Source organism: Carassius auratus, chromosome 40, assembly GCF_003368295.1.
Source record: "Carassius auratus strain Wakin chromosome 40, ASM336829v1, whole genome shotgun sequence".
Taxonomy (NCBI): domain Eukaryota; kingdom Metazoa; phylum Chordata; class Actinopteri; order Cypriniformes; family Cyprinidae; genus Carassius; species Carassius auratus.
The window spans coordinates 18429385-18572150 of NC_039282.1; the positions used below are offsets into that span (position 1 = coordinate 18429385).

At 35.9% G+C, this 142766-nt stretch overlaps 6 protein-coding genes and 1 pseudogene across 6 annotated transcripts; 3 read left to right on the forward strand and 4 right to left on the reverse strand.

Moving 5' to 3' along the window:
- Nucleotides 1-529: 529 nt before the first annotated feature.
- LOC113058763 (alpha-actinin-4-like) lies at nucleotides 530-3154 on the forward strand. Its single transcript, XM_026226960.1, has 2 exons — nucleotides 530-898; nucleotides 988-3154. Exons 1-2 carry the CDS (start codon nucleotides 764-766, stop codon nucleotides 1144-1146), a joined length of 294 nt encoding a protein of 97 aa, XP_026082745.1. The 5' UTR covers nucleotides 530-763; the 3' UTR covers nucleotides 1147-3154.
- An 18324-nt stretch (nucleotides 3155-21478) lies between these two features.
- LOC113059040 (ras-related protein Rab-38-like) lies at nucleotides 21479-24933 on the reverse strand. The gene is made up of 3 exons (XM_026227277.1): nucleotides 24732-24933; nucleotides 23013-23293; nucleotides 21479-21685 (listed from the first exon to the last, which is right to left on the reverse strand). The coding sequence occupies exons 1-3, from the start codon at nucleotides 24931-24933 to the stop codon at nucleotides 21533-21535; spliced, it is 636 nt and encodes a 211-aa protein (XP_026083062.1). The 3' UTR covers nucleotides 21479-21532.
- A 1897-nt stretch (nucleotides 24934-26830) lies between these two features.
- LOC113058764 (dipeptidyl peptidase 1-like) lies at nucleotides 26831-32887 on the reverse strand. The gene is made up of 7 exons (XM_026226963.1): nucleotides 32734-32887; nucleotides 31657-31802; nucleotides 31189-31352; nucleotides 30882-31037; nucleotides 30528-30643; nucleotides 29206-29337; nucleotides 26831-28446 (listed from the first exon to the last, which is right to left on the reverse strand). The coding sequence occupies exons 1-7, from the start codon at nucleotides 32885-32887 to the stop codon at nucleotides 27947-27949; spliced, it is 1368 nt and encodes a 455-aa protein (XP_026082748.1). The 3' UTR covers nucleotides 26831-27946.
- A 12235-nt stretch (nucleotides 32888-45122) lies between these two features.
- Nucleotides 45123-91169, reverse strand: LOC113058765 (metabotropic glutamate receptor 5-like; annotated as a pseudogene).
- Nucleotides 91170-102328: 11159 nt separating this feature from the next.
- On the forward strand, nucleotides 102329-109038 carry LOC113058766 (tyrosinase). Its single transcript, XM_026226964.1, has 5 exons — nucleotides 102329-103170; nucleotides 106277-106493; nucleotides 106569-106716; nucleotides 108246-108427; nucleotides 108513-109038. The coding sequence occupies exons 1-5, from the start codon at nucleotides 102331-102333 to the stop codon at nucleotides 108749-108751; spliced, it is 1626 nt and encodes a 541-aa protein (XP_026082749.1). The 5' UTR covers nucleotides 102329-102330; the 3' UTR covers nucleotides 108752-109038.
- A 1714-nt stretch (nucleotides 109039-110752) lies between these two features.
- On the reverse strand, nucleotides 110753-121639 carry nox4 (NADPH oxidase 4). The gene is made up of 18 exons (XM_026226965.1): nucleotides 121449-121639; nucleotides 121232-121327; nucleotides 120174-120284; nucleotides 119905-119989; nucleotides 118387-118484; nucleotides 118112-118139; nucleotides 117416-117488; nucleotides 117009-117089; nucleotides 115957-116128; nucleotides 115689-115856; nucleotides 115046-115108; nucleotides 114333-114393; nucleotides 113658-113736; nucleotides 112300-112419; nucleotides 111874-111982; nucleotides 111540-111608; nucleotides 111273-111373; nucleotides 110753-111169 (listed from the first exon to the last, which is right to left on the reverse strand). Exons 1-18 carry the CDS (start codon nucleotides 121503-121505, stop codon nucleotides 111049-111051), a joined length of 1692 nt encoding a protein of 563 aa, XP_026082750.1. The 5' UTR covers nucleotides 121506-121639; the 3' UTR covers nucleotides 110753-111048.
- Nucleotides 121640-123797: 2158 nt separating this feature from the next.
- LOC113059041 (glutamate carboxypeptidase 2-like) lies at nucleotides 123798-136436 on the forward strand. The gene is made up of 19 exons (XM_026227278.1): nucleotides 123798-123893; nucleotides 126005-126110; nucleotides 126711-126897; nucleotides 127518-127619; nucleotides 128148-128273; nucleotides 128372-128558; nucleotides 128634-128727; nucleotides 129294-129389; nucleotides 130784-130869; nucleotides 130944-131063; nucleotides 131157-131239; nucleotides 132285-132348; nucleotides 132489-132556; nucleotides 132621-132709; nucleotides 132817-132907; nucleotides 133001-133265; nucleotides 134843-134924; nucleotides 135080-135172; nucleotides 136244-136436. The coding sequence occupies exons 1-19, from the start codon at nucleotides 123812-123814 to the stop codon at nucleotides 136434-136436; spliced, it is 2214 nt and encodes a 737-aa protein (XP_026083063.1). The 5' UTR covers nucleotides 123798-123811.
- The last annotated feature ends 6330 nt before the right edge of the window (nucleotides 136437-142766 follow it).

The window sequence follows — 142766 nt, forward strand, 5'->3', positions numbered from 1 at the left end:
AACCACTGGGTATTTTTTTTAAAATCACACCGTAAAAATCACAGGTATTAGGGAGCAGCTATTAATATGTGGGGCATTTAAATCGCTTTTGAAATTCACTTTCGAGATTCGCGATCACACTTACTGTGTTTATATTACAGAAGCAACATTACTTAGCACACATTTTACAAGATTAGATGTTTGTCAGTGGTGCTCAGGAACAATACAATATTTCGCCATCATCCTATCAGTCATTTTTCTTTACTCCGTTTATGTGGTAAGTGAAATGTTATGCACTTTAATGTAACAGGCTACTGCTAGCAAGCGACTAACTATGTCCCTTCAGTGACTCCGTAGAACACATTATTTGTTTTTCACGCCTCTCCCTGTTTGTGGTCCACACAGAACTCTTATTTGATATCGTCCCAGGTTACTGTAAGCGTTATTTGCTACACATGTCTGCAGTGTGCATGTGAGACAATGTGTTCAAAAACATGGGGAATTTATTAATAATAAGCACTAATTATTAAATAAATCGTTGACCCCATCCCTAGTTAGCATTCAGTGGGTTGTACTACTGTGCACTTTGGTGTTTACCATTCAGGTGACCATTCAAGTCTTAAAATCAATGCATTGACCCATCTGTATGCCAGTTTCTTACAGCCTCATTTTCATTTGCATCAAATATGGTGTCTTAACTTTGATTCTGATGACTCTCCTCATGGTTTATCTGGGTTAACCTCTAACCTCTGTTCTTCAGGGTGATGCCGAATTTGCTCGTATTATGGGCATTGTTGACCCCAACAACAGTGGAGCAGTGACCTTCCAGGCCTTCATTGACTATATGTCAAGGGAAACAACCGACACAGACACTGCAGACCAAGTCATCGCCTCGTTTAAGATCCTAGCCGGAGACAAGGTAAGAATATGTATGCCAGGATGTCCGTCGAAATTGTTCAGAGTTCTTGTATGGCACTTCAACCTATCCCCATCTATTCTCCTTTTCAGAACTTTATCACAGCTGAGGAGTTGAGGCGTGAGCTTCCTCCTGACCAGGCAGAGTACTGCATTGCCCGAATGGCACCATACACGGGCCCCGATGCAAAACCTGGTGCTCTTGACTACATGTCCTTCTCCACCGCCCTGTATGGGGAGAGCGACCTCTAAGGGCTAACTCCAGAACTCCAGAGCAATTCTCTCTCCTGCATCAGTGCTGATCTTCTCACAGACTAGATAGATGAGAGCCGCATCTGTCTTTCTCTCAACCATCCAGTCCTTAAAGAGATCAGTGCTCCTGAGGAAGAGGAAGATATTTAAGAGTGTTGGAAATAGGACTTCATAGCACACTTGCAGGGGAGGGGGATAGATGTTTGGGGGAAGGGGGTTATCATGGCATTTTGGGAAGAGCAAATAACTGTTGATGAAGCTTGCCACGCATTGAGGGATAACCCTTTAATTCTGTGTTAAACATGTCAGTCTTGGAGAGCTTAAGGAAAGTTGTAGGATGGAAGAGAAGAGAGAAGTTTAATATTGCAGATTCAGTGTCAAGGGAAGAGGGTGTGTGGCTTTGGACTGTAGCCACAGCTCATGTTCTTTAATCTTCTTTTGATTCCTCTTAAAATGACACACATACTATGAAAGAGCTCAATATTTTTCCAGCTTTTTAGTGAATCCTCACCAGCAGTTACCTGTAAAGACAGTTAGTATTAAGCCATTAGGCTCATTAAATTAGTACAATATTAATGATCAATTAAATCTACTAGGTTGTTATGGGATGGAACTAAAGAGCACTTAAAGAATCCACTTTGGCTGCAGTCTATGCCTAGACACTTAACCTGCACCCTCTACCCCGGCGGGCAGGGCACAAGCTTTTCCAGTTAACATGCTATTTTCTTTACTTTTTTTCATTGTTTTCTTGCTAGAGTTGGTGGGGTGGGAGGTTTGGTTTGGCATTGGAATATGTTATTTGGCATATAGCAAGGCTGTATATCATAGGAAAAGGGAAAGAACGACTCAAGTGATTTGATAGGGAAGTTGTGACATGCCCTCTTAACCCATTTTGCTGGATCGGTGGAACTCTTTGAAAATCTAACCTCAGCTTTTTCCTCCCTTTTTATTTCGGTCCTCTCCAGCAATTTTGAGTTAGCAGGATTCTACGCTGTACATACTTATTTTCCAGTACACAGAACTGTCTGACTACCTATAGTGGTCACACTGGGCTTCAGGTCATAAGCAAAGATTATAAAATGAGCAGTTTCACCCCTGCGGAGTACTGTAGGCAGGTTTAGGTAGCTACAGGTCTGTTTTCTGAGGGGTTGAAAAAATGAAGCTACAAAAATACCTAGTCCATTTATTGTTTTCCTTCCCCAATCATCCATACAGCGTTCTCTTATTGACTCCCTGACTCAAGTAGACATGTCCCTTAAGGATTTATTAACTGTAATTAATGTCCATCTGCCATCCATCTCTAATTGTTTCTCAGATATTACTGAATGTCAGTGTGAGAGCTTCAGTGCTGATGTGAGCAGCATAGCCTTGTAGTGACCCTCCACTAGAGCCTATGACAACACAGCTGCTGAATCAACAGTTGAGAAGAGAATTTTATATAGTAAGAAATAAGTACAAATGTGCCTGGTAGTTGCAGGTTGCTCTCTCTCCCATTCATTTTGTCCTTTCCTTTTGTTATACACTCGTTTTTTTCTTTCTGTAGGGTGGGGCAGGGACCCAATGTACAGCTCTGGAGGTTGAGGGGAAGGAGTGGAAGAGCTGTAGTCTTAATGAACATTCCATTATGTCTTAATTAACATTAAATTACTGTTTAACAAATCTATGCAATGGTGTGTCCAATACCAATATGCTCCGTAGTGAACGGCGGGGGTGATTTGCAATTGGAAGTGTTGAATTCAAGTGAGAAGAAATTAAGGGTAGAGGGAGGGAAAAGAGTTGGGCTTCAGAAGATTCGAAGACTTGGACCAAAAGCCTGCTCTTACATCTGCAAAGTAGAATAAAAGCATTTGGAATTCTGATTTATTTTTTTTATTTTTATTTTGTACTCTTTAATATCAAACATTATCTGCTGTACTGGAAATTTGCAAGAACTGCTTTCTGTCTCGAGATGAAAAGTGAATTTCACATGCACACATAAAGTTTCCTTATAAAATATTACCACTTTGAATTATTTGTCTGTGTTCCCTGCTTGCTGAGGATTTCAACCAGTCATTTGATTTGGTCTCTCTGGAGCTTAAATCTTTGACTTTATTCAAAGTTTATAAATAAATGCATTAATGACATTATGTCTTTAATAAAAGTTCTGTCAACAACATTGGTGATAAAATAGTGATTAGCAATTTGTCTTTTAGACCATGATCCATCCTGTGACAGACAAATTTAGTGTATTAGTGTTAATGTTTTCCTCAACAACTTTTTCCATCCCCTTTTGGTAACCTGTATTAGTAAATGCCTCACATGCTGTTTATGGTGCTCAATTTGTGGTCTGCTGTAACAACATTGTTTTAAGAAGGCTCAAATTAGCCAGATACTATATGTGCTATTAAATGGCTATGTGCTGTTATACTTGCGCTATATATCAACTTTTAAAAAAAGAACAAAAACGGCAGCTCTATTAAACAGTTTAGTCCAGTGAAGAATGACAACAACCAGTAGAGTTAACTAACCATCCTCAAGACAATCAAGTTCCTGTTGAAAAATGTTAAGTCCGTACAGTGGGCTGTGTTCAGCTCTTCAGACAACGTGAGAGAAAGATTACAGAAGACAGGTCGTAATGTGTTTAAGGTTATATTAAGGTAATATATATAATTTTGTTGTTGTCGTTTTTATCGCCCTCTGTTGATTGTCGCCGTCGAAAAACTCGTAGGATAGAGGACGAACGGTTAGGCTGCTATGACAACCCTGAGTAAGCGCGGGCTTTTTCCTCTCGTCTTCAACCTCTGAATCCTGGCAGCCATTGAGGTGAAGTCGCACGCCTGGTTTTTAAATTGACACGCAGGCGGGAAGAACGTCAGAGCGTGGGCTGTTGTGGCGGGAATTATGCTGGCATTGACGTTCACCTCGTGTACTCCTCATCTTCCCGTTGTCAGATACATTAAAAGATGACGGACGAAAATCAGGTGAACTCAATTGTCAGGACTGGAGACGAAAATAAATTTAGTCTTGCATATGTAAAATATAGTTTTCTGCCAGGTGTTTCAGAGATGTTGAAAAAACACAATCAGCTTCTCCCTTTTTTATATACAGATTAAAGAGGATTAGGACCAATCTGAAAAAGTCAGGTTCACAGATAAATGCTTATTGCTACAGAAAATTAACTAAAGGTGTATTGAAGGACTTGTATATTAGTAACTCTAAAAGGTCGCAAAGATTGAATATTTAACATAACCCCAGTGAAGGAATAATGGTTTTGTGAATTTCTTTTTATAATAGTATTGCTCTGTGTCATACATTTCTGTCAAAACATGCACCGGTCAACCTGTAAAAAAAGAAAAGAAAAGCCACCTGGACTTATGAAATGCCTGAGCACAAGGCATATAAATCTGAACAGATTAAAGTGTTTTTAATCGATACAGAAATAAATGTATATATATATATATATATATATATATATATACACATACACACATACAATCACCAATTTTTTTTTAAAGGTCCATATGTTAAAGACAAAAAATATTGCCATTAAATTCAAAACATGCACACCTGTGAGCAAAGTGGCACTACATCTCTCAACCACCTGTGGCCACTCAGACTGGGTATTTATTTTCATTCACAGTTATAAAATTGTAAGACATGCCTCGTGTCTACAGTGCTGCTTTGTTCTCCAACAGAGACATCGTTGACTTCCTGTGTTTGTTTCTGCACGCTTAACAGGAGCGGGTTTGAGCACAACCGTGTGCATGTCCCTTTCAATGTTTCATTTGCTGTTGCACATTGAAATTGGATTGTGAAGGTGTGAAAAGTTTCCATCCTGATGATTTTGGCAAATCAGTAACTGTTAAAGGAAACGTGTAACCTAGAGTACAAACAATTAAAAGTTACCTTAGTACCTTGGCTCTGTCATTGAAATATTAGAATTTATATTATCTTCTTACAGCTGAAATTCGTTGTTAATATGTATAAATATTATATTTCCACCAGCTGTAGTAGGCTACTTATAAACATGAAGTGCAGTCTGGCATACACAGACAATAATAAATAGGGCAAATTATAGACATTAATGTACTTGATTTATGGAGAAAAAAAAAAGAGACGAAACATTGATAATCTAAATCATGACTTGCCCTTTACAGCGTTTATATATATATATATATATATATATATATATATATATATATATATATATATAATTTTCTGAGAACTGAAGGTTTTCATGGTTTCTCAGTAATGTTTGTGTGTGTTTTATTCAGAACATGGCATGTACACACTCATCAGAGATGGAGATGTTTCCACAAACGTCTGAACATGTGCAAGTCATTTTGCAAGCTCTCTCTTGGTCTTCATGAAAGGACACACTGCTCTATTATTTTCATGGATTCAGTAAACACTGCCACATATCTTTGGGATATTGATGGGTAATGGAGCCTCTGCTATTATAAGTCTAAACTACATCTCTGATGTAGCTTTGAATTTGGACATCAGAACGCCATTATACAAAAGTTATATAGCTGTTTAATACCAGACTCTTTAAAGATCTGTGAACACAAGAGGATGTCTGTGCTCATTGAAGCGGCCATTCAAGGGTCAGAAGAGTGTTTTGTCCCAGAATGCAGGGCCAAACTCCACAAATACTGTGCAGGATGAAGTATCTTTAGAAATCATTTCAGACTTCAGTTTGACCTTCATCTGTCCACAGCTCTTTTGAGTCTCAGACTGCAGCGTTCAATCACTTCTCTCTGGGTTTCTGAATCTGTTTCAGCTCTCGCCGGCGCTCTGACCTTTTCACTTATGCAAGTCCAAACACTTTGCCTTTCAAATAAAGGACTTGTTATTGGTTCTGTAAAAATAACCACGGTTAAGCCTTTCTGACCGCTGGAGCGGAAAGGGTGTGTGACAGTATTTGAGTGGCTGAGAGAGTGTTTGGACACTATAATACCATAGTTTATCAATATCATAATCATTCTTTAAATTAAAATCTGGCACTAGAAAGTTATAGGATTAAGAATACTAAGAAACACAAAAAAAAAAATACTAAGAAATAATTCTGAAATTCATCTACATGTTTTTCATTTGCAATGCTGACAATATAATGCTGAGTCTCCGATTTTTTGAATTTGATATGTGTGTGTGTGTGTGAGAGAGAGAGAGAGACCCTGGAGCACAAAACCATCAATTTTTCGAAATTGAGATTTATAAATCATCTGAAAGCTGAAGAATTAGTCTTTCCATTGATGTATGGTTTATTAGGATCGGACAATATTTGCAAAAAAATCTAAAAACTGAGAAAATCACCTTTAAAGTTGTCCAAATTAATTCTTAGCAATGCATATTACTAATCAAAATTTGATGTATGTATGGTAGGAAATTTACAAAATATCTTCATGGAACATAATCTTTAATTATCTTTTTGGCATAAAAGAAAAATCTACATACAATGTTTGGCTATTGCTAAAATATACCCCAGTGACTTAAGACTGGTTTTGTGCTCCAGGGTCTCACACACACACACACACACACACACATGTCAGAGTACCATGGTGTTTATATATATATATATATATATATATATATATATATATATATATATATATATACATTGTCTTGAGTTAAGTGTTTCTACAGACCTGACAATCCTTCAAGATGGTCCTCAAATCAACAATAAGTCCTTAATTTTGAGTGAGCATGAATGGAAGAATCATAATAATGTGGTCCAAGCACCGTTGAATGGTGTAAAGACGGTTTATTATCCTGCTGTGACAGATTACACTCTGTTTACTCCAGTGTGTTTGTCCAACTCATTTTATACATTTTGGGTTATGTTTGCTATCCATGTTCAAACTTTTGTTTAGTTTTGTATCGTACTCTTCACAAATACTATCAGTTTATATAAATAACACACACTTGACTGAATGTGTTTCTCCTGATTTTAAACAAGGTTTGACCAGCAACACTGAAGAACAGCTCTAGGTGGCAGTGCAACTCTAGTCCAGACCTGACTGATTCTGCATTGACTGACTGTCTTTGACTAGTTTTGACTAGCAGTTTGCTTCATGCATGATACGGTTTTGTTTGAGACACTTGGTAGCAAGCAAGCAAAATATTGGTTTTGTGTCAAAGTACAACTAAGGGCACGGAAGTTATGTCAATGCATTTCCTTTTTTAACACTGGCTAAAACAGACTAGCATGTAACCATCCGTCTTTAATCTAGCATCTCAAAAAAGACTCTAGAATGTTCTTTAAAACATTGTTTCAGTAAAGCTTCAAATAAATGTAAGAAAGGTTTGCAAATAAATCGCCATTTATTTATTTAGACTGACATTGGTTGGACAAAGTGTTGTTTTACCACCATTCGATTTAAATACATCTTCCAACCTTCTTAGAATAGATTTGTACAACTTTTGAATAGTCTACAGTGGACAGATGTTTATCAGAACATCTGCCAGGTGTTTCAGAGATGTTGAAAAAGGGAATAAGCTTCTCATTTTTCTCTCCAAACTGTTGGCTTTGTGATGTTCTCAGCGGTGGGTTTTTGTGGAAACAGGGTCTTCGAGGTGAATGTTGAGGTTTGCTGACACAATCCTTCTTGGGTCTTGCCATGTTTTCTGTATGCAGTCATAATCGTAAAAACTGCTGTTTGACTGCTGGATTATAAACAGATTCCCAATCACCTTCGTTTCCTGTTTGCATTTAAACCAGTTTGGTTTTCGAGAATCTTCAGTTTCTTCAACACTGGATGAGCGCAGATCCGTTTGTTTCTGAAATAAAATCTGAAGAGCCGTAAACACAGGAGCAGATGATTCGTGATGATTCTGTATGTTAAACACTCGCACCAATGCATCAATGTCGCAGGCACCAGATTTGCTCTGTATCTCATATCTGGAAAGCGATCACAGAATGCTCCGTGGGATTTTCTCTCGGTGGGATTCTGGAAAGGCAAATGCTGGAACATTGGCCAGATTCGCTATATAGATGCTCTTAGAAGAAAACTTGTGCTCATGTCACTGCTGTCCGGAATGACTCTCAGTGTGTTCCTATGTGTACATTACATGCAAAGCTAACATTTAATGCAAGTCAACATTACAGTTTGTAAACTGCAACAACACAAAGTCATAAAGGGAGCAGAAAGAGTAAAAATGAATGCAGCACGATCTAATCTCATCATCATTATCATTATTGTTATTGCTAGCCTGAAGAGCATCATGAAAGAATATGTCAGATTTACACAGCATTATTGCTCTCAGTAGATGATTCTGACTTCCAGGGCTGTTATTTTGCCTTGAGAACCATAGTTTCTGCTTTAAAACTGTTGCGGCTCCGTCTGGCGTCCACACTCTCCAGAGTTTTCGATCCTCGATTTACAGAGACTTTTGGAAACGCCACAAACCCTGTTTTAGTTTCAAAACTCAGATGTTGTGTAATATTCAGTTCCTGTAAAAAAGTCTTCCAGTTCCTCTGTTGTGTTCGTGTTCTCGAGTCACTTAAATACATCAAGTGTGCTTGGTAACGTCACGTTTTCTGACAATATAGTGCTTTGCTAGAATAAGTTTCAGGAGAACAGTACAAATATTCTGTCAGCTCACTGTTTTCATGATTATGAATCTTCATGAGATGGTGTGTGTCTACTTCTTCATATATCAGTGTTTTAGGGCTCAGACTGAAACAGTAGATTCGGTTCAATTTAATTGTGATGTGTTCTTGTTTAAAGTAGTGAACAGAGTTGAATAATCTGTATTTGTACGGATATAAAGAATCATCTATACTCTCTTTTCCATCTACTTTATTTAGCAAAATCCATCTCTTTATCACCTCTACATTATCAGATTCATCCTGTAGGTGTGCAGCGGGGAGAAATTGGACATTAATAAATCATATAACGACATCTTATTCAGCCTCCCAGTTAAAATCAAGATAATAAGCATGTTGAAGGACTAAATTTAATCAAGTGTGTGATAGAGTGATTTGCAGCACTGTTCCTGTTGGAAAAACCAGGTCAGGATGGTTTCTAAAATCAGTAGCAACCAATAACTTTTGTGTTTCTGCTCATATGTGCTCTGATAACTAACCAGCTTGACCTTGACCCCAACAGTTTGCAGTTTAGAGAAAGAACTGCTGAAAAAAAAAACACATTTATAATTGGAAATGTATTGGTTTTAATGGAAATTATAATGGTCCCTGTGGGTCTCTACTGGTAAATGGTTTGCTTGAATTGGTGCCATGTTAAATCCATTAAATCCCAATGGAATTTGGCCCAAAAGACACTACTGGACAGGGTTGCCAGGTCTATAGCAAAACCAGCCTAAACATCAATCGAAAATACCCCATACCTAAAATACTTATTTTCCAGTCAATGCTTAAAAACCAAAAAAAGAGAGACAAACCACAGGGGGAAAAACTCAACCCCCGCCAACAATTAACAAGTAGCCCAATTCCACACGAAATTGAACCCATTGCTAAACCATTAGGTATTGGTTTTAATAACTAACAGTTGATGACTTGTAATAGTATTTTTTTAGTGGAAACCATTTCTTTTCAACAGGATGATTTGCCAAATCAGGTAAAACATTTGTAAGGTGTGCAAAAAACGAACAAAAAAAAAACTATGTAAAGTTATTCCACCATGTGTTATGTACAGTCAGAACTAGATTTTTAACTCAAGAGCGAGCGCCGCCATTTGTAAATTGGATGTTGTGCGAAACTTCTGGTGTCATTAGCTTCCAGTTATTTTACCTGTAGAAAAACAGTCCGATATGTTGCTTGGTATTTCAAACTTTTATTTCTTATCATAATGTTTTAATGTATTATTATAATTATAAACACGCCGGTTTGTAGCTCGAATAATTTTGCACTGCACTTCTTCTAGCTCACTAGCAGCTAATGAATACGAACTTACTTCCAAATGTATTTTTTTAATTCCTCAGCCTTTTATTCTGACTTCTTTTTATTCAGCTCCATTTTAAACCACTTTCTTGTAAAGGCAGTTTGAACAGCGTTTGACTTTTTCTTTAGTACAGACAAGTGTTTTTTTTTTTTTTTTTTGTTCAAACGAAGGGAAATGAAGTGGACACACAAAGGCCGGTGATGGACAATAGAAGGGATTAGACGAGAGTCGTAACACTTTCTCCGCGCAGTAATGGATGTGTTGACACGTGTCGGAGCTCGTCTTCAATTACGGCCTCTTTATGAGATCTCACGCCGTGTTGTGAGAGGACTGTAGTAGTCCTTTAAAATCCAAAGTCAATTATGAATGAAAAGAACGAGGTACAATGGACGAGAGAGACATAAAATCATAGCAGCATTGAGAGATCTTACTCCATAAACCCGCTCAAATACAGAAACGCGCCCACATACCTATTGTCTGGCTAAATCTATCATCTTTTGTCGCAGCCTTCATGCTCGACGCTATAGAGGAGCTGAAATTGGCTGCCAGTATTCCGGTCCTGGACTCGGAGCTCCTAATGGATTAAATTGGTTCCAAGATGTTCAATTTAACTGTGACCCAACACCTCGGAAAGATGATTCATCTGATATGCAAACCAGAGCATGACCAGCAGGCAATAAAAGGCAAATGAACTGCACTCTCTCTCTCTCACACACACACACACACACACACACATACAGACAAGAAGGTTCAGTGTGAAAACGAGCTACATGATTTAATTAATTTGCTGATTGGTCTCAAATGTGAGTGTCTTCAACACATAGAAACAATGATAGGCCACTACTGTAGTTCAGACCTGCTATAACCTTGGTTACTGACCTAAACCGATCCCATACTTACTATATTACCTCTGAAATTAAAGCCGCGGAAGGGAACTTTTGACGCTCTAGCGGTTAATAAACAGAACTGCTTGCGTCTTGCGGAAGAACATCGTAGCCGGAACTACTTCTCTCTGTTTATGTCTATGAAGAATCACAAAGGTACTGGGTTACTCCGCCGCGGTACCCCGAAGCAATCTAAAATAGTCCGAATATAAACACTTATTATAGGTGCACCCTAGTGATTCAGGACAAGCTAAAAACACGGTTTGGAAAATGGATTCATGGTGTACTCGCTTATTATATAAATTTTTCTACATTTTGAACACAAACAAAGTTACGGACCGCAGCTCTGATTGGTTGTTTCTTAACGGGAGCGGATGTATTTTCTGCAAATGGCAATAGGACCACTGGGAGGAGCCAGAGGAGCTTGATTTTTTCACAGATTATCTGTCTCATATTCTACTGTCAGGACATAATGACAGGTTTAACAAATATGTAAAAAATATATATTTACAAAAGTTACCTGCAGCTTTAATGATGCAATAAATTCTGCATTTTCTCTTTTTCAGTTGGATTTGGCCGACAGGTTAGGACAAGAGAAGAAAACAAAATGACCTCAATATTGTGAAATATTATTCCAATTTAAAAGCACTATTTTCTGTATTGAATTATGGTCAATTATAATTTATTCCTGTGATTCAAAGCTTAATTTTCAGTGTCACATGATCCTACTGAAATCATTCTAATATGCTGATTTGCTGCTCAATAAACATTTCTGATTATTACCAATGTTGAAAACAGACGAGCTGTATAAAATTGTTGTAATATATATTTGTAATATATATATATATATATATATATGCCAGCTATTGGTCGTTCGGACTCAAATGTATTCATTCAAGTACTATACTTGTGCTTGTTTCACTGAAGAGATTGATCAATTCAAAAAATGAAAGTTATGCTTTCTCTTTTCTGTTCTCTAAATCTAATCACACACGCGTGATCTGAACAGATGACTTATGAGAGAGGTTTTCTCCTGACATTACTAAAGACAGAAACACAGCTGGGTCCAGAACATCACCTCAGCTGGACCGCAGGATTAAATAAGACACAAAAGGTCAAAGAAATGTGCGTCTCTCTGTCATCCTTTAGATCCAGTGAGGTTTAAACTGGATTCCTCTGATTATTCGAGTGTGGATTTGCCATTTTATTTCTCCGTCTGTCTGCAGTGCTTTGCCTCCCAGTTCATTAACTGTTCATTTCCACACTCCTCTTTCCTTCCGTCCACTTCTCCTCAGTCTGCGAATGGTTGTTTATCATCTCTGATTCAGATTTTAATTAAAATACTCCTCTTCTGAAGCTGTGGAGAGATAGGGGCCTGCAGGACCCTCAGGAAAGATGAGCTGGGACTTGCTCTGCGTATCAGTCAATCTGCATATATTACTTTTTGTTATAGTTCATTTAAATAAAATGCACATTTGTGTGGTTTATAATGGTGTTGGTGGACAAGTCTCACATAGCCAAACTTATGACAATAACCATATAAGACTTCAGCTGGTTCTGACCCAGAACAAACATAAAAAGTGACCAAATTTTCATTTGTCAAATTTTCATTGTCATTTTTATGATTATGAGACATCTATCGGTGTGAAACTATTTTATATAACAGGTTTTCCTGAACTTAGTGGTTGTGAGTTGATAAAAAACTACAAAAAAGTAAAATTACAATTAATAAACAATTTCAAAGTAAAGCTTTTTACTTTTTTGTAGTAATCATAATACATTTCTAGTATATATATATATATATATATATATATATATATATATATATATATAAGAAATTCTCCTAGTTTGGGAATCCCGCATTATCATAATCATAGACCAGCTTGCAAAAACCAAAAATAAAAACCACTTTAAATCATTTCTATTTATATTTCCACTCATTTAAGTGAAGGATATAAACCTGTAAAAAGCTCAAAATCCTTAATATGTTTGGGCAGATCTGATCCTGTGACTAACAGGTAAAATAATGGCTTGGTTGCTTTAATGAGCGTACTGGAAGTGTAGTACAGTATTTATGATTGTGAGCATGACACTATTATGTGAATTCATCCATTTGTCTGAACAGTTAAATCACGCAGGAATCGCTGATGTCACCGAGACATAAATGAATGCAATGTAGTCAACTAAAGCTTTTTTAAAATCCATAAAGTCTGTCTGTGCCAGAGCTGCGCAGACGCCAGTATGGAGCCAGCGGCATGTAATAGTGTTTTCCAGGTCATGAAGGAAAGATTAAATATCAAGCGAGCATCTCAGAAGACCTCTGCCACTAATAAAATAAAGCCTGAAAATGACCAGACACTAGTTATCAGATGGAGTCCACAGAGCGGGAGGATTTACAATCAGAGAGAGAGAGAGAGAGAGAGAGAGGATGAGATGTCCACAACATATGGCCTTTACGAGATGCACAGCTGCGTGATGGAAGGACTCTAGAGGAAGTGCTCTGGCATCCTTCCTGTTTCCTCCTGGTGTCACCTCGTTTGATGCCCTCGTGAGGACGCTGGTCCAGATGTGCCCACAGCTGCTGAAGACTCCGCACACCTGTCCTTCATCACCAGCTGACCGTCATGATATCAAGAGAGACTGTGAATGACAGACAGACAGGTATTTTACATCAATAATGTATGCATGTTTTCTGTTTTCATCTAGAGCGTTCTACACTGACAGTCAGTTGAAGAATTAAAGATTTGTTTTTAGATCATTTGGCCTAATTGGGACATTTACTGGAGACCCTTCCACACATTTACCATGATGTGCACAGTTTCAAAATACTGTAGAGTTTACTGTATGCACTTAGAAAATGAATGAATGAATGAATGCTTTATGATGGAAGTTCTTTATTTTGTTAAACGGTAAAAACAATGGTTAACGGAGTATTTGTGAATTTATGACAGAATTAGAATCTTTAAGATTCCAATGGTGTTTAAAGTAAAAAAAAAATGTTTGTTTTGAATATAAATAATACATTATACTGTACATGCATAATAGATAAGTGATTCTCCTGTAAAAAAAAAAAAAAAAAAAGATTTCTTATTTATTATTTTATTTGTTTATTTATAGCTATGGGTAACATGGTACGTGTTTGTAATTTTATGACTGATTTCAAATGTTTTGCATCATATTTTTTGTGTAATATAACATTTTATTTTGTTTAGAAAATAAATCATGCATAATAGATGTTTTTACTTTTCTGAAGGATTTAGGATGTTTCACAGTGAATTAGTGTTTTTTTAGTTATTTGTCTGTGCTTTATAGTTTCTCCAGGGAATGTCTTCATTAAATAGAGCAATCTGAGATCTAAACCATGAGTTCAAGCATATCCTCTGATTACAGGACGACAGCAGTGCTGAGCTTATAATGGACTGGACTCCGCATTTACTACGGTATTCAGAACCTGAGAGATTTTAACTGAAAACCTAAGAATACATAACGTTATGCTTGATAAGGTATTAATTTTTCAACATTGAGAAGGAAGTCTCTATTTTTGAAAAATTGCCTTTACATAATAGTTAACTTTCTCTCTCCCTTCCCTTGTTACTCTAAGCCAGTATAGTAGGAATCAACACGAAACAGCATTCACAACCCATCTTACCTCTATAATGTGACGTATTCCTGAGTGACAGAATATGCAATAAAATGTATAAGCTGGGATTGGACTTTATCCGTCAGGATTTGTTTGGATGCTGAAAAGTGTTTCAGTATGTCAAGTGAGTAGAAGTTTGAAAAATGAAAGGGGTTTGGATTTAAACTTTAGACTATAAGCAAAGTCTTCTGTGGTATAACGTTAAGGGAACATATAAGGAAGTTCATAGTGAAGATCTTGAATTCATCCTGAATTTATCATTCAGTTTCTGTAAAGTGATTCTTTTTTCATTGTATGGATATGAATGTGTGCTAAGAGAATCAAAGAGCAAGGATCTAGTACTGAATGTGCAAAAAACAGGAATCACTATTGAAAGAACATGGAGTTTCCATGGTAACAGATCAACCCCCCACATCTTACACACCCCAGAACCCAGAGGGGTGCAGGACTCAACTCCAGCGGCACGGATTTGCCTCTTCTTCTTCTTTTTTTTATCAGGATATACTCTTGGTCACATGACAGTCCCAAAGGGTGAATGTTTTATTTTTTCATAGATCTCTCTCTATCTCTTTCCACCCCTCTCTCTCACACACACACACACACACACACACACACTTAACACATTGCATGTTGTAATTGTAGATTTGGTAGGTCTATGTATATGTAGCTATGTAATGTACTCAACCATTCTCAGTTGATAAATACACACACACACACAATATACATAGACTGAATTTTATCAATCTATCTATCTATCTATCTATCTATCTGTCTGTCTGTCTGTCTATCTATCTATCTATCTATCTATCTATCTATCTATCTATCTAATTATTATTTTAGTACAGCGAAGTTGCTTGTTTTGACAGTGTGTAAGTATTGGTGCAAATTTAAGAAAAACCTGCTTATTTTCAGATCAATACATATTCAATGTCTGCACATCTTATTAATAACTATCATGACTATGGCTGAAATAAATCATAAACATGGTTTACTTTTAATGCTTTAAAGTAACTTTTGTAGTTTTATACCAGTGAAACTGAAAAGGGTTACTTATACTTTTATTGGCTTAATACTGTATTGTAGTACTTTTACTTAAGTATACTTGATTTGTGTGCTTCATCCGTCAGTGACAATGATGTTGTCAATTAGACGCTGCATTCCATGCAAAAATAGCATTTCTTTAGTCAAAACTCATGAATCGTGCACTATAAGATGAGGAACGTATTCAAAGTAATAGTCTGTTTTGATTTCATGTTGACCTCAAACTTTTAAGGTAGTGATATCATGTGCTCCAGCTTGTAAGATGTTTATTGTTGTATTGTGTTGTGCTTTATGCAGTACACTAGTGTTTTATTCTCCACGCAGCCTGTGTCAGGTTTCAGCAGGGGAGTTAATGACTTTGTCCACTATTGATCTCAATCACATACCTGCACATGAGTGTCTTTTACTGACATGTGTTTGCTCGTGGATGATCTATGATATGATATGCCTGTCAGTACTAGTTTGGCTGAAATCTGAGCTTCATTCGACTCTGTGTCGCTCATATTTCCTGACGTCTGGACATGTGTGGCATTATTCACAGATGTCACACTCGCACACAGATGTAGCTTTTCTCATTACTGCACGTGTCAGAGATGCATAAACTCCAGATGAGTGATTACTGCAATCTACAGGTGTGTGTGTGTGTGTGTGTGTGTGCTCTTGTTTTTGTATTATATCAGGACACAACTCTGTATAATGACATGGGTATGACACAGGTATTACAAGGAGAGGGTGACTTATGAGGACATAACCCATGTCCCCATTTTTCAAAACACTTATAAATCATACAGAATGAGTTTTTTTTGAGAAAGTAAAAATGCACAAAGTTTCCTTTGAGGGTTAGGTTTAGGTGTAAGGTTGGTGTAGGGCCATAGAATATACAGTTTGTACAGAATAAAAACCATTACACCTATGGGATGAACACACTTTTCACTCAAACAATCACACACACACATCTGCAGCAAAGCATGAGTAACATGCTGACACACATTCATGCATTTACACAAATGTTCTTTCAATCCCGCTGTACATGCATCACAATTATATTTGACTTTTGTTGTGAATGATTTATGAATTAAAGCATTTATAGCAGCAGCTGTATGAATGCATTTTCGCTTGCAGACAGCTGATGGCCACTCTCTCTCATTTTAATGCACAAACGCACATTTAGTTTTAATTAATTGTCAAGCGATGTCAATTTTGATTTGATCTGCTATAATTCACTGGCCTGTTTCTAAAGCTGCTCTTTTCTTTCTCCAAATGGAGTATTTACAGATCATCTCCATTTCTAACATCCTTATTAATGTTGTAATCCTCAGTCTTCGGGCTCATACTCTTTCACTGATTTCTATCCTTTAATCAAAGCTGAAGTGTGTGTCTAGTTGTGTGGTATAAATACATTTCCAGACAGCATTTGACACATTTATCAGGCGTTTATTTCGGACTGAAAAGTTAAAACATTTTTCTCAAACTTTAAAATTGCTAATTATTTTTATTAGACAATAATCACTGAAGTGTTTAAACATTAGGAGTGTTGTCACATTTACTTTCACACCTTTATAATCAATTTGCAGTTTAAAAATATCTTAACTTTAAATGTAATAACAAAAATACACTACAGTTAAAATTCTAATCAAGTATATGTGCTTTAATATATTAGTCAACACATTAAAATGGGTTTAGTTTTTGAAGCATGGCAAAAGATTACATAAAACATATTGTACTTATTTTTTTTGTGTCATTTTTAAAAGAGTGCTTAAGTCTGTTAAGTCATGAGTGCAGACTTGGGTACTGTGGTTTATTATATTATCAGTAATCATTCAATATTAATTTACTTTTAAGAATTATTAGTATTAAGACAATATTAATATTATACTTTTAAAATTTAAAGTACACTACAAGTGAACATTCAACACAATTATGCACCTTTTTTACATAAAAAATGGTCGTTTAATTTTTTTTTTTTATTACTTAAAAAAAATTATGGGAGTGAAGAAATAAATATAAAAAAAGCTAGTTTATACTAAAAATGCATATTGCATTGTTGGGAAAGTTTATTTGTTACAATGTGTTCGGATGTAATTGTAACAATTTTGCTGCAGTTTATATATAAAATAATATAATTTATATATATATATATATATATATATATATGGACTACTCAAAACTTTCAACTAATTATAGAAGAGTAAAAGAAAAAGACAATAAAAAGAGGGCAAAACCTTTAGGAGAAGAGAAGAGAAGTGTTTCTGTGTGACAGGAAGACCTTGTTCTCTCCTGTGGACTGTGACGGCCTGTCAGAGCCAAACAGCTCTGGGGCGATGTCAGCCTTTCCCAGAATTCAATTCATCTCCTCATTTAAAACATCCCAGAGAGAGGGAAGGGTTGTAATATGATCGATGGACTAAAACATCTCTCAGTAATTGAGACCGAAAATGAATCTACTCTTTCCAATTCTGAGAAATCCAACCTGATACTGAACAAGATACAAGAAAAAAAAGAAAAGAAAAAGGATACAAACATGGAGACCTGAGCTGGATGCCAATCAATGTATCCAATGCAAGATTAGGATTAATGCATCCTAAATTATGGTGCGCTGAAAATTGCATGCAAAAAGCTGTATGGATTGTTTACTATTAAATAGCAATGAATTTTTGATATACTTCTGCTTACATGCAAAAGTAAACAGTATGTGAGGTGAACAGTATCTGAAGTATCATAATGCACGTTTGTTATTCTTCTATTTAAACGCTTTGTTATTCTGCCTTAAAAGTTTGTTTAGGCAACAATCTTTTTGTACATAATTTGCCACACCAGCAAAGTGCACAAGTCAAAAATATTTAGCCTAAATGTTACATTTATGTACTTAAATTGAATTATAAATTTAAATACATTTAGATAACACCGTTTTAACAAACTTAATGTGATGCATATTTGTCAGTCATACTTAAATGAAACAGGTCAGATAATAAACTTATTATATATTATATTGTTATATTTTATATGTTATAAAAATGTTATATTTTTTTAAATACACAATAACGGGGTTAATATATTTATCCTCATTAAATCCAGTTTGTTTCAATCCCATACACTTTAATTATTCCACAGTGATCGATATTTTCACCATGTTCATACATTTTCACAAAGAACAGATTCATGCAGATTCTAAGCAATTTGAATATATGCATTTTTTCTGAGAAGGTAGAGAGAACTAAATAAATAAAAGAGGAATTTTACAATCATGGGCAATAAAAGCCTTTCAAGATGCATGAGCAGAAGCATGTGTATCATGTCAGCCCCCCACATCAGAGCGAGAGAGAGAGAGAGTAAATGACTCATTGACCTGCCGCTCGTGCTCTAGTTTGCATATCAAATGAATTCTCCTCCATGTGTGTCGGGTCAGAGCTGAATTGACCTGGAATATCTGCAACTAATTTATTTCATTAGGAGCCGTGAGACTGGAAGCACACGGCCTGAGTGAACACACACTTACACACACACTCACATACACACACTCACACAGAGACAGATATGTACATCAGTGTATGACACAGTCCAATTCAACAGCAAATTATGCCAAGAAAATTATTAAATAGTGATTTAAACATACAAAACACCTTTCATTGTGCCGGTGCTTTTTAGGATAATCAACAAAAATAAAAATCAGAAAATAGGCCGAAATTGAAGATGTATTTGAATTGCATATAAAATCTCCAGCCTTTTAATCGCACAGTTTTAACATAAACGAATCAACTTAATGTAATGCATATTTGACAGTCATACATTAATAAAACAGGAAAGATTTACACATTCAAGAAATTATGGCATTTTATTTCATCATATTTTAGAATCAGCATATGAAGTATGAACTTGGTTTTAAAAAATGGCTAAAAATGAGTTACATGGGATTTATTGATCATAAATATATAAAGCCAGTTATTGTGTGTTTTAAACACATTCAGTTTATTAGTGTTGTTACAGAGATCTGACAATTTAATTGCAAATTTGCAGTACATCATGTTTATAAATATATGTTGAAATCCAAATGAATGGAAATTGTATGCAATTCACATACATACATCTTCAATTTAGGCCTAAATATTTTTCTCTCTGCATTTTTTACTGGGTCACATAGTTTAACATTTAAAAAAAAAAAATACACTTAAGAATTAACATGCCTTAAAAGTACATTCTTTACATTTCTGCTCTTTACCTGTACAGACTTGGTATGATATGATTAACATTTTATGAACTTTTGTATTTAATGCGTCTCTTATTGTTTTAAATCAAACTGAGAAGTTTATTGTGTCAGATTCACAAAACATTCTTAAGAATGAAATTCTTTATTATATGTTTAGAATATTTAGAATTTAGTTTTTTTAATTTAGAATTTTTTGATGTTTCTTTAAAATGTTATATTTTTTCCTGAAGACTGTTCTAAAGACAGAACTTCGGAAGAATTTGAATTCCTGAAACATTTTAACATATTGATATTAGGGTTACCTCTGTAACTAGGAACTTCTTTTGTGTGTGTGTGTGTGAATCTGGCCAATTGTCTGTAATAGTTGATATTCAGATATTATCTATACACATTATATAATCAAAAACTGCAGTGTTCAATAACTGTTTCTGGAGGGGTGTGTATGAGTTGATGTTTGTGTAAAAGCATCTCTAGAGGCTCCTGTTGCTCCTGCTAATTGCACAAACGTTGCTTTTAAATAATACAACAAAGTCTAATAAATAACCTCACACACAATCATGCAGCATTTCGCTAAACATGAACACATTCAAATCCCAGCAGCAGTGAGAAAAACAACCGCAGAGGGAACACACACACTTTATTAAAGATTATGTTTATTAATACTTTAACTCGGAACCTTTCTGCTGTATACTGGGTAAATAGAGGGTTATTTACAGGTCATCATAATATATTTATATGTAAATAAGGCCTTAATTCAAGCAAAAAATAAAGTTAATGCTATAAAAAAATTGCATGCATTGCAAAAACAAAAAATCAGACATATGAAGTTTTGTTTCTAAGAAATTGAGTCAAATGAAGTGAGTTGATTTTTAAAGCAAGCTGTATCTTGATTTAATACTCTTCAGACATTAGCACTGGAAAACAAGCACTTTTTTCAGGGTGATCAGAAGAATCACTAAGTGATTTCCATATTTTAGTGTTTAGGAGCAGAAATCAAGAAAGCAATGCAGATCTGTGTAAAGTTGTATTTTCAGAGTTTGAAGAGTTGTGAATACAAGACATTTACAGTTAGACACCATTGACATATTGTTTTCCTTGCATTTTATTCTTTAAATGTCCTTTACGTGGTTCTTCTGTTTACTTTCAGAAACACTGTTTTAGAAAAATCTGCAACTGCACGTACCAGAAATGTTCAAATTCATCAATACTTTTAATACCTGAATAATTCATAAGCTGAATGACTTCGGCTGACTTGAAAGAAATTATGGAAAATTCACTTTCAGTTTCACTTTACTCATTACGTTTTTAATTTGTTGGCTTTGCTTTTTCAGCTGATTTCTGTTTGTAAGTAAAACTATGAATTAACAGCCAAGTAGGTCAGCGAAATGATAATAAAAATGAAAGAATGGATGGTAAAACGCAGCATTGGCCTCTCAGGGTTTTGATTCTGCAGGAACCTGAAGTTCTCGTGAAGTTTTTGCAGATGAATTTCTCAACATTGTCTCTTTCTCTTAAAAATGTTCTGCTCTGCAAAGTGTTCGATAAGGCTTGTAATCATAGAAACCGAGACAAGGCGACAGGGTTGCCTCTCCGGCGCTGACACAGATAAACAGACACAGAGTCTAGAGGAGATGTGAATGAGATGAGAAGAGACCAAACCCAATGGAAAGACCTGAAAGAACCAGGATGAGGTTGAATGGAGAGGCGCTCCTCAGAGAGTATCTGGAGATCTTCTTCAGGATCTGAAACACGACGAGCAGGTTCCTCCTCGGCTGGACTCCTGCTGCGGCGAGATGGTGTCTACAACCTCGGACTGCAGCAGATCATTCTCATTAGCTATAATGTGCTTCACAAGACAATGTGCGGCCTCATCTATATTAATGTTCTCCTGGAGAGAGAGAGAGAGAGAGAGAGATCGTCTCTGGCTGTGACTGCATTAATTAGCTCGTGAATATTCATGACATACTGTAGCCGAAGGACTGTGAGTCAGCAGAAAGTGTGTGAGCGGTTTTGTAAGCTCTAATCATCTTCACACACAAACACACCTGATTCACTACAAATGTAGTCATGATGCTGAAAATTCAGCTATGATCACAGCAATAAATTACATATTAAAATATATTTACAATAGAAACATGTTATTTTAAATCATAATAATATTTCACAAAATTACTGTATTTACTGTATTTTGCATAAAAACTGCAGCCTTGGTGAGCAGAAAAGACTTCTTTCAAAAACAACAAAAACGTTAAATATGGTTCAGTGATAGAGCGTTGCATTAGCAGTGTAAAAGGTCATGGGTTTGATTCCCAGGGAAAACACATACTGGTAAAAATAAAAAATTGTATAGCCTGAATGCAATGTAAGTCACCTTGGAAAAAATTGTCTGATAAATGTAACAGAAACTAAACCTTTGAACACTAGTATAGATTCTAATAACAATTAATAAATATAAATTAAATCTGAGAATTTTAACCTTGTCATCTGAGGAGTCTGACCACAAGTTTCTGGGTGAGTAAATGACGACAGAATTGTAATCTTTTGGTTAAAAATTAAATAAAACAATATAAAGGTAATTGCGACTTTTTATCTCGTAATTCGTAAATCATTTTTTCCACAATTCTGTGTTTTTTTTCACCACAGAATAAATAAGGCAACTTTTTCTCACAGTTGTGATTATTTTCTTGCAATTAAGACAATCCAGACATTTATTATCAGAACGGAGAGTTAACATCTTGAGTTTATATTGTGCAATTCTGAGTTTTATTCTCAAAATTGTAAGTTTACACCTCACAATCATTTTATTTATTAATTTATTTATTTTGCCATGGAATAAAAAAAAAAAAAGGTAATTGATACTTTCTATATCTGACATCAGACCCCCCCCCAATAATTCTGAGTTTATACAGCATCTCACAATCGCAAGTTTTATAGACTTGTAATCGCTAAAGTTTAACATCTTTACCATAACATCAAAAACTGAGAACTATGAGATAAATAGTGGCATTTACGGTTTATTTTTTTAATCCCATGGCAGAAACAAGCTTCCATGAAAGTGAGTTTGTGTTGTGAGACTTAACTAATTAAACCACAAACAAATCATATTTACTCTTTATCCTCACCGTAACCTCTCACATGACCTTTTAACCTCTGTGCACACTGATCTTGAATATCTGAAGACTGATGGTGATTTGAGATGATTCATGTACAAGTACCTTGGCTGAAGTTTCAAACCATCCCACGAAGCCGTTCTCCTGGCAGAACTGCTCCATCTTGATGCCATTGTTGGTGAGAACGTCTCTGCCCTGATCGCACTTGTTGGCGAGCAATACGGCCACCACGTGTTTGCCGTTGGATAAACTCAACTTGGCATCCAGATCCTCCTTCCACTTGGCCACGGCCTCGAATGTTGACGGCCGTGTGACGTCGAAAACAATGAAGGCTCCCATGGCCTCTCGGTAATACACCCGCGTCATGTTCCCGAAACGCTCCTGGCCTGCGGAAGAGAATGATTTAGAACAAACCACATGACAGATAAAGCTATAGATAGGTCATGAACATACATAAATTTCACCGTGACTTCATGATGATCACGGCAGGACTCAAAGACAACAATGAGAGGTTTATCCTCGGCTGAAGCCTTGGGCGAATGCGCTATAAACCACAGTCTCTTTGCTTTTTCTTTTCTTTTTGATCCACGTGATCATGCTTTGAGATTCTTTTACACATTTCCAAGGGTCACAACTAAAGCCTGGATATCGTTAATGAGGAAAAGCACATTCCAACGGCTCAAAGTGATCAACTCCACTGAGCTCCAGCTTCACGCCGTTAAACTTAAAGCTCAGTGCTCAGGATTAGTGTCAGAAGTTCCTGGAGAAGCGAAGTGAGAAACTATGAGGAGAAACTACCCAGCTAGCAAAGTTAAGAATAAAGTTCTTCCAAGAACTTTTGTTCAAATTATGTGGTCTGATCATTCTAAAAATGTTAGCACACAACCATCTGTACATCGTTCATTGATTTTTAATTTTATTTTCAAGTTTTTTAAATGTTGCTATTTGTTTCAGAATATTCAGAGTATATTCAAAAGTAACGTTCCATAATGTTAGCAAAATTCTAAAACGGAATGTTCCCTTAATGTTTCCATGTTGTTGTTTTTTAACTTTTAGAAAATATTCTAAAATAATTTCAGAACTTAAACACATTTTTGATTAATAGTTTCCAATTAAAACTAAATAAATTATGCTTTCTTTACAGTAAATGGCTTTTTGATAACAAATGGAATGACATTCAGTCATGTAAACGTTTTAAGTGCCCAAATACCTCTGTAATAGAGTTGATTCGTTTTTTTTTCTCTTGAGAACGGCTTCACAATGGCAAATCACGCTCCTGTCTGATATATCTGCTCATTTCATCTATTTACTTCAACGTTTCTGTTTTCCTTCTGTGTTTCTTAGGTGGAAATCTCCCTCACATGAGCCGAACACATGACTGCGCATAGCGAGCGCGCGCCTGAGGAACGTTATTCAAGAGAGAGTAAAACAATGCGGCTTCGTAATTAGATTACGACATATTTGAATACGTTTGATCCACATAACAACATAAGAAAGTTATATAAAGCCTTGGTGTGTGTGTGTGTGTGTGTGTGTATCTATCTATCAAATATTATACAAGTTATGAACTTTGACAAGTTCAAAATACGCACATAGTCGGTCTCTAAGGCTGTACATATACAAATGAATATATTTCTAAAATTCATTGTGTAATTATTTTGCTTATATTATTGTTTATATATATATATATATATATATATATATATATATATCAACAACAATAATATATATATAATTTAAAAAAAAAAATCTTAGGCACAGAAGAATAGTTTGTATTAAAAAAAAAATAAAAAAAAAATCAAGATTTTTTTAAGTGTAAATTACCGGCGATGTCCCAGAGTTGCAGTCTAACGGTCTCCTGTTCAAGGTTGAGAACTTTGAGCGCGAAATCCACGCCGATGGTCGCGCGGTAGTTCGCTGAGAAGTTCTGGTGCACGTAGCGCTTGATGATGCTGGTTTTCCCCACACCCAGATCCCCGATCACCAGGATTTTATACAAGTGCTCCTTCAGGTGATGGTTCTGCATGTCTGTATGAGACGGAGCCGATCATGGACGCGTGTGATCCGCGGTCAGGCTCTGAGGGGAGAAACAGAAACGCCCCGCTGAGAGAAAAGCACAACTTGTGACTCGTCAGTCGAGCATGAGACCAGATACGTAAGGAAACGGAGGGGCTGAGCATCTGTTGATACTTTCATCAACGGTATGGTAATCACAATTGGCAAAAAAGATGACTTATTCAGTTAGATTAAATGCTAACAAAGAGTCGGCTAGCAGATAGAACCGCTGTGAAATGTACTTAGCATGATCAACGCCTTCAGCAACTGACATGTTTTCATCAGCAGTTTCAGTGGTAAAGGTCTCAAAACTGTGCGAAGACTTAAATGTAAGGCCTATTTTAAATTTACACTGATTATCCTAAAAATACAGGGGTTATCAAAGTGGGGTCTGCGAAATAATCTCAGGTCTACATGAGGGTAGAGCTCACTATAGGAGGACATTAACATTAACTTCATCTTCAGAACTGCTCTTAGAGTCACTAAACAAACAATTCACCATTTCATTTGAGAAATCATATTACACACACACACTTAGAGAAAATCAAAGGTCTTTACGACAACCCATCAAAATACAAGTCAGGTTTAACCTGAAGATATTTTAATAATATCACCATTGTGCAATAGAATGTACGTCTCAAAGTTAATAATAATAACTTATTTTTGTAGGAATAATCACAAATGTTCTTCCATGTTTAAGTTTTAACAGTAAACATGTTGTGCAGCACAGTACTAGTTAAGTAACGACTTTAGTTGAAAGTTAATGTTGTGATGCCTTCATCTTGTTACTACTGTTTTTGATTATAAATTTGTATTAAATCAAACATCCAGAAAACATTAAACCGGCAACACAGAATTTCTTAGATATAATTTTATAGGGCCCTATATTTGTACAAATAAATTAATACATTGTTACATTTAGTTTTATTATTTAAATTCATTAATGTGGTTTTTGAATACTACAATTTAATTGAACTATTAAACCCAAAGTCCAGAAAAATCTAAACGGAATTTTTTTTTTTTAATATATATATATATATATATATATATATATATAATTATGAGGGGGTCCCACAAAGTTTGAGAACCCCTGTAAAAATATACCATTTTAAACCTGGGACTGAAATTGTCAGAAAACACACACACACAAACACACACACACATTTAGCTATTTAAATGGGCACTCTACATAGACTTAATACACTGCTTCTGTATTTCTACAAGGGAAAAAAAACTATTTTCTTTCTTTTTTTTTTTTTTTTTTTTTTTTACACCATTTCTACAAATGTCAACAACCCTAAAAGATTTTGGTGAGTACTGACAGGTTTAGCTCACTTTTGGGTGCAAATTTGTAAGTACACACACACACACACTTTTGGACATTGTATCATGGAGCCATGATACCATGGTATGATTTAAAGTCATTTTCAATTCCCAGTTTATACAGTTATATAGGAATCATTGAGTCCCATGGCACCACCACAGCACAGTTTTGTAAGGGGTTTCAGTCATTGTAAATTTAAATGGCTTCCTTCAAACAGTGCAACATGCCTTGGATTGGTTATATGAGACAAGAAAATAAATGACTTAACCAATTCTGATGCAAGCAGTTCCTTTAAGCTTTAAACAATGTGTACCCAGAGATCATTGATGCTGTAGTTATGACAAATGTCAGGTGCATTACATCTCAAATGACCGAAACTCACTTGAATGGTTAAAAATAAATGAAATTGATTTACAGAACAAGTTTATACTACTCATGCACTTTTCACTCAGGCTACAAAAAAATAAATAAAAATAAAGTCAAGCACACCGGAGGTCAAAAGTACCTTAAAAAGCAACTTTATTAAAATCATGATATACAGGAGCACAAAAAAAAATAATAATAATAATAATTCATAGATTTTATGATAAAAACCACTGGATTTATATGGTCTTGAGCAGCTTAACTGTTGGCAAAGGACTCAAAATATACATACACACCTTTAGTATACTGCTATTAATAAAGTGTGGTTCTTTAAACCAAAAGTACTGATCTTCCTGAGTATAACTGCCAACTTGATATTCTCGGCATACAAAATAACTTTGTCCAAATAAAAGAGTGGTGTAAAAATTGAGGAGAGTGCAAATGTATCAATGAAAATCTAAAAATCCCTTTATATAAAAAAAAAAAAAAAAAAGAAACTTTAAGAAGCTGACGCATGTCACAGGACCTGAAGACACTCTACTTTCATTAGCACAGATATAACAAAAAAAAAAAAATGCTGTTTTCGATTACACAGTCCTTGTGGAAATCCACACGAATGGTACAAAAAGGACAGCACAACTTTGTGTGTAAAACAACAAACAAATTAAGATTTAGATAAATTTAAAACCATAACTTCATTCTAGATAGGGGTGGTTTTGGGTAAGGGCAACAATTGGAAGAGTTGGCGACCCAAGACCAAGAATCAGGTGGACAGGTGGCTCAGAGGAAGATGTTAACTGGAGAATTTGAAGCAGAAACTAAATGACCCCAGTCACCCCACCAAAAACAAAAGCAGTAAAAGGCACTGAAGAAATATACATTCCCTAGAGGCCAGCAAGAGAGAGAAAGACAAAGCTTTGTCGACTCACATGAAACCAGACCAAGGTGAAGACCAAAAGAGAAGAACCTTGAAGCCAAAATAAAGTTAGTTTTAAGTTTCATAATGTATGATGAATTGCGAAATGAGAGCGAATAAAATCTATAGAGACATGTAACTTCACGTTCAAACTGTTTGCTACAAAAAGAAACTTGAAAGGGAGAAATATTCTGAGGTTCAATCTTCATGGCCTCTTTGATCACTTAACCTGTCTGCTGAAGGTCATGGGAGAAGCCTGTTTTCACACACAAAAAAAAAGAACAGCACTGTTTTACAGTTTTCAGAATTGCCATTATCAAAATACTTTGAAATATTTCACCCAACCATGCTCGTTTCAACGGACCAATTCGCCTATGCTCTCTAAAGTTTGGCGATTGGTGTAGCAGCTACAGCAATGCTCTCAATGGCGCATTCATCCGTCCCACGACGGATTCTGAAAAACCCATTCTCGCCCCATCCGGTTCCCCAGCTGTTCTTCACGATCCAGTACTTTTCGCCAGTCTTATGGCACTTCCCATACCCCACCAACAACACCGCGTGATTGGTCAACTCAAATGGATTGTTGGAGTCACGGAGGCCAGTGTGATGGTAGATGCCCTCCTTGTATTTCATGAAATCTGGGTAGACCTCCAGGGCCACGCCAATGGGGCCATTCCTGACCAGCTCCAGCATCATGGCCGCCTCGCTGCAGCCGCCGTAAAACCCACCCACATAGTCATAATCAGAGGCGTAGTACCTTGTGCATTTCTCAGGTACTTTGCAGGGAGAATCATCCCCGGTGTACGGGAAACAATCCTCCTCCACAATACCAAAGTCCTGGATGTATTTACCAATCAGGTACGGAAAACCTCCATCACAACCTGTACAAAAGACATCAAAATCATTTGAAATACAGACGCTAAAATCCAAAATGTTAATGTCAGAACATCCATTTAATTGCTAAATTTATGGTGGAAGAAAGAATGGAAGAACTAGGGTTATAATTATTACCTAAAATGTAAAGACATTTTTAATTACTTGAAATGTTAACTAATAATATATTAAAATAATAATAATAAAGTTCCCAAGGCAACACTACTCATTTTATTTTAAGTTAAAGTACTCAAAATAACAAAAACTGAAAAAATAAAGGATAAAATTACTACTATTAAAAATCAAAAGATCTACAAAAAATATGTAGTAATAGTATCTTGATAGTAAAATATCAATGGAATGACAGCAATGCTTCTAATTAAATGATCTACATAATTTATAATATTTCTATAATTTATTATAGAAATTATAAATTATATACCCATTAGGTTTTATAAAGTTACTTAAATGCATTTAAAATTAGAAAGAAAAAAAAATCCTGAAACTTTACACATTTAAAATTATTTTTGATGTTATAAAACCTACAGGAAGTAAAAAAAAAAAAAGGAAAGGAATCTAAAGTCAAACATTTACACAAGGAATCCATTCTGATCTCAATCGGATTGTGTAACCATAATCCTAAGGGTGCTGGAAAAGCAAATATTCATGGTTTTATAACTGCAAATATGCAGACAGGTCCTCTGAAGTTCAGCACAGACGTGGGTCATATTTAACGTTTGCCCCCGTGCATCAACATGTGCTTTTACCTTGAGAATACTGGGAGCAGGACACCACTTGCTGTGGACTGAACACTGTCTGCTGCGTGTTGTTCGTTTGGATTCGGATTCGTGCTTCAAGCATTCCCATAGTGGAGAAAGAGTAACAGCTGCCGCATCGAGCTTGAGAAAGAGAGGAAAACATTTAGAGATGAAAAATGACAAATTACAACCTCAATACTTTGTCCTACAGATCCATCCTCTAATCCTCTCTCCTTCCTCCTCAAATGCCTCCTGAGCATCTGAAGGAGCTTTAACAAAAGTGAGATGCTATCAGGCTCTGAAAGGAACGGGCCACTTCAGACATGTCGACCATCACTTGAAGAAATGATCATCTCACACTTATTTCAGAGAGAAGCCACCAGCCAGACAAAATCAGTCCGTTCCTCTCGTCAACAGTATAAGACTGACCAGAAAAGATGAGACTGTAAACCGAAGAGTAGTATGATTTAGGTATAAGTGGGAATTTTTTTTTATTTTATTTTTTCACAAATCATAATGTGATCAGAACCTTTAGTTAAAAGACAGTTAGACATCTTAAGACAGAAATAAGAGCGCTTTAAATATACAAACTAGTGATGAGGCCTTGCTCAGAGACCACGGATCTTAAGCCAAATCACTTCGGTCCAAAATATCAATTTCCCCAAAATATCCTTGGAACACACAACTAAATACATTTGAAAACAAGATGTAGTTTCTGCATGTTGCACAGATATGTCAAACAAAAAATATATTCACACGTGTTAATTGAAAAAGCCATTAATTTAAAAAAATATATATATTACATTAAAAACTTACTAAATTAAAAGTAAAAATCACTAAATTCTGTAATAGCAATGGCAAAATGGCCTAAAGAATTGACAGAAAGAAGCCCTGGGTTATATGAAAATTAAACTAAATGTTACATTTAATTTTAAGTATCCAGAGGTTCTTCTATGGAAACCATACTTCTAAATTATTATACACTTCTATAAAAAAATAAATACAGAATTAAGTTTATGGAAATTTCTATAAAAATAAACAATAGCCAAACAGACTAGACAAAACCTTCATAATTTTCTGGTAGTGTTTGTAGAATCACTCATCAGGCTGTTCTATAGCACGAAAAGCTACATTACTAAAATAACACACACTTCCTGGATTGGAGAGTGAACACTATCAATCAATAGTAGCATATTGAAGTTATTCCCAGAACTCAACTCTAGGTGGTACAGGATTGAAATCACATGCAACTATGAGCAATACAGGACATGGATTGAAGCAACCGTTTTGTTGAAGTATTTCCTCTTATTCTCTCTCTTTCACACACACACCTTGGTTGCGGACAGGGCTAACATAACTGACTCCGTTCACGTCTCTCCAGTCCCAGTGTTCTGGAAGACCGGCTGCCATCTTACTGTCAGCAGAAACCATCACAGGTCTGACACGTCTGAGAGAAAGAGAGAGAGAGAGAGAGAGAGAGAGGAAAAACCCAACATGACATCACAATTGACCATTTATCTTCTAAACTAAATATTCCTGCTCTTCATTTTCAGTACAAATTATACTTCAACAAATTTCTTTTTATGCATCTCCAATACAGTTCATTATTTTTTACAGCAAGATGCTTCTGAAATTGCACTAGACATTTGTGAGCACAAACTCTGCACCAATTAAAGTAAATGTACCGTGGAACACGAGAAGCATGTCCTCCTGATCTTCTCAGCATCTCCTGTATGGTGAAGGTCTCATGGAGACTGGATGCTGTCGCTTTCCATGACTTCTGAACAGAGTTTATCTGATTCACAAACTCCATGTTGTTTGTGTATGGCAGCTTCATGAGCCTAGAGATCATAAGATGTTTTTTACCAATACAAGCCAATAAATACATCAACTATGGTTGATGAAATCACACAAGACCTTATCAAGATATACAGCAAGATAAAGCACAATTGCATCACAATAGAGAAGAACAAAGAGTGCTGACACACTTACAGATTGTGTTCAGATCCAAACATGTGATTGTGTTCGATTCGAGGTGGGATGGGCTTCACCTTCTTCCCAGTAAAACAGGCCCAGTTATTCCCCAAAACATCATGAACCCAACCGGGCAGCGTCTGATCGCAGTAACTGGTGACCTGTGAACCCTGCTTCGAATACTAGACACAGAGAGAGAAAAAAAAAAAAAAAAAAAAGTAAAGTTACTGTCAAAGCACAATATTTAACCCCATTTTAGACATTTATTATTATGAATTAACTGCTTTTAAATAACCATTTTATGTGGCTCCCCAGCAACATCTTGTGATCCGTATTAATAGGATATAATAAAGGATGTATAATATTATATATACACAATATAAAACAGTGAAACTGATGTCAGAATTTCCCTTCGGTTTTGAAACCTCAGTCATCTGACCAGTCATGTGTTGTCAACCGAGACTAAAAGTGTCTCATCATGCTAACCTTGAAAAACCCAAACCACTTGTAGTCATTGATCACCACTTCAAAACCCTGGTTATAGATGAGAGTGAAGAAGCCAGTGTGACCGAGATCATCCACAGCTACAGACAACTTCTGCAGGTCCACAGTCACCGTTTTCACTGACCTTCCTGTTGAAAAGTCAACAAAGTTTAATTTAGAAACTTAAGGAAGTAGCTTTGGTGTTATGCAAGCACAACGGCTACAATTCAAAATCAGTGTCTGCATCATATGTGCTATGAAGATCACAAATGCTGCCTTTGGAGGCAGTTCTAGGTTTTAAAACACAGACAACATACACAATAGGAAAACGAAACCATGTTAACCAGAAATGTATACTTTTGTATTCTCAGGCAACATTAAAATGGTAATGCAACATTGTTAATTACGATTAATATGCTTTAACTGACACTGACAAAATACTATGCTACATTAATATGGTACTACCATGTTTTTGGCATTGTATTATTTGAGTAACTTGGTAAATATTGAACTATAATGTCATTGCTAAGAACATAAAAAGCCAAATGTATAAAGTAGTTACTTTGGAAATTCCATGGCATACGAGCATGATATATGGTAAATGTCAAAGTATTACAGCAATACTAACAGAGCTTTCTTTATAGACTGCATCATGCACTTCATATGCTCTTTATAGTATTTAGATGCACCCACGACGCCTTCATAGGGAGCATTCGTGAGCAGTTATGTAGGTTTTAAAAACACACCTATCATATACATCAGGAAGTAAACAATATACACAAAATCATAAAGAGACAATAGTATCTACACTTCTGCACTCTCAGACAGCATCAATGTTTTGTGAGTAACATTCAGTAGCATGGTAAAGAATTAATCGATATCATTGTACTACCACAGTACCAGCGTTATTAAGAGTATGCCATTCAAAAAGCCAAAAGTATATCTTCATGCCATCCTTAATGCATCATTTTAGAATAACGCCTAGAATTAGGCTGTGTTAAAAAGGCACCTATCTTCAGATGAAGACCTCAAGTAACACTGAACTTCCGCGTGGAAGACAAAAGCGTATGATGGTCTGACCTGTGCTGGAGCAGTTGATGGTTCTGTCTTGACCCACATTATATACGTTAAAGATCCAGGTGCCCAGCAGGTCCTCGTAGGTGCAGTTGGCCGGAGTGTCGGCCGCAGACCCGACGATGAACGCCAACAAAACAACGAGGGCGAGCGCGCGCATCGCGATGGCAGACGAACGGTAATTTGTAACGGGACAGCGCGGGGTTCAATACTGACCGGACGCAAGGAAACTAATTCGTGTCCTTCTCGTCCTCCAGCGCACCTGCAACACTAAAACTCACCAGCCCCGTGCTACTGAACTTATACAGCAATGATCATATGACACGAGTCACATGACATGCCAGTGAGCGCGCGCAGATGAAATAATGCTATCATCACACCAACAAATACACATTTATCATGCAAACAAGGCGCGTTTGATTCTATCACACACAATAATGAACTCTTAAGACAAGCTCAATCACATACACTGACCAAAGAAATATAAACCCATTCATCACACGGACAAATAGACTACATATAATCTAGTCATGCACACACATTTACAGTGACACAATTACTCAACAAAAACAACAGTCATATTGAAGTCAGAAATTATGTTACAGAGCTTAAGTGTTGTCTTGAATTTAAATTCTAATGATGTTTTCAACAAATATGTCTCCTGCATTAGAAACATGCAAACCCTTGGAGACAGATCTTTAGCTAAGTGAAATGTTGCAGTCATGACATTTAAAACCTGAGTCACACACTTCTGACAGATTCTAAAGTCTTCTGTGGGTTTTTTTTTATAACAGCTTTATCAGCAAAACAACACAAGGACGTGCCACGGAGAACTTACTCATTTCACTTCTGACTTATTTTAAGCATTTGAGGTTAAATTTTTAGGCCTGCAAATACAAGATTCAGCTATTTGCTTAAACGTTTGCTCTTTAAGGTCTTCAGTGTGTTTCAATAGCACAAACATTGTGTGCTTGTCAGAAAGTTAATGGAAATGTTGACATTAATATGAAATGTAGCATTGCATCACTTGCTCACCAGTGGATCCTCTGCAGTGAATGGGTGCCGTCAGAATGAGAGTCCAAACAATTGATAAAAACATCACAATAATCCACAAGTAATCCACACCAATCCAGTCCATCATTTAATCCCATGTAAACGAAAAGTTGCGTGTTTGTAAGAAACAAATCCATCAAGATTTATTTCAAACCATTGCCAAAATATGATTTTATAATCCATAATGACACTTTCTCCAGTGTGTGGAGTGGATTACTTGTGGATTATTGTGATGTTTTTATCAGATGTTTGGACTCACATTCTGACGGCACCCATTCACTGCAGGGCATCCATTGCTGAGACACTGATGCAATGCTACATTTATCCAAATCTGATGAAGAAACAAACTCATCCTGATCATGGATGACCTGAAGATGAGCACATTGTCCAGAAATGTACAATTTTATGTGAACTATTAACCAGTATATATAACCAGTCACAAACTTGTCAAGCTTGCCTCATTAAATATTCATGTGCCCTGAACAGTTCATGCAAGTTTCAGCACCTAGTTGAAAAACAGTGTAGGAAAACCCAACTTATTTTCAGTATGAACATATAATTGCTAGGCAGCAGTATGTAGCTTCTGCAAACACACACACTAAATCATTAAGACTTTAAGCAACATAACACACATTTTGACCTTTGGGAACAGTAATGTGACCCGCTGCTGTTCGAATGAAAACTTCCTCGCCCCATTAATGGTTTAAACCGCTAATGATGCAGTAAGCAACAAAATATATGGAGCCAACAAACACTGCCTACATTATTTTCCCTAAATGCTATTGGCTGATTAAATTTAGAGCTGTTTAAGACAGAAAAGGCCATCTGATGTCCCCCTCTGAGCTCAGCTGTCTCTTCAACTGAACGAACAAGCTGGTGCATTTAAAGAGCCTCATTAACCAATCAGAACGGAGCGGGTGGGGGAAGACAAAGAGGAGCAATTACCACAGCGACAATGATTCACACACTCCATCCTAACAGCCCAGAATAGACAGCGCTGGATGCTGAAATGCACAGGAATTAGTCACTGGGGCTATTTAGATGTACAGCACTGCCAGAGGTGTGTGTGTGTGTGTGTTAGGAGACAGAAGGAAGTGAGAGTTTGAGTGTGTCCACTTTAAAACAGCTGTTTTACTTGGAGTCGTGGTGCGGCACCAGGGTTTGGTCTTCCAGAATTGTTTTGAATCATTGGCGTACTGCTGACACTAATGAGAAGATGATTTCAGGGCAGTTTCCTGTCGCTGTTACGCTTCTGAAGTGGGAATAGTAAAGGAGAGATTGCAGAGCACTAGCATACTGCTTAGAATTTATACAATATTAAAGAACCATTTTCTTAATCTTAAGAACTTTTTGTTCTGCAATAAAGAACATAGAAGGTTCCATGGATGTTAAAGATTCCATCAATGCAAAAACAAAAAACAGCAACATTATTTTTAATGGTGTATTATGCAGCATTGTTGTCACATGACTTCATTAAACTCATTTAGGTTATTTATGTTTTCAACATCTTAACCTTTGGCAGATAGACCAAATAATGACATGAAATAGATGTAATAGTGTAATATCAATGATACTTGTAATCCTAAATTATTAATTTTTATAGTTAATACTCACAAGTATTAAATAATTAAAATTAAATCATAAGTATTTGTCCTCAGTATATATACTGTATACTGCAGAAATTGTAGTATGGTAGCATGTATTTGCTATCATTATTGTTCAGGGATGCTCTGCTGTTCAGATGAGCACACAGTACAAGTAAACTGACACCAGGAAACAGGAAGCAGCCTTTAAGACAAGACAAATGCAACAGCATTACATGATATGTTCATGTGGAGGGGCTTGTGTGTGAGGGCTCTTGAAATTGACAGCTCTGTGTGAGTGTGTGTGTGTGTGTGCGCACCTAGAGTAGTCTCATATGTGATTAGTGTAATCACCACACATTTTCATGGTGTGTGTGTGTGTGTGTGTGTGTGTTTGAATGACATGATCTCGGGGTCTTGAATTCAGACGTGTCGCTGTTCATTGCTCTCGCCCACACGTAATTACATAAGCTCGCCATCTGCTGTCACTCCACTACACATGCATCTTACCCCAACTCAGCCTACTTCTATAGTATGCAGTATGCATTATTAGTATAAAACTATCCTTTATGCATAAAGTACTCTGTATGCGTTTGACAATATGTGTACTGAACAATCAAAGACAGAGACTTGTGAAATTGTAAAATTGATATTAAGTCTGAATTGTGAGAGACAGTCTTGCAATCCTGAGAAGAAAATCTGGAATTGTGAGATATAAACTCGCAATTGTGAGAAAATGTAAGAAATGTGAGAGTAAAAAGTAACATTTACATTTTTTATTCTTTATAGAACCAAAAAAAAAAAAAAAACTGGATTGCAAGAATTCTGAGAAAAAAAGTCACAATTGAGAGAGTTGCAATAAAAAATTATATATCTTGCAATTGTAATTTTTCTCTTAGAATTGCAAGAAAGAAATCATTACTGTGATATATAAACAAGAAATCAGAATTGTGAGATAAAAAGTTGCAATTACCTTTTTTTATTGCATGGAGGAAACAGACTTCCATAGAGACTACTACACAGGAAAAACATGGTGTAGAAAAAGATTAACTTATAGTAAAACTCACAAACAAGTAAATGTTCTAAAATATCTATTATTTTTAACATCTCTGTCTAGACTATTTGGTCAGACTGCCAAAAGTTAAAAAAACAAAAATGCAATGAACTGTATTTATGAATCAATGCTTGATCAATGTAATGAGGTCATGTGACCTAAATACTTCAATGTTTATTTTTACATATACAGTATATACTGTGCCGTCTTGTATTTTGAACATACTGTAACCATTTTTGCTTTGCATGTTCAGTGACTCACATGACTTTGCCGTGTGTGTGTGTGTGTGTGTGTGTGTGTGTATGTAGTTCTGATAAATGAGCTCAGAAGTGAAACACTGCTGGTCTGCTGCTTAATGATCTGGGCTGGTGAAATAAAGGTCTCATGCTGGGCGAGACTATAAACTAGAGTTGCTGAGATACGATCTCCATCCTATCTGTGAGTGAGAAAAAATAAAAAGCTCCAGGGGAAAGAGTTCATGCAGCAGGTTTGCAGCACAGTGTTTTTGAGGAAAAGATTCTTCAAAATTACAAATAAATTGGTACGTAGCTAAAAAGTCTCTTGTGCATCACCTGATCTAGAAAGGATGGTTCACTTGTACAACCAATGACAGACCGGTGGAGCACAAATGCAATTTTTATGCGCATTTTGGGATATCTCATTAAAAAAATAAAAATAAAATGCTTCATGTAAAGTCCAAGATGTTAAAAATGTGCATAAAAAAAACATATGTGCGCAACTGAGTCAGATACATTTTTATCCAAATAAAAAATGTGCATAAACTACAATGGAAACTTGTGTACAGTGTACAGTCATGTGACAAAACTCTTACTGCAGCAAATTAACTTTTTCTTAATGAAACATGGCTAGTTTGGTTTCCATTTGTGTTTTCAATTCATTTTATTCTGCCCAAAGCCAAGCAGATTTAGTCTTCCATCTAAAGGTCTGTCCAGTAGCATATGTGAATTATATCTGTTTTTATAAAGCACAAATCCATTAACAGTGTTAAATCTTTTTGAATGTCTGCAGGCGATGGCCTTCGTGTCAACACAGGATCAATCCTCCTCCACAGAGAGAGATTTTTCTAATATTGTCCACAGCTTTCTCTCTGCAGTTTAGTTTACTTATGTATTTCATGAATGCTTCAGATTTTTCAAGTAACAAGGGCACAGAGTGGGGAAAAAAAACTATATACGCAACATGAGCTACATGAGCAAAGAGGAGTCTGGGTTTTTTAAGATGCCAAGCGTGTTTGATGCTCCGAGTCTTTAAAAGAGAATGAAAACTAGATAATGGAAACTTCCGCCCACTTCTACACAAGCCGTGTGTGCATGTGTGCGGGTGAGAGCAAGACATTTGTTTGAGTGATGGAAAATAATACTGACGCACTTTCATTCATATGTTCATCAGTCTGTCGGCGCTTCAGAGTTTGAGTATTTTTCTGCAGAATTGAAACTATTCTTACCCAAATTGTCGAATGCAATTCAATGCACAATTTACGTAAGAATGGATGCATGAACAATTCGCACACAAACTCATTCTGCTTGTGTGTGATGAATGAGGCTCATTGTGGAGGCTGTTGGCTATGAGCTCTGAAATGGGAAATACAATAACAGACATTATTCAGCAGCATCATATTAAACCAGTCAGCCAATAATAACGGATTAAGCTGAAGCAGATTCACATTTGGTAACTTACGCTGATCCATATAAAGTGGAATATCTCTGAATTTGGTCCATAAGATGGAAGATGATGTGTAAATAAACAAAACGGCAATGCACTGTATAGAAGGTGATTTACTATTTTATACATTCTTTGATTATCTTATAATATCTGAACTTTTCCTTATTGAGGTATTTATTTGCCTTGATGTGACCATTAACCAACATTACAGTAGCTCAAACAGTAGAGTCAGGGTCATGGGTTTGATTCCCATGGGAATGCATATTAATATATATGACTTGAATACACTGTAAGTAGCTTTGCTGCTTTGGATAAAAAGCATTTGCCAAATGTATAAATGTATATAACTGTGCACCATACATTCTTTCCCAGCTGTTTACCTTCACAGACATAACCAACTCTGTTTTTATAACTTATGAATATTTGACAATTTAAGTGCAATAAAACATGAAAGAGAACTTAATTTAGTACTTAATTTAGTGTGACAACTGCTTTCTGTGTGCTCAGAAAACCATATACATATACTTTATCTGTAATTTATACCATATATAAGTTTAAACGGATATTTGTTTAAAAATGCATGATTTCAGCACAATAGACGTGATAATCAAAACCTTAAAAAAATACAAATGTTTTGTTTTGGAAGTGTATTTGAGGAACGAGCTATAAAGGCTCCACCCTATTCTGGAAAAGGGGGCGGGGAGCAGCAGCTAATTTGCATTTTCTAAATTATATAATGAATTATCGTGGAGTATTTTGAGCTGAAACTTCACAAACACTTTCTGGGAACACCTGAGACTTATATTACATCTTGTAAAAAAGGGGCATAATATGTCCCCCTTAAAAAAATTTATGTCAACATGTGTGTGTGTGTGTGTTAGTGATTGAGTTGCCTCAACAAAGTAATTCATTCTCAAAGATGGGTGGATTTATTCCATGTTTTTAATAATGACTGAAAAGATTTCATACCACAGCACAACGGTTTCCATGTCAAGAAAATGGAAAATGTTTTTATACAGCCGTAAGCATTTTCTCACATTTTTATTTTCCCCACAAAACTGCAAGAAACTGGAATATCAACAAATGTTAACAAAAGTCATCTGCAGTACCACGTCAATGATGATCAACATCCTACAGAATCTCTACATCAGAGAATCAGCAAACACAAGTCCCAATATATATATAGCTATAGATATAGATATAACAAAAATAGAACCGATCACTTGAGAGTAAAGAATTATACACAAAAAGATGTTAGCACTTGAGATGGAGTCACAGAGTTGGTTTCGTCCTTCGGCTACAAACTTGTGCGAGACATTCAGAACAGATATGTTCTGTAGCCCAAATGCTAAATGATTGCATTTCACCACTAATAAAAGATCCCATGTATTCCAGCAAGCATGATAATGTAGCAAAATGTAAACATCAATGTGAGTCTACTATAGGCAGCAACATTGACATTCCACCCAGAGCTCCTACAAATGCACCAAATGTATCTGTCATGTTCATAAACCCACTTAATGAAGAGCCCGCAAACAGAAATAGAGAAAAAGGAGAGATCGCCTTCCAGGGGCAGATTTATTAATATTTCACAGGATCTTTCAAGCATCATGTTTTTGATCTCGCGAATGAAATTTAAGCCTTTCCTGACAAACCACAGCTGCTTCCTAATGTACTGCAATAAATCTGAATAATCTCTCCGGCTGTTCCTGTGTACCTGTAGCAAAAACACTAAAGCTTATTACCAAATGACATGCATGTTATAGATCATCTGGAAATCACACAGATAAATGATTCAATATATGACCCTGATATATATTAGAAAAGTAAACAAAGAGAAAGGATGAATTACATTGACCACAGTATTTTCTCTGAGGAAATAGCCATTTAGCAAAACTGTGTGATGAGATTTTAAAACCATATTCCTTCAATAATCTTGATGTTTGATACATAGAAAACACAATTGCACTTTCTATTACATTAGCAGTCCATTAATTAAACACTGTTCTAACCAGGCACAACGTGACAAGTTTCCTACGACAAACAGTTGTCGGCTCACACACTGATCTGCTGCACAATCTCAGAAGGTATTTTTTCCTATAATAATGAGTTTAGATCTCACAATTCTGACTTTATTGTCGGAATACTGAATTTACATCTTGCAATTCTGACTTTATTGTCAGAATAATGAGTTTAGATCTTACAATTCTGACTTTATTGTCAGAATAATGAGTTTACATCTCACAATTCTGACTTTATGGTTGAAATACTGAGTTTACATCTCACAATTCTGACTTTATGGTTGGAATACTGAGTTTAGATCTCACAATTCTGACTTTATGGTTGGAATACTGAGTTTAGATCTCAAAATTCTTATTTGTTGGAACACTGAGTTTACATATAGCAATTCTGACTTTATTGGTTTACTGAGTTTAGATCTCACAATTCTGACTTTATGGTTGAAATACTGAGTTTACATCTCACAATTCTGACTTTATGGTTGGAATACTGAGTTTAGATCTCACAATTCTGACTTTATGGTTGGAATACTGAGTTTAGATCTCAAAATTCTTATTTGTTGGAACACTGAGTTTACATATAGCAATTCTGACTTTATTGGTTTACTGAGTTTAGATCTCACAATTCTGACTTTATGGTTGGAATACTGAGTTTACATCTCGCAATTCTGACTTTATGGTTGGAATACTGAGTTTACATCTCGCAATTCTGACTTTACTGTCGGAATTCTGAGTTTAGATCTCGCAATTATGACTTTATTGGTTTACTGAGTTTAGATCTAGCAATTCTGACTTTATTGGTTTACTGAGTTTAGATCTAGCAATTCTGACTTTACTGTCGGAATACTGAGTTTAGATCTAGCAATTCTGACTTTATTGTCGGAATTCTGAGTTTAGATCTCGCAATTATGACTTTATTGGTTTACTGAGTTTAGATCTAGCAATTCTGACTTCATTGTCGGAATTCTGAGTTTAGATCTCGCAATTCTGACTTAATTGGTTTACTGAGTTTAGATCTTGCAATTCTGACTTTATGGTTGGAATACTGAGTTTACATCTCGCAATTCTGACTTTACTGTCGGAATACTGAGTTTAGATCTAGCAATTCTGACTTTATTGTCAGAATACTGAGTTTAGATATAGCAATTATGACTTTATTGGTTTACTGAGTTTAGATCTCGCAATTCTGACTTTATGGTTGGAATACTGAGTTTACATCTCGCAATTCTGACTTTACTGTCGGAATACTGAGTTTAGATCTAGCAATTCTGACTTTATTGTCAGAATACTGAGTTTAGATATAGCAATTATGACTTTATTGGTTTACTGAGTTTAGATCTCACAATTCTGACTTTATTGGTTTACTGAGTTTAGATCTCACAATTCTGACTTTATTGTCAGAATACTGAGTTTAGATATAGCAATTATGACTTTATTGGTTTACTGAGTTTAGATCTCGCAATTCTGACTTTATGGTTGGAATACTGAGTTTACATCTCGCAATTCTGACTTTACTGTCGGAATACTGAGTTTAGATCTAGCAATTCTGACTTTATTGTCAGAATACTGAGTTTAGATATAGCAATTATGACTTTATTGGTTTACTGAGTTTAGATCTCACAATTCTGACTTTACTGTTGGAATACTGAGTTTAAATCTCTCAATTCTGACTTTATTGTTGGAATACTGAGTTTAGATCTCTCAATTCTGACTTTATTGGTTTACTGAGTTTAGATCTCGCAATTCTGACTTTATTGGTTAACTGAGTTTAGATCTCTCAATTCTGACTTTACTGTTGGAATACTGAGTTTAAATCTCTCAATTCTGACTTTATTGTCGGAATACTGAGTTTAGATCTCTCAATTCTGACTTTATTGGTTTACTGAGTTTAGATCTCACAATTCTGACTTTTATGGTTGGAATACTGAGTTTAGATCTCACAATTCTAACTTTACTGTTGGAATACTGAGTTTAGATCTAGCATTTATGACTTTACTGTCGGAATACTGAGTTTACATCTCGCAATTCTGACTTTATTGTAGGAATACTTAGTTTAGATCTTGCAATTCTGACTTTATTGTCGGAATTTCGGTTTACATCTCACAATTATGATTTTGTTTCTCAGACTTCTGAGTTTACATCTTGTAATTCTGATCTTCTTGTTGAAATTCTGAGTTTATATCTCAGATTTCTGAGTTTTCATCTCAGAATTTAGTTTTTAGATCTCTTGTTTCCGCCATAGAATTCGGTTGTTATTTTTTTCTTTGTCTTTATCGGACAGAGTTTATCTGAAGAGTTTGTTTTTATCTAACAGTTCTGAGATTATACCAGACAATTATGAAAGTCTGAATTGTGAGCTATCAACAAAGAACTGTGAGAAAAAAAGTCATAATAAGAAATAAGTGTTAATATTTTATCGTGTGGTGCCTGGTTAGGAGGCTGTCTACACTGGAAGTGACCGACATGATTTATCATCATATTCTACTTATTATAATGATAGTATTGCTACAACAATAGTCAACTGGATTTTATGTAATTGTAGGTACTTATTTAAACAACAAACAAAATTCATAAAACAGTGTTAATTCAAATGCACAATATTTTGAAACAGAATTTTATTTCAGGTAGATGGGGGTTATAAAGTGTGCAGATTTCAGTGTAGACCGATTTGATTTTAATGCAAGCAATCTAGTTTTGATGCTTTTCTGATCTAGACGCAGCCTAAATCCCCAAAATAGGATGCAAGAGTAGTTCTCATTCACAGAAAGAAGTTTCAGAATGATTAAAAAACTTGATGTGGCACAAATATCGCCTAAAGCCGATGTGCTTTGTATATGCGTATGGTTTGTATTGCTTTGAGTCCCAAAGTCTGGTATATTTATAATATATATTTATAGTATATAAAAAGAATACTCATCACCATAAAAACTATTCATATCATTATGTTACGAAAAACACACATTTCGTCCCATCACCCTCCCCTCCCCCCTTTGGCACTAAAAGCTCTATTAAGATAAATATTAATTGTAAATCTCACTTTTTTGTTTTTCATATAATTGCTTAACACTTGAATAGCCTCACATTCATCTAAGCATGTTCTGTACACAAGGGAATGATACAAAAAAGACATCTTTAGACTCGTAAAATCTTCTGGTATTCCATCCTTGTGTAATCCATGTAAGATTACTGCTATTGTTCAGGTTTGACGATAAATCACTGTTAAAACTTTACTAGACTTGTTGCTCCGCGTACGCCCTTGATATTTACACAATCAATAGGAACGATAAATCAAAATGATTAGAATGGCTTTATGGTGAACTCATAACTCATATTCTTTATGATTCAAAACCTAATAGATAGAACAATAGAACAATGAAAGAATGATAGAATGATAGAACAATAGAACAATAGAACGAAAGAGATAGATAGATAGATAGATAGATAGATAGATAGATAGATAGATAGATAGATAGATAGATAGATAGATAGATAGATAGAGCTTCAGGAAAATAAACTGTTTAGATACATCTTTAAGATTACATAAAAAGTCCTATAATATAATTAAGGACAACATGAAACGTCATTTGCAGCCCATTATTCTTCTGTAATGTGACATAATTTGTAGATCATTTCAGAGGTGGAGCAAGTTATTTCTCTTTGGAATAACATATTAATTGTTTAAAATAACACCAGGAATATGTTTTAAGAAAGTAAACGGTGCATTTTCGTTCCATGTTGACTGGACCAAAATGTTGTTCACTGAGTGATTTGATTTGATACAGCTCAATGATGAACCACAGTGAACTAGTTTGTTAGGGGTGATGGGATTTCTTCCACTACCATGTAATTACTATGGTATTCTTAGAAGTTACTTGGAGTGTCATGGTATTACCATCATCTGGTACCATCATTGTATCATGGTACCACAATGATTTGGGAAGGAGATTGGTAACACAATAAAAATAAATAAATAAATAACATTCAGATGAATCTCATGAAGTCATGTTCAGGTTACATTTCAAAACCCACATTTGCAAATAAATCTATAAAATCGAAAAAAAAAAAATCAACTATTTATTATAAATCAATAAACCTTCAAATAAAATAAAATATAGCATATTTTAAGATAATTGTAGTTTTAATGTATTTTTTTTTATATTTTATTTTTATATAATATAATAATAATAAAGATAAAAATTATTACAATAAAAAATAACAAATTGTCCTAAAATAAATTTTGTTTTTGCTATATGCATATATTCATTTATTTATTTATTTATTTATGAATGAATGAATGAATGATATATAATCTTGACAGCTTCCATGAGATTCACCAATATATTAGTTCCTGAAAAAGGCAGGTAGAAAAATGGGAAGAAACTGGAAGAACAAGGTGAAAAGAGAGAATAAGGAGAAAATCATGGACAATGACTGATGTGTCTGACTATCGGTCTGTTTGCTCTCTCACGCTGTCCTGTGGTACATCAAACAAAGCACTTTGTTCAAAGATTGCGTTTAAATCTCAGAAAGCATCGGAGACTTCACCTCACACTCTTCAATTATTACAGCGCACTAGCAGTCGCGTACGAGTGTATGAGCTAAAGATTACTCAACATGTAATTATACAGACTTTTCCCTTTGCTGCCGTGCCTTTTCCCAGCCCTTAATAATCTCATTGTTTGATGATGAACGTAGCAAAATAGCTTGTAATGTCCGTGTATGGGAACGTCCCAGGTTGGTTGTTCGTTCACCTCCGTCCTGTTGGGGGCACAACAACAAACTGTAGTCATCATAAAAACAGCACTAATTAGATGAAAGCCATGTTTGTTTAAGGCCACTACCAAAATAGACCAACGGAACGCCAACTAGATGAAACGATTAGACACCGTTTTGATTCAACTGCAGGTCTGATGCTGGAGATATTCCTCCACAGGGCCCTGTTTTGCATTGGTCCGAAGGTGAGAACATGTAAACACACACTCAAGCCATCTCCGCCAGGAGTGAATTACGTCATTCTTCCATCTGTCGTCCTCATAACGAAGACGAACTCTGGCTGTAGTGTCGGAGCACCAGGCACTCATATTTTGGGATGGGCGGAAGAACGGACATTTCGGTATCAGAAGAGGGAGAACTCGGCGAGCCGCTGCCCGACCCGACGGAGTCCCTGAAGGGGGAGGGCGGAGTCAACGCTAGCAGTTCCTCAAGTTCCTGCTGATTGGGCGGCGACTCCAGAGCTGAGGACACGCCCCCCTTTAGCTCCTTCCCACTTGTCGTGGGTGAGGTTTTGAGTCGTGATGAACCAGAGAGTGGGCAGGGAGGGGTGGGGCGACCCACGTTAGACTCCACCGGTGGGAGGGGCTGGATCTCAGCGTAGGTCGTCATGGTTGTCGGCATGGAAATCTCTCGGGACAGGCGATAAGGCGGAGCGGAGCAGGGCTCCACAGATTGAGCATGTGCGGACGCGCTGGTGGACAAACCCACAGGGCTCCCTGGAGGAGAGTTGGAGAGCATCATGCTATTGAGCTCGCTGATGTTAGCAGTGAAGCGGTTCACCACACAGCTAATCTGCTCCATCAAAGAGCCCTGTGACGCACTTCCACCATTGCTGCCACGGTGTGGAGGCTGACACATGTACGTAGAGACGCTCATGACCTGGGAGTTGGTGGCGCCGGTGCTCTGTGATAAAGCGATGCTTGCTCTCTGGGTCACAGTGCTGATCGGTGAGGGTGTGTGGGGCCGGTAGCTAATGGGGTAGCGCTCCTCCACTTCGGTGACCTCGTAGAGCATCTTGTTGTTACTGTTGTCGGTGTTGATGTCGCTGCCTCCGCAGTAGCGTCCCTCAGACGTTTTGGAGAAAGGTTTGATCACGGCCGTCTGGTTGCTTTCGCGCTTCTTAATGTGGAAGGAGAGACGCTGCCACAGGTGGCCACCTTTGGAACTGCACTCATTCTGGGCCCATGTCACCGACTTCCCATTAGAGCTGAAACAGCATTTAAAATAATATATTCAGTTAAAATGATTGCAAAATTACTCCAGTGCAAATAACATCACTATTTCTGTTCATATCTATCTATGAGGGGCAACACAATTTGGAAAATTGGTAAAAAATGGAATTGGGTTTTTTGTGATTAAAATTGTTATTGTGATTTAAAATGCAATTGTAAAAAAAAAATCCAGGTTTGCTGTGCTTGTTTGTACATGTACATAATAATAATAATAATAATAATAATTATAATTAACAAAAATATTACACAAATTTTACATTCACTGTAAAATAAAAAAGTATCTATCTATCTATCTATCTATCTATCTATCGGGGCACAACATTTTTTGGAAAAAAATGATAATTGTGATTTTTCTGATAAAAATTGCGATCATGGTTTAAAACACAGTTTTAAAAGAGCTCCAAGCATGCTGTGCTTCATTCACAAAATAATAATAATAATAATAATTAAAATTATGTTAAAAAAAGCATCAATAACAATAATAATAGTAATAGTAATAACTAGTATCATTATAAAAATATTAACCAAAACAGGAACTATTCAAATATTTCCCTGCAAATTAAAAGGAAAAAAAGTATTTAAGGAAGATTTTACAGTAATTTTTTTATTAAGCATACAAATGTAAAATGACTAAACTAATACTTATGGTTCTATTTATCTATGCGTTATGTAGCATATGTGAACACAGATATTTTGTGGCAGTGTGAGCAGACACACTGAATACATTCATTCCTATAATCACAGGTCGTCTAAGGTAAACACTCTCTTTTTATGGATGTCAATAACTTAACAGGTCCATCATTACCACACAAAAAGATGTGCACTCAGTGTTATGACAACAACAGAGCGACAGAACCCGAAGCATAAAACCTGAACTTAATTTTAACACTATGTATTTCGTGCTATGAATGCATGGAAGTTTCCTTTAAGAAATGCAAATCTAGACTCTCAGCAAAAAGGTACAAAAGCTGTCACTAGAGGCAGTATCCTTTCCAAAGATACACCTCTGTACCTTATTTACCCCTAAAGGATGTTTATTAGTAAAAGGTATCTTTTTAAAACTATTGGTGCACAATTCAACACACCTGAGTGTCTCTCCCGACGATCCTCGTCTCTTCCATAGATTGACCAGACTGCTGGACCGGCTGGCCGCGGATGATGATTTTCCATCTCCCACATGCATGCGCACCACTGTTGATGTAGTAAACGCGCTGCGGACGTTCCTCTCTGGTTTAGCCAGGATAATGTAAATCTTCGGAACGAACATGCAGCCCAGAGCCACAGTGGCGCTCAGGCTGACGGAGAAGCACATGGTGATGGTCTTATAGTTCGAGCCGAAGTAAATGGGCACGAAGGCCAGCCAGATAATGCAGGTGGTGTACATGGTAAAAGCGATGTACTTCGCTTCATTAAAATTGGCGGGAACGTTGCGCGTCTTGAAGGCGTAGAAGGTGCAGCTCATGATGAGGAGGCCGTTGTAGCCCAGTGGCGCCACCACGCCTAAGTTGGTGGTGTTGCAGATGAGGTTGACCTCGCGGATGGAGGGATAGTCATGGATGACGTCAGGAGGCTCCATCATGAAGAGAGCCACGATGATACCCAGCTGCAAGAGGATCAGCAGGAAGGCGATCACCAGCTGGGCGCAGGCGCTCATGAAGCGAGGCTTCTTGGTGCAGATTTTCTTCTTGCTGCCGGCCAGGATCCGAGCGATGCGATTGGTCTTGGTGACGAGGGCTGAGTAGCTCATAGCGGGCGATAACCCAATGCCCAGCCGCTGCAGGTAGCAGTAGATGAGGTGAGGTTTGGCGATAAGACAGAAGGTGCACAGGTAGCCCAGACAGATGCCTGCCAGAATGATGTAGCACAGCTCGCGACTGGACGACTTCACCACCGGAGTGTCACGGTAAATGATGAAGACAGAGGTGACGAAGAACGTGGCCATCAGGCCCAAGCAGGAGAAGACCACGGCTGCGATGGGCTCAGGGTCACCCCACCTCAAATACTTCACTGGGATGGGGTCACATCCTGAAACAATGGAAGAAAAAGGATTTAATTTTTTTAAATATAAAAAAAATACAGGCTGTGCAAAAGTCTTAGGCCACTAGAATTTTCACCAACCAAAAATGGTTTTAAGTCTGTTATTTCTATATTTTGCTGTAGTGTGTCAGTAGGAAATATGTTTAAAGTTTTTGTTATAATCAGTAAAATAAATATGAAATTACTTACATTTTCTAAAAAAATTAATAGAGACTTAAAATGAGCAATTTCTATTGGATAAAATATAAATTTTAGAAAGCAAACATATTTAACAATTTTATTGAAAAAAAAACCTGACTTTACAAATAAATAAAAAAATTTATATGTACTATAAATATTTTCTAAAATCTTATATATTATAGAATACTGTATTTTATATATATAAATATATATGTATATATGTAACATTTAATAAGCAAATTTTATACCTTTAAGAAATTGTTTTATAGAGACTGCACTTATTTCTAGTAAATAAAATATTTTTAAAAAATATATATTTGCTTATTTTTATAGTACATAAACATACTAAAAACGTAAATAGAATATTTATCTTGTGACATCGTAACAATCTATATAAATATTTACTGTAAAAATGTTATACTCTTAAAAATTATGCCCTGGAAATGGAAAAAGTATTGACTAACTATTATCATTTGAGTGTGGCGAAAAAATAGCAATATCATGGAAGAGGGTGTTGCAGTGTACAGTACTTGATAATATTGGCTGTACGATTCTTTCTTTCTATCGGATTGTATAAATATGCGCTAATAAAATGTGTGGGCTGATCACAGAGACAGATTTGATCATTTCAGCTCAGACGGTTTTGATGCTGTTAACCTTTTAACTCAATGAGTGTGTGTATTCGCTTTTCCCTGAAATGATTTATTGAAATGCATTTGCTTTCTTCAGCACACATCTCTCTCTTTATTTCCTTCTCTTTCTATTATTGGCAATTTAAGAGAGATGCAATCATGCACTTTGCAAATAACTTGTTTTGGTCGTGATTGGAGATCTGACACTCCATGAAATGTTAGATTTGTATTTGAGTATCGGTGTGTGGCCGGAGCTCCAGCACTTTACAGAATTAGATTTACTAAACTGGACATGAAAAGAGACGGATAAAACGTGGCAGTGAACGCAGGAGAATCGGGGTCAGACGCATCTGTGTCATCTTTCTGATCTTTACGCTGCAGTCTTTATCCGTCAGTGGGTTGATGTGTTTGTGGACTCACCAGTGAGGTCATCGGTGGGCCCATGATCCAAGCTCACACGCGCGACACGTGTACTCGTCAAAAACAAACTCGTTCTCCTTACAGGGAGTGCATGTCCAACAGCAGCTGACCTCTCCTTTACGGATCACCTGCGGACGAGATAATCACATCAGGATATAAAACTGCTTCTCAGCTGCAGGGTTGTGACACAGAAAGGTGGCAGTGAGGAAAAACACTAAATATTAGTAAATTTATGTTTTTATGTCAGTTTATGCTTTGGAGTCATGGAAAAGTAGATAAATTAAGTATAAAACACTTACTGTAAAAAAAAAAAAACTTTATAATATTTAAAAAATATATAACTTATAATATTCTACTTATATTATTTTAGAAAAACTCAGCTTTTGTAGTGTTTATTAACTAAAATGTTTTTTTCTAAAATATTATACATATTATATAAATTATATTATATTGCATAATTTTAATTGAAAGATTACATATTTAAGAAAATAAATACATATGTTAAATAAATATAAAGCAAATATAAACATTAGATTTACTTTTATATCATGTTTTAACTTAATTTTATTAACTTATTTTATTCGTTGGTTTTTATTATGATTCACCAGATGATAATAGTAAGTCAATTTATATTTACATTCATCGAAAAGTAGATAAATTATGTATATAAAACACTTTACATAAACTGAATTTACAAAAAAAAAAAACATTTCCTCATATTATTTTAACTATATAGCTTGTAATATTCTCCTTATAATATTTCAGAAAAACTAAACTTTTGTAGAGTTTATTTACTAAAATGTTTTTTTTCTAAAATATTAGAAATATGATATAAATTAATCTATATTGCATAATTGTAATTTAAATATTAAATATTTCAGAAAATAAATAAATATATAGCAAATATAAACATTAAATTTTCTTTTATATCATGTTTTAACTTAATTTTATTAACTTATTTTTATTCGTTGGTTTCGCCTATGATTCACCAGAAGATAACTAATAATAAATCAAATATAAAATTTTATTTGCTTTTATATCATGTTCTGCCTAATTTATGTTAATTTATAGTTGTGATGTTCCAGGTCATGGTAAAGTGGATAAATTGTGTATAAAAATATTATATTATATAATACTATAAAAATCTGAAGAAATTATTTCCTTATAATATAAAAAATATATAACTTATAATATTTTAGAAAATCAAAATATTATTTTTTTGTAGTATATACATGTGTAGTAAATATAAATATTACATTTACTTTTAGAATGTTTATTTACTTTTAAAATAGCTTTTTAATATTGTAAGTATATTGTAAATAATACTGCATTGTATAATATTGTAAATTACATTATATTGGATAAAATTGATGAAAATATTAATAATATAAAAAAAAATATTTTATGTTTTATATTATTTTTAAACTTCTTTTGTTGTTGACATGAAACAAAAGCAACAAAAAGTGGTTCTTAACTAGTTTTACTAGTACTCTGGACATCAAGGGGTGCACTGAATTACACCAGTGTCAACATTTATGGGTTGTACAAATGGCCCTTGTCCTAAAAAACAATGAATAAAACTGCATAAGATAAAGAAAAGATTCCAGATTACATGAAATACAGGTCCACGTGCAACAAACATGACTGGAAAAACTGGAACGCATGATGCATTAAACCATCAAAATTCATTTAGACATCAAAGAGCCATGCTATTAATTTTACAGTCACCACTTGATGTCACTGTAAAATGTGTCCTGAAGCCAAACCAGTTGAATCTGTTGGATTTTACTTGTTACTCCAGAATATTTATCAACAAAAACACAATTATTAACCATTAGCATTAATCACTACACATCACTATTGGGGTAAATAAGCAGCTCGCTGTCTCCTGACCTTGATTTGACCTTTATCGCAGGGTTCACTGCACACTGATTTAATAATGTCGTCTTTGTTCGGCCAGATCTCGTCGTCATTGATCTGCAGTCCGCTGTTGTCCCAGCTCCCCACGTTCGTGTAGTCGAAGTAATCTTTCCCCATCTTCTTAAAGTTCATGATCACGTAACTATGAACACAGTTAGTAGCATCGATTTAGTGCACTTAAATGAAGATGAATGGAAATGAAGGATGGATTCATCAGTCTAATGATGCATTGATCCATTCATTGACTAAGTGACTGTTTGATTGATTGGCAGATTGATTATCTTATTTATTAGATTGGATTGGTGTGGTACCTCCCAGGAGAATCTCCGTTCTCGTCAAAATAAATGTGTTCCCCGGACACTCCAGAGAAGTTGGTCTTCATGAGGAACTCGAGGAGCTTTGCACCATCGATGGGCCACATGGCATCACACAGTCCCACCATACCGGGACACAGAGCTTTCTGCATGTTGTGGAGACCGTAGGCCATGCTATAGATGGCATTAATCACGAACCCCATCTTGGTGTCCTGCGCGTACTGCTGACGCAGAGAATCCCGCTCTGAGAGAGAAGGAGGAGGAGGAAATTGGGGTTAATGATTGGGATGGATGATATTCACAGCGTTAACCTACTTAACACAAGCTGATTTGCTCATGTTGCTTACACAGCCAATGAGCAGCTTTGTGCTTTACATTAAAACGGCTTCCTGAAACCCTCCACCTTCCCCAGCTCCACCTGTATAGATCTGCTAAGGGTTATAACATGCTACTTGTGCAGCAGCAGCAGCATGTCTTAAATACTCACAGCATCGAATCGGCGAATGTATTGGCAGTAGCTACTTGATTTACAGCAGCAGCAAAAATCTAACAGTGCTCGAAACTTTTGGTCGCATTTGCTCCCGAAATGTAATCTGCGTGACCCCAAAATACATTTGGGAGCATTTGTGCGATTTGGTATAATAATAAAAAATAATATCCCCAAATTACAAATGCCATATATATATATATATATATATTCATTTAAATTGTTTTGCAAAGTAAAAGAAATGGAAGAATGAAAACAAAAACAACAACAAACTACTCCACAAAGAGTATTTTATCGCTTATTTTATAACTTGGATAAGTGATTCATTCCATCAAATAGATTCTGCTGTTCTTGAAAAGGCTAAATGTTTGTGTATTAGACTGTGTTTGTGATTATGAACTGCGCAGCAAATTTTATTTAATGTAGAAGTGTCTGATCTCCTCGGCACGCACTGATTGAAATGTTCAGTTTTGAACCGACATTAAAGCAACATCTCTGTCCAAACTGTTGCTCTCTGTCTGTCTGCTCATGCGGGTTTATAAGCAAACAGTTCGGATTCCTGTTTCAGAGGTTGTTCTTTGTTCTGTTTTTTTTTATAATGGGATCATTTGAAAAAGTTTCTTTGAACTCAAGCAGAAGCTCAGATAAATGGAGCCAATGAAAGACAGCGAGACTAATGGAAGGTGTGATATCTGAAGAAGAAGTCTGGATGAAAGAACGCAATCATGTTTCTGTCTGCGAAAGAGAGAGGATTTGCTTTTCTTTGACTACTGTTCTTCTTCTCAAACGGCTAAACGGCATCGAGGGAGCACATGAGGACACAAATGGAGACTTCAGACAGGTTAATTTGAATTGTTTTCCCGCTGTGGTCACTTACTCCCGCAGGTGCGGTTGTATTTGTTGTTCTCCTGCGGGTGTCCCTTCAGCCGGCAGTGGAAGCGGTGCTGCCAGAACTCAGGGAACCAGGGGTTTCTCAGGTTGTTTTCGGGACGTAGTTTCAGGTAATAATCATCAAACCACTTAACGTCTGGGGACTGCAGCTTTATGGTGATCCCGCCGGCGGCCTCGCGCACGTACCCATCAGTAACGTCGTAGCGGTCCGCCCAGCCGTCACTGAGAAGGAGAGAACCAATCAAAGTCACATGCATCCTTTTTAGAGAACCACAGCATGCATTGCAACAAGATCAGTGGGAAAAATGTATCCAAGATGACAAATATAATAAAAAATGTTAATCATTATACATTATATGAATGTGTATAACGACAAACAAAAAGTTAAACAAATATCAAATATAATAACTCCAAAGCTAACATATATATTTTTTAAATATACAAAATTAATTGTTAACGTTAATTTTGAAAATAAATCTAATATATATTATTATAATATACATAAGTATATTATCCAAAAAAAAAAAATAATAATAATAATAATAATAATATAAAATAAATAAACAGCATAAAATACATCAATATTAATAATAATAATTTCAGTAATGATAAAGACATAGAAATATATAGAATTAATTCTGTTATTATTAATTTCTAATAATGCAAAAATTTCAGTGGGAAACATCCATCCAACATGATAGATAGAGAGAAAAATGTTGATTATCAATGCACTTGAATGCAAATGATTCAGTCAAACGAAACTAAAAGACATTTTCTAGTATATATATATATATATATATATATATATATATATATATATATATATATATATATATATATAAATAATTGATATGCTTATTAGCAACATGATAACAGCATTTCAAGTTAGTCACTTGTGAGATTACACAAAATTAAGGGTGTTGCCTTGGAAGGTGGTTCCCTATGTAGGCAGCAGACAGCAAGGCTATGTTTTGGAACTGAGCCTCTCTCTCTCTCTCTCGCTCTCTCTCTCTCTCTCTGTGTGTGTGTGTGATTTTGGCAGCATCAGGCTGAAACATTCGGTTCAGCAGCGTGAAGCCTTCCCGTAACGTACACGGATACATTTGGACAAATTAAATAGTTTTGATACAAAGTAGATACAAATTGCCAATTAAATGAACACCCGCACACAAATGACTCATTATTTTTCTCTGCCTGCACTGCCAGTTTCCCCAGTAACCATGACAACTAGAGGCATATTTTTAAAAGACTGATAATTGTTCATGTGAAAATCTCACATGCATCTGTATGTAAGTGTATAGGGGTGTGTGTGTGTGTGTGTGTGTGTGTGAAACACTGAATCATACAGATCATACACCACTGAATCATTTCTGTGATATCTATGCCCTAAATTACAAATTAAGATTAGAAGTGATTTATGAGTTTATGTGTTATATACAATGTCAAAGTTGCACACATTTAATAATTAAAACATTGTGTATGTATGATTTTGTAGCCAAATCCTAATGACCTTAAAACAAATATAATAAGTTAATTAAAAATAAAAAAAATAATAATAATAGAAAAGTAAATAAATAAACAGTATTAACATTTTATAACATTATTTTGTTTAAAGTAGGTCAAATTAATTTATTATTAATATAAAATGATAATAAAAAAATTAATAACAACATTTATTTTTTTTAAATACAGGCATATTATTTTGTTTAAAATATGAATGTATTATTTATTTTATAACAAATTGTATATATAGAAAATCCAAAACTAATTACATTAAAATAATAAAAAATCAAATAAATAAATAAACTAAATTGAATATAACAATATATAATAATATATCATATTAATATTATAATTGTATATAATAATAATTTCAGCTAAAAATTTTATATATAGAAAATCCAAAACTAATTACATTAAAATAATAAAAAAATCAAATAAATAAATAAACTAAATTGAATATAACAATATATAATAATATATCATATTAATATTATAATTATATATAATAATAATTTCAGCAATAATAAAGACATATTTTGTATATATCTATATATTCATCTGTGTGTAAGTGTATATGCTTGTGAGACACAATCATACAGCACTGAATTATTTATTTCACTAAACCACACAAGAAGACTGACACACGAGTGTTGATTTATGTTATATATAACATCAAAGTTGAACATTTAAAAGTTTGTGCATGTATGATTTTATATCTTAATCTTAATGGGCTTCAGAACTGAAATGTTCTTCATAGGCAGCATCTCAAGCACCAAACAAATAGAGGAAGGCAGCTCACTAGGGTTTGTTACAGAGCTTGTGTGTGAATGTGTGTGTGTGTTTGCTAACTCAATTACATCCTTGCCGACAGGTCAGCTGGAGAAATCAACCCGGGGTTAAACTTAATACAAAACACAGACATCAAATCACGTTGCTTCACATCACACACTTCAGTCGGGACAGAGAAGGACAGTCACCTCGGTAATGAAACTAGTGCAAATGAGCACACACACACACACACACACACACACTCAGGGTGCAGATGGCATCATTGTGGGCAAACTCATCTGACACCCTGTGTGCTTGTGTGGAGGGACTGATGACCTCACAGCTGGCTGCGACGTGATTGGCTGAGACTGTAGCCATGGCGGCAGCATCGGAGTGGGTGCTTATGGGGGATTCCAAGGAAAATGATACACTGTGTGTTTGTGTGTTAAAGGATCACTGTAATGTTTCAGTATCAGCTTAATCTCAGATGTTTCTCCTAAATTAAATTAGATAAAATAAAATAAAAAAATAAATGCAAAAAATTAAATTGATGTAATAGATTTTTTTTTAAATACTATGGTCTCTGAGGAGAATTGTTCATACTGAGATTTCAGACTTTTGATCGCGGACTTAAGTATAAACCTTGAAACCTTTGCAGCTCACCTACGTATATTTAACATGCAAGAGCAATAGAGAGCAATGACACTAGACTGTGCTGAGAAATATAATACTGTTAAATGATGTAAATATATTCATTTTATGATTAGCAGCCCTAAAACACTAAAATGAAAACAAAAACTAAATAAATTAACACTAGAAAACGCCATACAACTAAACTGAAACAATGAATAAAATAATATCTAAGACAAACTGAAAACAAAATAAATACCAAACACAAACTGAATTAAAATTGTCAAACTAAAATAAAAAAGAAATTATGAAAACTATTTTAAACTAAAAAGGCAAATTCAAAATTAAATAGGAATGAATGTCATAAAACTAAACTAAAACAATAATAGAGATAGAGTTTATTTACAAAATAAAATACTAAAAGTGTAAAAATAAAATAAAATAAACATGATACAGATACAGTAAGAAAACTGTATATAAATTAAAATAAAAACAAATGAAAAATAATAAACTAAAAAAAAAAATACTGTTGTATTTAAAAAGAAATCTTAAAAGCATGGGATTTGAACAGAAGTCAATTATTTAAAAAAAACTGATAAACTCCCAACATATTACATAAGCAATCCATAAAACAATAAGAAACTGTTTCAGTCAACCAGAGTTTAAAACAGAAATAAAAGCATTAACAGCCACAGCTGCATGCAGATAATAACATTCCGTACAGACACAAATGAATTAGCCTTTTCTAAATATACAATGCATTGTACTATCCTTAAAATCTAGGAGGATCCTAAGCGAAGGTAAAAGATAATTTTCATTGAGTTGAACAGAACCGTTACAATACAGATGCAGCAAGGTACGCTCAGAGTCTGTTAAATGTTCTCTCCACTTATTGAGTAACAATGTGATTGCACGAGTGGAGTGTACCTTTAAATGAGAGACAAAGAGATGAGATTATTATCCATGTTTGTATCTGTAAACTCTGTTACATGCCTTAAACTCACTTAATTGGACAACCTAAATTTCTTGAGTAGACTAGGACCCATCTGTACGACTAGCTCTTAAAGCAACCAGGACATTAAATTATGATATCCATCGTCTCCCACCAGTCCACCATAAACAGCTTCATTAGAGTTGAATATCTTTCAGTCCATTAAATTCTGTTCAGTCCCAGTCCACCCAACTGATTTGAAATAATGCATGTTTGCGGTCTCCACACCAGAAACCTCTGTATGAACTGGAATCGAAAAGTTACTCTATTACTCCGGTGGATCAAACCTTGTCCTCCTTCACCCCTCGGCAAATATATTACACCCTGAGGTGTCCCAAAATAAATCAACAAAAAGCAACTGAACCAGTGGAGGATCGACACATGTCAGGCGATAAAGTGGATGAAATAAAATTATTGATAACAAGAACATGTCCTCTCTAAGACAATCTTGGTGAAATCCACTTTCATTTGACTATAGACTTTTTACCTTCTCAAGGACATTATCCTAGTTTTTAGTACACATACACACACAAGTCTTCATTTTATTGATAAAACCAGGAGTAAAACCAAAAGAAATCAGTCTTTGCTATAACTGATCTGAGACGGAGTGAGACGGAGGGCAGCTGACGCCGCTGTCACATCCCAAGGTGAAGGATTAAACAAGCGCTGACCAACAGCACAGTTCATCATCCAAACACACGCTCGCCTGGAACAAGTGCTGCATAGCAAAGATAACTGAACCGTGACCGTACACAAACACTAACAGAATGTGTCCGGCTGTCATCAGAGGGGCACAAATGCCATTTCAGTGCCAACTTCCTCTCTTCGCCAAAGCTTTTCTGTCCCCAGAGCCATTACAGCTTCCCACAATGCTCTCTGACAAACCAGAACTGTTATTCGCAGCGGATTATTGACTCCTGAGATGTGTGAACTAATGAATCGCGCACAATAGCACCACGGGTGTGTTTAGAAAAATGTAAACAGGGTCAATTCTGAGCTCATGCCGAATGCAGAACGCATTCACTTTCAGCTCGGATCGTTAATCACATCTCCGTCAGGTTTTCCCGAAGGGAGCGAGCTTTAATCTCTTCCTCGTGCTTCTCCATTCAGCTCTGAATCTGAACTTTCCAGCAGCCAAAAACTGAAAATCTCTCAGTCTCTCGGCATCTTCCTGCAGACATCGCTGTCTCATCGTCTCCAAGCCCGTCCCCGTGGAGACGAGGAGACAGATCGCCATGGCGATAGAACTATCACTGTTTGATAAATCTGACAGCAACTTTTGGAAGAGACAAGGTCAGTTTTACAGAGAGAAACATTTGCTATTTTTCGACTTCATCTCTCTTTCTCTTATGGAGCGCCTCATACAGGTCACACCTGCACTTTCTGCGTCTGAGAGACTGACTGTTTGTGTGTTTAAAGCTGAGCACAATGTCAGTCTTTATTAAAGCATTGGGTGTGTTTGAGCAGGTGTTTAAAAATGAGACGAGCCTCATCAATCAAACTCCCATCACTGCAGAAATATTAATACACACACACACAAACACATATACAAATATAATATATTATTATATATTATATAGTGTTCTCACATCGATATCACCTGTAAATTTAGTAAAATGTAATAGATTTATTAAAATTAAAGCAATTTACACACACACACACACACACACACACAGTCTATTGCATTGCAAAACAACAAAATCACAGGCAAAAAAAAAAAAAAAAATAATATATATATATATATATATATATATATATATATATATATATATATATATATATATATATATATACATATATATATATGATTAATATTCATATTTTCCATATTATTATAACATTTTAGCCCAATGAGATTTCAGTGTGGGCGGAGCTACTATGTGTGCCACAACAGAACTAGAAAGAAAGTGATTATGCAACTTCCTGCTTCCTGAAACTTCAACTAAAACACCATAATTACTACAGTTATTGGATGTGAAATTAGAATAAATTAACATGGCATCACCTTCCAAAAGTGTAAAAATTGTTGGAAAAACCAAGTTACCAAAGATTTTTTGCAATATTGACAATAATTAATAACTAGTATTTTGGCCGAAGAAATGCTTACCATGGTATTGGCATTTACATTACATTTACATGCATTCATTTAGAAGATTCTTTTATGCAAAGTGACAAATGAGGAACCCATCAAGCAATTAGTCACAAAAGGTTAAATTAAATTCCTTTAGAGGGGTCAGTTCAAAATCAAATGGTAATTAATAATTAAACGAAAGGTACAATAGAGAATATAGTCACGGCTAATAGATGGGAAGAACAACAGCACAATGCTTACTGCTTACTTGCTGAAGAATTTATTTCACAAAGACTAAACTCAAAATTGTAAGACACACACACACTTATGTAATTTTGACTGAGTTGTAAGAATCTAGTGAAAGAGCTTACAGTGTGTGTGTGTGTGTGTGTGTGTGTGTGTGTGTGTGTGTTATGAAAGGCTCTTTACAACAGACCTCTCACACTTCATACAAGCGCCACACATGTAGGCGTCTGCTCTTCAACATGCAGACCTCAAAAAGCCTCTGTGTGAGTGGGTGTGTATAAAGAGCTTCCTGTTCGCCACGGTGGGATTAAATATCTTATATTTATTAATAAATGCAGATAAGCATCATCTACCTGTGAACATGATTGACTCGTTTACCCCTGTGTTTGGATCGAGTCTGTATTTACTGGGTTTGTGTTCTGTTTATTTCCATTGGTGCCATCAGGAAAGGAAATGAACAGGCAGACGGATACGGTCTGGACTCATTTATTTGCGGAGGATCATATCTTTCCTTGCTTTCACACAGCTGCGCCCCAAAAACTCATCCACTGCTCCATGACAAAGACCATTATAGAAAAACACTCATTCTCTGCTTCGCTCTCAGTAGGCAACAAAAAAAAAACAACAACAACAAATGTGATCTTTTTAAATCTTGAGTGTTTATCGAGTAGCGAGATCAAATGTAGAGCAAATTAAGATTTTACATAAGTCTCCTGAATCTCAAATATTTCTCCGGAGAAAATTACCTGACTAATCTCACATGTAGCTCTGCTAGAGTTTCAAAAGAGGAACATTTAGTGGTTAACCAATATATAGCAAAGATATTTGACAATTTTTATTGGGATAAAGTTTTTCTGTTCAGCTACATCTCAAGTGTGGAACTTCTAGCATTTCAGAACAGAAACAATTAGTGGATGACCGAAATATAGCCGATATATCGGCCGATATTTGGGGATTTTATCGGCACCAGCCGGTAAGTTTTTCTGTTTGGCCACACCTCATGTGAGGTTTCTCTAGAGTTTCAGAAAAGAAACAATTAGTGATTAACTGATATATAGTCAAGGCCAATTTATCGGCCGATATTTAACATTTTTATTTATCGGCATTGGCCAATACATTTTTCAGTTTGGTCACATTTCAAGTGTGGCTCCTCTAATGTTTCAGAAGAGACAAAAATCAGTGGTTGACTGATGTATAGCCAATATATTGGCTGACATTTGGAAATTTATATTTACTGGCAATGGCCAATAAGTTTTTCTGTTCAGGCTGATGTGCCTGAATTGGGACTTTTATTTTGACAACACTGAAAATACAGGGTTTGAGCGCCTGCTCATCGTTTTCTATTTTGGTTTAAAGCTGCGGAAGGGAACTTTTGACGCTCTAGCAGTTAATAAACAGAACTGCTTGCGTCTTGCGGAAGAACATCGTAGCCGGAACTACTTCTCTCTGTTTATGTCTATGAAGAATCACAAAGGTACTGGGTTACTCCGCCGCGGTACCCCGAAGCAATCTAAAATAGTCTGAATATAAACACTTATTATAGGTGTACCCTAGTGATTCAGGACAAGCTAAAAACACGGTTTGGAAAATGGATTCATGGTGTACTCGCTTATATATACATTTTTCTACATTTTGAACACAAACAAAGTTACGGACCGCAGCTCTGATTGGTTGTTTCTTTCCGGGAGCGGTCCGTAACTGCAAATGGCAATAGGACACTGGGAGGAGCCAGAGGAGCTTGATTTTTTCACAGATTATCTGTCTCATATTCTACTGTCAGGACATAATGACAGGTTTAATAAATATGTAAAAAATATATATTTACAAAAGTTACCTACTGCAGCTTTAATTTCAGCAATTAATATGACATTTTATAAAATTATGAAATTAATATATATGTGTGTGTGGGTATGTGTGTGTATATTACATTCATTTAAGCTCAGAGGAATAAAGAAAGTCGTTCTGGTTAGGAACAAAATGATGACAGCACTTTCATTATCGATGGATGAACTATCGCTTTAAAAGTACAGTGCTCAATTTTTCAGTGTCAAAATACTGTCTCTGACCCCCAATGGATATGAAGAGAGAGCTGTAAATAAGTCAATGTTGTAACACTGTGTGGCTTTAAAAATTTACCTACCCCAAACTTTTGAATGCCACAGTACATGAATATTCACAAATCAAGATTGGAATCGAATCTGAGTGCTTCACTAATGTTGCTGCCATGACAACAAGAAAAACACGCCATGGTTTTACAGCAAACATGTGCTGATCAGCATGAGGTGACGGAACTCAGAGGACGTTAAAGAAATCACACACACACACACGGAGACGGGTCACAGGAGGACAGCGTCAGCGTGTGCCAGCGTCTCTCCATCAGATCCGTCTCTCCGCTCTGACAGTTACGACCTCCAAATGAATTGTGTTGTGACTGTTCAGCCCAGATCAGACCAGATATGCTCTCATCTCCTCTCTGCTCTCCTGTCATGTGTAAAATGTTGTGATGGCTGTAGATGAAGTGACATCTTCAGATGGGCTGATAATTGGATGCCAAATGACAGAAACAGGCATAGAGAGAAAGCAAGAGGATAACGTCAACATGAAACAACATTTGCAACTCATTTTACTTCCCAATGCTAACGTTTATTTTATAACGTTAATTTATAACATTTTTTAACCTGTTAAATGTCACCCCGTCCCGTATACGGGACGCCTACGTTGACTATACTATATTACAATCAAATTTAATCTAATCTTGACAAACTATATATCGTTGGAAAGGTCTAAGACTCCCAAATATATATTATACCAATATTTTTTGTTAAAAATTATGTAGGAAAAGTAATAGATCAATTTATGACAAGAGTGCACCCTCAGAAATCTACATTACAAAAGGAGCTTTGACCTTTGTTTAAAAAAAGACTTCCTCGTTGCCTTTTTCTCTATCACATTTTAGAAATCATCAGAAGTTATATATCACTTGAAAACATAAAATCTCAAAATTCATCCTTCAAAACCCATTTTTAAAATCAGACATTGCATTACCATGTAAATGGTACATCAAAATCATGTTACAAAATGTTTTCAGTCATGAATTATAAAAATTTAGGTTTGTATCATGCACATTCAAGTCTATCTTCAAAAACGTGAGTGACAGTTAACAGGTTAAATGACTCATTATTCCCTATTTTTGTTGTGACAGTTATTACATTAGGAGGAATCATTATAAGCAAGATTTTAGGTTAACTGAAAATATTTTTCCAAATTATAAATTACATTTCCCAGGTCAAAAATGATATTTTTTTTTTCCTTGTAGTAATATAGACCAATAAGACCTTTGTTCACCTTCAGAACACAGTTTAAGATATTTTAGATTTAGTCCGAGAGCTCTCAGTCCCTCCATTGAAGCTGTGTGTACAGTATACTGTCCATGTCCAGAAAGGTAAGAAAAACATCATCAAAGTAGTCCATGTGACATCAGAGGGTCCGTTGGAATTTTTTGAAGCATCAAAAATAACTTTTGGTCCAACAATAAAAAAAATTACGACTTTATTCAGCATTGTCTTCTCTTCCGTGTCTGTTGTGAGCGCGTTCACTGAAGTGTAGTGATATCCGGCTCGTGAACGAATCACTCGATGTAACCGGATCTTCTTAGTGAACCGGTTGAACTAGTTCACCAAATCGAACTAAAACGTTTTAAATGGTTCACGTCTCAAATAAGCATTAATCCACAAAGGACTTAAGCTGTTAACTTTTTTAACGTGGCTGACACTCCCTCTGAGTTAAAACAAACCAATATCCCGGAGTAATGCATGCACTCAAACAGTACACTAACTGAACTGCTGTGAAGAGAGAACTGAAGATGAACACCGAGCCGAGCCAGATAAAGAACAAAAGATTGACTCGTTCACGAGTCATGAACCGTTTCTGTCAGACGCGTCCGATTCGAGAACCGAGGAGCTGATGATACTGCGCATGTGTGATTCAGCGTGAAGCAGACCGACACAAAGAGCGTCTGAACTGAACTGATTCTTTTGGTGATTGATTCTGAACTGATTCTGTGCTAGTGTTATGAGCACGGGTAAACCGAAGGCTTTAATCAAGGGCAATCATTGCCAATGACGTCATTACGTCGAGCTCATAAGAACCGGTGAACCGTTTTCTTCAACCGGTTTATTGAATCGAACTGTCTGAAAGAACCGGTTTGCCAAAATGAACCAAACTTCCCATCACTACTGGTGATCCGAAAACCGATGCAACCGGTTCTTGACTCGAGAACGAGTCAATCGTTCGTTCGTTCGTTATCTGGCTCGGCTCAGTGTTCATCTCTCTCTTCACAGCAGTTCAGTCAGATACTGTTTGAGTAAATGAATTACTCCAGGATATTGGTTTGATTGAACTCAGAGGGAGTGTCAGCCACATTAAAAAAGTTAACATCTTAAGACATTTGTGGATTAATGCTTATTGGAGACACAGACCGTTTCAAACGATTCAGTTTGATTCGGTGAACTGGTCCAAGAAGATCCGGTTAAATCGAATGATTCGTTTGCGAACCGGATATCACAAACTGCAGTGAACGTGCTCACAACAGACTCGGAAGAGAAGTAAATGCTGAATAAAGTCATAGTTTTTGTTATTTTTGGATCAAAATGTATTTTCGATGCTTCAAGAAATTCTAACGGACCTTCTGATGTCACATGGACTACTTTGATTATGTTTTTCTTACCTTTCTGGACATGGACAGTATACCGTACACACAGCTTCAATGGAGGGACTGAGAGCTCTCGGACTAAATCTAAAATATCTTAAACTGTGTTCTGAAGATTAACGGAGGTCTTACGGGTTTGGAACGACATGAGGGTGAGTCATTAATGACATAATTTTCATTTTGGGTGAACTATCCCTTTAAATTGGGTCTGCTTTAATCTCACGTTGGCTTTGAAGGACAGAGTAAGTGCAGCATGAAGGGTTTTGTGGTAAACAGGGTTTGTGAAGGTGTCAGAAGAGATGAAAAGTAAATAGTGAACTAGAGATTTCTTTGGACTTTCCATTCGTTTACGTCAGGCCATGATGGGGGATCGTCAAGCATTCAGATAGAGAGAGCTGAAAATAGAGCGCAATTACTACAGCCAGTCAAAACACTGGCCACAGCTGTCCTTCACACAGCACACATGCTAAAACAACACTGAACATACCGAGCAGGAGCTTAGATAGCCTCACGATCATCACTAAACACAGGCTTTCAGTCAAATGATTTGAGTTTCTGATTCTTTCATTTTAGCAAAAATAAAAATTGTGGCTGTGATTGTAAATGTGATTGAAAAACAGGTTTACTGCTTGTCTGTAGGGCTGCACAATTTGGCACAAAAAAAAAAAAATAATAATAATAAAAAAAAAAAAATATATATATATATATATATATATATATATATATATATATATATATATATATATATTGATAATGTATTATTTTAATGAAAAACTCTAAATTATATTTAAGAAAAATAATATAGTAATAATTATTTTATTTTACATTACAATTATAAAGAAAGAATACTAACATTCTTAATTTCTTCATTAATTTTGATGGAAAAACTGCAGGAAATGTTTATTGTTAATAAGTGGACTTAATTTCCAGTGCTTTCTGGGGCATTTTTTTAGCTTGACAGCCCTAGTCCACACACATTCATTGTATAAAGTCGAGCAGTGTGAGCTGCTAAACATATTATATTCCACAGAAGAAAGAAAGAAAGTTTGGAATGACAATAAATGACAGAATTTCTTTTTTGGTGAACTATCCCTTTAAATATGGATTTAGTTTTGTAGCGTATTTAAGTTATACTCTCACTTAGTGTTCATCTTTTTATTTTTGGTCTTAAAAAACGTCAGGCTAAGTGGAATGTGTGTGTGTTTTAGGCTTGCTGCAGATCAGATCCATGAGGTCAAAACCTCATGCTGTGTCCATCTGCATACACACACACACACACAGACAGCGAAATCTGACAGGACAGAAAAACAGACCCATTCACATAAGATTGATGGATATACACACACATACACATTGTTAAGTTTGTCAGACAGTTTACCAGAGGGTGCTGGCAATCATAGGACGGCTTTAAACACACACACACACACACACACACACACGAGTGACCCACAGGGTTTCTCACATTGAAATGTTCCTGTCTTTTTGATTGGCAGGTCAGGAAACTTTTGAGACTGTGGAAACTCAAGCAATCACTCAACACTTACAGACGTTTTCTTTCTCTGTATCCATCCATCACAGCCTTAAACAAACACCCTAAACACCTTATTCAACGGTAAAACTGTACTCTCTCTCATTTAAAGCATTAGGAAGTCTCATTTAAGTGAATCAGCAAATGTTTCAGTTGAAAAACCGATTCTCAGAATTTTAGGTACTGTATCAGTGTTATTAAAATTATCACAAACCTTTTTTTGTTAATTGTATTAAATACACGAAATCCTTGCACAAACGTTTCAATTAAAAATGTAACTGAAATAAAATGTTGCACTAAAATTATTAAAATTAAACAAACGAAATACCTACTTAACTAAAAAAAGATTTTAAAAACACTCAAATAAAAATCACAAAATTAATGACGTGAAAACTCAACAAAATCAAAATAAAAGCTATTCAAAATAATAACAAGTGTAATACCATGTACATAACACAGATCTATCTATCTGTCTGTCTATACAGTATGTATATGTTGCATTTTTATTTCATAATTTTTTATGAAATATTATGAACAACACCTTAATTAAATTCATATATATATATATATATATATATATATATATATATATATATATATATATATATATATATATATATATATAAAATTTATCATTATTATTTATCTCAATTATGACAATTATTAATAACGTAAAATATTTCGTAATATTTTGTTCAAATATTGTTTGCTGTTAGGTTGTGTAGTTAATGTTAGATTACGAGGAGCATGAGAAGCAGCTTCCCCAACACTGATTAAACACCATAAAACGTGTTTCTCTTTCTTCCCAGGTTTACTCTGAGCAGCTGGACCTGTGTCTGTGAGAGTGTGTGGTACTTCATCAGTGAGAATCCTGGAGGCAGAACCAGATATTCATGGTAATTCCAGAGGCCTGACTTTAAACCCTCTCTCCGCCTGTTCACATCCCTCTCTGACTAAATCTGAGGCTGGCGGGAGGCGGTGGTGTTGGTACGGGTGACAATTCTGTTGCTATGGCAACAAGCCGTGGAAGGGTATTGGTTCTGATTTCGTTCCGTCTCCAGCTCAGAGTGCAGCACGGATGGGGAAACGGAAAATAATAGTTGTGTCAACTGCGCCAAACACACACACTGACACACACACACTTGGAGCATCATTAATCAGTTGGCGCTTGGTCTGTGGGGTAAAAGCTGTGGGCAGGACAGGGCTAATGCATGTCATGCGGGCCGTAGAGATCACTGTTGTGAGAGTTCAGTGAGACGGGTTCATTGTTTCATCTCTGTAGACCCTACAAGACGCTTGCGGCGGGGAACGAGGAGAGGGCAGATGTGCGAGCCGCTCGTGATGGGCTGGTGTGTGCTAGATCCTCCAGCAAGAGCGTAAGAGGATCTGGGATATTCCTACTTTCACATGTTTGTAATCCTACAAGCCCCATCCACGAAACCACATTGGTTGTGCCAAGCCTGTGTTGAATGCCACATGACATACTATGAGCAATTAAACCAATATAAAGAGTGCATTTTCTGTGCAGACAGCAGCGCCAAACAGAATAGTACAAATGACTATATTTTATTTTCGACAGTAAAGAAAAGGTGTCCTGAGTGGTTGCCAGGACATTGCTAAGGTATTTTGGGTGGTTGTTGGGGCATTGCTATGGTTGTGTGAATGTGTTAGTGTTCTAGGCCATTCTGGGTGGTTTCTAGGGCATTGCTAAGTCAAGTCAAGTTTTTAACTATTTGGCACTTTACATTGATTCAAAGCTGCTTTATAGTAATAAACAAGATGGTATTCTAGTTAGTTGCTAGGGTCTTCTGGGTGGTCGCTAGGACATTGCTAAGTCAAGTCAAATGACATCTGACTATATACTGCTTTATACATTATAAACTGATTCAAAGCATTTTCACAATAATAAATAAGAAGGTGCTCTGGTTAGTTGTTAGAATATTACTAATGCCGCGTTTCCACCGAAATAACCCGGAACATTTGTACCAGGAACTTTTTTTCCCCAGGAACTATTTTCCCCCCAGACCTGTAGCCTTCTGTGTTTCCACCGCGGTCTAAAGTACTGGGAACCCTTATAAAACAAAAATATATTGCAGTATATTGGAAAATATCATGTAATATATTAGGCATATATTCTTATATATATTTATTTTTTCCAATATATTGCAATATATTGAAAGCGGCAATCATTTGTATATTTTGCAATATATTATATAATATATGTATCATCAATATATTATTAAATGTATTCAAATATATAAAATATTAGAAAATAAAAATGGAAAATAATATATTACAATATATCACAATATATTTTAAGAAATATATTGGTAAATATATTTTCCTTTCGTAAGGGAAGGTTAGGCAAATAGTCTGGTGACGTAGGTTTGCGTGCGTTTCTCAATACAAAGTACGCAAATTTTTGGACGTGCATTCTCGGAAGTTCAGACTTTGCGCATTCGATTCGGGAGTGTGATGTCCGCAACGACGCAAAATACGGTGATTCTGCAAAGAGCAGCATACTTGATAACTTCAGTCAGCTCGACTTGGGTACTGCAATTTTCCTCTCTGTATATTTACAATAAAACTAAATAGGATATTAAACACCACTGCCTCCTTTCGTTTTCATTTGAACATAATAACAGCCGCAGAAATGTACTTAGTTCAGGGATATGTGTATATACAGTCACAAACTAAATATTATATCAATTTGCCCTTTTTATTTTCATTTTAACATACAGATAAATTGAATACAGACCAAAGATTACCTGTTAGATTTACCCAAAACTAATGATATTTTATGTTCGACCGCTAAAGAGACATCAGAGCCAGCGGCACACATCAAAAGGTCTAGCCGAGGTGAGGCTGCTCTCGGCGGATACATGAGCACTGAGCTCCCGCTGATCACGCGGGGCTCACGTCTCCGAAATCAGCGAAACACATTTATAAATAGGCGCTGTCTTTATCAATAAACCACAGATTTGAGTTTTAAACAACTACATCTCACCTGAAATACTTATAAAACTACATTTCATGACACAATAACAGTAATATTTTGAAAATGATCCGAATAAATGGTGGTTGAACTCAACCAATCAGGATGTTTAGCGCCCAAGTCCCGCCCCCGAAAGTTCCGGAACTTTGAAAAAGTACCACCTCGCCAGCAGGGACTTTTTGAGGGGCATTTTTTTACCTGGAACTTTATTTAGATCCTGGTTCCTGCGGTGGAAACACACCAAGTAACGGCCCAAAGTCCCTAGGTCCTGGGTAAAGTTCCAGTTCTGGGTGGCTACTAAGGTTTTAAAGTATTCTGGTTAGTTGCTTGGGTGTTACTCAAGTCTTTGTGATTTTCTGATGACTGAATTTAAGTGAATCAGCAAATGTTTCAGTTGAAAAACCGATTCTCAGAATTTATTTATACTAAGACATTCTTGGTGGATGCTAGGGTGTTCATTTTCTTTTCTCTGGCTGATTTGAACAAACACATTAGCGCAAACACATCGCCACTGCCTGTTCTGTCATTCCCTTGCTTTGGCCCAGAATTCTTTGCTTTCCTTCTCTCTCATCTGTTAAATATTCCTCTCACACTCTCGGTTCTGCCGGGAGGAAGAGGAGGATGACGAAGACTTGACAGCTCCTCCGCACGGAACACAGACCAGTGCAAAAAACACTGAGAGGGAGGCAGACAGGAAACGCATCATAAACACTCTCAGGGCGTTTAATGATCATGAAGTTGGCTCCATTTGCGTGCGGGTTCTGGATTGTCACGTGTCTGACCTGAAAGCTGGACGGCCGTGTTCTGCACACAAACACGGCCACAGCTTCTCCAGCGACAAACTGTAATCTGATTGTCTGTCTTCACGCAATTTCCGGGAGTCGGGAAGCACCGATTTCTATCAGTCTGCCAGGAAACAAAGTCATGTTTATGAGTTCCCAATGTCATAATGAACACTTCTGTGGAAGACCTGGGATTTAACGAGGTGCAACAAATCTGAGAAGGACACTGACTGTAATAAAAGAAGCAGCCATATATATGGCTTTTACTTGTATTACAGTCAGTATCTTTTATAGATTTTTGATAGGTGGTTGCTAAGGTGTCCTGGCTGGTTGCTAGGGTATTACCAATGCATTCTGTCTTGATGCTAGGGCAGCCTTAAGCTGTTCTGTGTAGTTGCTAGAGCATTACAAAGTTTAGGTGTTCTTGGTGATTGTTAGAGTGTTGCTAAGGTGTTCATGGTTGTTGCTAAGGTGTTGTAGGTGGTTGCTAAGGTGTTGTGGCTGGATGCAAGTGTGGTGGTATGATCCTCTGTGTGGTTACTAGGGTGTTAATAAGGTGTTCTGGGTAGTTGTCATTGCGTTTCTATTCTGGCTAGTTGCTAGGGTGTTACGAATTTGTTCTGTTTGGTTGCAAGGGTGTTGCTAAGGTGTTCTGGGTTGTTGCTAGGGTGTTGTAGGAGGATGTTAAGATGCTACTAAGGTATTTTGGCTGGTTGCAAGGTCGTGCTAATGTATTCAGTGTGGTTGCTGCACATTAATAAGGCATTTTGGGTTGTTGCAGGTGTTGCTAAGATATTCTGGCTGGTTGATAGGGTGTTGCTAAGGTGTTCTAGGTGGTTGCTATGGAAATACCATACTAGGGAGTTGCTAGGGAGATACTATGGTGTTCCGGATAGTTTCAAGGGCATTACTAAGGTGTTCTGGCAGGTTTCTAAAGCAGTCCCAGGGTGTTCTGGTTGATGTGGTGTTGCTAGGAGTAACTAGGGTATTATCAATGTTTTCTGGGTGGTTGCTAGGGCGTTATGAAATGAAAACAAAGTTATGAGATGCACATACTTTCAATAGTGGCTGAACCATTGAATATAGGTCTATTAAATTGGACCTGGCGCAAGTCTTTTTGAGGGATAGTTAATCTGAAAATGAAATGATTTGATATGTTACACACACACTCACATGAGATGCACACACACACACACAAAAACTTTTTCCAGACCTTCATGACTTAAATTTCAGTCTGTTCCTCACAGAGAGTGCGTGCACAAGCTTTAAGAGCCACTTTAATTTCTGTCTACACATGCTTGCGCTACACATGAGTTGTTTTGCGGTCAACCTTTGGCTCTTGTTGTAATTCCACTTCAGACAGAAGGAAGCACTCCATCTGACCGGAGACTGAAGCAGTAAATACGGCACTAACGGTGCCTGAGAGGATCTTACAGAGGCCATCAGAGACATTCAGACTCCAAGAGAGGAGACGTGTGTCTGTGTCTAAGTGAACTCTTAAAAATAAAAGTACTTTATTGGCATTGATCTTTCCATGAAGTACCTTTAACATCCATAGAATCTTTCCAGTCCACAAAAGGTTCTTTATAGTAGAAAAAGTTATCTTTATATTTTATTAAATGTTCCTAAGAATTGATCTCTGCAAGGTTCCTCGAGGAACCAAAAATGGTTCTTCTATGGCCTTTTGTAGCCTTTATTTTAAAGATGCATAAAACCCTAAATTATGAAACATACCTGCAATGATGATGATGATGATGAAGATAATGTAATGATGATGATGATGATGATGATGGCTACAATGAGGATGATGATAACTTCCTGTTGGATCTCATCCTTACTGAGCAGCTGATGATGAAAAAATCACGCAGATTTCATAACAGTAGTCCACCCCAGGGGTATTAGAGGTAAGATCATAACAAAAATCTTACATAAAAAATATTTACTGAAATAAAATAAAAAATAATAAATAGACCAAGGCAACATTATTTAATTTTCATTTCGTATTAAAAATACATGTATGTATTAAAAGAACTAAAAAAGGAATAAAAAGGAATTAAAAGGACACAGACAGATTTTTTTTACACAAAACAAATGTATTAAAACTTTTTTTTTAAATATGTCTATATATTTTTTATTAATACTTATTCAAATTTTAGTTATTTTAGCACATCAAATTAAACTAAATAAAAATGAGAAATGTTGCCTTGTTAATTAGCTGGAAAAAAATTTGGTTATATTTTATATTAGTTAAGATTTATTTTATATCAAGTAGCAAACATGTTTTTATAGTTGTAGGCTTATTTAACTATAATAACCCTGTTTCTCACACACTTCTCATTTTTAAGTTGACGGGATGGTTTTATATATTAAATCTCCAGTCAAAGGCCATGTAAAATCGCGCTTAGTTTCTCCGTGTTTTTCCCCATTCTTTCCTCCACTGACCTGCCGATCAACAGGAACTCTCCGACGAGGTTTTGTCGTCTCATGGCCATCAGGATGTTTCGTACGGTCATGCCCTCGCAGAAACACGCCACCACGCGAGCTTTGGGCAGATACTTGCGCAGTTTGACCAGCAGACGGTCGAAGCTCTGCTCGCCGGCGTTACTCCAGATTTTATCCGAGTGAGCGATACAGATCCCTTCCTTTCCCGCCATCTCTTTAAACGCCTCCATCCCACTCTCACCATAGTTCCCTTGGGAAGAAACAAACAGACATGAATATTCGATTAACTAAAGAAACCAGTCATGAGTCATAGTATTATATTCAGAATGTTTGACACACTTTTATATATATGTGTGTGTGTGTGTGTGTGTGTGGGCATGTTTTTGTGACATATCAGGACACAACATGGGTATGACACAGGTATTACAAGGAGAGGGTGACTTATGAGGACATAACCCATGTCCCCCTTTTTCAAAACACTTATAAATCATACAGAATGAGTTTTTTTGAGAAAGTAAAAATGCACAAAGTTTCCTGTGAGGGTTAGGGTTAGTGTAGGGTTGGTGTAGGGCCATTGAATATACAGTCTGTACAGTATAAAAACCATTACACCTAAGGGATGAACACACTTTTCACAAAAACAAATGTGTGTGTGTGTATGTGTGTATATATCTATAAGAAATTGCTAAGGAATACACTGTAAAATATTGAAATAGAAACAATTTTCCCTTAGAAATTGCACAAATAATTAATCCTAACCAACCCACACATTCAGGGGGACTTGATTAATTCATAAAAATTATTATGTTGTTTGCAAAATATATATATATATTTTTAACAGAATACACAGTTACTTTTTAACTTCTTTTAATAGAGAAAATTTCATTTCAAGATGATTTTCAATACTTTTGTGTGAACACTGAAAAAAATGGCTTTGAAACTATTTTAATTTAAAAAATATTGCTTGCAAATTTTGCTAAATAATGGCAAGTAACATTAAATCATAACAATCTGAAAGACTGAAATAGTATTTTCTTATAAAATGTGCTTCAATAATCTACAAAAATCTAAGTTTCTACACCATTTTTTGTTGTAGTTACTAAAATGAAAACAGACTACTTTAGTTTTTATATAAGGTTAAATATAATAATACACTCTAAAAACTTTTTTCAAAGTTGATACTGAAGCACGTTTTACACGGAAATACTATTTCAGTCTTTCTACTTCAAATTTGACATTTAATTCAATGTGTTACTTGACAATTCTTTGTAAAATTCACTAGCAATTTTTTAAAATAAAAAATGTTTCAGTGTAAATCCTACATCTTTTTTTCAGTGTACAGGCAAACTCAAACAAAATGTAGAAAAATATATTTAACGATATTTTTCTTCACACTTCTAGAGCAGATTTCATCTGTTTGCGCAGAACATTTTGTTACAGTGTGAAATACTGATATTGTGTCAGACTACAGCTGTATGGATTTAATATAGTTTGCTGAGACAATATTGACTCGGTGTCTGTCTCGCTTTGTCTGATGGAGAACTTGAGGACAGAGAGGTGTAAAGCAGGCAATTAATCACACACAAAACATTCACAGAGATCAACCACACACACTCATATCGACACATAAATGAAGCTGTGAAGGTGTCAGATGTGTGTGAGAGAGATTTGAGGTTCCTCAAAAAGGTTTCATCAGGTTCTGGTCCTGGTTGTTGTGGGTACATGTAAAGTCCTGTAATTAGTCTCACAGTGAGAGTAGCAGACACGAACAGATGGCACACACACACACACACACACACACACTGTTGCCATTTACACGCAATCAGTCTCCGTTCATAAAGAGAACACCAGCCTTCACTTCCTGTCAAAGATCATTGAACATAGATCATTTTCAAAGCATGAAATGACTGTCCTTCAGGACCATCAAAATAAAATAAAATAAAATAAAATAAAATAAAATAAAATAAAATGTAAATTTACATTTAAAACATCACAGGGAGCACAAAATAAAATAAAATAAAATAAAATAAAAATGTAAATGTACATTTAAAACATCACAGGGAGCACAAAATAAACTAAACTAAACTAAACTAAAATAAAATAAAATAAAAATTTAAAACATCACAGGGAGCACAGAATAAAATAAAATAAAATAAAAATGTAAATATACATTTAAAACATCACAGGGAGCTCAAAATAAAATAAAATTTAAATTAATTTTATTTTTGAGCTCCCTGTGATGGTTTAAATTTAAATCAACATTTAAAGTAATAATAATTATTATAATGTAGTAAAATATTTTATAATATAGTACAATTATTTTATTATTTTTTATAAGTTTATGAATTAATTTTATCCTTAATAGTGAAAAATTACATTAAATATCTTAAATATATTATACTTAAATATCTACCAATGCAATACATTAACTTTCATTTACTTTCAATCTATTGTAAAAACTGTAAACACTAATATTGCCTGAAATGTTCCACCAATGATTTATTCTAACAAGGCACAAATTAAAGTGCAAAATTTGAACCTGAGAAATTAATGTAATTATCATCTGATTTTTTGTTCATTTGATTTTGAGAGAATTTCATCCGAAGTATTTGAAATCATATATAAAGAGAATATTCCGGTATCTTGACAAATCCAAGCAGTTTGAGGTTTCTCCAGACAAATAGGAGTCTTTTTCTTCAAAAAACCAGAGGAGTAGAATAATAGTCCAATAATAGTGTCCATTTAATCTCACTGCTGTCTAGGAGAAACGATAGAGATCTCATTAGTGATTTCCTAAAGGGAACGGATGGCTAAACAAACACCTTCTAATTTATAAACTACACACACACACACACACACACACATATCTCCTCCTCAAAGTGCTGCACTCGCTCGGCTGGAATGTGGATAAATATTACAGCAGAAAATCGAACATCTGAACGTCAAACGCTGAGCTGCCCTTTATAACCCGAGCAGGAATACGTCAGTGTGTTAGTGGAAGAGCGAGGTAACAGTTGTGTAACCTGAGAGAGTGTTGACATGGATGTGTTGTTGTGTGTTTCTCTGTAATTACAGCAGACACACTGGAGCTGAAGAGAGATGCTATCAGTCTCTCTCTCTCTCTCTCTCTCTCTCTCTCTCTCTCTCTCTCTGGACTGAACTGTTGCAAAAGGTGAAGGAATGTGTAGGTCTTCATTCATTCATTCCTCTGGATTTAAAGGGACAGTTCACCTAAAAATTACAATTCAATACAAGTTGTTCGCAAACTCATATGTCTAACTTTTGTTGAGTACAAAATGAGATGTTTTGAAGAATGTTCAAGCTGCTCTTGTCAATACAAAAAAATAGTGAATCGGCGGCGATCAACCTGAAAGAAGTAAAGCAAGCACCAAAAATAAGTAACTATGACTATATGCATCTGTTTAATGTCGTATGAAGGCCGTCGATGAGAAACAGCCCAAAATTGTATCTATACATTTATAAAAACATAGTCGTAAGCATTCACTTTTGTGCTAAATATCTCCTTTTGTGTTCCAGAGTTTGTTTGGTTATTTTTGTCTTATAATGACTGATATGTTTAATGCTGTTGAAATATGTATAATAGTATACTAGTTTGTTAGTACTAGTATATTGACTCATTTTTATAACATTGTTTTGTGACTGTTTTTGAAATATGGCACCAAATTAAATTAAATTAAATAACAACAAAAAAACGGACAGAAAAAAAATGCTACCCTAAATAATAAATAAATATTAATTGGTTGTTAAGTGACTTTCCATATGCAATGAAAATGATATCTATAATTATAGTGTAAAATATGTTTTTTTTACTGTTTGTAATATATTTATTACTTTATATTTAACTATAAAAAATTTAATTACAACAAAAACATAATAATATTTCCTCTCATAATAAGCTTTTCCATGACTAATTTATTCATAACATTTCTTTAATTTCTGCCGATTATTCGGAAACTGTTATTGAAAAATGGCACCACCAAAATAATAAAATAAAATAAAATAAAATAAAATAAAATAAAATTAAATTAAATTAAATTAAATTAAATTAAATTAAATTAAATTAAATTAAATTAAATTAAATTAAAATTAGTTTAACAGATAAGGAATGTAAAAATGCTACCGTAAAAGAAACATACATAGGTTACCTTTAAGATAACTTACCACATTTAGTGCTAATTATAATTTGAATGTACAATGCTGGAAAAACCCCTCAGAAATTGCTCGTATGGCTAGTAATTTCCCCTCTGCTCATGTATAAGAGACAGATGCTGTTATCTGCGAAAGCTCTTTCTCAGCCTGTTACATTATGTGAAGCATTTGCACTAAATCAAATGGAGTATCCACCAGCATCAAATAATAAAAAACGTCATCTGAAATATGTCCCGTGGTGATATCATCGGAAATCCATCTCTTAAAACGCATTTCCCCCTCAGCTTTACGCTCCCACTATCATTTCCATGATTTAACCGCGTACTACATCAAAATCCTACGAGCATTTTTGGTTTGAGAGGAATGTTGTGCTGATACCTCGACACACACACACACACACACACACGTGAGCAGATGGCACATACATGAACGTCTCCATAATGATGGAGAATCTCTCCTCTGCTGTACATGTCCTAATCTGTGATTATGCTAATGAGACTCAAACTGGAGAATTGTGCTGGATTACATCACAGTCGCATAACCCCTCCTCTGCTGTTTTACTATTGGCTGGCTTGAGTGATTGACAGGTAGAAGAGACTTAATGGGTTGCACACATGTCATTTACCGGCACTGTGTGGGTTCTCCCATTATGTTTTTCATAGGGATTTCAAAGAAGTCAAAGTCTTCAACCAAACCAACCAGCTCAGATTTAATCACAATATTACAAAATGTGATCAAGCAAGCAAACAAAAGCATTAAAATACTCACACAAGGATTACAATCTGAAATCAGATGTGAAGTTGTACATGGTCGTGTCTAAACAGCTTAATAAACCTATAAAATAATGTGAGAATTATTAAGTAAAACACTTAAAAAAACACTACATCTTTCGGAGAGAGAAAGCTTTCACAGTTAGTACGTTTGGCTACTAAATTAAAGAATTAAAGCAAGGTTTCATTAAATTGATCAAAAGTGACAGTGAAGACATTTATAATGTTACAAATAAATACCGTTCCTTTGAACTTTCTATTCATCAAAGAATCCTGAATTAAAATGTATCACTGCTTCCACAAACATTCCATCAACAGCACAACACTGATAATAATCAGAATGATTTCTGAAGATCATGTGACACTGAAGACTGGAGGAATGATGCTGAAAATACAGCTTTGAACCACATAAATAAATTATATTTTAATATACATTACAATAGAAAAGGCTTATTTAAAATTGTAATAATATTTCAGAATATTACAGATTTTACTGTATTTTTGATCAAATAAATGCAGCCTTGGTGAGCAGAAGAGACTCTTTCAAAAACTTTTAAAAAGTCTTAATGACTCCAAACGTTTTGAACTTTTAGAAGGCTCTGTGAGAAGCCCTAATATTGTCTTCTAGCTGCCTGGATGTCAGTGTCTAGACTCCTGTTGTGGTCATGACAGATGGCAGCCTGTGGACCTGTAGATGTCCAGCTGTTTCCATCAGTACAGATGTGTGTGGAGCCCTTGGCTGCCTCGTCTAGTCACATTTAATTCTACAGCACTTTATATTGTGATTGTTTCAAAGTAGCCTCATATCAACAAACAGCAAAATACCAGGATAAATGCTGCAAAATTCTTCATTTATGAAACACATTTAATTTCAGCTGGAGATGTCAGTTCAGTGTTGAATCAATAACAGTGTCGATGATGCAGAGTTCATCCGTTACAAAACAAACCGTCTAGTCTCGTGTATCCTAAATGTTTGCCTATCGACTAAAAATCTGGCACACATCGCAGCTTATTCTGGCCAAGAATCGCCTACTTAGACAGCAAGAGACCGACTTACTGACTTCGACTGACCATAGTTAAAACTCAAATAAATCTCAAACCACATGTTCTGTCATTATTTAATCACCCTAATGTAATTCCAAACCTATTCGACTTTCTTTTTACTGTACAACACAAAAGATGGCATTTTGGAAAATGTCTCAAAAACGTTCCTTATTTAAATTAAGTTTAATTACAACTTTGAAGTATAATCACCTTTTTTATCATGTCTTACGGATATAAAATATAACTGAAATTGGTTAAAATATTTTGATGAGTTAACAGTAATAGGAAAAATATATTATGCCATGACTTATTGATTACTGTATATCATTTTTCTATAATCATCCGATGCCATAAACTTGCTACATGTTCCTCAAAAGAGCTCAATGTTCAGAGGAGGAGGGTTACATTAAAACTAGTTACTAATTAATTTCCAAAAAGGACTTCATCAAGGACACGTATGCAAATGAAGACAAGAATGCAACTACAATGCAATTAAAACAAAAATGCAGTGGCATTTTAGAAAAAGACAAGAATTATGATCCTGCACTGAAACAAATTAATGCAGGATTTATAAAAAAAATAATAATAATCATAAATCGCTACTGAAATTAACAAAGAAACAGCAAATAACACACTGAGCTAAACAAAAAGTTTAAATATTGAAATACTATTTTCTTGTTAATCATGCTTCAGTAATCTGTTTTATTCACAGCTTCAAAAAAAAAAGCTTTTCCCCCTTAAAAATGAACCAGTATCATAATTTATTTCTCTTCACTTAAGACTGTACAGCAAGACAAAAGGAGCATGACAAGCATCTGAAGGAGAAATGGCAGATGGTGAAGAACGCTAAATTAATGAGAAATATAAATGCAGAATAAAATCAGGATACACCCACACACACACACACACAAACACACACTATCGCTCTCATCTGTTCTTCTCTTGAAATAAAAAAAAGCTTTTCTTTCATCAGAGCAGAAAAGTGACTCTCTCTCTCCACTTTGATTAATTTCCGCTGCATTTCCATACAAAAGTGACCTCGTTCATTTTATCTGACCACTGAACAGCAGTTAAAAGGCATAAAAGAGAGAGATGGAGAGCGAGACTGGGCAGATTTCCAGTTCAATCTGAACGGGTGTAACTCAGGTCAGTGCTACCGGAGACGGCTGAATGTTCAGTAAAACCAAGAGATTTCCTCGTAGCCTAATAGAATCAGTGCAGACTTAAAAACAAGCGTCCTGAAATCCTGACAGTTTGATCTGCGCATGTTATTTTGATTTGGTGTGATATTTAAACATCGTGGTTAATTGCCGCGGCGAATACACAGAGATGTGTCTCTATGTGTGTGTGTGAATCCATTAGACGACTTTTAAAGCAAAAGTTCATTCTGTCATCATTTACTCACCGTCATGTTTCTCCACAAGTGTGACCTTCTTTCTCTGGTGGAGAGATTTCACACCGTTCTTTCTCATGCAATTAAAATGAATCGGGGCAGACCAAAAAAAGCATGATAAAATATCATAAAATTACTACTTATGACTTCTGCACTGCATTGCAAACCAAATGTGCAAGTCATTGCTTGCTGCTTCTTTAAAACTTCTCTGTATATGCAAGACAAAGGATATACTTCCTCAGCTGATTGATAACATGAAGATTTACAAACATGTTTTGCATTACAGGATGTCCAAATGAAGTGTTATCTAATTTAAGATGCACATATGCATGCATTTCTAGAACAAATATCTATCTACAGGTATCTATCTATCCAGTGTTAATTTCGTTGACTAAATATTTTCGTCATTATTTTCGTCACGAATATATTTTTGCGGACGAAAACGAAACGAAAACTAAAAAAGAAGGCACTGATGGAGACTAAAACTATGACTAAATTGATTGACATTATCGTCAACGAATAAAGGACGAGACGAAAATAGACTGTGACGAAAATCAAATCAGCAGACGGGAGAGATGCGAGGAATCAACAAAAGAACCGGCAAAACGGAATAGGCAAGACTGCATGAGAGAAGAGAACCAATCCGAGCCTGACTTATTGAGACGTGAAGCGAAGGTTTTCAGTTTTTAAATGAGCTCCCGGGAAGACGGCATTCGAAGAGGTGATGTCTAAAAGAGCGACAAAATGTCCACAGCTCACTTCACGTTTGACGACGAACAAAACAAAACAAAGTGTAAAGCACGCGGAGCGCTCATTCGTGGCAAGAACACAACCAATTTGAAAAGACATTTACAGACGAGCCACCTGGACATTTTCTCAAATGTAATTTTACAACGATGTTATTTTGTTTATTGAGCTAAGCAAAATTATAAGACTGCAGTGCGTAGATGTTGTAGCATTAAATATTACGAACTGAAAAGTACTGTAAAATAGCCCCTTCTTCAAGTTAGATGAGAGCACAATACTAATACGTAATATTATGATACATACATTTGATTAATACTAATGTTTAGTATATTTTATAATGTTCTACTTGTTGACAATATCACAAATATTTCTATATTAGTCATGTGAAACATGAATGTTCACATCCTATCATTATACATACTAATCTAGCAATATTGTAGTATTTAAAACATACAATATTGCTAGACAAATGAATACCTTATAAAGTCTTGTTACTTTTTTTATCCACCCAACTTATTAAATATTTACTTTAAATGTATGCACTTATTGTTCAGCTCAGCTGTAAGCTTTAAGGTCCTGGACCTAACTTTATTTTTCTTTTATTGATGGTCAATTGGCAGCTAGTTATTGTATACATTATCATGACAGTGTTTGTTGCTGCATAAAAGCTTTTGAATCGAAATAAAGACACAGTTGTGTTGAAATAAAGTTGAATTTGTGTTTTATATATTTTGGTTAAGTTTGTTTCCTATACCAGCTGTAAAAAATTGTCTAGTAAATCTGTTATTGATTTTAGTCTTATTTTAGTCGACTAAAATACCAAGCAATTTTAGTCGACTAAAATAAGACTAAAATTAAAACAAATCAGATGACTAAAACTTGACTAAAAATAAAAAGAATTATAGTCAAAAGACTAAGACTAAAACTAAATTAAAATTTCGTGTCAAAATTAACACTGTATCTATCTACAATTTTGAAGTATAAAATATTGCAAAAACTGTAAAAAAAAACTTCAGAAAATGGCTAGGAATAACACTGTAAAGTTTGTTATATGTAAGTGCTGCTGAAGGAGCTTTTTGGCTCAGTGCACGAAAAAAAAATATAGAAAATGGCGAGAAAATGCATGGTGTTTAAAGATTAAATTTAAGGTCTTGCTATGAATATGGATTGTAATTGAAATCTACAGAAGCAAATAGATAAAGTGCTATAAATAAGTGCTATACTCTGAATGGTTTCTTTCTACTATTCAGAATTTTTTTATGAAACGCCAAAAAGCACAAAATCTCAAAACTGACAGATCCATGAAAAAACAAACGGCCTCTGTAATAGCTCATCTCTTTGCATGACCTACAACAGAGGTACTGTATGTGTTTTTGTAGACAAAAACCCAAAAATGAGTTGAATTTTAGTACCTCCGGTTCCTTTGTCCTGAAGTCTATTGGGATTTTTGAATAGGTTTTTGGTTAAATGCCTAAAATATTGTCTCTCACTGTAATGCATTCAAAATCTGGCTATCATCTCTCTAAACGTTTGTTTTAAATGATTTTCTGTCCTTCTACGTTCTTGAATAACTGCTGACGACAACAGTCGAGTGCAAAGCCTCTATCCTGTCCAATTCAAAACCTAAGATTGCGCTCAAACCACATGACATTTCAATCTAATGTAAATATAACTTCAGGTGAAGCTTCACAGGAACTCGTGGAAAATCCTTACATGCTTTGCTTTCATTTATTTTATGGAAAGAGAAATTATAAATGTCTTCAGAGAAAACAAAGACAATCTGATGAAAATGACATGCATTAAAAAATAACTTGAAATATGTGCCTGAAAATCAACATAAAATCTAAATTGACCCTGTTTACTTTTAAACTTGTACGTTTCTGGTTCTCAGTGCACATTATTATCACTATTATATAAAAAGCAAAATATAAATAACGACAATGTAAAAAAAAGTTATCGGAGTAAAATTGTTTCTGCTACTTAATCTACGTCAGCGGATTGGTCGAGGGTTGTGATGTCACAAATATGATTGACAGCTGTATAGTCCAATGGTCATTAACCTGAGAATTGTTTAAAGAGACAGTGGCAAAACAAAAGCACAGGGGAGAAAGAGAGAGAAAAACGAAACAAAATACACAAAACACACGTGGGACATAACAGTCTACTTCAAATTTTCATATTTATTTCAGAGTGTTCCAATGAATAAAAAAAAAAAAAGGCAATTGTGAATTTTTATCTCACAATTCTGCTTTTTTTCCCTCAGAACTGTGTAATATAAATGTGCAATTCTGACTTTTTTTCTTGCAGTTGCAAGTTTATAAAAAGTCAGAATTGTGAGATAAAAAGTTGCAATTACCCTTTGTTTTTTGGATGAGAAATTTAGCAATTTCTTTGATTTAAAGTGATAAAATGTTATAGTAAAGACTTTTTTGATATTTTGAAATCGAATATATAAATATGTGTATATTTATACTGTATATTTGCACTACTGAAAGGCCGTGCAGGCTAATCAAAAGTCAAAATTGTTATTGTTTTCTTGAATATACATTTTCACTTTAAAATAAAATGTATTGTGAAGTCAAACGGTATGCAAACGTTGTTTCATGTTGGCTTTACAGAGACGATTTTGCAAAGTCATCATCATGCTGCATGTTTAATCTTTTCTTAGAGCAAGTTTTCAGCATTTAAACCCATCTTTTTCTTAAAAAAGTCTTTAAAAATCTCTAAAATCATGCGTGGCCACCCGCAACCATTTAACACCGGCCTCAAAAAAATCAAATGAGAGAAATTAGTCATGGCTGAAATTAGAGCTGGCTTGAGAGCGGATGAGTCTGGGATCATGAAGCCACCGGACGGCCGGAGAGATCAGAATAGATGTTTGTGGAAATGTCAGAAAGCATCAGCAGCGTTGGGATGACAGTAATTCACAAACACATTTTCTCAATCCCATGAGGCTTTGAGATGATCAGCGATTCCTTTTGCCATTTCTATAGGAATAAACTGCAACTAAAAGGGTTTGTGCAAGGAGCCCAATGACGTGAAATCAAAACTGACCCAATTTTCTCACTTAATAAATGTCCCTGCACATATTGTGAGTGATTCATCAGTGCACATTATTCCAAATAAAAAAAAATTGCTTTAATGAAAATGTAATAACTTTCTCAGCCTTCGAAACTAATTTTCTATTCTGCTGGTGTAATCAAGACCACATGGGTGGGACGAATAATATTAAGCAAACTTGATTTTACTGTGAAAGATTTGCAGCCGTGACACTGGTCACCAGGGCATTGTTATTCAGTTGCTTTGTGTTTTGTGTAGTTGCCAGGGCATTGCTAATTGGTTGCTCCAAGTCTCTATTATGTCAAAATAAATATATTTAAACATGCATATATTTCCTAACAAGATGAAATGCAAGAAATTGTATTCTATGCTATGCATTAGCTAAAAATGTTCAGATTGCAGCCAGATGCAACCCAAATCATTGTGCAAAACACCACAGACTGAAGACTCCAGCTGTCACCTGTCTGTTTGTAAAACAGGAAGTGTCTGCTGCACGGAAAACAAAGCCACATTTACATTAGAAAGGCTGAAATACTTCAAAAATTCCACCCCCGTTTGCAGAAATGGAAACTAACGGTGAAAAAAACATGCTCCATGACCCCCTGGAGATGCATTTCAGAGTCTGCACTGCTTCATATAAAACACACGCTAAGAAACATACAACTTCTGATATAAAGACTACAGATTCACAAACCTCCGGAAAGGTGAGGAGTGCAATTCCAGGGCCGCATGCATCACCAGGCCGTTTGCTAAAATAACTGTTTTTAAACAGGTTTCCTATACTGTCATTGGGCAGATAAACAGATAGTCCCGCCCCAACTCTCGCTATTGGTCCATCGGTTGAGTCAAATTAGCTGTTTTGTGAGGTGAAACACTTCACCTTCAAATATATATTCCTACATTAATACATACAGACAAAATCCTGTAGTTGATCCCGTCAGAAAAAGTTTAGGTTATTTTTTACCCTAAAGTATATATTATTTATATAATAATATGCATGTATGTATGTATATATATTTAGAGAGAGAGAGAGAAACAATATTGATAATCGTAAAATATAAATAAAATATTATAAAATAAATACAATTTAACAAAAAAATCTATGTTTTGCATTATGATAAGATATTAGAGAGAAATTTTAATAAAATAAAATAAAAACACAAATAGTCTTAAAAATGGGCTTAATTGCCATTTCTCTTTAAGATATCAGTTCTTATTTGATTTTTTGATTTTGGGGTGAAATATGACCCAGACGTGTTTTGGCCAGATTCACTCTCTAAGAGACAGTCTGAATTCAATCCGATTGGCATCACAGATACAAAAACACAAAAAACAAAATTAGCCAGTAGAACTAAACGAGGCAGGACTGTATGTTCTTAAGTGGCACCGTGTCCTTTTGCGCTTTGGCCGGAGTCTGTTATGCAGCACTGCGTGTGTCGCTGAGAAAGGCTTGTGAGACTGTGCTCCTCGTAAAGGTTCCTGTGGCTTGTTAAGGGCACATTCTGTGCCTCGTTAAGCCAGCTGTGTTCCTGCGCTCATCAGCGCTAGTGGCTGATAGAAACGACGCAAACGCAGCTCGCATCAAAACCCCGTCTCTCTCTCTCTCTCTCTCTCTCTCTCTCTCTCTCACTCCATCCACCCACGCAGCTCAGAGTTTACAATTCAAATGAAAAGGACAGAGAGTGAAAGAAGGTAGAGAGGTTGCCATGGAGAATATGCCGGTTTGTCATTAATAATCATTCAAAATATTCTCATTCACACTGAAGTCTGAGAAACAAAGAGACGCATCTCTCCTACAGGACCAGCGCATAAACAAGTGCTTGCAGGTGTGTATCACTGTGTGTGTGTGTGAATGCAGCCAAGCAGGTAAAGGGATCAAAAGAAAAGAAACAGATCGAAACAAGACGAGAGAGCAGCCCAGTGTCACGATGAAACCCTCGCTGTAGCGCTTACTCTTCAAAACCAGAACCAAAACACCTCAATGTGACAGCTTTACTAACCTCACGTTCTATATTCCATAAAACCTCGCTTATCTTCTGATGTTACTCGCTCACTAGTGGATCCTCTGCAGTGAATGGGTGCCGTCAGACAGCTGATAAAAACATCACAGTAATCCACACCACTCCAGTCCATCAGTGAACATCTTGATAAGCCAAAAGCTGTGTGTTTGTAAAAACAAATCTATGAGTCCATAACCCATAATAACGATTCATCCAAGGAAAACGTTCATCCACTGTTGTCCTCTCACATCATAATTTACTTGTAAACGCTGCTTGATCTGTGTAGCTTCCATCCCTGATTCAGACGAGATTGTTTTTTCGAAAGCAGTAGTATGGATAGAGGACTCATATTTTAGCTGGAAGCAATGGTGTAAAGTTAAAACGGCTTGATTGATTAGTTTCTTACAAACATGCAGCTTTTGGCTTCACAAGACATTCATTGATGGACTGGAGTGTTGTGGATTATTGGGCCATATTTTAACGATCTAAGCCTATGGTGTAAAGTTCACGGCGCAAGTGCACTAAGGAAGTGTCTGAATCCATTTTTGCTAGTTTAACCCTGTGAACAATGGTCGGTTCTCCGGGCACATGGTCAAAAAGGGTTGGAGCTATTCTCTTAATAAGTCATGGGTGTGTCTTGGGCGTAACATGCAATAAACCAATGAGAGTCTCATCTACCATCCCTTTAAAACCAGTTGCGTTCATCATGATGAACAAAGCGTGTAAGAATCAACCTTTCTTAGTAACAATTTAAGATAATTCTCGGCAATAATCCAAAAGCCAATGGAAAAATCCTACTGGGTTTTTGTCGAGGGGTCCAGATTGTTGATCATTTACGGACTGGTCGACAAAAATATCACCACTTCAGCACTCTATGATGTCATTGTTCTAAATGGAACCTTTGTTTTTAAAGTGATTATTCACCCAAAAAAGAATATTCTCTCATCATTTACTCATTCCAAACCTGTATGACTGACTTTCTTCTCTAGAACAGAAACAAAACAACAAAATTACAGCCCATTTTGTGATCCACGGTAGAAAGGAATGAAATGAGGGTCAGAATGACAACAGAATTTTCATTATTTTGGGTGAACCATCCCTTTAAAAAACCAGAGTTCCGTTTAGAACCATGACACCACTGGAGAACCTTTCAAAATTCCACTAAGAACATTTCTAGGTACACTATCAATTTAAGACTAAGCATGTATGATGAGCTCCTCAGATGAATTTTTTCTATTTCACTTTCTGCTCTTCTCTAATATTCTTCTCCTAATCGTGCTATTTGGCTTTCTCTCCGTTACGGCCGTCTCTCACTCCCCCGCCCCTCTCCATCTCCGACTCTTTTCCAGCGCTCGTCTCATGCCACTCTTTTTCTGCTTTTAAATTCCACCCAATTTAGTTAAACTAATCTCTCTTCCATCCTTCAATTGCTCTCTCCACAGCTGCTTATTCCTGAGAGGAGATGGTATGAGGTGCGCAGACAGAGAGACGGATGCGAGCGTGGGAAGAGAGCTGAAGTCCTTGAGGTCTTAAGTGAAGGTTACACTCCACCAGATTCTGACACAAACACACACACAAACACACACACATAGACACATTCTGTACTAAATGATGATTAGGAACACAATGGCTTCATTTACCATGACTACTGTGTGTGCTCTCCCAGCATGCTTTGCAGAAGAGATGGCCATAACCATGTCTGATGTTATTGATGCCGAATATCATTGGCATCCCATAACAGATCAAACGTGTCAAATTTTAATATGTGAATATTCAAACGACAAAAATGAGATTTGAAAGCTATCAGCTACTGTAAGCTATTCAGTCTGTTTAATACACTAAAATACTTTATGACTTCAGACAACTTGGAATATAGTGCGTTGTTCATATGGACCAATTTTTGGTGTTTTTTTAATTTGGTGTAATTTTTAGAGAATCTTTTGTTGTATTTTGTTTTTCCTTTCATTAACAGGTATGTCTGGGTGTCTTTTTGCCCATTTCTCTCTCTCTGTGTGTGTGTGTGTGTGTGTGTGTGTTTACCAGTTACAGTTTTACACTGTCTGCCATCTTAATTAAGTCTGGGACACATTCCAGGTCCTCAGCTTTTGGGACCAGTCAGTAAAAGTGCTTACAACTCTGAACCACATGCACACACACACACACACACACACACAGTCTCTTGAGTCTCAGAGATCAGACGTGGAGTGGGGGGGGGGGTGTTTCTGGATCCATCTAATACAGTGGGATGAAAGGAGAGCAAGTGGAGTCGGGGGATGGAAGTACATCATGTGTGTGAATGTGTGTGTGTGTGTGTGAGAGAGAGAGAGAGACAGAGAGAGAGAGAGAGACAGAGAGAGAGAGAGAGAGAGAGACCTCAGAGGAAAAGAAACATGTTTAGTCGTAAGCCTGGAGTATCTGAAGAGCAGAGCTATGACTAGAACTAAAATGGAAACTATTGCTTTAAAAAAAAAATATATATATATAAAAAATGCAAAGTAAACAGCAGTATTTTCTCACAAGCCGATCACTTGAGCTCTAAATGTCATGTGATAAACTTTTAGTCACACTTGTTTAGTCACACAAGTGTTTCTTTTTGTTTTACTCTTTATAGATGTCCACACACTTCACAAACATCTTAACGCACAATTCCCATCTGACACTAAAACAGTCCACAAGGACAACACATGTGACACTTCTGTAACAGACACCATGCACATCGCTGTTGTGTGTGTGTGTGTGTGTGTGTGTGTGTGTGTGGGCAGCACTGCACTGATGCAGAATCTAAAGTAGCATGGCAAATCAAGTCATATTTTAGCTATGAGTTTACAGTTTAAATGGAACTAAAATACACAAACAATAGACCACCATGGCTAAAACATGGAAAACGAACAGCTTGACCAGTGTAGTCCAATTTATAAACAAATAACTCTTTGAGAAGTTCATAACAAGAATAAAATAATTAAAGACTCAAAAGTTGAATCAGACTAATGAATTTCTTAATGAATCAACTTCACAAAAAATTACTCTTATTATCTGATTCCTGTAATGAATTGGTTAAAAAGAATCACACGTTAATTCAGTATAATGAATTACTTGCTGAATCCAATTCACAATTGAATTATTTTTATGATCTATATTCTGTAATGAATTGGTCAGAGAGGCACTAGTTTAATCAGTCAAACAAATGACAAATCCTGTAATAAATTGGTCAAAAAGTCTCAAATATTGAAACAGTTTAAAGAATTGGTCACTGAATCCAATTCACAAACCAAAGACTGATTTTTGCAATGAAACATTCAAAAAGTTATTGAAAGCAATTCACAAACGAATTACTCTTTTGATCAAACTCCTGTAATGAACTGGTGAAAAAAAGACTCTTATCATTGCAATAAATTGTCAAGAAGGCTGACATGTAGAATTAGTCTAATGAATTAGTCACTGAATCCAATTCATAAACAAAAGACTCTTATGATGTAATTATTGTAATGAATTGGTCAAAATGACTCACAGACTTCAGCTGAATGAGTCTGAATCCGCTTACTGACTCACATCTGGATGTTGACAATGTAAATGAATCACTCACCCTCAGTGTGGATGGCAGATACGTAGGTCCAGTTGTATCTCTTCACTATGTGCACCATGGCTCTGGCCTGCTGGATGTCTGATGGCACGACCCTCATGAAGTATTTGTAGAGTGATTTGTCGCTCAGGTCCATACTGGTGGCGGAGTATGCGATCTGCGGGATATTAAACAGCTGCAGTAGATTCTGCACTTGAATGGCCACTGAACTTGAACCCGGACCGATCAGCCCCACGATTGGCTTCTTGCCCTTCATGGCCGTGGCTCCCGAATCCGCGCACCTAGTCCCGCCCCCAGCCTCCTCACCTTCATCGGCAGCAACCAGCGAGTCCCGTATGAACTCAATGCTTTGCTCCAGAGCAACGGAGGAATGCCAGCAGGAGTCTCGGATCTCGCAGCCCAGCGTGACGTTGGGGAGGATTTTTGGGTCGGCATTGATTCGGTCCAGCGTGTGCATCATGGCCTCCACACGCTGGATGCCATACTGCTCCCGAACCGCCCCGCATTTGCGCTCATGCACTTTGTCGGCCGGGGGCTGGTGGTGGACGGAGAAGAGGGCGCCGATGATGATGTCACCGGGAATGTGGGCGACGACGCGCCGCTCGTTGGACTGGGCCACCGCCGCCAGGGACACCAGTCGCCAAAGCAAAACCGTAAAGAGATACAATCTGACCATATCGGAGTAAATTCTGTTCCTGTTCAGGCCAAAGACGCGCTCACAGCGAAGAAGTTCAGTCCTGTTGCTTCACTCCTTCTCTGAACTTGCTATTTCTGACTGCACAAGAAGGGGATTCTGGAATCATGCGGCTTTTATGAACTGTGCTGTCATTTGTCCGAAAGCTTCTGTGACGACCCTGAGAAGGATGCTGGGTCGTTGCCGTGGCAACCTGGAGCTGGGGACGGCATGAGATGAGGGGCCTCATAACCTTGAATGAGAGGAGATGGACACAGCAATGTTATTATTTGCACACACACAGACATGGGAAATGCACAATGAAAAATTATTTCTCAAAGTTGTAAATCAGATTAAGATTATAAGAGCACATTTTACAATAAAATACTATCGCTTTTTCACACTTAATTCAATATATTTGCAGTTTTTTTAATAGAAAATTTTATCAAATTAATGTTTTTTTTTTTGTAAAATGTACTAGTAATTTCTGAGTGAAAACGGTTTCTAAAGTATTGTTTAATGACATCGTTCTACGGGAAATCTGTTTTTAAAACATAAAAGTGTCATACAGTTGGTGTAGGATTTACTTTTACTCTGAAATTACTAGTAAATATCACAAATTAAACATTTTGTAAAGACTGAACACTTTATGGTAAAACATACTTTATATTTTTGTTATATTGACAACTCAGTTTACACATTTATGACATTTGCGAAAATTGTTTCTACACCAGTTTTTTTGTGTATATGATTGCAAGTTCATCTCTGATGTAGAGGTTTCAGTGTATCATGATGTATTGTATGAGTCTGAAAGTGCAATGAAAAAGCCAGCATTGCTACATAGCTGAGAAAGCTTTCATACCCTCGACATTAATAAAAAAACACTTATTTTGGCTGTCAGAACCATTCGTTCCAACTGCAGACCACATAGAGACCAAAAATGAGTTGACAATTTTTCAGAATAAAACCAGGAGAGCATTTACAGAATGAATGGACTTGTACTGCGTGGTTTTCACAAGCAACTCATTTTAGTCTCACAGCAATTGCATCTTGTATAAATAAACACCAGCATAAATTAATTTGCTCATTCAGCTGCAGTCAAGGGCCAGTTTCAAACCACAGATTGGACCCTCGGTCCTTGTTAAAATGTGGGGTCCATTAGAGAGACGATGAAAAAGCTGCCTCGCTTTCGAATAAAAGATTATGGCAAGAGCTGAATGGAAGGGAGAATAACCAATGCATCACACTGAACCCTCCTTCTGCCTCCGGCATAAAAGAAACAATAGGAGGGGAAACAAACTGCAATCCCACAAAAAACTCGCCAATATCAGGCATTCGCATTGAAATCGTGCTGGCATTTATTGCACACTTCATTTAAATTAAAGCAGATGCCAGGATGATAAGGCAGAGAGCTCCACTCAAAGACCGAACGGGACGGATGAAAGTGAACGACCTTGCCGTTGATCACCGAGAGAACGGGAGCTTTGCGCTGTCCGCGGTGCTGAAACGCATCACACTGCAGTGGCCACAGAACTCCATGTGCTCAAATGCATCTCATAAACAACCTCCATTATCTCATCAGTCTTGTTAAGACATATTTAACATTGCAAATATAACATTCGTACCAAGCCATAGATGCAATGCATATGAAATTGCACATGATACATTCCCAGTAAGTCACACTGGTACCCATGCAACCGACATGCTCGCGGTCGGTCGATAATCTGCAGAGAGCCAAATACAGAAAGAGAGCGCGCGTTCCTCATTCCAGAACATCATCGCTTCCACAGATCCAAACTCGCGCGCAGAGCGTGCGTCCGTGCGCATCTGCGTATCTGTGGTGATGTTCTGGTGACGGTTCTTCTTACCTGCCCAGCGCCACAATCCACTAAAGTCACGGATGGCGCGTACTTCCCACAGGTGTATTGTCGGAGATTTGGGGTCGGTAGCCCGGTAAACGGCGGGGCACCGGAGAGCCACAGCTGTTGTGTCGTCTCGTCTTCTTGGCACGCACTAACACTGCCGAAGCGTGATCAGGCACACACATCCCAGTCCGCGACTCAACCCCTCCCACCCGTGAACCCCGAGACTGGCTGCATCCAACCGACCACGGCACCTGCAAGCCTGCGCTTCTCCTCTCCTCCTTACGTCTAGTGCTGATTATTTACAGTGATTATTTTATCACTAAATGTTTAAACGTGAGACAAACGACCATGGCATGGCGCGAAACACGCGTTTCTGCTGTTGTGCATGAATGGGGCTCTAACGCATGTAATGGGGTGCCTGCTTATGAGTGACAAAATGTTTAATTATTTTTTTTTGTTTCGGAGCCTCATCGAGGAGCAAGATCCCATATGTTTTTAAAATATGGGGGGGCCTCACACCAATCCCTGCGGTACCCCACCTCAAAAAGGCACAAACCAGCAGAAGACCACCACCTTGTGGCACTTTACTATTCGGGACTGATATATAAATTGGCTCTTTTCAAAGTCTAAGGGATTATGTTTATTTAATTCGGTGGATTTAAGATCAGGTGCGGGCTAAATTAACACCAGTTTGAATATATAAGGAGGTCGCGTGAATGTTAATGATTGAACTTGCTGCGAAATGAAAGCATAAGCTAGTTCACCCAAAAATTAACACATTGTCGTTATGAAGATCGTTCCAAACCTGTATGACTTTCTTTCTTCTGTGGAACATAAAACAATATATTTTTAAAGAACGTTAGGGGTCAACCAAAGTTTAAAAATATCTTCTTTATAGAACCGCACTGTTATTTTTTTTACACGTTTGGAACTATATAAAGGAGAGTAAATCATGATAGAATTTTAATTTTAGTGTAAACTAGCCCTTTCAAAAAGTAAATTAGATTTTCTCATGAGCTAAGAAAAGAGAGTGAAAGAAGACTGCTGTAATGTACCAGTTGTAATACAGAATATATAATATTATTATAATTTTTAAAACATTCATTAAAGAAACATTTAAATAGTAGAATATTTAGCAAACAAAAATGAAAAAGTCGATTTATTTATTTATTTTAATATTAATTAAATTGTAATTATTTCTGAAAGCAACTTTATGAAAATATGCTATGATGACAACCGTTTAAGTTACTCACCAGGAAACTTTATTTTCTGGAGTCTGTTTCAAGCCAGCATGATATTGCTAAAGCTACTACTCGATCTGGAAGAGCGCGTCACTTCTACTAATCCACTTTTCACCATGGCAACCGCTGAATCTTAGTCCCGCGGCGTCGCCCACAACCGCGGATTTATTTTCCCGCTCGTTTTCACACCAGAGTTTAAAACCCAAAACGGCGCGGTTAGTCGATCGATATCTCGTGTGTAACTCCTCTCGTAGCCCAGTGCGTCATTATATGTGCGGGCACGAGTGGATAAAGCGGTGGCTGTTTTACCGAATGGGGCTTTTTAGCCAAAGTGGCTTTGAGCTTCGCGCGGGATTAATGTGCCCGCCAACTGCACGCGGGATTAACGACCGTTAAAAAGGCAAAACCACTCCAGAAGCTTCCTGTGATGTTTACCACAATATCATTCCTCATAAATCTCTCTACATTTCTCATACTAACTCAAAGTCGTAATTTATATCCTCTCGATTTCACCCCTTTACCTTACTGAGAAAAGCATGAGTTAGTCTAGACTGTTTTTTTTTTTCAACAGGACACAAAAAACAGGTAACCTTCCTAATCAGTTTCTCCAAGTATTTCTCTTAAATGTCTGACTGAGGTGGCGTTTAGTGAGCTCACCACAAGATGGATTACAGCGGAAAATCTGCTTCCATATTCACATGTAAACATAAAAAAAAAAAGAATAAACAATATGCTGAACACTAAGCCCAAGCTAAACCCAACCATATTTCAAAACTTACCCAACAAAAGCAATCACATACTGCAAACTATAAGATGCTGTGAGGGCTGATATAACACATGTATTTCTACATATATATTTGATTGTTTTCATATATATTATACATGTGTATTGTGGAGCTGTCAGAAGGACTGTGGCTCACTAACAAGGTCAAAAGTTTTACTGCAAATATCTATCTATCTATCCATCCATCCATCCATCCATCCATCTATCTATCTATCCAAACAACAATCCCAATATAGCTTTAAGATAAACAAATTAACACAATAAAACCACTCTGGAATACAAAGGTTTACTAATGATTTTTCCAGAAAGGTCAAACTGTGTTCTCAGGACAAGAGTTGCCTACTTTTCATAATTGTCAAGTTGGGGCAGGTTGTTACATGCAATTTTAGAATACACACAATTATTAATTGCATGTAGTCCAGAATGATGGTTCGATATCATTGCATGAATCATTTTATGTTATATAATTACAGTTAAATTTCACCAAAACGGCCATTAAACAGGCTATTATATTATATTTAAAGGAAAAGTTTACCCCAAAAAATGACAATTTGCTGAACATTTACTCACCCTCAGGTCATCCAAGATGTAGATGAGTTTGTTTCTTCATCAGATTTGGAGAAATGTAGCATTGCATCAGTGTCTCATCGATGGATGCTCTGCAGTGAATGGGTGCCATCAGCTGATAAAAACATCACAATAATCCACAGCACTCAAGTCCATCAATTAAAGTCTTGTGAATCCAAAAGTTGTGTTTTTAAGAAACAAATCCATCAAGACATTTTTAACTTCAAACCACCAGCTAAAATAGGAGTCCATCACTTGTTGTCTATCACATCAAAATCCACCCACATATAGTTTAGAGCTGTTTTTGCTTGTAATAGCAGCTTGATCTGTGCAGATTTCTCTCCTAAAAGCATATCTATCTCATTGTCACAACATACCCCACTATAAGAACAGGTTATCATAAAATATCAGAAAATGTAAATAACATTCAATACTTTTTTTAATAGTCTACTTTAAATAGTCTACTTTCAAAGACTATTTAAAATCATTTACTCAGGATATTATACAATTTTACAGTGCATTCAGGCTATACATTTTTTTTTTATCAGTAGTGTTGGCTGGGAATTGAACCCACAACCTTTTGCGCTGCTAATGCAATGCTCTACCATTGAGCCACAGGAGTTTTAGAATGGTAGCCTATATACAATATTTTAAAACAATTAATACAACTGGCTGGTATCATTAGAATCAATACTAATGCAAAACCTCCTCTTTCTGAAATCATGTGACCCATCTAATCCCTGTTCACTTGACCGCTGGTTGATCATCCAAATGCTCAGAGACGCATCAACCCGCGCTGGAATGCTGCTAATAGCATTATGCTTGTTAATTATAGAATTAGCATGATTGAGACTGCAGAGTGTAGGCTTGTAATAAATTACACTCAGATGCTGGAAAGCTTCCTAAACGCTTCTTAGAAAGTACAAGAGTAATTGTTCAATGGCATCTGGGGTCAGGTTACTATGGAAACCCCTCCCATCCGCTCTTAAAGGCGTAATGACGAGTAATCAGAGGCTCAAGTGTGTAATTGAGTCCTCATGCACATGCAAGAATACACACAAACACAAACACATTAAGTCAAGCAAACTCCAAGACAGTCCGACATTCAAAGTTCAAACGAGACCGAACCCACACACACACACACACACACTTGTAATTTAAACAGAAATCATTCATGAAGTACATGTCAGCTTCCTGAATTACTCTTAAACACACACAAACACACACTCAGAAGCTGGATGCGTGCGTGGGAAGAGCCGCTCAAACTGGTGTGAGAGTGACTCACGGTCTGCTGTTCAGCTTCATGGAGTCACATTAAAGGCTGTTCTCACATCACACACTGGCTGTGAATCACTGAGGCTTTAGGGAGGGTCTGAAACCTGTAATCAAGGCTTTACGCCCATTAAAAATACATATTATTTATTTAAAAGACAACATTCTTTTTACGTTTCAATGGCAAAGTTTCAGTAATGACAAAGCACAAACTTGCCACTAAATATAGTTGCATTCTGAAGTAACCATGACGACAGTCACTTTATTCAGGAGGAGCCAAAAGTAACAATTTAGGAATGAACCAATGAAAAAATGTTTGAATATAAATGAGAATTAGAATATTGATGGTACACTGACAGAGCATGACAAGTATTGTTATCACTTTATTTTTATATAACACACATATATATTATAATCAGGATTGTTATTGTCAACTAAAACTATGAAACACTATTAAATGTGTTTTTTATTCATTGAAATAAAGCTGTAACAAAATAATAAAGAAAACCTAGATAAAGTAAATACTAAGATAAAATTACTAAAACGAATCAATCAATGAAAAACATGTTGTTGGGAAGTTATGAGATGGTTCACTGACAAAACATGACAATTTTATGATTTCTTTACATATGTCGCAAATATATCATAATTAGAATTGTTAACGGTTAATAAAACTAACAATATTGAAAAGCAAAATAAAACTAAAATGAAGATAAATTAAAGTTAAATAGAATTTATACAAAAAGCAAGTTATAAAATATTAAATTTATATGTTATATAAAATAGAAAATTATTATTGTTACTGTTAATAAAACTATCAATATTTAAAATTGTTTTTGAAATATAAAATGAGAAATGTTGCCTTGGCAAATAACTAAAATAAAATAAGTTACAAATAATTTACTAAATTTACTAAAACCTAAATAAAAATGCTAAATAAAAATATTTGTTTAAAAAAGCAAAACCAAATAAAAATGACAAAAGAATTTACTAAAATTTAACAATATAAGTTTACTAAAACAAACAATATAATCAGTATAGTTATTATTAATTAAAGTAACACTATTAAAACATTTTTGTTATGTAAATATCTAAAATACATAAATATTAAACGAAAAACCTTAAGGAAAAATTTAAAACAAAATGTTTAATAATTTTTACTACTAGTACTAAATTAGCACTAAAACTATTAAAATTGAACGTAAAATACAATAAAAAATAACACATAATAAAAAAGCAGATTACAAATGACTACAACTAAAATGAAAATCAATACACACACAAATGAGTGCAAAAATGTTTTCAGATCCCTTTTATTCTCCAGTAACTTCATTCTGCTACTGATTTTCACAATTGAATCAGTTCTCTGCATCTGTTTGTGTTGTCTGTCCTGTTGCACTTATATTCCCCAGTATGCGAGACTGTAGAAGTAGGAACAGACTGAAGCTCTGTGTGCTTGTGAACTGAAGGCCAGCGGTGATGTGATGTTGTGAGTGGGCGGCGTGTGCCGAGAGAGATTATCTTTCTACAAATATGACAAAACCCATAAAAATGACAGTAAATCAATTATTCAATGGCGTCTCAAAATGACATTGACATAATCTCTGTTGCCATAGAAACACAGATGATATATATAAAGATTCCTGCGTCTGAAAAGCTGCTAGCAATAAGTGACGATTACAGGGACATGAGAGGAAGCGTATCTCCATCTGCAGCCACATGCAGTGCTGTCCAAAGTCTCAGTCAATCACACTGATTTAGTTTTTATTATTATGTTTTACAGCTTTCAGGACAGTAGCTGTATGGCTTTAAATCAATCCTTTGATTTAGCTTTCTAACATCTTGTTCATTTAACCAGCTATAATTAAGGTCTACACAGAAATAAACCTTTAATAGGAAAATAATCTACTGTTAAAAAGTTTCAGTGTCGCTTTTTAGGCATTTGTTATAAACGGTATATTGCATTATTTTTGTATCATAGTGTCAAACTTTTGAGTTTATTATTAATATTTAATATTATTAGTATTATTGAAATAGTAATATTAATAAAAGTAGTTAAATGAGAAAGTACACTATATTGTTCAGAATTTGGGGGTTGGTAATATTTTTCATGTTTTTGAAAGCCTCATGATCACCAGAGCAGCAAAAACACAGTAAAAACTGTGTAATTCTATATATCGTGAAATATTATTAGATTATTATTTGATTTAAAATAGCTTTTTTGCAAGTGAATATATTTTAAAATGTAATTTTTTTCCTGTGGTTCAAAGCTGAATTTTTTTAAGCAGGCTTCAGTGTCTCATGATCCTTTAGAAATCATTCTAATATATTGATTTGCTTTAAAAAAAAAAAAAAAAAAAAAAAACTTCTGATTATTATCAATGTTGAAAACAGTTCATATTTTCATGGAAACTATATTTTATTTTTCAGTATTATTTGATGAATCAAAAGTTCAAAAGAAACTCATTCATATAGCATTAAATATTTTGCTATCTTATGCATTATAAGTTTCTTTATTGTCACTTTTGATCAATTTAATGCATCCTACCTGAATAAAAGTATTCATTTCTTTAAAAAAAAAAAGAAAAGAAAAACGGTAGTGTATAAGCATTAAAAACTGACATCTGGCCCCTTTAGTTAAAGCTTTCCTTTCATAACCTGTGATTTCCACCATGTAGAGTTAGAGCCACCCGTGTTGCATTTAACCAGCTGAAGTGGTCTCCTCCAGTCAGACTAAATCACCATACAGAGGTCAATCTCAGGAACTCCTACAGATGGCTCTGATGAGGAAATGACTGAAGCAAGCAGAGTTTCTCTCCATTCAGTTAGTGTCTTGGCTTCTGTCCAGTGACTGGCAAAAGTTCACGTCACACTGCCTCCTGTAGACCACTCGAGGTATTAAAATCAAATTCACTGCTTCTGGAGTGTTTGCAGTCGGGCAGCAGGCCAGTGTCTCTGACATGAAGAACTATCTTATATTTACACTACAAGTCAGTTAAATATCATTTATCATGCTGACATAAACCATAGCTTTAAAAAAAAAAAAAAAAAAAAACGACTTTCAGTGAATCTGAAACAAGTACTCATGAATATTAAGTATTTGGCGTTCGCCAGGGGTGGTTCTGGGGTGAGTGGAGATCTGGGGCTTAGCCCAGAAAAATCCATGTATGTGACTTTTTTATTTTAATAAATCAGAAAGATTTACCTTGTTTAAAATATACAAAAACAATAAAAACAAAAACAAATTTAAAACATTTTATTTAAAGTATTGAGGAAAATACATTTGCTTTTTGCAAACAAAAATTAAGAATTGCAAAACAAATGAAACAGCGCGAAAGCAATGATTTTGCAATACATATTTTCCATGGTCATATCTATTAATTTATTTGCAACGCTGCTTTAAATTTGCGTGTCAGTCTAGTTTGAGCTTGCAATGCCATTTTTCCTTTGCGCTTCACTTTTCTGCACGTCTCTCTTTGTGGCACTGTTTTGACGCGGGGGCGGAGTCAATGGACGGGGGCGTGTACAACATGCCTCCATGGAAGTGACGTCATCGGCCCTAGACGCAGCTCACTGATCCAGGTCCTGTCATGATGAGCAGAGACTTTCGAGTGGATCGTTAATTTTTATTCAGTAGCATTAAAACATCCATGTTTTCATTTTATTTACTTTATTAACAAATGTATATGTATTAGCAGCGTTTGCTCAAGTTAAAGAAGTTGTTAACATGAACATCTGCTGTTTATTTCTCTCAATGTGCACACTTTTATAGCATTATGTGTATTGGGATCGCAAATCATTTGAGTCAGTTCGGGTTCGCGAATCATTTTAGTCAGTTCGGGAGTTCGTAGCAGGTTCGCGAATCATTTGAGTCAGTTCGGGAGTTCGTAGCGGGATCGCGAGTCATTTGAGTCAGTTCGGGAGTTCGGAGCGGGATCGCGAATCATTTGAGTCAATTTGGGGATCGCGAGTCATTTGAATCAGTTCGGGAGTTCATAGCGGGATCGCGAATCATTTGAGTCAATTTGGGGATCGCGAATCATTTGAGTCAGTTCGGGAGTTCGTAGCGGGATCGCGAATCATTTGAGTCAGTTCGGAAGTTCGTAGCGGGATCGCGAATCATTTGAGTCATTTGACTCCAGTTCGGGAGTTCGTAGCGGGATCGCGAATCATTTGAGTCAATTTGGGGATCGCGAATCATTTGAGTCAATTCGGGAGTTCGTAGCGGGATCGCGAATCATTTGAGTCAGTTCGGGAGTTCGTAGCGGGATCGCGAATCACTTGAGTCAGTTTGGGGATCGCAAATCATTTGAAGCAGTTCGGGAGTCCGTAGCGGGATCGCGAATCATTTGAGTCAGTTTGAGGATCGTGAATCATTTGAAGCAGTTTGGGAGTTCGTAGCGGGTTTGCGAATCATTTGAGTCAGTTTGGGGATCACAAATCATTTGAATCAGTTCGGGAGTTCGGAGCAGTGTGTGTGTGTGTGTGTGTGTGTGTGTGTGTGTGTGTCCTAAAGACTGTGCTGCGCAACCGTTAACTGTTAGATGTTCAAAATGTAACGTTAAACCGAAAAAGAAATATAATACTAAGATTAAAAGTTACAGATACCTGAAGCTGTCGTATCTTGGCGTTCAAGTGTTTTGGCTGGGGGGTTTTACTTCCTTTTTTGAAGAAGAAGAAGATGAATTTTGTAATATCCATTTTAATTTTCAAGTAAATTGATCTAGTAAACTCCTACACGCCAACAAACCGCCTGCCTCAAAAAGATATCATTTCATTGGCTGGATCGTACAGACGCTCATCGATGGTTGGCCAGTTTACATGTCAGTCATAAGCACTAGAATCAGTGGGCGGTTTTCGTCGGGTGTGAATGACAACGCGTAACTTACTTGGGTAAATTTACAGACACTGTGGACGTGAGAGTCGAGAGATATTTATTTATTTATTTATTTAAATTCTAATATAAATTACTTTATTGGGCATGAAAACTCATTGATACTGAACTTTACTGAAAACATTCGGGGCTCCAGCCCCCTTAGCCCACCACTAACGCCGCCCCTGGCGTTCGCAATAGAAATGTCAACTTCTAATAAAAAAACGTAAATATTGCCAGTGATATTTTAGTATCATTTATATACTGTTATAGTTTTATTAATATTTTGATTCTGTTTTTATTTTTATACATTCAATTTTAATTTCTTTTATCTATTTATTTATTTATTTATTATTTATTTATTTTTTTGTTATTTTATTCTTTTTTTTTAAATGTATGTCTATACAGATTTTATCAGTTTTTATTTAGTTTTAGTTATTTTAGTGGGCCAGTATATCTAATTCACACGAATAACCTTTTTATATTTAGAATTCACTTAATCTGAAATCATTACTTTTTTTTTCTTTCATTTTTAGTAATTTATATATATATATATATATATATGTGTGTGTGTGTGTGTGTGTGTGTGTGTGTGTGTATATATATATATATATAATGTGTACGTATATATGTGTGTGTGTGTGTGCAGATTTACATCAAGTTTCATTTTTTAATTTGATATTTATTTAAAGTAATGAAAATATAGGTTCCGTTTTAGTTAAATATAAAAATCCTGTTGCCAATCTAAAACAATATTTCTGTAAATGTCATTAACAGAATGATTATGATGCACCATGAAGCAAAAACAGTGGCCTTAAAAAAGTATTAAAAGTACTCTTTCAATTTCTGAATATCATTAAATGAAAATAAAAATATCAGAAGTAACTTTTTCTGGGCCATTTTTAAATCACATGTTCTTCTAACATTTCACTAGCAAAGTATCAAAATAAAATAATTTTATTAAACCTAAAAACATTAAATATTTTCTCAAAATGTGCTTTCATGATAACTTTCTTTCAAATGCAGGGCAATAAGGATATATTCTCATCAGTTGCAGTTGCATTCAGACATTCCTAAGTAGCTAAATTCTTTTATGGGCCACTCTTTGCATCATGAATGAAATGCACAAACCGTTTGATTGTGTAGATGGACCCTGACTGTGGAGAGAGAGAAAAACCCCACGGCCGTAGTAATCCTGTGACGCGGGATTATCTGCACCTCGTGCTCACTATGCTAACATGTGACAAGCTTATGATCTGAGAAAGCTAAGAGCACTATACCTTCAGCTTCACCAAACGGCACATGATAAAACATATGACACACATATAGAGCTAAATACACTTCATCAACAAGAGCATCAGAAGTACAACGATTGTCTAGAAAAAAATTAGTTTGGATATGTAGCCTGGCATTCTTCAGTAGTTTGAGGTTCAGTGCAAATAAATGATTATTAAACTCTTTTTTTATTCTCTATAAAAAAACACTTACGGAAAATTTTCCGAAGTGCATTATGAATTGAATTTAAGTTGCTCATGAAAGGGTCTAACCGAATCCAAAAATATAAATTATCATCAAATACATGTGCTTTAGCATAAATATGGATGTGATTTGACAAATTTGCAGGAGTATAGAACTGAAAAAATTAGAATAATAAAAAATTGCCTACTTTTCATTGTTGTTGCCAATAATATATTACTGTTCAGAAGTTTAGGGTCAGTTGAAAAATATTGATACTATATTAAATCGATATTAAATCGATCAAAAGTAATTAAAGACATTTATAATGTTACAAAAGATTTCTATTTCAAATAATGCTGTCCTTTTGAACTTTCTATTTATTCTGAAAAATAAAATCTGTCTCTGTTTCCACAAAAGCTTGAAGCAGTACAACTGTTTTCAACATTGATAATAATCCAAAATGTTTCTTGAGCAGCAATTTGGCATATTATAATGATTTCTGAAGATCATGTGAAGACTGGAGTAACGATGCTGAAAATTCAGCTTTGAACCACAGAAATAAATTACATTTTATTATATATTACAATAGAAAACATTTATTTGGAATTGTAATATTATTTCACAATTTTATAGTTTTTACTGTATTTTTGATCAAATAAATGTAGCCTTGTTTAGCATAAGAGCCTTCTCTTAGAAACATTCAGATAATCTTTCTGGCCCCAAACAGTTGATCAGTTGCGCATATGCAATACACGAGAAGAGAAATCAACTATGCATTCAAGCTTGCATGCATTTAATGCATAAAACAAGCTAAACTCTTAAATTTGACCACCAATATTGTCTCTACCATACACCAGCAGGCTGCAAAACAATGTTTCATCTGTACATCATCATTAACTGTGTTGACTTTGCTGGTTATTGGGTTAAAATGCCTGTTTTCAGATGAAAGGATTTCCTTCCCAAACTGTAAATGAAATGATCTCACGCTGGACTCGCGCACAAGCATTCCTCAGAGTCCCAAGACTGAACACAAGCAGGGGTCACTGATTTCATCCCTAGCATGTGATACGAGTGTATGTGTGTGTGTGTGTGTGTGTGTGTGGAAAAGGAGGAACACAAAGCAGTGTAAAGAGAAGCTGAAGTGTTCCTAACTCTTCCGTGTCTAATGCGTCTGGCTCTCATCATGTCTCTTTCTCTGCTTCTGTTCTTCATTCAGTTCTTGAGTCCGTCTCTCCAGCAGTTTCCTCGGCCGTGCACTACACCGGACGTCCTGCGGAGCAAGCGCTGCTGTCCGGTTTGGCCGGGCGACGGTTCGGTGTGCGGCTCCCTGTCGGGTCGAGGCTTCTGCCAGGACGTCACGGTCTCCGATCTTCCCAACGGGCCGCAGTACCCACATTCAGGCCTGGACGACCGCGAGCAATGGCCTCTGGTGTTTTACAACCAAACCTGCCAGTGTGCTGGCAACTACATGGGCTTCGACTGCGGCGAGTGCAAGTTCGGTTACTTCGGCGCAAACTGCGGGGAACGACGGGAATCTGTGCGCAGAAGCATCTTCCAATTATCCATCTCTGAAAGGCAGAGGTTCATCTCGTACCTCAATCTGGCCAAAACTACAGTCAGCCCTGATTATATGATCGTGACGGGTGTGTACTCACAGATGAACAACGGCTCGACGCCTATGTTCACCAACATCAGCGTGTACGATCTGTTCGTCTGGATGCACTATTACGTGTCTCGTGATGCGCTGCTCGGGGGTCCCGGGCACGTTTGGGCCGACATTGACTTTGCACATGAATCGGCTGCATTTCTGCCCTGGCATCGCGTTTACCTGCTGTTCTGGGAGCACGAGATCCGGAAGCTGACCGGTGACTTTAACTTCACCATCCCGTACTGGGACTGGCGTGATGCACAGGACTGTCAGGTGTGTACGGATGAGCTGATGGGGGCGCGCAGTCCTCTCAACCCCAACCTCATCAGCCCGTCCTCGGTGTTCTCCTCCTGGAAGGTAAACATGAACACATTACAAATTCATTTTATATGCCCTTTACATACAGCATGGTTTAGACATTCATCCCTCAAGTAATGTTTGTTCTATTTATTTCAAATTGCATTTCAGGAAATGCTATTTTTTAACTTTAACTCAAAAGTGCAATTTAATGCATGTTTTCTTTTGTAGACACATAAAGCAGAACTAAAATCCCAATATTATTATATTTTTGTAATAGCTCTTGGGGAAGATAATAGCCTATAATATATTTTTTAAAATAGTAATTATTATTATTATTATTATTATTAATAAAAAGAATAACACATTCATAGTTTTAATGTCATTTTAGAATTTAAGTGGGGGGAAAATATTTTTTGTTGTTGTTGTTTATTTAGTTTTCTTTATGTTACTTAACTAAACAATTTGAAATATTTCCTTTTGAAACTGGTTGAAAAGAAATTTTATTTTCAGTTAACATTAATTAGCAATTAAAAATTAAAATGCAGATAAACAATTACAACACAGATAAAAATAGAAATAAACCTGAAAGAATCATTGACACGTTGTTGCTTCAGAAAGTCAATATTTATTCATAACAAACTATTTTCAGGCATACAGATTTATGTTTTCATTTTAAATGAGTTTTCAAGAATAAAGTATGTTTTTGTTCAACTTATCCTTCTAGTAATTAAAATTAAACTAAAATTGTACAATAGGAAATATAGTTGCTGTGTGGAAGAAATGATGGACAGTTTTTAAGAAGAAATAAATAACTGTAACTAATTAATTATTTAATTCTAAATGAAAAATTGTAATTGTGGTGTATGTGTCCATTTTTAAATAAAATAATAAATACATTTAAAAGAATTGAATCTTTTGCATAAAGGAAATTAAACATATTTCTTTCATTTATTTAAGCTACATACTGTACAAACCTGTTTTCAGTGCAGGTCTATGGGAAGTGAACACACTGAACTCATTAGTCGTATTGTTTTGAGCCACGTGACTGAGATTTGGTGCTATATCTTGTCAAATGTCAGTTTAATTGATCCATGTAGCGCGGTGGTTATGTCACAGATTCCTCTGAGAGCACAGCGTCTGATGAAGCCGTCCGTGTGACCATGTGTGTATAAAGGCGTGATTGTGTGACTACAGTGAAGTTGGGCTGTAGTGGGTCACGAGTGTGTCTGGCCCCTAAAACCCCCGTTAACTTCAGCACTGACCCTCTACAGGAGCCACAGGGGAATTAACCAAAGCAGCTCCACTGAGCAACACACACACACTTTGACTCGGTGTTGCTTTAGTAGTGTGAGAGAGCATTTATTACTAGCTGGAAGTATGTATTTTTTTTTCTATTTTCATGACATTTTTTGTTAACGTTTTAGTATTTTTAGCATATGTGGGTTTATATATATATATATATATATATATATATATATATATATATATATATATATATACATAGCAATCATTTCTGTTACATTTTTTGTTATTGTAGTACATGAAGACCAACTAAATGGAAATAATAAAATATTTCCCTGGCAAATAGCTGAAATATAATAAGTTTAAGTTTTTTATATTTAAATTGATTTCAATTCACATTTATTTTATTTCAGATTTGGGGTCTGTTTCACGTTTTTTGAATTTGATTAAAAAACTGTAAAAACAGTAATATTTTAAATATTATTACAGTTGAAAACATTTTTCAATTTTTTTGCATTTTAAATTTTTCTAAATATTTTCCATTTTCATTAGATTTTTGGTTAAAGTTTTAGTAACTAGTTTAGTAATTTTTTTTTTTCTTGTCATTTTTTTTAGGTTTTGCTTTTTTAAACGTCAATATAGTATTCATTTTTATTTCAGTTTTCGTTATTTTAGTACATCAAGTTAAACTAAATTTTATTTCAAGTTTGGGGTCTGTTTGTTATTGAAACAAAGGCTGCATTAATTTGACAAAAAAATAAATGTTTTAGTTTCAGATAACTATAATAACTGTAAGAAATACAAGAAATACAAAGCTGTTGTGGTGTGAGATGCAAGGACAAAAAACATGTAAAACTTCTATCCTTAAGTATTAAAGTTTGAAAACACCTGATAGACTTTAAAAGAAGGGGTTAAAGTCATATCTACAGACCAGATTATCACAGAGACTTTTGACTTTATCTGGTGAGTAAATAACACCTGCATAGTAACGTGCTGCTGAGTTTATACAGGCACAAGCCACTATGATTTTCCTCAGAAAGGCTCAAATTGAGTTTTGATTTGTCATTTTCTTTTGCTTCATCTTTCTCTCTCTCTCTCTCTTTCATCATCTGCTGCTGGCGTAGGTGTTCTTACATCTCTTAAGACCAGCAGGGAGGTGAAATAGCATCCAATTAACATTCGAGAAATGAGCTGTATTAGTCATTACAGAGAGATAGGCTTCATCCAGGAGAAAGACTTTCAAAACACGTTTATAACACCATGCTTTTAGTATGAGCGTTACTTATTTTTTTTCATGGTGGTCTGATCTAAATTGTCATAATTTCACAATGAAAAAAAGAGTTTTATTTACTCGTTGTAATATTTATTTTTATTATGTATTATTACAATGTTTTAATAATAATGAAATTAAGTAAATACACTAATATTAAAAAGTTTGTGGTTGGTAAGATGTTGTTTTCTGCTCATCAAGGCTGCATTTAACTTGATTAAAATTACAGTAAAAATTGTAATATTACTACATTTTAAAATAATTGTTTTTTATATAAATATATATTAAAATGTCATTTATTCCAGTGATCGTTTCAGCATCATTCCTCCAGTCTTCAGTGTCACGTAATCTTCAGAAATCATTTTAATATACTGATTAACTGCTCAAGATACATTATTATGATCAATGTTGAACACAGTTGTGCTGCTTCACATGTTTGTAGAAACTGATACATTTTATTCTTATCTTTGAAGTCTTTGATGTCACTTTTGATAAATGTAATTTATTCCAAAAAAAAAACCTTTGAACAGAAATGTACTGTTTTTAGTTTATTTCCTCTAAGTTTAGGGTAAAATATGACCCCAAAGTGCTCTTGAATCTTATTGGCTGGATCTGTTTTGTTTTATGTTTTATGTTTGTATACCTGTGCAGGTGATCTGTTCACAACCAGAAGACTACAACCAGCGTGAGGTTTTGTGTGACGGGTCTCCTGAGGGACCGTTACTGCGTAATCCAGGAAACCACGACCGAAACCGTGTCCCGCGGCTGCCCACCTCCGCAGACGTGGAGTCAGTGCTGAGCCTGACAGACTACGAGACGGACCTGATGGACAGACGCGCCAACATGAGCTTCAGGAACGCTCTGGAAGGTAGGAGCAATACGAATGTACACCTCCTTAACACATCAGGCTCTAAACATTGAACGGGTCTCACCTTCTTCTCAGGTTTTGCGAGTCCTGAGACGGGGTTGGCAGTAACGGGTCAGAGCTTGATGCACAACTCCTTACACGTCTTCATGAACGGATCCATGTCTTCAGTGCAGGGGTCCGCCAACGACCCCATTTTCCTTCTACATCATGCCTTTATCGACAGGTGCATGCAGGAACTCGTAACAAACATTTGATCGAACATGCAGACCTCTAACCTTGATTATTTCAATGCATAATTCACTCGTAGAAATGTGCAATAATCATGAATGACACAATCAAATTGTGCAATACTATATGCATTTATACAGTGATTCTGAAACTTTTCAGTTGAACATTTATGTGACCTTGGAGCACAAAAGCAGTCTTAAGTCTTTGGGGTATATTTGTAGCAATAGTCAAAAATACATGGAATGGGTGAAAATGATAAATTTATAACAAAAATCATTAGGATATTAAGTAAAGATCATATTCAATGAAGAAATTTCATACTGTAAATATATTAAAACTTAATTTTTGATTAGTAATATGCATTGCAAAGAATTCATTTGGACAATTTTAAAGACGATTTTCTCAATATTTAGATTTTTTTGCACCCTCAGATTCTAGATTTTCAGATAGTTGTATCTCGGACAAATATTGTTAGATCTATTCAACTTTCAGATGATGCATAAATCTCAATTTCAGAAGAATTAACACTTAAGACTACAAATGAAGAACTAAAATGTATACTTGAAGTGCCCCTAAGATTTTAATTTACATATTTTGCATGGTTCACTGCAATTGACATGCAATCTTTATATTTAGTCTTTTTTGTTAGTAAGTAATTTATTTATTTTTAATTAATTATTACTTTTTCATCAACTGATACATTTGCAGGGATCAGTAAAATCCTAGTTTGGGAAACCCTGCATTATTATCGTAAATAAATAAATTAATATTTAAGATTATTTATTTATTTTAATCTAACATTTGTAAAATGTAATTAATTATTAGTTTTTCATCAACTCAAATTTAGCAGGGATTTGCAAAACCCAATTTGCAAAACCCTGTGTTAATAAAAATATAAACTTATTTTTTCACATATACAGTACATTTTTAGTTTTATTTTGATTATTTTAATATTTTATGATTTCATTTATTATAAATTTTCATCAACTCACAAATCAGCAGGGATTTATGAATCCTATTTTAGAAAACCATGCATTAATAGTAAAGTTATATACGGTTGTCATATATCATATTTTTGTGTTTTATTTTGATTATTTTATTTTAAGATAAGTAATTTTAATATTACATTTTAAAGATTTAATTTTTAGATTTCATCTAATACAGTGTTTGGGAAACCCTGCATTAATAAACAATATTTATTGATATAAAGAGTTGACTCATTTTACATGTCAGCTTCTGAACTTCAGCTCAGGTTGAAGTTAACTTGAAGTGTGTTTTTGCTTAATGCATATTTGCACTGTCTCACAAAAAATGCAAATGCAAAATCTTATGGACACCCTATATTTAAGAAATTTTAGGGGTTTCTTTTCTGACTTGAGCCAGTAAGAAAGCAACCAGCACACCTTAGAAAAAAAAATGAAAAAGCATATTTAATGATTGCCAAAAAGGTTTCATGAAACATGATTTCCAAACGTATTTGACCTTATTTCCTGTGGTCTTTCTCATTGCAACTCTGTGTTTCAGCATCTTTGAGCAATGGCTGAGGAGACACCAGCCCCCCCGCACACACTACCCGACCACCAACGCCCCGATCGGACACAACGACGGCTATTACATGGTCCCCTTCATCCCTCTCTACAGAAACGGAGATTATTTCCTCTCGACTAAAGCTCTGGGATATGAATATGCATATTTACAGGACCCGAGTGAGTCATTAGCATGCATGCAGTGATTTTCCAACCCTTTCATTCTCTCTCTCTCTGTGTACTCAATCACTTTTATCTCTGTCAGGTCAGCGGTTTGTGCAGGAGTTTCTGACGCCGTATCTAGAGCAAGCTCAGCAGATCTGGCACTGGCTGCTGGCCGCAGGGCTCCTCGGGGCGGCCGTGGCAGGAGTTATTGCAACTATTATCACCGTGGCGTGTCGCAGACGCCAGAAGAGGCGAAAGTCATCGGTGTACGGGGAGAGACAGCCGCTGCTGAACAGCAGTGAAGAGGAGGGATCCACTTCATATCAGACTACACTGTGAATCAGAGCATGTGTCAGTGAGGACAGATACGCCAAACTGACAGAAAAAGACACATTAGTCAGGTCATGTGACAAATCTCGCCTCTAAACTGGAGTCATGCAACAAGGGCTGCGCTCAGAATCTTACTATAATGTGCTCTACATACAGCACTGTTCAAAAGTTTGGGGTCAGTCAGATTTTATTCATGCATTAAATTGATCAAAAGTGACAGTAAAGACATTTGCAATATCTTTCTTTTTCAAATAAATTCCGCTCATTTGAACTTTCTATGCATCAAAGAATCTTTCAAATAAAATGCATCGCCGTTTCCACAAAATATTGTGCGGCACAAGTGTTTTCAACATTGATAATGATCAGAGATGTTTCTTGAGCAGCAAATCAGCATTTTAGACTGATTTCTGAAGATCATGTGACACTGAAGACTGGAAGAATGATGCTGAAAATACAGCTGCGCATCATAGAAAAAAAAATGATTTTTAAAATATATCACAATAGAAAACAGTTAGTTTAAATAGTAAAAATATTTCAAAATTTTACTGATTTTAATGTATTTTTTTTAATCAAATAAATGCAGCTTTGGTGAGCAGAAGAGACATATTTCAAAACATTTTTAAAAGTCTTACTGACCTCAAAATTTAGACAGTGTACATACTACACATTAGTCAAAAAGTGCAGTATACAATAAAAATATAAAGATTAAAATATTGCATCACATAATGCAATGTGCTTGACTTGACTTTCAATTTCCAGTCTGATGAATTAACCCCACGTTTAAACATCTCCTTATGTAATCTGAGTGAAGTTAGTTTTTTTTTTTTTTTTGCTTTTACAGTTACTTAGTTTCAAATGCAAAATAACAATTTTCATTTCCAAGACAAATATAAATGTAACATAGTGAGGTCATATGACATTGTTGCATACTATTGCTTGAAATGCTAATTGTTGCATAATGCATTCTGTTTCGCATGATAATGAATAAATAGTACCCAGTTTTCTGAACACAACTAAGGTCTCTAGTCCACCAGTGATATTTATGGTGCTTGTATCATCACTGTGACACTTACATATTGTTTGTTTATATATATAATACACATACAAAGCTATATTAAAAATGAAAAAGTGATTAAATAAAATCTTTGGCAGTGGTGATACAATAACAGTGCAGTTCATTTAGGACAATGACATGAGTATTTTCTGTCCTAATAAAATATGAACAGTAATGCAACATGCTGTACAGAACACAAAAGAAATAAGAAAAAAATATTTTAAAAGAAACAAAAAGATATACTTTAAATGGTTTGCATGAAAGTTTGTAGAAAAGGTATAAAATAAACCAAAACAACGATTAATAGCCAAGACGACATGTTAAATGATGAGGAAATTATGTCAGAATATTCATTTTTGGGTGATCTAGTGCCTTTATATAGTTTATATAGGAGTAATGAAATTAAAAAAATGAAAATTTCCTAAAAATATCCTCACCCTCAGGCCATCCAAGATTAGGATGAGTTTGTTTCTTCATCAGATTTGGAGAAATGTAGCATTGCATCAGTGTCTCATCAATGGATGCTCTGCAGTGAATGGGTGCCGTCAGAATGAGAGTCCAAACAACTGATAAAAACATCACAATAATCCACAAGTAATCCAGTCCATCAGTTAACATCTGGAGAAGACAAAAGCTGAAACAAACCCATCATTAAGGCGTTCTAACTTCAAAACGTTGCTTCCAACTAAAATGGGAAAAATGTAGACGTAAGAGACAACAGAGGATGAACTTTTTCATTCAAGGAAATGTTATTAAGGATTTTTTTCAGCTTTTGTCTTCACAAGTCATTAACTGATGGACCGGAGTGGTGTTGATTACTTGTGGATTATTGTGATGTTTTTATCATCTGTTTGGACTCTCATTCTGACGGCACCCATTCACTGCAGTGCATCCACTGATGAGACACGGATATAATGCTACACTTCTCCAAAACTTGACCTGAGGGTGAGGACACTTTCAGCAAATGTTCATTTTTGGGTGAACTGTTCCTGTAAGGGTTTATCAAGGGTTGTGCAGGTTCACGTAGACTAACTCTACATGCAGAATCACAAATATTATCTGAATAAGAACATAACTGTGCAAGTTTTCCATCTCATTACACTCTTTACCAGTTTTCCGTCCATTCGTCTGAGGATGCTGTGCATGAATGCAGTCATCTTCATCTACATTTGTCCTCTCTCATCTTCATTCCTCAGAAACAGACTCTAAAGGCTTTTTATTTGGTGTTAAACGACAGGTTTGTTCGCGTCCCTCAACTGAAGGACTCTTTGTTGTACTCAAATGCAGTTCCTGTGTGTGGGTTTGAATTGCAGAGAGTGTGTAACGTTTTAGACATCCCTTTGGGTCCACAGCAGAAAACCCCCACTCTTTTCCTGCAGAACAAACACACATCGTCATTTTGATTACTGCAATCATTAAAGTGGCCTGCATAACTACATTATTTCAGCCAGTAATGAGTGAATTCATCATACTCACAGCTGATTGGCTCTCCCTATTTCCTGGAAAAGTTGTTTCCATTTTGGTCGACCAATCCGAAGCCTGGAGCTCAAGAAACGGTAGCGTTCCTCACCGATGCTCTTCAAAACACACAGTGAAAGAAATAACTTCATATGATATATATGCATATTAATCCACTAGATGTTTGCATTTTCTGAAAACAAAAGAGCAAAGCTTGCATCTACAAAACTCAAGTTATAAATTAATCTTAAAGAAGTAGTAATAAAATGAGAATAAAGTGCACACCTGTAATCCCTGAGCGTTACTGAGGTAGAGTCGAACATTAAGGTAATCTGGACGATTGTCCCGCCACAGCTACAGAGAGAGGACAACAACTGTTAGAAAAAGATTTTTCACATTAGATATTAACACATGCATAACACATGCCAGTAGGTGGCGCTATAGCCTTTTGAAACATTCATGCATAAAGTGTCTGTATTTTGTATAAAGTATTTTTAATGCATTTTAACCCTATTAAATCTACTGTATCTTGATACATTAAAGGCCTTTGAATAATCAAATTTCAGTTACTACCCAGCTATTGAATGTGTGTGTGTGTGTGTGTGTGTGTGCGTTTTACCCTCTCATGAAGGCCACACAATAGATCAGCAAACCAATAAAAAGACTGAAGGTCCCTGCAGACCCAGACGAAATACAGCCTTCTCAACTTATACTGACGCCAGTCATCACTGCAACACACACAACAATACCTTTTCTATACAGTATGCATGTTAAAACAATGCTAATGTTAATAACATTGGAGAGATTTACACAAATATATTTGTAATAGCTTACTTTTACTGTTTTTAGTACATTGCATGTATAAAGTGCATAGTCTTTTCAGTACACATGGATCATGGGATGATCTATTACCCATAATCACCAGCTGAACAAGAGGAATGCAGTATACAGTGTGTACTGTGGTGTTTTCAGTACACTAGTGTTCCATTTAGAACACAGCCGAGGTGTTTAAGAATGATCTAATGTTACAGATCGTCTCACTCACGAGAGCGCCTGTAGAACACAAGCGAACGGCGTGACTCCGATCCCTCCGGCCACACACAGGCTGACCTCATAATTAAACACCTCCTCTGATGGGCTGCCAAACGGACCGTCCACATGCACTCTGGGGTGGGACAAGAAAGCAGAACAACCAGTGAGATTAGAAATGTCGCATGTGGGCAGAAAAACGCACCTCCTTACTACTCATGCTATTTCAGCAGACTGTGCATGGTATGTTACTGCAATATACAACACGCTAGAATTGAAGAAGATGCGTTCTGTGTGAATGTTTGTAAAACGTTCTCAGGGGTCATTATGAAAACATTGAGCTATGAAAATGTTGTTTTTAGAACATTAAAATGTCCAAACATTCCATTTTATGCTTTTGTAAACATTATGGGAACGTTACTTTTGAATTTCCTCTGAACATTCTGAAACAAGTAGAAACATTTTTAAAACATTAGACAAACATTAGAATGTTACAATAGTTTCATGAACATTCTATGAACAATGTACAAATAATGTTTTGAGAGCATTATTACAGACCAAATAACTTAAAAAAAAATGTATTTTACTGGAAGAACTTAAGAGAACCTTGCCAGAACATTCAGAGAATTTTCCCTAATAGCTGGGTATATACTTTATTTTAAGTATGTGAAATGATACATGATTATTTTGCATTCTGAATCCAATTTAGTGTAAAATCTCTTAATGGTCCAGTCAAATAACGAGATAAAAAAAGATTTTTGCATTGCATTGTTAGATACATCTGTGCTCTAGCTCCATACTGCACATTTTGACAAATGTAGTTGGTCATTTGTGTATTACATGGAGAGATTTAGCATATTATGCACACTATACATTCGGAAATATTAGTACAGGTAGTATGCTATTACAAACAGATCTGACAACCACCCCACCAATCAGAAAATACTATTCGTGCAACAGCCACTGAAGGTTTTCCAATGATAAAACAAGACAGTCACATTAAAAAAGAAACACACACACACACACACACAGATAAGTGAGTTGCACATGGTAACAGAAAAGAAACACACACAAATAAACACACACACACACACACACAGGATGAGGATGTGCAGTCATTTCCCCCACTGTACACACACTGCTCCACTGTAAAAACACTTTTATGTAAAGAAATGATGTCATTCGTTCTGATTGGATGTCAAGGCTTTTAAAGCCCGTCACCTGACACCCCGCCCACACAACGCTGGAAAACTGTTGTCTCTTCCCAGGAAATGATGCGGTCAGAGGGTCGTGACATTTCACCTCCTAGTATACTGAGAGATCACGACCTTCATTAACGCCACTGACACGGTTCCCACAACGCAGCAGACTCACGTGGGATATCTCCTCTGTTGCATCATGGGAAGGATCTCGGAGCTGTTCGACTGTTGAAGCAGCAGCTGAGAAAATCTCGCTGAGAAAGTACAGACAGAAGAAAATCAACAACATATGGACAACAATATTTTTAGCAAATGTGTTCTCGGTGATTGTTATCACATTGCCATGTGGTTGCTAATGCATTCTAAAAGTTTCAAGCAATATAAAAATAAAAATAAAAGTTAACCTCTCCCAATTATCACTTTGTTTCTCAGAATTGCGAGTTTATGAAATAAAATGTTGTAATTACATGTATCTTGTTACGGGTCTCTCTTGATAAGTAGTTGCTAATTTGTTCTTGGTGGTTTTAAAGACACTGCTATGCAATCACTAGAGTATTTTAGATGACTGTTAGTGGTTTAAAGCAGTTTCTTTGTCAACTAAACGTGTGTATTTGCATTGTGTATTTCTTTTGTTAAGTGTGTTTTTCTTCCAGGAACTCTAAAGCATAATGGAAAGTGGACAGAAGACTGAGCAAACATAAATGTGTGCATAAGAGTGTGTTTTAATCCAAACTTCACACATTCTGACAGAAACCTTAGAATGAGATCATATAGATCACAGGCTCTTTTAATTATCATGCATGCGTGCGTGTGTGTGTGTGTGTGTGTGTGTGTGTGTGTGTACACTCACAGGTCCAGTCTCCCAGAACTCTGAGATGAATGCCAAATGTTGCATTCTTCCCTGTCGGACACTGAGGAGCACAGTCAAACACACACACAGAGCAGGGATTGAGGATCAGGGCACAGTCATGCATTAAAGGAAACAGACCCCTGCGGCTAAAAAATCTCTGAGTAAAGTGTATGAGTGGGTCACAAAGTTTCACTTGCAACCAAACGGTTTAAGTGTGTAAGTGTGGAGAAGTTTAATGCTTAAATTTGCATGTTTCAAAAGTGCTTTCTAATGGAAACATTTACGTGAGCCATCGTGGAATGTTTTGTTTGAAGGAGAGTGCAATTTGATACTTAAACAATCTTCAACAGCATTACATCATTGAAAACGCCTTCAGCATGGTTTATGAAGAATGTACATGTTCATATGCTGCTTTCAGGTCCTGGAAATCTTAACTATGATGTGAAATGCACTCAGAATAATAGCATTCGTAATTGTTTTTGTATCCATAATTTGCTAGTCACTTTGAATAAAAACATGTCAACGTGTAATTAAAATGTGATTACAGCCAATACCAATTAGCCATGATTCTTTCATCGACTCACCCAAGTTGGCGTCTAAATAAATTCCTGAGTTTCCCACTGGTAATTATGACGTTGCGGTGATATTCATGTGCATTTATTTCATGAGTACAATCATGACTTGAACGCAGTAATACACACAAACAGACTCACTGTGGTAAGAGTAAAGGGATGGTTTTCAAATGACGAGACGCTCGGGCAGTTCAGCAGGATGTACTAGAGAAAACATCACAAAAACACATTTTTGATATTAAATATGTATTTTTATATAGAATATATTCTTACATGGTCCATATACACACAAGAATCACCAAAGCTGCATTTATTTGATCAAACATACAAAAACAGTACAAAGCAAAAACAGTATAAACATGTGAAATATTATTACAATTTAAAATTAATGTTTACTAAGGTAATATATTGTAAAATGTTATTTATTTATTTCATCAAAGCTGAATTTTTTGTGCTGACCTGAAACTTTATCTTTTTAGGATTCTATGATGAATAGAAAAGTTCAAAAGAACAGCATTTATTTGAAGTATAAATATTTTTTGTAAGATTATAATTGTTTTTACTTTCACTTTTGATCAATTTAATGTATCCGTGCTGAATAAAAGTATTAATTTCCTAAGAAAATTAAAAACTTGACCTCAAGCTTTTGAATGATAGCACTCTTTCTGAACTCTTTCATTTAAAAAGAGAAAGGAAAGTCGGGATTTTCATTGTTTTTCTTCTGTAAAAATTCTAAATGCTTCGTAAACAAACTTTAATGTCACTGTGTGGAGGCGGGGCTTACCTGTCCAGGGCGGGGCTTAAAGCCACTCTTCAGCATGCGCAATTCTACAACACTGCACGGATGAGTAAAGACAGAAACTATGGTAACAGGAGCAGCGCTGCTTCTTATGAAACGATACAACCGCTCGGCACAGTACAGGCAGAGAGGACCAGAGACCCACAACCACGTCTAAAACACACACACAAACTGATAATCATATAGATGTACATATAAAAACAAAAACCTGAAAGAATCAATTATTTAATCATATTGAATCAGACAGACAGACCTGAGGAAAATGGGGTTGAAAACGAGCCTCTTCTTGACAAACTGTCTGTGGTGCACCTGAAGACTCCGCCCCCTTCTCTCCTGCTGCTCTGTGATTGGTCCATGAACTGAGATTGTTGTGGATGCAGCCAGGTGGGTGGGTCTCCACGTTTGACTGATACTTTAAAGCTCCGCTATTGGACAGAGAGGTGTCAATCATATCACATAAAGCATACAAGTAAAAAAAACACACCCAAATTTGCACAGAACTTCCAACGTTTTAATTCATTTTACAAAAAAATGCTTTGCCTTCAATATCTCTATTCTCAATTACTAGAAATAGGGAGAAAACTTTAACCGAACCTTCTGAAAAAATATCTGCAAATGGATTTAGAAAAAACAACATAATTCAGAATCAGAATCAAAAGGAAAACAAGTTTTGAGAGATATTTGTTCTAATCTTAATTCGTATATTCATTTTGCATCTTAAGTAAATGTATCTTGATGTTTAGATATTTGCATTGGAAAACAAGACAAACAATACGAAAGAAGATTTTTAGTAATGCATGTTATATCTAAAGCCATGATTTCATGAATTTAATACTTACAGCTCTGATTTAAGACATTTTTACAGCCTTCATTTTGAAAGGGTGATTTAGGACTTTTTAAAACCAACATTAAAAATCATGTTTATTAAAAATAAATAAAAATTTTTTTTATTAAAAATAAATACAAATTTTTTTTTTTTTTTTTATTCATCACATCAATTCATTTTGCTAAATATTTTATGTTTGAAATTTCAGAATTTTTTTAGGTGAAAAAAAACATCTCAAAATATCCTTTCATTATGCCGTGGATACATACAAAATGTATGCATCATGTACAGACTCTAGAAATAGCACACCATCTGTGCAGGACTTTCATAAAAACATTTAATGCATAGTTACACTAATTCTACTCTTGCAAACTAAAAATGGAAGGTGTGCAAACTGGGCTTTTTTCTGTTCAAATGCATGGCAATATTTTAACAATCTAGTATGTACGTGTTTGAAGTAACTACACTGATAAACTCACCCTGCTACGTGGACCATCAGAATAACATAAAACACGATGAAGAGGTTGTGAGTGTACCAGAATATCTCGTAGCTTGAGACTCTGAGGAAAAACACACACAATTGCACTCCAATAAAAAGGAGAGCGAGATAAAAGAACATGGTGCACAGCATTCAGGTGTCTTAGATTGAACGAGACGCTCTTGAAGTGTCCTAAAGTGAACTAAAGCACCTCAATTATAGCAGGACAATGGAGCGGTGAAGCCCATCGGCCCCAGATCAATCAGAGGGCAAGAACCCCTCCAGCTAGTCTAAGTAATTACAGAGTGTGTGTGTGTGTGTGTGTGTGTGTGTGTGTGTAAAGTTTAGGAAGAGGAGACTAGGGTCAGAGTCAGGTCAGATCAGAGTTAAAGGGTTAGAGGTTCTCACCTAATACAGTAAGACGACGCTGTAAACATCAGGAACAACACTAGCACCAACAGAACACCAGTAACTCCAGGAACTGAGGGAAGAGCCAACACAATCAGGACTTCTCAACAAGGTTATAATGTATAATACATACTTTGTCAAATTAAATAAAGCTGAAATAAAATTTTATCTAATATATAAGATGATTTGCCTTTGCAACAAACTGAAAAAAGCACAAAAATATATAAAAAGTTAATTAAAAATGTTAATATAAACTATAATAACACATAAATAATACTAAAATAACACTTAAACTAAAAATAATTAGAAATGTTGCCTTTGCAACTAAGTACTAAAATTATTAACAGTAAAAAAATAAAATAAAAATACCTAAATAAATGAAACCTTAATAGTAATATCAAAAATATTAATAATAATACAAATGACAAATATAAGCAATTCAAACTATTAATACAATTATGTTTATAATTGTTTAACGTTTACTTTAAGTTGTGTGAAATAACTTTAAATATTCAGCCAAATAGATATGTAAACAATTCAGTTAACAATTTCAACACAAAACATGAAATAAAAGGAAAAACATTTGACGAAGTTAGAAGAGTGTTTCTCAATTAATCGTTCTACATTTCACGTCATCATTTCGGTTTATTAAACACAACGCACTGATGTGGAAGTAAAGAAGAGAGATTCAGACACCTGTGCTTATGATGAGAATTCTGGGATCCTACAGGGAAAAAATAAAACATTATTACCAAAATATTACGCAGAACAACTGTTCTTAAAATTGATAATATTCAGAAATGTTTCTTGAGCAGCAAATCAGCATATTAGTAATGAAGAATGGATGTATTTTCTGATTAAATAAATGCAGCCTTGATGAGCAGAAGAGACCCCCATCGATGCCAAATGCCAAAATCAAAAACATTTGAATTATTCCACAGAAGATGTTGATGTAAACGTCTGTGTGTTACCTGTCCTCGATACTGAGCGACATTGAGCGCGGGGAAATCCTGGGAATATCTCACAGAGAAGCTGACCATGTTCACGAGGTGAGCGCTCACGTGAACCACTGCAGACACAAACACACAAACATCAGCGACTCAGACGTGGAGCATGTGTGGGAGACAGTGTGTCTATTCAGCAGCTCTTGTGTGCGACTGTGTGCTGCAGTCATCATGGTAACGGAATGCACTAGATCTCTGTAATTAGAACAAGACCAAAGCGCACTGAGACAGGAAATGGGGAGGAGGGGTTCTCAGACACAAGATAAAACCAGCTGGGAATCCCTCGGGATATTCCTGTGTTCACACACACACAGAGAGAGAGAGAGAGACACACCTGTTGACCAGCAAAACCTAGTCTGGCCTGTCAGTGCAACACTAGACGGAGTTACTTCGCAGGTCAAGCTCTTATTTCAGCAGCTGTCGTAGTTAGATATATTTTGAATGGGCCTTCATGTTGGTTCATGTTCTGGTTATTTTGTCCCCCCAGAGCGGATTTTCTTTCTCCAAAAAAATGCTGGTTATTGTAACATCAAACGTACTGACTTACTGACTCACACGGGGTATAACAACAACTCAAAAAAAAAAAGGGGGGGGAGATAACTTGCATGTTTTGGGGATTTTTTCGAACCATGTTGTAAGACTCGTGGTGCTCAGACAAAAGCTCTCATTATGCTATATTATTATTATCAAAAATTGGATTCAATCTTTTTGTCAGTTTGTTTTCTAATACAAGTTTTTCGATTTCTTTTTGAAACTGATTGATCATAGGCCTTATGCATAGACCTTATGCATCACATACAAAAAAACTAACTAAAAATGTAAATAAAACATAACCCTTGTGCTGTGCTGAAAATGCTTTACTAATTACTTACTGATTTTTACTAATTTGATGTTTTCCAGTCAAATATCACCAGCCTTTTAAAAAAAAAAAAGCTTGTAAATCTGTTATGATGCTATATTATCACCAAATCTTGGATTCAGTCTTTTTGTCGACTTGTTTTCTTTCAAGTAGCACAGGTTTTGTACTTTCATTTTTGGAAGTGTTTGGTCGTAGGCCTCAATTAATCTGAGTTTATGCACCTTTTACAGCAGTTTTGGAGTGAAAAAAGCATCATTTGTTATATTTAATTTTATTTTAATATTTTTTTTATTGTTTTACTTTACAGTAATAATGAAACATGCACACATAAATAAACACAATGAGTGCTTTCAGACAGACTGGTGACTCAGCCGAAGTAATCTGTTCTTCCTCCCCCGTGAAGTGACGGTAATCTGCTGTCTCTTGCATGGTCTTTTAATTCTGTTTATGAGCCATCTGATGCATACAGCACAAAAACGACAACAGCTTTCTCAAAATGACATATGACTTTCTGACATGAATCAAAAATCATGTTAAAAACGTTTCCAGGCTGCTACAATAATGCTTCTGAGGAAGTAATCACATGATTTAACAAACTAGACATTTTAAAGCATAACTGTTTTCACCTGAGAAGATGCAAATTGTGACTCCACACGCCACATGAAATGTCTTGCTCTTATCCAGCAGCCGACGAACATGTCTACCGGTCACCTGACAGAAAGAGAGAGGGTCAGAAAGTCAAAAACAAGCCTCATTCAGCATGGAAGCAACAAGTCTTTGAATCTTTTGACATCTTTTCACTGCAAACACAGCAGCTGAAGCAGCGTATATGCAATGTGCAAACAGCATAGACTTGTCATAAATGCATAAATATAAGATTTTCTCAAAGTCTCACCCGCTGAGATCCTCGGAGGAAGGTAAGCAGCGATCTGCACATCGGCAGCAGCACCAGACTGCAGTTGAAGTTTAAAACAGAGGCCGATGCTCGACTGATGCAGAGCCCAAGCTGAAGAAACACATGCACATGAATTAGAGCAACTGTTTTTACACTTTTTAATGTCAAGGACACTGAAAATGACACGGAAGATGCCGTTCCTGAAATATAAAGGCAGTGATACATTTTAAAACTAATTCATACTGTGTGAGAAAATGTAAATAATATTTGTAAAAATATCATATTGCAATTGTACTACAGCCTCTAGAAATAGTTATAATAAAATAAATATTAATGATTTTTAATTAAATATTAATCCAAGTAAGATTTTTTTGCAATTCCTAAAAACTTAAATGTGAAATCAAGCAGAAAATCTCAATATATATGCGTGTCGGTATGTGTGTGTGAGTTGCAGTTGACTTGGTTTGAGCATCGTTTCCTGTAAAGAGATGAGCGAGTTGTTACACGTCTGTTCAGCTCTTTACAGAAACACAACAGCCCTGCTGCATATGAGGGATTACAGCACTCTCTCACACACACACACACACACACACACACACACACACACACACACAGACAGGGTTAAACTGCTGCAATTGTCCAATTCTAGCATAAACATTTAAAAGCTAACACAAGTGTGGTCTGTTTTCAGAAAGTTGTGTGTCCCTGTGCAGCATCTCTCCAGGACATTAAACAATAACCGGTGACAACAATTACACTGATTCACTCAGGAGTGTTGTGGAAATCCTGCCTATCCCACAGCAGCACACAAAAATCAGGCACCATCTGTACAAACAAATACACACTCACCTCAAATAAAAGGAAAATGCAAACAAACATAACTTCTACAAAACCCACACTTGTCAAACTCATATCTCAATGGCGACACACAAACAAACATTAAAGTCTAAAACGAACTCAAATATATACATTACACTATAGAAAAATACAAAAACTTTATTATGTCTAGAGGTACAGACCTGTAAAACCCACACACACACATACATTCTAGTTCTTACCCCGAGCATCTTGTGTAGATAATAATACTGCGCTCCGCTGAAGTACACCATGAATGTTTTCCAGAACAGAAAGACATTCACAGCAATCCAAACCATCTGCCCCAAAACAATAAAAACACAATTATCCAACTGATCGATCTCAAACTCAGACAACTCGATGCATGAGCCAGTATGGACACTCTGACAACAGGAAGCGGTTGATTGAATCCCTCCTCACCGTGATCAAGTGTTTGGGTCCTTCATTGGCCCTCCAGCTCTTCAGCGCGACGCTCATGGTTCTCTCGCGCGCGCTTTGCACGCACCGCGACGCTAATACTCGGACCGCGATCCGCCGGTAAACATCACCGGTGCCGCCGCTGGACTCTTGGTGCCGTGACGCGTACCCTGCCGGCTTCTCCGGGACTCCGCGTGCCGCTCATGTTCCATGTCACGCGCCTCCCACCAAACACCAAACGCCCGGGTTGAGACCCCGCATACTGTCGAGTGAATCCTGCTGTGGACGTCTGTTTGACGTCTGCTAGACATTTTTTAGAGTGTTTGCTCATCAGTAATAAGTCTATAGGGCGTTTCCTATCAGATGTAAAAGTTTGGAAGATGTCTTTAAGATGTTTATGATTTAGAATGTGTGTAAAACTGACATCATATAGAAGTCTATCAGATGATTGCACACAGATGAAGCGATTTTTAACAGATATCTTGCGGGATCAAATTTGAATTTGAAAAGTTAGACTGATAACCACTTGGTTACCTGCTAGTTAGTCAAACTAGTTCTTAAGACACATTCTTTAACGTGGTGACTATGTTTATGCAACTGGCCCCTGAGTAATAAAAATATAATGAGTGTTTTCTACTACTTCTTACTTCTTTCTACTACTTACTTCTTAAATGAGTATCACATATATATATATATATATATATATATATATATATATATATATATACATATCGACATACTATATGTCTATCTATCTATTTCTTTAACATTAAAAAAACATTAAACTCTTGACTATCTACTTAATCTAGCTTTATAATATTTATTTACTTTTAAAATGATAATACATAGGAATGAAACACTTTCTGAAAGCTAAATTGAGGAGTAAGAACACTAAAGTCTTGTCTTATTATTTACTTGGGATATAGGGTGCCACAAGGATCCGTGTTAGGCCCTCTGTTACTTTCAATAAACATGATGTCACTTTGCAACATTATTAGAAAACATGGCATTAGTTTCCACTGCTATGCTGATGATACTCAGTTATATATTTCATCACGACTAGATGAAATTTCTAAACTGTACAAATTGACAGAATGTATTAAAGATATAAAACATTGGACGACCAGTGACTGTCTCCTATTAAATTCAGAGAAGACTGAGGTATTACTTATTGGACCAAAACCGGTACACAGATTCACTTAGAATGTAATTCCCAACTAGGATACTATGTCATCATCTGCAGTTAAAGACCTGGGTGTTTTATTAGACTGCAACTTATCCTTAAAAAATCTTATTTCTCATGGTCAATAAACAAGTTTAATAAGTTATTCCAAACTGCAGCTACTAGAGTTCTTGCCAGGAGTTCTTACTTCTATTCAAGACTTCTTTGTTAACTTATATCTATTTTCTTTTCTTCTTGTGTCTACTGAAACTTTATTTATTTATTTAGGACCCAATCATTTGTTTCTTGGAGCGGTTTAATTAGCACCTTATTGTCGGATTAAATGAATCAAACATGGGCCAACGACGCCATCTATTGCTTAGCGAGTGCTAGCGTCGAAATGTTTAACTCTATTTTCATTTCACGCATCCAGCTGTGTCCTGCCAGTTAATCTAATTACAACTAAGAAATTAAACAATACCCCTCCACCCACATGAGAACCCGCATTCCTCAACTCCCCGAGCGTCGATTCACCATTGAGCTATACAGCTGGTGACCAGACAACAAATGAATTCCGTTTATTGACATTTGCACTTTACTTTTACTAATATTATTAGAGATTAACTGAAATTCGAGTCACTTTGTGCACGTTTGTATATTACGTGTGTGAACTGCAGACAATTAATTCTGACTGAACCGGCGATTTTAGAATCTTTAGAATCATTCTTCTGAATCGATTCATTTGAAGTGGCAAGCAGGTCACTTTTAGTACAACTACAAGCTTTGGCCATGTGTTGGTATAATACAAATAACCACCGTCTGAAACAACCAATGTTAAATGAATCAATGTGTTTAAGAGTGAAAAATAGAAAACAACACCAGTTAAACGCGAGTGTTCTTGCTCACCAAACTGGTTTCAGATAGTCAGAATTTGATAGCTTTTTAGAGAATTTTGGTAATTTTGGAAGAACTAACCAGATTAGTCTAATTTATGTAGTTATATTTCCGAAGGAACGCGTAAAATGCTGCACGGCAACTTTTATTTTGCTTAATAAATCAAGCGAATTGGTGAATCATTTTCACTCAAACGAACCGATTCGTTACAATGAACTAATGAACACAAGCCAACCAAGACTCGCCTACATTTCTCGCCTTATAGAACTAGTTCCCAACTTCCAACGCGTTATGTGTGGTGCTTAATCAAATGGGTTCTGAGGACAAATTAATCAAGTGGATCTGCCGGTTAACGGCAATCACGGCTTTCTTCTTGATTGGCTTTATTATTGGTGAGTTTTTCTACCTTTATTATTATTATTATTAATAATAATCTGCAATGGCACACTTTAGAATCAAGTTGTATTAGACTGTCCACTGTGCATAATTTTACAAGAAGATAGTTGACAAATTTGTTAAAGTTGTTAAATCCTTCATATTAAGCATTAACTCGTGGATTTATTTGCTCTTCTTGCTTATGGTCAAATTCAGGATACATCTTTATCTAAAACAAGTGTCATGAGCCTAACATTATTTTGGATATGAATGTTTACAGTCTTGAAGAAGATAATTATGAAGAAGATAATCTTGAAGAATAATGTCTTACACAATTATGGAAAACCTGAAAATACACTTTCTAATCTTTAAAAGTAATGGAAATATATTTTTGCAATGTCATTTTTTTTCTATTAATGTTTGGATTTTAAATATTGCACTGAATGCGAATAAGTACATTTGCATGGACAAAGTCATGGAAATTCATTCGATATAAACTGTGGGAACCCATTGTCTCGGAAATTCTAAATCAATAACAGTTTGTAGAGACTGAGAATGAAAAACCAAACAGAGTTTTGTCTTTGTATTGCTTTAATTCTCTGCAGAGAATGATCTGGTTTACACACAGCTTGGGTCTGTGTGGAAGGATATAACACAGACGCACATTCCACTTTTTATAGTATGTAAAAAATTACATTGTAGGACAGACTAAAACCTTTGAGCCAATCATGTTGCTCAGTGCACACCACCCAATAACACATGCACATCTCATGCACATTACATCGTAGATGCCTGGTTACTCTCCTCGAAAGTGATGATGGTTTTCATTGTTTTTAATTGGGACTTTAAATTGACTAGCAATAGAGCACACTTCACAGTCACAACAAGCAAGCAGACAGCCATCTGAGCACTTCTGCCTGCAACATGCCGAAGAGCAAATTCACATTTACCTATGAGTTACAGAAGAAATTCCCCACTTACTCTCCCCTCCCGGTTGGGACAAGTGGGAGGCTGCAAAGACTTTCATGCTTATTTGTTAAGCAACAAAAAAACTGCTGGAAAAGATCAGCTCTACAGCAAAATATAGATGGGCAAACAAGGAGGATGAAGAGGAAAATGAGGATGAGGAAGGAAACTAAAGATTTTGATATTTTTTGTTAGTTTTCGTAAGTGTGTGATAGCTTTTTATTATTTTGGATTGCTAATATAGAAGAGGTATTTTTCAGTTATTTGTAATTTATTTATAAATTTTTCTAATACAGAAGAGACATTATTTCTATCATTATTTAATTCGTTATTTTTTAAACTTGTCATAATAAAACATATTGAGCAACCTCTGAGAAACCTATCTGAATTTGTTTCTTTGGTTATAGATTGTATGAATTGTTATTACAAAATACTAAGGAGGCATACTTTAAATGTATTGAAATTATAAGGCATCTTTGAGTAAACTTTGAGTATCATTTATGTATCTCATTGCTGGGCCTGGAATGTCCTGGATTTCGCTAATCAAAATATGGCCATCCTAATTTTTAAAATAGAATTGGGATTGGGCCTTAATCATTGTTAAATGTTACACAGGTAAAAAGCAGGTTCTGTTCTCATCGCTGCGTCCTTCGCTTTGGTATCAGCTACTTGTTACCTAAAAAACACAAAATCATAACTTTTGGAATGTGTGACGCATTTGAAGATAGCAACTAACAGCTTGATTCTGTGTGCAAAGTGATAACACACAGACTCACAGTCCACATTTTAGAGTATGTAAAAAGATACATTGAAGGACAGACTAGGACCTTTGAGCCAATCATGTTGCTCAGTGCACATTAACCCATAACACATGCACATCTCATGCGCATTACATCGTAGATGCCTGGTTACTCTCCAAAACTGCCCATCCCTGGGACACAGTTTCCCCTTAAATGTTGTTTATCAACCTAAAGCAGTTGCGTGCACAAGTTACATAAAATAACTCAATGTCCCTATGGACTATATATACTACCTTATTCATTGTATGTTAAAAAGATACTTAATGAGATGAATGCAATCAATGCAAGATTAACAAAACCAAATATTGCTCAGACGTGGCTTGGTGTAACAGGTGTCTGTTTCTCATTGCTGCTCTTTGTAGGTTGGTTTGCTCGACCTAGGACTGTCAATCATGGACATGTATCAAAAAGCTTCCTGCACGACTTTCTAGATGAGATGCAGGCAGAGAATATTAAACACCATCTCAGGTGGGAAAACGCTGGTTGCATGCTCTAAATAAACTAGTCCTGATGTTATTGCATGATATCATTCAAGTAGTAATTCACCCAAAAATGAACATTCACTGGAAATCACAGGGTAACTAAGATGTACAGTAGACTAGTGTGTTTCCTCATCAGAACAGATTTGAAGAAATGTATCATTACATCACCTGCTCACCAGTGGATCCTCTGCAGTGAATGGGTGCCATCAGAATAAGAGACCAAACAGCTGATAAAAACATCACAATAATCCACACCACTCCAGTCCATCCACAATATTGCTTTCTCTGGTGTAAAAGTGGTCTGGTCTGAATCAGGAGAGAAATCTGCTAGTTTAATCTAGTTTAGATTATTGTGATGTTTGGACTCTCGTTCTGATGGCACCCATTCACTGCAGAGCGTCCATTACGGAGCAAGTGCAATTTAGTGCTGAATTTCCTCAAATCCGCTCCGATGAAGAAACAAACAACCTTGGATGGCCTAATTTTTGGGTCAACTATTCCTCGCCGTGCATGCCACTCTCAAACCTAGCTGTCCTCTCCAGATCTAGAGCATGTCTGTCTTAATTCGTGTGTCTCACCTAAACAGGAAGTTCACAAGGTTGCCACACCTGGCCGGAACTCAGCAGAATCTGGATCTGGCGGAGCAGATCCGGGCTGAATGGATGGAGTTTGGGCTGGACTCGGTGGAGCTGGTGCCGTACGACGTGTTGCTGTCATACCCAAATCAAACAAATCCCAATTACATCTCCATAGTGGACCACCTGGGAAATGAGGTACATACTGACTGGAGAGGAGAGAGAGAGATCGAGCCCATTCGACTGATGGGGATTATTAGCAGGACATGATTAATAAGGGTCGTTGGAGGGGTTACACTCCTACTCTTTTAGGAGAAGTGCCATGGGATTTTTAATGACCACAGAGAGTCAGGACCTCGGTTTAACGCTGCTTTTTACATTAAAGTGTCCCTGTCACTATACTGGGGCAAAATTCCATTCGTTTAAATCCTCTTTTAAATAGAACGTTTAGAACAAACAAAGCCTGATGATGTCATTGGAGAACCTTTTAAAGTTCTAAATGATATTCTCTAGTTCTGTAGTAAACCATCTATATGCACTAAGACACTGAAACAGTGATTCTAGGAACAGACTTTTTTTCAATCCCGAAAAGCAAATCAAGAACCTTAAACAGCCAAACGGTTCTAGATCACGAAGAGGGTTTAAAACCAAACCTGTAGAGTGTGGGTCCGTTCTTTCTCTCATGACATCAGAAGATTTGGTGTGTGTGTGTGTGTGTGTGTGTGTTTTTAAAGCCATTCATCTTGTCACTAGTGAGGTAATAAATAATATTAAATGATAATATAATAAAAAATAGAGTGTCACTTTCTATGTCTCAGATCTTTAACACCTCTCTGGCTGAGCCGGTCCCTGAAGGTTATGAAGATGTTACCGATATCGTCCCTCCTTATAGTGCTTTCTCTGCGAAAGGACAGCCAGAGGTGATGCACACATAGCCAAATACTGACACATCAAACACACACTGTTTACGGTCTTTCTGTGCTAGATTAATCAGTAGATCTTATTGAAAATACATGTGTCTCTTCTTAATGTTACATTCAATTAATAACTTCCACTGCTATTGAAAAGTTTGGCGTCTGTTTCAAAGTAATTAGAATGCATTAAATTGATCAAAAGTGACAGTAGACACATTTATAATGTTTCAAAATAAATTAATAATCAGAAATGTTTCTTGAGCAGCAAATCAGCATATCTGAATGATTTCTGAAGGATTGTGTGGCACTGAAGATGCTGAAAATTCAGCTTTGAACACAGAAATAAATGTAATTTTACTATATATTCACACAGAAAACACTTAATATTTCACAATTTTACTGTGTTTTTGATCAAATAAATGCAGCCTTGGTGAGCAGAAGAGACTTCTTTCTAAAACATAAATAAAAGATTACAGACTGCTTTTGAACAGCATTATACTTGAACTTTAAAAATCAGATTTTTGTGAACTGTAGGATGAGCTGGTTTATGTTAATTACGGACGGACGGAGGATTTCTTTAAGCTGCAGAGAGAGTTGGGAATAAACTGTTCAGGAAAAATCGTCATCGCAAGATATGGCAAAATCTTCCGTGGGAACAAGGTGAGGTTTCAGTAGTTTGGACGTGATGTTTAACGAGTTATTTCATGTTTCATATAAGACAGAAGATACGTTTGAGTGAAGTTTGCATGGGTTTACAGGTGAAGAACGCGATGTTAGCAGGAGCTAAAGGGATCGTGCTGTTCTCGGACCCTGCGGATTACTGTGCAGACGGCGTGGAGCCGTATCCCGACGGCTGGAACCTGCCAGGAGGAGGCGCTCAGAGAGGAAACGTGCTGAATCTGAACGGGGCGGGAGACCCACTCACACCTGGATACCCTGCCAAAGGTCTGTGTTTGTGTCACACAGAGATTCAGCGTGAGATTACAGTCTTGATCATCGCGTCTGTTGAATGTCTCCTAGAATACACCCACAGATCTGGTCTGGAGGATGCAGTGGGGCTTCCCAAGATTCCAGTGCATCCCATCGGATATCATGATGCAGTTCACTTGCTGCAGTGAGTCGGCCACTGCTAAAAACATTTGAGACCAACTCTAATAAATAGAAATTAAGACATAATTATTATTATTAATATGCAAAAATACTAATTTTTATGGAGCAATATTATTATGCAATAGTATATGTCTTATATATATATATATATATATATATATATATAAAACTTTAATATGTCAAAAAAGATTTTCACACCTGGTTTTATCTAATGTTCTATTCTAGAAACTGATTCAAATATTGCATATTTAATTAAATATATATATAGGGATAATTTAATTATTTTAATTGAAAATAATTTTTAATAATAATAATAATATTTAATAATAATTATAACAAGCATCTATGTGGAAATCAAGCATGCAATCATCTTCGGACACTTTTTCCCCATTCAGTAATACCATAAATAATAATAATTGTTATTATTATTAAAAAATAAAAATATATTATAAAATATTTTAAATTATATTAAAAAAAAAATATTTAAAATTGCTATATCATTGTCATTCTGTTTCTTAGTTCACCTGAAATATATATGATTATATAATTATATAATGTCTCATCCTTTAGGCATATGGGAGGGCCTCTTCCGCCAGATAACTGGAAAGGTGCCCTTAATGTCTCGTACCGAATCGGACCGGGATTCATAGATGGTTTTAATCAGAAGTATGAGACTTCCTTCCTGACAAATACTTCTGCAAAATCATAATAAAGCCTCCATTTGATCTTTTAATGCAAGACAATGCAGGTATGCACTGATCATTTTTGCTTCCACAGCAAGTCTTCTTTCAGACTAGTGGAGAGAAAATACACATTTAAGTGTTTATTTTAATGCACTTTATCTACTCGTGTCTGCCGATTTAAAATACAATACATATCTTTAAATGCTGACTCAGAAATCTTACATGCATTGAGGGATAAAAAGTAAAAAAAAACTTTAATATGTCAAAAGATTTTCAAACCTGGTTTTATTCAGTGTTCTAGAAACTGATTCAAATATTGCATATTTAATTAAATTATGCCTCATTAACATTTTAAACATAACATACATGATGTATATGGTGGAATATGACGTTACGTATTAGTCCAAATTTTCACATGTGGTGTCTTGCCTTACAATGCATTTGATTTCTAATTTATCAAATAGTAGAAAATTTAGAAGTAAAATGACATGATTGCATTATTAAATGTGGGATATGATTAGAAATGTTCGATGAAACATTACAGAATCATGCACAGTCACATCATGCATGTTTATCAAAGATCAAAACCTCATTCTGAACATTAAACCCAGCACAATCCTGACCTTTAACCCCCAAACCTATGATCCTGCTGTTATGAAGCGTGACTTAAGCTTTACACAATCATAATCCGCTTACATGCTCATATTCATGCACTCCTGCTAATGGTTAACTCATTATTATGCGTGATGTCATCAGGACTGATAGGTTCGTGTACTCTGCGTTCTTCAAGAGGGACAACGCACATTTGTTTCCCACACCACACACAGATTCACACAGCATCACACACACTTCTGTGGCTCTGTTGTTGTTCTGTAATGAACTCTGGAGGTCGGCCAGTTTGATATAAAGTCCTTTTATTTGGGGAGCCAATCTCTATCTCTCTCTGTCTCACACACACACACACACACACACACGTACGCACGCACGCACACACACGCATTTGTTGTTTTATGGGGACTCTCCATAGGCTTACTTGTTTTTATATTGAATAAAAACTGTATTTTATTATGCACCTACACCTACCCCTTACAGAAAACTACTGGCGATTTTTGAATTTCATAAAACAGCGTTTTTTGTATGTTTTTTAAGCTTTTTGTTTTCAGGGACACAGGAAGTGTCCTCATAAACCATGTTTATGTTGTAATATACACATTTGTGTCCTCATAAACCATATACCAGTACACACACACACATTTAGCAGGCTGTCTTCACATTTATGCTTTTGGCAGATGCTTTTTTAAATGTATGCATGCAGTGTTAAGTCAAAGACTAGAAAGTATCGATTCCTTATTGAATTTTGTCTTGGTGAAACTTTAGTAAAGTGCGTTTGAACGTCCACACAAACAATCAGGTGACCCGAATCTACAACGTGATTGGCTGGATCAGAGGAGCGGTGGAACCAGGTGACTTTTGAATCTGGTGTTATTTTGGAGTTTTGTTAGATTCAGTCTAGTAGAGTCTGGTTTTGTGTGTTCAGACAGGTACGTGATTCTGGGCGGTCATCGTGACGCATGGGTGTTCGGAGGGATCGATCCGGTGTCAGGAGCTGCTGTGGTGCACGAGAGCGTGAGAGCAGCTGGAAAACTCATGAAGAAAGGTGTGTGTCGTCTAGTTTAATGCATAACTGTTCAGGTGTGTTGACCTTAGTTTGGTTTTTAAGTAAGATGACCTTTCTCCATGTGTGTTTTAGGTTGGAGGCCGAGGAGATCGCTGATCTTTGCCAGTTGGGACGCAGAAGAGTTTGGCCTGCTGGGATCCACAGAATGGGCAGAGGTACTAATGAACGAATGGAAGAAATGATTGAATGCATTAATGAATCAATGAATTAATGAATGATTGAATGCATGCACACAAACAATAAACAATGAAGGGAACGAATCAGTGAATCATTGATTGAATTAATAAAAAAAACCATGGATGAATGTATCACTGAATCAGTGAACAAATGAATGAATGCTTGAGGGAATGAAGAAGTTAAATAGACACTGAATGAAAAAAAAACATTATAAATGAATGCACAGTTGAAATGAACTCTTGAATTAGTGAATCACTGAATGAACAGAATGATTCACTGATTGAATGAACGAATGAACCATTAATTGAATAAGTGAAATGCTGCATGAACGGATGAATGATTCATTAACTGAATGAAGTAAAAATGCATTTGATAATTTGAATGAATTAAAAAAAAAACTTGAATGAACGGCTGAATTAATTAATGCATGACTGAATGAACAAATGAACTGCAGCTAAATAAACGAATTCATGAAACGTTGGTTGAATGGTTGACAAAAATGCTTGAATGAATGTATGATTCCTAAAATGAATAACTAAAAAATGCACGATGAAAGAATAACTCATTGATTGAATGAATAAACAAATGCATGAATGAACTTTATCTGTCATGAATATAATTTATTTATAGCAGAGTATGTACAGAATATAAATTAGAATGCAATGTAGGATTATATATAGATTATGAACAACAGCAATGTAAGAACAGTGGTAATAAAGTTGATTGTACACTGTTCTTACATTGCTTCTGTTCATAATGTACATAAAACCCTACATACTCTGCTCAATACTGTATATAGCAACTCCATTCTGTAAATCATCGCTTCACTTATTATGCACTTTTATGTATATAAAACGCTATATTCTTGCACTTCTGGTTAGATGCTAACTGCATTTCATTAGCTCTGTACTTGTACTCTGCAAAGTGACAATAAAGTTGAATCTGATCTAAAACTGAATAAATGCTTGTCTGAATGAACAATTAAATGACTGATAAATAAACATGAATCCTGTGTGTTTGCAGGATCACGCCAGAGTCCTGCAGCAGCGAGCCGTGGCTTATATCAATGCAGACTCTGCTATTGAGGGTCAGACACACACACACACACACACACACTTCATTATGAGTGTCTCTGTGTTGGAAAAGCAGCATTGATCTCATCTGTAAATATTCAGGTCGCTTGTTTAGATACTGTGTGTGTGTGTGTGTGTGTGTGTGTGTGTGTAGGTATGTACACACTGAGAGTCGACTGCACTCCCTCTCTACACACTCTGGTGTATGACATCACCAAGAAGGTAAGAATCTGTCTGTCTGTCTGAATGAATGCATGCATGTGATGTTAATAGTGTGTTTCTGAAGGTTTCGAGTCCAGAGGAGGGAGAGGAGGGCATGAGTTTGTATCAGAGCTGGCATAAACGTGACAACTCCACAGAAAGAGATGCACCGCGGTAATGAAGAGCAGCTTCAGGACGATGATGGTCATAATCGTCTATAAGAACATCTGGCTGATTAGAGATACATGACATGGCTAAGAAACGTGTGTGTCTCCCTGTAGGATCAGTAAACTGGGCTCTGGCAGTGATTTTGAAGCGTATTTCATTAGATTAGGCATTGCATCTGGAAGGGCGAGGTACACCAAAAACCGAGTGAGTGTGTCGGAGTACTTTAGACCTGCATCAATGCAAAGCAAAGCAAATTAGGAAATGTTAGAAAAACAGTTTTCCACCCTCTTTCTCCAGAAAACCGAGCGCTACAGCAGTTACCCCGTGTACCACAGCGTGTATGAGACTTATGAGATCGTGGAGCGCTTCTACGACCCGAGTTTCCGCCGGCTGGAGGCCGTGGCCCGTGTTCGGGGAGGACTGATCTTCAGTTTGGCCGATTCTCCGGTCTTACCTCTGGACTGTGTGGAATACGCCTTGTCTCTCACCAAATACGCCAACAGCATCCACCAGCTGGCACTGAAGCACCCTGCTGCCGTGCAGAAGTACAGCGTCTCATTCGGTACTCATGGAAAGAAGATCCCTTCCACTATACAAATGTGAAGCCAAAATATCTCCGTATGGTGGCTGTCATCTAGTAAAAATCATGTCATTTGGTGCCATAGTCAGTTAAAAACAAACACTTGAACATACAGTATTTCTGTTTTGCTGTAGTGTGTCAGTAGGAAATATCAGTTTACATTTCCAAACATTATTTTTGACATTAAATGTAATAATCCAGTGAGATGCTTGTTTGCACAAAGAATTGACAGACTCAGTCCAGAAGAACTGTGCCAATCTCTCCAAGACGCTTCAAGAAACCTGGAAAGCTAAAGTACTGTTCACAGTTTTTGGCACTTGTGTAAAAATGCTCTAAAGTGAGGATGCTGTCAAAATTAATGCCACAAATAGATTTTATTAATTAACTTCTAAGAACTTAACTATATTACCACACTACACTGAAAAAAATGATTAATTGAATTTACGAAAAAAAAATATATATATATGTGGTAAGTAATATTTAAATAAACTAATTTAGTTGATAATCTTTTAGCAAGATTAGTTTGTTTAAATGTAGCTAAAATGAATTGATTGCAACAACTTACCAAAATGTTTTCAGTAAGTTCAATGAATAATTTTTTTTTTGTGTATGCGTAAAAAAAAAAAAGCTTTTGTCCTAGCTGCACTTGTGCATTGTTTTTCAGGTAGCTTTCCAGGTTTCTTGAAGCGTCTTGGAGACATTGGAGAGTCTGTCTCAGTTTGTTCTGTTTCTTCGTGTTATTCCAGACAGACTGATGATGATCAGATCAGATCTCTGTGTGGAGCACTGGCTGCTGTCAGACTCCTGGTGCAAACAAGCATCTCACTGAATTATTACATTTAATGGCAAAAATGTTTGGAAATGTAAACTGATATTTAGTACTGACACACTGCAGCAAAAGATAGCAATAACTGACTTATATACTTAAATACTAGTGGCCTAAGACCTTTGCACAGTACTGTATATCAGCATTAAAATAACTACCTAAAATGACTAAACCCTTCTTTGGAAGAAAAAAAAAATATATATATATATATGTAGTGTGATTTGAGTATTTAGTCAAGTCACCTTTATTTATATATCGCTTTATACATTACTGATTGTGTCAAAGCAGTCAAACAGGAAAATAGTTTGTCAATAATGCAAAAAGACAGTAACAGAGAGTCATTTTTCCAGCTAAAGTCAGTTCATTGATGATTCAGTGATCATTACCTCATGTCCCATTAGATTACATGGACAAAAAAAAAAAAAAGAATCCGAATGTTTACTTAAAAATTGTGTTCTATACACTTAAAAACAAAGGTTCCAAAAGTGGATGATTCCACAGAAAGAATCATATCAGGTTTCCCAAGGAACCTTCTTTATCAGAACCATTCTAAATGACCATTTTCCAGTATAAAGAACCTTTTGTGCATTGAAAAAGGTTCTTCACGCAACCATAGATACCAATTAAGAACTTTATTTTTCAGAGTAAAGCAAGAGAGTCGGGATGCAGCAGAACTCTTCTGTTGAGATTATTACCTATGTCTGTTTTCATCTCTTAATGGTTTATGTTCTAGATTCTCTCTTCTCTGCGGTCGAAAACTTCACGGTTGCGGCAGGAGATTTTCACCAGCGACTTGATCAGCTCGACACCTCGAGGTATGAATGACACTAGTTTTCAGACTAGGTTTTAATGTAGGTTTGGAATTGTATCACGGTGTTGATCGAGTCTCAAGGCCTTGTGCTTCTGTCACATCTCATTGCACTCGATGATGTTTCTTACAGCTGTTATCTTATCTGTATCTGTCTGTCAGTGCTCTGGCCGTGCGGATGGTAAATGATCAGCTGATGTATTTAGAGAGAGCTTTTATTGATCCGCTGGGTTTGCCTGAGAGACCATTTTACAGGTAAACACAAACACTCATCACATTGTGATGTTCAGAGACTCATTGACAGCTCTTCAAGGTTTATTATAGAAAACTAAAACCATTAAATAATCATTACTACATAGAATTTAAATGTTAACTGAAATAAAATAATAAACGTATTTCACTGCAGAAAAAAATGCTTTTCTTACTTTTTTTCTTAAAATAACCTGCCAATGGGGTAAACAAAATAAATGTATTTTATTTCAAACAGAAAAAATATTATTTTGCTTGTTTCAAGCAAAAACTCACTTTATTTTGACATGCTTTCTCTGAGAACATCACCATTTTTTTCACGTGTCCAGAAAATCCTTCTTGATTTAAGAATTTTTTGATTTGGCTGGAAACAAGACAAAAAAAAAATTTAAATAAAAAAATCTAAGTAAGAAAAGCATTTTTTTTGCAGTGCAGCTAATTACCAAAGCTACATTTTTAATTTTAATTTAGTTTAACTTGTACTAAAATAACTACAAAAATTATTAAAAACCATATAGGTATAACTATATAGAAAAATTTATAAAAAACAAAATAGATACAACTACAAAATAGAAAATATTGATATTATCAATGTTGAAAACTGTGATACATTTTATTTTTCAGGATTCTTTGATGAATAGAAAGTTCAAAAGCACATAATTTATGTGAAATAAAATCTTTTGTAATATAATAAACATCTTTAATGTGATTTTTGATACATCCTTGATGCATAAATTATTAATTTCTTTATTTATGGACCCTTAAACTTTTGAACAATACTGTAGATCCATGGGATTTTGTTCAGTAATTGTATTATTAGTCAGGCAAAAATATGACTAAAATAGCTTGAAACAGATGGGTTACACACTCAAGTTTAATGCTTGACATCAGGGTTTGTTTAAATGAGAAACTGCACTTGCACAAACCACACATTTTGCAGTATCAGAGCTCAAAAGAACCCACAGTGATCTTTTAAATGTCGTATTAACAATTATAACCACTCGGCTGTTTGAGATCACTTGAAGTATTACCTGTGTGTGATAAGATGCTTGTCTTTTTCTCTCTCGTCTCTTCCAGGCATATTATTTTTGCACCCAGCAGTCACAATAAATACGCGGGTGAGTCTTTCCCAGGGATTTATGATGCTTTGTTTGACATTGAGAACGCGGTGGACGAGCAGAAGGCATGGGACGAGGTCAAACGGCAAATCAGCATCGCCTCCTTCACTGTCAACACAGCTGCCGAGACGCTAAAACCTGCCGTCAACTAGACAGCGTTTGTTTAGTTCTGGGTTTCAAAACATGCCATGCAAACAGGACTACAACATGTCAGCAAAATAGAGACTTATTCAAGGAATAGTTCACCCAAAAATGACAATTTGCTGAACGTGTCCTCACCCTCAGGTCATCCAAGATCAGGATGAGTTTGTTTTTTCATCAGGTTTGTAGAAATGTAGCATTGCATCAGTGTCTCATCAGTGGATGCTCTGCAGTGAATGGGTGCCGTCAGAATGAGAGTCCAAACATCTGATAAAAACATCAGGATAATCCACAGCACTCCAGTCCATCAGTTAATGTCTTGAGTAGACAAAATCTGTGTGTTTGTAACAAACAAATGTATTATATGGTGTTTTAACTTCAAAACTGTTGCTGACCGCACCCATTCACTTCAGAGGATCTATTGGTGAGCAAGTGACGCAATGCTGCATTTCTCCAAATCTGATGAAGAAACAAACTCATCCTAATCTTGGATGACCTGAGGGTGAGTACATTCTCAGCAATATTTCTTTTTCGGGGGTGAATTATTCCACTAAGTAGATGTCTTTCATCCAAAGAGATTAGCAAGGATGGTATTTCTATTAACTGCCTTAATTTAGTACAAAACTTAGGACTTAATTCAATGCTACAGTTAGCAATCCTGAACCATAACCAAATTTTACAGCATTGTATTAAATACAATTTCTTTGCGATGTCATAAAAATGTTACAAAATTGTGACCATCATTTGTGAAGCATGCAGAATGAATTACTGTCGATCATGACAGCAACAGTTTGACCCTTGCATAAATTCTCAATGTTTGTAAAACCATTTTTGCATATATTGTCATCATGGAAACTTGTAAAACCATTCTCATGTAAACTGTCCTGTAAAATGCATGCTGTCTAGCAAATATTAAATACAGTTACCTGAAGCTAGATCGGATGATTTTTTTAATGTTTACAGTAACACGAGACAGAGTCATAAAAGATAAATTCATCAGATACAAGTTAACACTGTTTCACTATAGGTTTCAGTGATTTGCTGCCCTTTTTATTAGGGGTTCAAGCACGCAGTGCTGAAACCCTATTGTATTTGTTAGGATTTTTATTATTATTATTATTAGGGGTTCAAGCACGCAGTGCTGAAACCCTATTGTATTTGTTAGGATTTTTATTATTATTATTAGGGGTTCAAGCACGCAGTGCTGAAACCCTATTGTATTTGTTAGGATTTTTATTATTATTATTATTATTATTATTATTATTATTATTATTCTTCTGCCCTAGAACTGAACGTGCAGCCCAAACCGTAAGGCCTAGAGAGCTGAAATTTGGACAGATCGTAGAGCTCAATTTGGGGAGAACTTATCAAAGTCTCAGCCCAATCGGCCTAACGGGGGCGCTACAGCGCAAAAAACAAAAATTTTGGACAATTTTGGCCGTAAAACGTATACCGTTAGCCGTAGACTCAAAAACATGGCATTGTTGCAATCCTTGGGTTAGACCGAACAAAAGTGCACGGCGCCTTTTTGGGGTCTACGGCGCACCGTTTTCTCGCAAAATCGAGCTATATCCGAAACCTACTTTTACGAACTAGTCCTAGGATTTTCAACCAATCAGAACCAAACCACTTCATAAATATTCCCTGGACACTCAATATCAATAATTATCAAAAAAAAGTTGAAATTTCAATTCTTACGCGAAACAGTACACCAAAAAGCGTCTATGGTAACGTTAGCCAAATGCTATTTTGACTATAACTCTTGAACGGAATGAGATATCTTCACCAAACTCGGTTTACATATGTATGAGCTCAATCTTTGGTCAAATCAAAAAAATTGCGCATCTCTGCCACTTGGGGGCGCTATAAGATTTAAAAAACACATAAATGGCTATAACTAGGCAACCGTTGCCTCGATCGACTTGAAAATCGGTATGCAATGTCTTGGTCTGAAGGGGCACAAGTACCTATGAGGACATTTGCATATCTCAAAAAAACATGGCCGCCATTGGCCAAACAATTTTAAGCACCTATTTGAAAGGGTTAACGGAGGTTGTTCGGAACGAAACTCGCTGGGTACGTTCGACTCATGAACCTTAAGGTCTGTAAGAATTTTGAAAGAAATCGGCCACTAGTTGGCGCTAACGAGTTTTATGGCTCTGTAATCACGTGGTGTTTCACAGATCAACGCAATATGCATATCATTTGATAGATATCCTCATAATGCACAACTTTGCCTCAAGAACCATTGCTGTCAATCAAATCGTTCAATTGTTATTCACAAATATGTTAAAAACCTACTTTTGCGAACTAGTCCTAGGTTTTTTGCCCGATCGGAACCAAACCACTGCAGTAATATTCTGTGGACTCTCTAGATCAATAATTATTAAAAAAATGTTGAATTTTGTCCTTTGGTTAGCTGTAAAGGGATAATTTAGAAAAAGGGGTGTGGCCAAACATACCCCAAAGCCTATAAAACCTAAACGAAAACTCAAAACTTTTTGAAACTAGGTGAGAACATGTAACAGGTGACTCTTAACAAGCATGCAAAGTTTCATGGAGATCGGACCATAGGTGGCGCTATAACAGTAGAAAAGGTCTCAAAACACAAGATTTATATGGTAAATGGCCTCAAATTGTTTGAAAATGCTCATATATTCACTCCAAAACACTAGATCTTCATTTCATATGATAGATCTCCTCATTCTGAACAACTTTGCCTCTGGGACCAATTTCGTCAATAAAGCTGTTAAATAAATATTCAAGATTATTTTAAAAAGATACTTTGGCAAACTAGTGATAGGGTATAAGATGAAAATCAATAAAACCACTGAAGTACAATTCTCTAGACTCTGAAGGTCAATAATTATCAAAAACATGTTGAACAATTGCATTTAGACAACTATAAACCAGTAATTTTATAATATGTTATTTGCATAGTGTACACAAAGGCCTATTAATACAAACAGAAATCCCACAAATGATCAAAACTGTATAAAATAATGCATGATTTCATTCTAAACAAGCATGCAAAATTTAAGAGAGATTGGGCAAAAAAAAAAAAAAAAATAACAACACTATAACAGTTATGTTTAGAAACACAGTGTTGTTTCAGTAAATGCAATTTATAACCAATAGATGGCAGCGGAAGACCACTAATGGGCTCATTCAGTTAAAATGAACAGTACTGTAGAAAGGATTCATGAATTCATGCCAAAACATTAATAAATTAACTGTTATAACATGTTGCATCTTATTGAATCAATGTTTTCCATTTTGTTCATACAGACACATCATTTTTTACAATTTTGCCACATTGTGATTACAGTGAAACCTGAATGACATCTAAACTCTTAAAAACTAGTTTAATCATTTAATTTCAGTGTGTGTGTGTGTGTCTGTCTTTTGGATGTGTTTAAATGTCATCCATACATCCTGGTTGGCCGAGACCACCCCAGAGGTACAAAGGCATATTAATACAAACAAAAATCCCACAAATTATCAAAACTGTGTAAAGTAATGCATAATTTCATTCTAAACAAGCATGCAACATTTAAGAGAGATAGGGCAAAAAAACCCAACAACAACACTTTAACAGTTATGTTTAAAAACACAGTGTTGTTTGAGTAAATGCAATTTATAACCACTAGATGGCAGTGGAAGACCACTAATGGGCTCATTCAGCTAGTACTGTTTTTATGAATTCATGCCAAAACATTAATAAATTAACTGTTATAACATTTTAAATCTCATTGAATTGATGTTTTCCATTTTGTTCATACAGATGTATCAGTTTTAACAATTTTGCCACATTATGATTAAAGTTTAATCTGAAAATGACATCTAAACTCTAAAAAAAGAGAAGACTTCCAATAAGTTTATTGTCACCTATCACTTATTTCAAATAACTATATCTGCAACAAAATGTTTGTGCATGTATATGTGTATCTTTGTATGTCTTTGTGTGTGTGTGTGTGTGCATATGCTTGTAGAGTATACATATATTAGTCTAATCATTTGCTTTCAGTGTGTGTGTCTGTCTGTTAGCCTGTTCTCCATTTTGGATGTGTTTAACTGTCATCCAAACATCCAGGTTGGCTCTGACCACCTCAGAGGCCTTAATGTGCTTGAACCCCGGTAAAATGCTGCTTGCAGCTTTAATTATTATTATTATTATTATTATTATTATTCTTCTGCCCTAGAACTGAACGTGCAGCCCAAACCGTAAGGCCTAGAGAGCTGAAATTTGGACAGATCGTAGAGCTCAATTTGGGGAGAACTTATCAAAGTCTCAGCCCAATCGGCCTAACGGGGGCGCTACAGCGCAAAAAACAAAAATTTTGGACAATTTTGGGCGTAAAACGTAAACCATTAGCCGTAGACTCAAAAACATGGCATTGTTGCAATCCTTGGGTTAGTCCGAACAAAAGTGCACGGCGCCTTTTTGGGGTCTACGACGCACCGTTTTCTCGCAAAATCGAGCTATATCCGAAACCTACTTTTGCGAACTAGTCCTAGGATTTTCAACCAATCAGATCCAAACCACTTCATAAATATTCCCTGGACACTCAATATCAATAATTATCAAAAAAAAGTTGAAATTTCAATTCTTACGCGAAACAGTACACCAAAAAGCGCCTATGCTAACGTTAGCCAAATGCTATTTTGACTATAACTCTTAAACGGAATGAGATATCTTCACCAAACTCGGTATACATATGTATGAGCTCAATCTTTGGTCAAATCAAAAAAATTGCGCATCTCTGCCACTTGGGGGCGCTATAAGATAGAAAAAACACATAAATGGCTATAACTAGGCAACCGTTGCCTCGATCGACTTGAAAATTGGTATGCAGTGTCTTGGTCTGAAGGGGCACAAGTACCTATGAGGACATTTGCATATCTCAAAAAAACATGGCCGCCATTGGCCAAACAATTTTAATCACCTATTTGAAAGGGTTAACGGATGTTGATCGGAACGAAACTCGCTGGGTACGTTCGACTCGTGAACCTTAAGGTCTGTAAGAATTTTGAAAGAAATCGGCCACTAGTTGGCGCTAACGAGTTTTATGGCTCTGTAATCACGTGGTGTTTCACATATCAACGCAATATGCATATCATTTGATAGATCTCCTCATAATGCACAACTTTGCCTCAAGAACCATTGCTGTCAATCAAATCGTTCAATTGTTATTCACAAATATGTTAAAAACCTACTTTTGCGAACTAGTCCTAGGTTTTTTGTCCGATCGGAACCAAACCACTGCAGTAATATTCTGTGGACTCTCCAGATCAATAATTATTAAAAAAATGTTGAATTTTGTCCTTGGGTCAGCTGTAAAGGGGTAATTTAGAAAAAGGGGTGTGGCCAAACATACCCCAAAGCCTATAAAACCTTAACGAAAACTCAAAACTTTATGAAACTCGGTGAAATCATGTAACATGTGACTCTTAACAAGCATGCAAAGTTTCATGGAGATCAGACCATAGGTGGCGCTATAACAGTAGAAAAGGTCTCAAAACACAAGATTTATATGGTAAATGGCCTCAAATTGTTTGTAAATGCTCATATATTCACTCAAAAACACTAAATCTTTATATCATTTGATAAATATCCTCATTCTGAACAACTTTTCCTCTGGGACCAACGTTGTCAATAAAGCTGTTAATTAAACATTCAAGATTATTTTAAAAAGGTACTTTGGCAAACTAGTGATCGGGTATAAGATGAAAATCAATAAAACCACTGAAGTACAATTCTCTAGACTCTGAAGGTCAATAATTATCAAAAACATGTTGAACAATTGCATTTGGACAACTATAAACCAGTGATTTTATAATATGTTATTTGCATAGTGTACACAAAGGCCTATTAATACAAACAGAAAGCGCACAAATTATCAAAACTGTGTAAAATAATGCATGATTTCATTCTAAACAAGCATGCAATATTTAAGAGAGATTGGGCAACAAAAAAAAATAACAACACTATAACAGTTATGTTTAAAAACACAGTGTTGCTTGAGTAAATGCATTTTATAACCACTAGATGGCAGCGGAAGACCACTAATTGGCTCATTCAGTTAAGTTGAACAGTACTGTAGAAAGGATTCATGAATTCATGCCAAAACATTAATAAATTAACTGTTATAACATGTTAAATCTTATTGAATCAATGTTTTCCATTTTGTTCATACAGACACATCATTTTTTACAATTTTGCCACATTGTGATTACAGTGAAACCTGAATGACATCTAAACTCTTAAAAACTAGTTTAATCATTTAATTTCAGTGTGTGTGTGTGTGTGCTGACTTTGGATGTGTTTAAATGTCATCCAT

Coding starts and splice junctions, on each gene's coding strand:
- LOC113059041 (XM_026227278.1), top strand. CDS start 123,812: ATGGGTTCTGAGGACAAATTAATCAAGTGGATCTGCCGGTTAACGGCA. Junction 132,349..132,488: donor TGCAGACTCTGCTATTGAGG/GTCAGACACACA, acceptor GTGTGTGTGTAG/GTATGTACACACTGAGAGTC. Junction 135,173..136,243: donor CCTGAGAGACCATTTTACAG/GTAAACACAAAC, acceptor CGTCTCTTCCAG/GCATATTATTTTTGCACCCA.
- LOC113059040 (XM_026227277.1), bottom strand. CDS start 24,933: ATGCAGAACCATCACCTGAAGGAGCACTTGTATAAAATCCTGGTGATC. Junction 23,294..24,731: donor GCAACTCTGGGACATCGCCG/GTAATTTACACT, acceptor TCTCTTCCGCAG/GCCAGGAGCGTTTCGGGAAC. Junction 21,686..23,012: donor GGTTTGAAACTTCAGCCAAG/GTACTTGTACAT, acceptor CTCTCTCTCCAG/GAGAACATTAATATAGATGA.
- nox4 (XM_026226965.1), bottom strand. CDS start 121,505: ATGAGCGTCGCGCTGAAGAGCTGGAGGGCCAATGAAGGACCCAAACAC. Junction 112,420..113,657: donor CAACAGAGGAGATATCCCAC/GTGAGTCTGCTG, acceptor GTCCCACCCCAG/AGTGCATGTGGACGGTCCGT. Junction 111,609..111,873: donor TGTGTGGCCTTCATGAGAGG/GTAAAACGCACA, acceptor CTCTCTCTGTAG/CTGTGGCGGGACAATCGTCC.
- LOC113058764 (XM_026226963.1), bottom strand. CDS start 32,887: ATGCGCGCGCTCGCCCTCGTTGTTTTGTTGGCGTTCATCGTCGGGTCT. Junction 30,644..30,881: donor CATGCTTCTCGTGTTCCACG/GTACATTTACTT, acceptor TCTTTCTCTCAG/ACGTGTCAGACCTGTGATGG. Junction 29,338..30,527: donor TAGCCCTGTCCGCAACCAAG/GTGTGTGTGTGA, acceptor CTCTTTCTCAAG/CTCGATGCGGCAGCTGTTAC.
- LOC113058763 (XM_026226960.1), top strand. CDS start 764: ATGGGCATTGTTGACCCCAACAACAGTGGAGCAGTGACCTTCCAGGCC. Junction 899..987: donor AGATCCTAGCCGGAGACAAG/GTAAGAATATGT, acceptor TCTCCTTTTCAG/AACTTTATCACAGCTGAGGA.
- LOC113058766 (XM_026226964.1), top strand. CDS start 102,331: ATGCGTCTGGCTCTCATCATGTCTCTTTCTCTGCTTCTGTTCTTCATT. Junction 106,494..106,568: donor CTTCAGGAACGCTCTGGAAG/GTAGGAGCAATA, acceptor CCTTCTTCTCAG/GTTTTGCGAGTCCTGAGACG. Junction 108,428..108,512: donor TGCATATTTACAGGACCCGA/GTGAGTCATTAG, acceptor TATCTCTGTCAG/GTCAGCGGTTTGTGCAGGAG.